Source organism: Geotrypetes seraphini, chromosome 16 (genome assembly GCF_902459505.1).
Source record: "Geotrypetes seraphini chromosome 16, aGeoSer1.1, whole genome shotgun sequence".
In the NCBI taxonomy this organism is placed as follows: Eukaryota; Metazoa; Chordata; class Amphibia; order Gymnophiona; family Dermophiidae; genus Geotrypetes; species Geotrypetes seraphini.
In genome coordinates, this window is record NC_047099.1 from 1,660,799 (window position 1) to 1,804,977 (window position 144,179).

General features: G+C 44.0%; 3 protein-coding genes across 13 annotated transcripts; 1 reads left to right on the forward strand and 2 right to left on the reverse strand.

Annotated features, from left to right (window-relative positions):
* Positions 1-1,842: 1,842 nt before the first annotated feature.
* Positions 1,843-31,126, reverse strand: LOC117350458 (alpha-2-macroglobulin-like protein 1). The gene is made up of 33 exons (XM_033924751.1): positions 31,016-31,126; positions 29,998-30,050; positions 29,624-29,644; positions 28,928-29,087; positions 28,565-28,652; positions 25,810-25,933; positions 24,660-24,774; positions 23,970-24,079; positions 23,416-23,586; positions 23,017-23,244; positions 22,657-22,714; positions 21,415-21,560; positions 21,074-21,223; positions 20,192-20,383; positions 19,275-19,389; positions 18,999-19,107; positions 18,517-18,742; positions 18,166-18,292; positions 13,472-13,596; positions 11,644-11,695; positions 11,422-11,505; positions 11,106-11,282; positions 10,947-11,028; positions 10,666-10,822; positions 6,763-6,837; positions 6,454-6,616; positions 5,863-6,077; positions 5,531-5,746; positions 4,962-5,083; positions 4,782-4,872; positions 4,511-4,576; positions 4,283-4,385; positions 1,843-2,641 (listed from the first exon to the last, which is right to left on the reverse strand). Exons 1-33 carry the CDS (start codon positions 31,089-31,091, stop codon positions 2,604-2,606), a joined length of 4,035 nt encoding a protein of 1,344 aa, XP_033780642.1. The 5' UTR covers positions 31,092-31,126; the 3' UTR covers positions 1,843-2,603.
* Positions 31,127-57,143: 26,017 nt separating this feature from the next.
* RIMKLB (ribosomal modification protein rimK like family member B) lies at positions 57,144-111,716 on the reverse strand. 10 transcript variants are annotated; one of them, XR_004537243.1, is made up of 9 exons: positions 101,603-101,876; positions 93,498-93,703; positions 87,090-87,320; positions 86,088-86,174; positions 72,973-73,176; positions 72,366-72,511; positions 67,612-67,791; positions 65,211-66,504; positions 57,144-57,331 (listed from the first exon to the last, which is right to left on the reverse strand). XR_004537243.1 is itself a non-coding variant. In XM_033924067.1 (6 exons), exons 2-6 carry the CDS (start codon positions 93,667-93,669, stop codon positions 72,024-72,026), a joined length of 1,182 nt encoding a protein of 393 aa, XP_033779958.1. In that variant the 5' UTR covers positions 93,670-93,703; positions 111,001-111,716; the 3' UTR covers positions 71,980-72,023. The 10 variants fall into 10 exon arrangements, 6 of the variants coding, with proteins under 6 accessions (XP_033779958.1, XP_033779955.1, XP_033779954.1 ...); XR_004537244.1 differs by having other exon boundaries at positions 65,211-65,308; positions 66,370-67,791; XR_004537242.1 differs by having other exon boundaries at positions 65,211-65,308; positions 101,603-101,875.
* Positions 111,717-134,174: 22,458 nt separating this feature from the next.
* On the forward strand, positions 134,175-141,302 carry MFAP5 (microfibril associated protein 5). 2 transcript variants are annotated; one of them, XM_033924070.1, is made up of 9 exons: positions 134,175-134,328; positions 134,871-134,934; positions 135,347-135,439; positions 137,028-137,054; positions 138,113-138,139; positions 139,169-139,201; positions 139,408-139,495; positions 139,671-139,744; positions 140,293-141,302. In XM_033924070.1, the coding sequence occupies exons 2-9, from the start codon at positions 134,874-134,876 to the stop codon at positions 140,400-140,402; spliced, it is 513 nt and encodes a 170-aa protein (XP_033779961.1). In that variant the 5' UTR covers positions 134,175-134,328; positions 134,871-134,873; the 3' UTR covers positions 140,403-141,302. The 2 variants fall into 2 exon arrangements, with proteins under 2 accessions (XP_033779961.1, XP_033779960.1); XM_033924069.1 differs by having other exon boundaries at positions 134,177-134,328; positions 138,110-138,139.
* Positions 141,303-144,179: the final 2,877 nt, after the last annotated feature.

The window sequence follows — 144,179 nt, forward strand, 5'->3', positions numbered from 1 at the left end:
GAGAGCTTCCTTTTAATGGCAAAGATGGAAGTACAGTATCTTGATTGACCCTTAACTGCAATTTGCTGATCTGAGTTTTTTGGGCCAGTTCAAGGATATAAAGTGCTCCAAGGAGGGATGAGGGACCGAGCCACATGTCTGGATAGGCTGGATAAGACATGCTGCCCTTTAACTCAGTCATTTAGAGGGTAATTCTATAATTACACCCCCCCCTATAGCTGCTGGTTATGGAGCCTTTTCTATGTTGGAAATTGTGAATATATTAAGTTTATTCAAGTTTCAAGTTTATTAGGTTTTAATATACCGACCATCAAATAAATATCTGGCCGGTGTACATTACAATAAAAATATAAATAAATAGGGAAGGGGAGTTAATATGTTCTACATTTAGAGGTACAAATAGTGTATATTAAAACATAGACTAGACAAACTTGATTGTGAGGGAAGAGGTTTATGGAGGGGTAAAGTTACAATGTTGAGAGAAAGGGAGAAAGAGGGGATGGGAAAACAACATTTGGGTAGGAAAAAGTCGTTAAAATAAATTTGTGATGTTGAACGATTGAAGATGACTGAGAGATAGATACTAAACAGAAATAAATGCATCACGGAATAGGAAAGTCTTTAAGCCTGTTTTAAATTTATCTAGTTGTTGTTCATCACGAAGAGGTTGTGGTAAAGAGTTCCATAGCATTGGGGCAGTAACAGAGAAATTTATTTTCCGTGTGTAATAAAAGCTTTTAATGGAGGGGATCAGAAGAAGATTTTGATTAAGGTGCAAGTGCTTACATGCCTACACCTGACTAGTAACATTCCAAAACATTTACATTTACATTATAGATTTCTTTTCCGCCTATACCTTGCAGTTCAAGGCGGATTACAAAAGATTTGACTGAACATGTTCCAGTGAAGATACAATTTTTTTTATTTTTTTATTATAACAGCGGAGAGATAGCTGGGTAGATTCCGAGGGGAACTTACGAGTTGGATAGTAAATTGACATTGCAGGACTGTGTGATATAGACAGATAGATTATAGTTAGAGTAGGTAAGGTTACAAAACATTTCAGGGATCGGATTATTTAGTAGGTGTTTTGGGGAGGAATTTATTAGGGGAGAATTATCTGGAGGTAAGGTGAAGGGGGGTTAAGATGTTTGGATGAATTTTTTGAAGAGCAGGGTTTTGATTTCTTTTCAAAATGTTTTGAAGTTGTCCATTCCATTGTCGTCAGTAGTGGAATAGCAAGAACCAGTAAATCCCAAAGAGTGCCAGGCCCAATTTAGGGTCCTTAACCTCAGAAGAATAGGCAGCACTGTAGAAGAGATAAGTCTTTATGGCCTTACGTGGAGGGAACATCTTGGCTCCCTGAGGTCCTCAGCAGAGAGAAAAGGAGTAGGAAGGGCCACATGATGTCTCCAAGGCTCACAAGTGCTGACTGAACCATCCGTCTCTCAAGCCCTCTCTCCTCCCACCCCTGGTTTTATGGCACGCATGCTGGGATTTCATTCCCCACTCCACCAATCACTTCTGCAGTACATCCCACACCCCTTCCTTGCCCCCTCCTTTCCCAGTGGCCCCAGATGCCAGCCTGGGGGACCATGGTGGAGGGCGTCTCGCTCAGCTGCCTTTCAATTTGGCAGAGGTTAGTGAAATATCACCAGTACCATGTGGAACAATTGTGAGCTGGGAATCCAGGCAGCAGGCTGACATTTACACTTCATTAAGTCTGTCATACGAATGCTAAGAGCTTTAGATATGAAATAAGAATATTCCTCCCTCCCGTCCTGATATCAGTTCAGAAAGAAGTGCAGCCCTCTTGCCAATGACTCACACCCAAATCTCACACAAAGTATATGCTTAATTTTATTAAACTCAGAAAATACAAGATACTGTAGGAAGCAGCGGGGAAATTTGTGCACAGTAAAACCCAGAATGTAAAACTCATTATAGTTACTAAAATGAATTTTACCTCATGCAAAGTTGTCATTTCTTTAATATGACATTAACTAAAGGATGAGGGGATTGAGGGTTACAGATAGATGTAGAGGTAGGTTAGAGAAATGGTCACAGACCTGATGGGCCACCGCGGGAGCGGACCGCTGGGCGTGATGGACCTCTGGTCTGACCCAGTGGTGGCAACTTCTTATGTTCTTATTTTTTCTGCGGCCCTCCAAGTACCTACAAATCCAAAATGTGACCCTGCAAAGGGTTTGAGTTTCAGACCACTGGTCTAGCTGCTTATTTTCAAGTGAAAGGTAGCTCTGGAATGAGGGGGCATAAGACGAAGGTACTTTTGCACAGAAAGGATGGAGACAGCTTGGAACAGCAACAGCCTCCTGGTGGAGGTGGAGTAGACAAAATCTGCCTGAATTCAAGAAAGCTTAGGACAAGTCCATTGGATCTCCAACAGAGAGAAAGTGGCATGGATGGGCAGAATGGAAGAGCCATATGGTCTTCATCTGCCTTCAATATTTCCACTTTTTCTTCCCCCACCCCACCATCAGCTGCTCCTGTATCTCTGGTTACTGGCCCTGCCTTTCCCTTCCATCCTTATCTTGGATTCAGACTTGATTGGGGCATTAATTTCCACCTCTGATTGTAGATGCTCAGCATCTGGCAATATATTCCACCTCTGCAAATTCATCTGTAAGAGAGAAAAGAGACATTTCTGTTCAGCAATGGAGTCTGAGATTCTACCACTACTATTAATTATTTCTAGAGTGCTACCAGAAATATGCAGCGCTGTACAGAATCACAAAGGAGATAGTCCCTGCTCCAATGAGCTTACAATCTAAACAATCAAGACAAACAGGATGCAGGGGTAGGGATTACAGTTAGAGAGGATAGTTAAACTGCAAGCTAGGGTGGTGAGCAAAGCTACCAGATGCTAGGGTCCACCTTGGGGTCAAGGTAGACAATATACTGAAGCCTTCCTCCTAATATGCAGCAGTAGCCAAAAAAAGTAAAAATGATGCTAAGAATTATTAGAAAAGGGATGGTAAATAAGACCAAGAATATTAAAATGCCTCTATATCACTCCATGGTTAGACCTCACCTTGAGTATTGCTTTCAATCCTGGTCGCTGTTTCTCAAAAAAGATAGAGTGGACTTAGAAAAGGCTCAAAGAGCGACCAAGATGATAAAGGGGATGGAAACTCCTCTTGTATGAGGAAAGACTAAAATGGTTAGGACTCTTCAGCTTGGAAAAGAGACGGCTGAGAGGAGATATGATTGAAGTCTACAAAATCCTGAGTGGAGTAGAACAGGTACAAGTGGATCGATTTTTCACTCCGTCAAAAATTACAAAGACTAGGGGACACTCGATGAAATACTTTTAAAACCAATAGGAGGAAATATTTTTCACTCGGAGAATAGTTAAGCTCTGGAACCTGTTGCCAGAGGTTGTGGTTAGAGCAGATAGCATATCTGGTTTTAAGAAAGGTTTGGACAAATTCCTGGAAGAAAAGTCCATAGTATTATGTTGAGACAGACATGGAACAGTAGCATGGAATGCTGCTACTATTTGGGTTTTTACCAGGTACTTGTGACTTGGATTGGCCTCCACAAAGATGGGATACTGAGCTAGATGGACCATTCCAGGCAGCTAGGCTGAGCACATGGCTTGGAAAGCCCATACTTGAGGCCACTCCATACGCAGACTTTAGAAAATCCCTGAAAACTCGACTGTTTAACAAATTCTAAATTCCCATACCCAACTCTTCCTCGCCATGACCCTTCCACCTCGCCCCCTAATTCCAAGGCCCGAAACTAATTATACTTTCCACCTTGAATCTCGTGTACTGAAATAATGTATCTTTATTGTAACCCACCTGTATCCCATGCACTGATAAAATGCACCTTGATAGTAAACCACTTGTATTGTAACCCACTTGCATCCCATGTACTGACAAAATATATCTTTACTGTAACCCACTTGCATCCCATGTACTGACAAAATATATCTTTACTGTAACCCATGTATTGACTAAACGTATCTTTATTGTAAACTGCTTCGAATTTCACGGTATAGTGGTATATAAGAAATCAATTATTATTTAATTATTATTATTTTAAAATAAAATAGAAAAAAAATAACAAACATATCAATGTTGATTTTAAGAAAAGGCTTTGCTGAAAAAAGGATTTTCACTGTCTACCTAAAGTAAGTAGAGCCTGAATCTGCCTTCCTAAGGTCACATGTTCTACAGTTTTGGGTCTTCAGCCACAAGAATCTAAGGCAGACGATTCTTCGGAAGGGCCTGCGGTGGCTGCTGGCACCACATACCTGGTTTATAGTAATCATACAAGCGAGCTGTGGCAGGCTTCAAGTTCCTGACATCATAGTCCCGGCTCAGGGTCAGAGTGTATTGCTGAGACGTCTTTGTCACCTGCACAAGAGACAGACAGAGGGGCTCAGGAATGACAAGAACACTGCATTAGGGTGTGCGAGATCCAAGGCCCAGAAAAACAAGAGCTTAAAGTACAAGGTGATGAGGCAGCATCGGGGTCTCACCTCCTCCAAATAGATGTGAATCAGCTCCTTTGTGGCGTCTACACGTTTCACAGACGGCTGCTTCAGCTGTGGAGAGAACGAGACAGAAGCCTCAGTATCCTCTGAGAGGATGAACCGCGACCACACCCTCCCCCATGATGGCATTTCAAACAGCTGTGCAAACTTTCCCCCTGACATTCTGTGAACGACGCAAATTTAGTGAAGGGACAGCACCAAGTGGAGATTTCATCTGAAAGGAGCTGCAAGTCTTAACCAAGAGGCATTTCCTCACCATCTCCTCAGTGTTGATCAGAGCGCTGTACCCAGACAAGACCTTGATCTCCAGGATAGCCATATTGGATTTATTTCGATTCCCGTTGTACCTGGGGGGGGGGAGTAAGAAGTAGAAATAAGCACCCCGGTGTCCCCTGCCTCACTTATCCTCTCTCCTGAGTGTCTTAGACTCTCATACCTTACGGTTACCACCAAGTTGACGGAGCCAGTGTCTCCCTGGCCACACTTCCTCTGTGCCACCACGCTAAGAGAAAAGGTCGCTTGACTCTTCACAGGAGGGATGTTATAGCGTAGGGCTGTCTAAAAGTGAAGGAACAAGATCGCGTCATTTATGTGGCAAACTTTTTCTCTGCTTAGGAAAACCCCAGCGCCCACCTAACCTTTTGTTTTTCCTTCATTGTCCCTTCCTTTCAAAAATTGTAGTTCTTCCCCTTCCTTGTGTGCCAGCCTATACGTCTGTCCTAAAATTTTAGTTTCTTTATATTATTTTCTTATGTTAACTGGTTATATGTCTGTCTTAAAGCTTTGTTTCCCCCACACACACACACACACTTAAGTGCATTTTTATTGTAAGCCACTTTGATATTTGAAAAGGCAGGATAACAAAATTTAAATAAACTTGAAACTCTTACTCACTGCTTGCTCAGCATGATAAAACAAATGCAAAAATCAAGTTCTTCATAACCAGGGCTTGTTAGCATCATCTCCAGTGGATGATGCCTTATACCTGCAGTGTGGGATTCTCACCTGCACAAACACGCAGCCCTCCCCACTGACAGAGACTTGGTACGACCCTGGGATTTCAGTCAGCGCTCCTTGTTGTAGCACCAGACGATTCTGCTGGGTCACATGGAACGACAGCTGGAAACTGTTCGAGGATGTGATGGACACAGTGGCATCACCACTGGCATTAAAAATGATTTCAGCAAACTTGGAGAGGGACTGGAGGGCGACCACGGTGTCCTGGAATGGAGAGGGGATTGCATCGTAACATACAGTGGTGTCAGAATGGGATTGGAGGCATCTTTCCACATTGTGTCGAGACTGAAGAAGCATTTTCAAATGGAAGAGGGTCTTACTTGGGTGGAAGCGAAACCCCCATAGGCATTCTGCTCTTTGGATAGCCATTTTGCAATCGGTAAGACATCATTGAGGTCAGCAGGGAAGACAGCTGAATTAGCAAGAAAAGCAAGAAGCACGTAGGCGGTTGTTTCGATATCTGCTGCATAAGGAGTAGCCCAGTAAGGGTCAGTGTTCGAAGGCTGGGTTGTGTAACTCCAATGTTTTTCTCCACCTGCAAGGAACAAGCAGATCTCAGTTACAGGGACCTTTCCTCTGGTATCTGGAATAAAGAGGGTAGGAAGGGACCTTTGGAGGTCATTCAAAAAAAGAGTTCCACAAAATATTCCATGTGATCTGTTCATCTTGGTAACCTTGTGGCTTTTTAGAAATGAAGTTGAAAATCCCTAATCTAAAGACATTGATGGGGCTGAAACAGACCACAGGAGATTGTCAGTCCCTTCCAGAAGGTATCTAACCTAACACCAGTTCTCCACATAACCTCCCAGCACTCAACCACTCTCACAGTTCAAAAGTTCTTCTTAATATCTAACCTTTGCTTTTTCCCTGGCCTCAGAGGAGGCAGAAGGTGACTGGGGAGTCTTTGGTACCTGTTTGAATGGCCTTGAGGTTTAGCTTCTGGAAGACCTGAGTTCTACGCATGGTGTCATTGGCCAGGGTGTAGGTGTAGAACAGCAGAGCCTGTGTGTAGGTACTGGTCACATTAGGGAGAGCGCTGTTCAGGAACCGTAAACCATTTGCCACCATTGGGTCCTATTTCCGGGATTGGGGGGGGGGGGGAAATAATCCTTTTAGTGTATTTATAGAGAGCACCAGCCTATATCCTTTTACCGCACCCACACAAGGAAAAGAAGAAAGCATCCACCACAGGTTGAAGAGACAACTGGAATGGCACTTACACTGACGGTCTTCCTCATCTCCAGCAATCCTGAAGTGATATATGCAGTGAGTGAGGTTTCATCATCCACACCACCCTAGGACAATGAGAAGGTACAATTATAATGGAGCTCAATTATAATGGATAACCTTCTGGCGACGCAAGCAGCAAAACTTAACCACTCCATCTCCAACCTGTTGACGGCAACGGGCGACTTCAAAACTTTTTGAAAAGAAATCAAAACCCTACTTTTCAAAAAATGTATCCAGATATCTTAACCCAACCCTTCCCCCTCCTCCTAGATAAATTCTCCCCAAATCCTCCACTTAAATAATCTCTTCCTCCCCAAAACACCAACCAAGTATTCAGATCCCTGAAATGTAACGTAATTTTATTTATACTCTAACTGTAATCTATTTGTTATATCACACAGTAACGTACAGTCAATTTAATATCCAATTTGCAAGTTCTTCCAGAATTAATCCAGGTACCTCTCCTCCCTTGTAACAAACTTCTCTGGAAATGTCCAGTTAGCTCTTTTGTAATCCGCCTTGAACTGCAAGGTATAGGCGGAATAGAAGTCCCTAATGTAATGTAATGGAGCTCAAAATACGGGCAAAACCCAGAGCTGCCAGCTCATTGGCTGTGATGTAACCATAAGAGTTTCAAGTTTATCAAGTTTATTATTAAGTTTGTTATACATGCAATATCACATAATTTCAATGCGTATGACTAAAAATTTTTGGGAGACAAAATAAAACAATTTGTACAAGTAAACATACAATGTATATACACAAATAATTAGCGATACATAAGGGAAGAGGGGTGAATTACAGTATTTAAGGAAAGTAGAGATACATTTAAGGAAAAAACAACATCAGGAGGGTAATGAAAAAATGTTTTACAAATATGGCTAAGCCTAAAAAAGAGAATGGGGGATGTTGTGACCTATACGTAAGGTCTGGTTAAATTTAGGTATTTGAGCCCGGGATTGATGATAGATAAATTATCCTATCTATGACTCAAATGCGTCTTTGTACAGGTAGAATTTTAATGTGCTTTTAAATTTTTCTAATGATGTTTCTCCACGCAAATAGATTGGTAAATTGTTCCAAAGCTGGGGTGCTATGACTGAAAAAATTGTAGCTCTTCTGGTACCTATTATTTTTAAAGAAGGGATAGTCAGCAAATGCTGTTCCGTTGATCTTTGAGTCCTGGCTGGAGAGTATGGTATCAAAAAACGATGCAGAAATATTGATTGGTGTGTTGGTTTGTTGGATTTTGAAGACTATCAGTGCAATTTTATAGATTATTCTGTGCGAAATTGGTAGCCAGTGTGCTTTTCGTAGAAGAGGTGTGACATGATCATGTTTTTTGGAGTTGGTAATAATTTTTATTGCTGTATTTTGTATAATTTGTAGCCTTCTTATTTCTTTCTGAGTTATGCCATGATACAATTTATTGCAGTAATCCAGCCTGGAAATAACCAAAGAATGAATTAGAATATTAAGAGCTTTTGGTTTTAAAACTTTGGATAAAGATCTAATGAGACGTAGCTTATAGAAACAGTTTTTAACTACGGAACTAATCTGATCATGAAAAGAAAGTTCTTGGTCTAATAATACTCCTAATATTTTCGTCGGCGTTACTTTTTGTAATGGGAAATTGTCTAAGAGGATTTGTGAAGAATGTAAGATTCTTTTTCCATGGAAAAAACATTATTGAAGATTGGGTTGCGTTCAGGACCAACATTTTGTCTTTAAGCCATTGACTTATTTGTTTTAACTTATTGTTTATATTTATTATCTCATTGGAATCAGCTATATTTAATGGATACAAAAGCTGGATGTCATCTGCATAGGCAAAAGCGGAGAATCCAATGGATTGACTTAAAGTGAGGAGTGGCGACAAGAAAATATTAAATAAAAGATTGAGCCTTGAGGGATGCCATAAGAGTTTGTATAGTTGTTTGCCTTACTGGGACAGACTGAAGGTCCATCCTGTTTCCAACAGTAGCCAACCCAGGTCCCAAGTACCCGGCAGAAACCCAAAGAGTAGCAACATTCCAGAGCTGAGATTGTGATGTCATAATGTCTAAGAGCCAACCTCATCAGTGACGTCACAATGGCTCGATTGTCCTAGACTTGGCTCACATAAGAACATGAGAGTTGCCGTACTGGGACAGACTGAAGGTCCATCAAGCCCGGTATCCTGTTTCCAACACTGGCCAACCCAGGTCCCAGGTACCTAGCTAGATCCCAAGTTGTAAACAGATCTTATACTGCTTATCTTAGGAACAAGCAGTGGATTTCCCCAAGCCATCTCAATAATGGCCTATGGACTTCTTTTTTAGGAAATTATCCAAGCCTTTTTTAAACCAGTCTCTTTAGCAAAGTCATACTCTCATTATTATTAAAATACTAAAAAATCCCACCTAACACCTGCGATCTGAGCCCCATGTGGTGCACCTGGACTTACAGTCAGCAATTTTTTTATTAGCCGTGAAATATCACAGCATGCCCCATGACACTCTGCCTCTTAGGTCTGACATATTAATAACCTGATAACTTTTCAACCAATAACAGACCATTACAGCTGATTCAGGTTCTCAAGAAAGCCCATTCAATTTGTTGATTTTGATTGGCCTGTCACAGGTTAAATGTCTAAAACATCTGGCATTCAGTGATCACCGCATGGTGTGGTTTAATATTAATTTATAAACTAAAAGGCTCTGGATAAATAATTTCATTCATACATATTTCAAGGAAGCCTCAGCCCCACCACTCCACCGCTGTACAATCTTTCAACCGCGGGAAGAATTACGTGGTGCTTCATCACTGGCCATCCCCGTTGATTTATTCAAACTAATTGTTGATTTATATTTTTTTTATAATTTATAATTTTCAATAAATATGTGTTATCAAAATGACTAAAATTACTAGTAATACCCAAATGTAGTGGGAGGGAGATGAAGTATGTACAGATGATCTTTATCTTCTTCGCTAAAACCAGTTTGTTTTATTTAGGGTGACCCTTGATACAGCTCTTTGAGCGAAACATGTCGGGTCCTATTCCCAGTTTGGCTGACCATGAAATAGAATTGAAACAAGCTTCAAGCTAAGTACCACAAATTTTAGTCATTTTGATAACACATATTTATTGAAAATTATAAATTATAAAAAAAATATAAATCAACAATTAGTTTGAATAAATCAACGGGAATGGCCAGTGATGAAGCACCACGTAATTCTTCCCGTGGTTGAAAGATTGTACAGTGGTGGAGTGGTGGGGCTGAGGCTTCCTTGAAATATGTATGAATGAAATTATTTATCCAGAGCCTTTTAGTTTATAAATTGAGATACAATAAGGCTGGATATAAGAAGCTACTTACCTGTTGCCAATATTTCAGAAGCTAGTGGTTTAATATTAAGACAGGTTCTAGACTTTAAAAAAGTTACCTGGATTATGTCAAGAAATTGTCTGGATGGGAACATCTGGAAGAAGTAGGAAATCAGTGGGCAAAACTGAAAGGAGCAATTGTAAGGGCAACAAACCTCTTTGTGAGGCAAGTAAGTAAAAGTAAGAGGAAAAGCAGGCCACTTTGGTTCTGAAAAGTAGTAGCTGAGAAGGTAAGGAATAAGAGGTTAGCTTTCATAAACTACAAAAGATCGCAGAAAGAGGAATACAAGCTAAAGTATATGGAAAAGTTAAGAGAAGCTGGTTGAGTAGTCAGGAAAGCAAAGATGCATTTGGAAGAAAAAATAGCAAACACAGTAAAGCAGGGAGGCAAGGCATTTTTTAGATATATTAGTGATAGGAAGAAGAGCAAAAGTTCTTTTTAACATTTTTTGTAAGCGATATTCCGGTTGCGTCAGAGCAGAAGATTGAACAACTGCGTTTCCCCCCCCATTTCCTTGTAACCCACCTTCATAGCAGTGTGGAAGAGTTTGCCAGCATTGGCAAAAGAGCCATTAGGTTGTTGGTGGCTCTCCAGCCATGTCAGAGCCTGGGTAATAAGCAGCTCATCAATATAGATAAAGTATTTGGCCTGGAATAGGCATTTAATCACGAAGACAGTCAGCCTGGAAGGAGGGAGAGACACAACTGGGTGAAGTAAGCATTCAGTGAAAGGAGAGCATCTGCAACTCCTCTTCCAAAGTTGCAAAATTGCAGAGAATCTTGGAACCCCCTGTGGCCACCACTCACCATGTGTTTCCCTCAGCGTCGCTGCTCCCAAAAGCACTGTATGAGCCGTCTTCATGTTTATAATTCAGCTCCTGCTGGTATCCTGCAAAGAAAGAAAAGATTGAGAGATGTCCCAGAATTAAAGAGCTGCTTATAGACCACATGAAATCGCTGACTAACCTTTCTCCAGGTATTCATACGCCCGTGTCCTGATCTCATCGGTCAGCTGTCCAGTCTTCTCCAAGTAAAATGCAATATATAAACAAGGAGCAAAGATCACCATGTTCTGCTCTCCACAGCCGTAGGGCATCTGGATGAGCTGAGCCACATTTTGCAGAGCTGGCCCCATGATATCACCTGAGGAAAGAGAAAGACAGGGATGAAGGTCACCTGAGACAGCAAAGCTGCTCTCCCAGGACAGTAGACTGTGCTCAGACACCAGAAGAGGAGATGTTTCTTTCATCACAAGCTGAAAAATCACAACCTTCTTTCTTACCCTGGACAGAGATCTCAGCTCGGGCAGACCCTGCCACTGTGTTGGATGGAAGCTGAAGGTTAATAGACTCTGAGACCGCAGAGCCTGGAGAAAAGGAAAAATCAGAATTAAAAATCCAGATAAAATGATTTCCAAAGCAGAGTTAGTGCTTCACAATACATGGGACACTGTCCTCCAATGCAGGTTTCTCACTCCATTCCTTTCCATCAGCTTCATCTTTACCTTTTGGACAGAGCATTGAGCTACGAGTCTTCTCCTGCAGGATTCCCTCTGGCTGTTGGAGAAAAGAGAGATAGAGGAGTTATTAGGCCTATCTGAACAGGAATGGCAGACTAGTCTTACCCTCATGGTTAGAAATCAGGGGCTGGTTTGTTTCATCTGTTTGCCACATAAAACCTTCGGCATCTCTCTTTGTGCCCCGCTGAGTGTAAGCTCTCTAGAGCAGGGGGTCACCGTCTAAAGTACCTACACAGTTTGCAGTGAGGCCCCTCTGCAGCTCCTGTTTTGGTGCAGTTTGCTCTGCTTACAATGCCAAAGCTACAGAAAGATGACAAAAAGGTGTGAAGAGTCTTTCTTATCCCAGGTCCCTGTTGGAAGGTCCCTCTTTCCATATAGGGAGTCCATAGTTAGGGCTTGCTGGTCCCAAATAATGGAACTCATAGAAACATGATGGCAGATAAAGGCCAAATGGCCCATCTAGTCAGCCCATCCGCAGTAACCATGATCGCTTTCTCTCTACGAGATATCCCAAGAGCCTATCCCAGGCCCTCTTGAATTCAGAGACAGTCTCTGTTTCTACCACCTCTTAAGGGAGACTGTTCCATGCATCTACCACCCTTTCTGTAAAAAAGTATTTCCTTAGATTACTCCGGAGCCTATCACCTCTTAACTTCATCCTATGCCCTCTCATTGCAGAGTTTCCTTTCAAATGAAAGAGACTCAACTCATGCACATTTATATTATATAGGTATTTAGGTGTAAACATTGAGAATAAGAAAAACCAAACTAGAAAATGCAGTCAGCTATACAATGGCAAAAGGTGCATAGACAAAGCTTCAACTGACAAACAAATACAGACATATCATCAAACATCAAACAAAGTGACAAGAGGTCACTCACAACCATTCCCATTCCTAACTACAAAAGAAAAAGGCAATCCCAGCCATCTCAGAGCCCTGGACTCTTACAGGCCCCGAGGATCAAGGTCAAATCCACCCCACCCCCGTCCCCTAACTTAGAAATCAAAGCATTGGTATAAAGGAAAAGGCAAGGAATCAAACAAAATAGACAAAGGAAAAAATGCAGCACCAAAGATAGAAACAATCTCTCCCACCTTCCCCCCCATCCCACAAATTCCAACAGCACTGACATTGCATGTGCCCTCAAACAAAGGAGTACCCAAGTAAAGAGGTGCCAGAAGACCACATAAAAGCAAGTGTCCAACACCCCCCCCAATCCCCATCCTGAGTCTGGAAGCAGGAGTCCAAGAGAAGATCATATAGTCCAAGTGGGGCCCCCACCGTATCAGCAAGCACTAGTGCAGGGGAATAGCAAGGCAGGGACAAGTCCAGTAGAAAGCATGAGATCCCAAGAAAAGAAGGAGTCGCATCTCCTAAGGTATTAAAAGTAGGCTAAGTGCTCTGGGAGGCAGGGAGCATAGAGGCAGATCTCAAACATACACGCTGCGTGCATCTTGCACTTCCCAAGCAATCTGTGCTCTCCAAGACCAATAAAAGGGGGGCTGTGGGGGGACCCAAGTGAGAGCTCCCCAGCCAATGAGAGGAAAAGCCCCTGGAAAGTTTACGAAAAAGAGAGCAGGCTCACAAAGGATTTATGTAAATATTTAAACGAACTAAGAACATGACTTAAAAAATACATAACTCTTTGGATAGAGTTATAGAGCGGATTAGACAAACTGCCAAGCTTGGATCATGAGACGGAACATTTTATTTTGTTTTCCGTTTTCTTTAGTACGATGCTGTTTTAATCTGTAATCCACTTAGAGCACAGAATATAAATATTCCAGCATTTATCTTAACCAGGGCCTCACCTTGACTCGCAAGGACTTTATGAGGATGTCCACACTCCCTTTTTTAGGCAGAAAGACCCTTTCAGTTCCACAGCGCTCCTGCGGGGCATCCAGAGCCTCTGCGCTGACTGTAAAGTTAAGGAGACCTGGAGAAGGAGAGACATAATTAGAGACTATCCCAGATAGATTACTGTAATGGTATCTACCTAGGTTTACCTCAAGTACTTATTAAAGCTTACAAATGATACAAAACTCAGCTGCCTGGCTACTGGCTGGAGTATCTTGATTCAAACACATTACACCTATTTTAAAAAGATTGCATTGGTTGCCGATTCTGTTTTGTATCCAATTCAAAGTTTGGAAACTTGTCCAACAAGGTGTTTATCCCATCCTACCAAATGCATAACACTATACACTCCGCCAAAGACGCTGAGGTCACAGAATTGTTGGTTATTAGACACATCAAAGGGAAATATTTTACGATATGTACGGACTGAAAATTCATGTTTATTTATTTATTCAATTTTCCCAGGAGAGCTCAGAACGGTTTACATGAATTTATTCAGGTACTCATGCATTTTTCCCCTGTCTGTCCCGGCGGGCAATGGGGGGTTAAGTGACTTGCCCAGGGTCACTAGGAGCAGTGTGGGTTTGAACCCACAACCTCAGGGTGCTGAGGCTGTAGCTTTAACCACTGCACCACCAGGAAAATGGAACACTTCTAAACAAGAACTAGAAGAATTTATCTTCCAGAATTCCTTATCTTCCCCACACAACCAGATCCTAGGAGACATCAACCTCCACTTAGAAAACCACACCTCCAATCAAGTAGCAGACATTCTTTCATTCCTCAACACCCTATCTTACCAATTACTCAATCCTGAACCCACACATGAAAAGGGTCATCAACTTGACATTGCCGCTTACACATCTCCCAACCTCAACACACAAAACATCCACATCACCAACGGCTCTTGGAATCCAACCTTATGGTCCGACCACTACAAGTACACCTTCACCATCAATTGGATGTATAATAAAATCAAACCTATTCCAATCACAACCAGCTTCAAATCCAGACAGAAAATCGAACCCATTACTTTCTGGGACACAGTAGACCCATTACTAGACTTAAACAACCACAAGGAGTTCATAAACACATGGCGTTACATTAGTGAAACCACTTTGAACAAACTAGCACCACTAAAAACAAAAAACAAAATAAGCAGACCATCAGACAAATGGTATGAGACTGAACTCATACAACTAAAGAGGCAATGCAGACAACTAGAAAGATCATGGAAAAAACAGAAACAAGACCACATTAAAACAGAATGGAGATCCCAAATCAAACAATATAAAATCAAACTGAAGGAAAAACGTAAAGACTATTACTCCAAACTCATTGGCACTGAAAAACTAGACACCAAAAAACTTTTCAGCATTGTAAAAAACCTCACAGATACCAAACCCTTCCTCGCCACCCAAGGAACCCAGACTCCAACAGCTTCACAATTATCGGACTACTTCAAAAATAAAATCACCACAATCAGATCTACATTCAACAATTCCCAAAATATCATTGAAGAGATACCAATAAAACCCACAAATGACGAAGCCATCTCAGCAGATAGGACCTGGACCAACTTCCCAATGACACAATGGTCAGACCTGGACCTGCTATACCAAAAATACAGCAAATCCTCCTGTGATTTGAACAACTGTCCTCCTTACCTATTAGCAACAGCATCTACCAAATTCATTACTTGTCTCACGTTATGGTTGCAAACCACTCTCAAGGAAGGTCAATTCCCTCCAGAACTTGGAGAAATAATAATCACCCCCATATTAAAAGATCCCAAAGGCCCAATAGACAACCCAACAAATTATAGACCAATTGCTTCTATCCCACTATACATCAAAATCATCGAGGGTCTAGTTGCACAATATCTATCCAATTACCTTGAAGACCACAACATTCTACATCCAACTCAATCTGGTTTCAGAGCCAATCACAGCACAGAAACATTACTGGTATCTTTACTTGATATAGCCCGACAGCACCTCAGCAAAGGAAACAAGTTACTAATCATCCAACTCGACCTTTCAGCAGCATTTGACTTAGTAGATCATCTAATACTTCTTCAGACACTAGATGCCATAGGAATAACTGGTAAAGTTCACAACTGGTTCCAAGGCTTCCTTCAAACAAGATCATATAGAGTTAAGTCAAAAGATATTTTATCTGAACCATGGACAAACCCCTGCGGAGTACCACAAGGATCCCCACTATCGCCCATACTATTCAACCTCTTCATAGCTTCCTTAGGCACTGCCCTAGACGCCCTAAATATAACATCTTTCAGTTACGCAGATGACATAACCATCATTCTCCCATTTGACATACAAGACCCCAGCTCCAATGAACACCTGATAACAACACTGGAAACTGTAGAAAAATGGATGAAGAACCATAAATTGAAACTGAATGCAGAGAAAACCAAATTCCTACTACTAGAGAAGGAACAAAAGCAATCTATAACAGAACTGGAAGTAAATACAATCAAATATCCCATACAGAGCACTCTAAAAATTCTAGGAATACAATTAGATAGACGCTGCACTATGCAGACACAGATACACAAAGTCATACAGAAGGCATTCTTCACCATGCGAAACCTAAGAAAAATAAGAAATTTCTTTACCAAAGAACACTACAAGATCATTGTACAATCCCTCACACTCAGTAACTTGGATTACTGCAACAGCCTCTACCTAACATGTCCTAACAATATGATAAAACAACTACAGACAGTTCAGAACACTGCCATCAGACTCATCTACTGTCTCAGCAAATTTGACCACATCACTCCCGCCTATATAGACTCTCACTGGCTTCCGATAAAAGCAAGAACTCAATTCAAGTTCTATTGTCTGCTGTTTAAGATAACCCATGGAACTGCCCCCTGTTACCTAAACAACCGCCTAAACCGCTACCGCTCATCCAGATCAAGAAGAACTCAAAACCTATTCACCTTCCCACCTAATAATGGAACCCGTCTTAAGAAACTATACGACAGCCTTCTAGCGACACAGGCAGCAAAAATTGACCCCCACAATCACCAAACTAATGATCAATACAACAGACATCAAAGTGTTTCGAAGAGAAATCAAAACATTTCTATTCAGAAAACACGTCATTACCAACTAATATCCTCCCTTTATGCACAAGCTCTCCCTCGATAGAATAACACATTAATTCAATTCTTAGATCCTTTCCTATCATACATACTCTGATTCCTATATAAACATTTTCCACACTATCCAATAAACTTCTTATGTCATTATTAGGTAACTTCCAATCTGTAAACCGTATATACTGATAATATCCACTATATTCTGTTATCACTTGATTCCCTTGATATGTAATTCTCATAATTGAATCCTCTACCACACCATGTAATGTACACGAATCACTGTTATGTAATTTATCTAGATAATCTTTATTACGCAATTCTTTTGGTAATTCCTATAATTTGTATTCCGCCTTGAACAATATATAATGTATAATGTACTCGAAATTAATTTTCCTATGAACTGTTTTCCTACCTTCTTCTACTCTATGTTTATAACCTAACTAATTTATTTTTCTCAAGTACTTTAGCAAGAATGTGAGCCTTTGGGACAGTCAGGGAACTCTAAGTACTTTCTCTTCATCTTAATTAATCTTACTTATTGCATTTCTTCTGTTTCTACTGTAAACCGCTTAGAACCTCACGGTACAGCGGTATATAAGAAATAAAATTATTATTATTATTATTATTTCTGTGGAAGGCATTGTCTGGTCCCTTACGGTTTTGTAGAAATCGATTGCAATTTAGAAAGTTGCTCAAGATCCATTTGTTTGTTCAAGCTTTTTTAAGGTAATATTCTGCTCTTTGCGTTAATATTTTACTTTCTGAAAATCATCTTTTCTGCAGGTTATTAGATTTGTGCTGCTTGATTGAAGTAATGTAGTAAATGAGCGGTTGAGATGGTATAAACTTATGACTTTTGCTGATGTGTGAGATTTTTATATTGTATAAATCTTGAAGTATGGATGTATTACTGTGACAACCAGAGTGGAATTGTCCAAAAAAGAATGATGTGTACTAAAAAAGTGTCCTTCAAATCCGTCTGGTGAAATGACAATCTTTATTGTTCAAACATCAAATTGACTTGCCATGCGCATGTTTCGGCCAACAGGCCTGCCTCAGGAGTCTTAAAAGTCACTAATGATGATATACGAGGTATACTAACACTCGAATGAATCTGATCACAAATCAATCAAAGAAGAGTGTCATGCCTCAAGGAAAACGAATGCTGTCTGCTGACATCATTTTAAGACTCCTGAGGCAGGCCTGTTGGCCGAAACATGCGCATGGCAAGTCAATTTGTCAATTTGATGTTTGAACAATAAAGATCGTCATTTCACCAGACGGATTGAAGGACACTTTTTTAGTGCACATCATTCTTTTTTGGACAATTCCACTCTGGTTGTTGCATATTTGTGTCTGTGGTGTTGTTTTTTCCCCATTTCTTTCTTGTAATACTGTGAGCCACCTTGGATAAGCCCTCATGAATAATCCGATTTCCATCATTAGCTTTTCAGCCAACACCACAGCCTAGGCTGGGTTTGCACTCACACCTTCTCCCTTTACAGGTTGCCATCGCACCTAGCTTAGTAGCTGTGATGTTCCAGGAAAATGTCTTCGCTTCACCTGCACACAAGCAGCTGATATACTGACAACCCTGGCACTGAACCAGCTGGAAATCGGGAGAGTCCTTCAGAGTCAGTTTCATCTGCAAGAGGAGGGGAGCATTAGAGGCAACGTGAAGAAGGTTTCAAGGAGAGGAGGAAGGAGAAAAGGAACAACAACAGAAACAATATGTTAAATGGCACTGAAAACCCAGTATTGGCAGCTGACCTCTTCCACCCCAAGCCAAATAAAATATCTTCTACTCCGGAGATCTGCTACAAAAACATGGAACTGTCTAACAACTCCTCCCCTGATCCCTTCCTTCACCTTGACACATCTCTTGAGGTAGCTGAAGACGGTGGCCTTTAGGGGAAAGCTCTCCCCTCGGACCAAGGAGTAAGGCATTGTAACGTCCACAAAGAAGGGTTTGAAGGCTGTCAGGTTGACTGTCTGTGAGATCCCAAAGCCAACAGAGGATGTGCAGAACATGGAGGCCTTCCATTTTGTGATGGTATCTGGCATTGTGACCTTCAACTCCTTTGTCCCAGAATTGCTACAGAAAAAACCCCAGAGAATTCAGGCAATATGTTGACTTAGCAGAAACTTTAAGAAGGAATTTAATTCTACGCAAGGACCTAGAGGCAGAACTGTAGATATCATCTGAAGAAGAGATGTGTGTGTGTTAAATAATTCTCACAACGGTGCCATGCAAGATGCGGGTTTCCCCAGGACTAACTGGCCTCCATTATCATAACCAGTAAGCAGCAGAAATATTCTGCCCCTTTAAAGGTGGCAGGAGCTTTACCTACCCAACTGAATCCAGTTCCCACAGCCAAGTCTCTGGGAAGTCCTTACGGACTTGCTTTTTGCCAGCAGCTGATGTGCCAGTATCTGGCACTGGCGCTGGAACTGCAGCCTCTGAAGGATTCAAACATGAGATAAATGAGTAGGGAAGGGACAAGAACTGCAGAGGGCATTTGAAGAGATTCTAACAGAACTCATTTCCATACTAAGAAGGACAATGAGAGCAAATCCGGAGAAATTAAAAGCAAAAACAAAACATTTTTTTTTTAAATAACTCTCACCTTCAAGGGCAACCAATGGCCTGTTGATCCCCTCCTTAAGTCCATACAGCCAAGGGAAGCGACAGACCACAGGGGCTTTTATATCATAGTTGGTTAGGCACTTTACTCCAGCTTCCTGTTTCACAAAGAAGAGCCTCATGAGTCAATGCAGAATTCTGTCCTACCAGGGCCCTACACCAGTGTGACAGATACACCCAAAGAAGACTGTCTTTTGCAGCATTCTGGCTGTGCATGGAAAAATCCCTTCATCCCCTTCCTGCACAGTTCCTGTTATTAGAGAGACACTCAGTCCTTTTGCACAGTCATTACATGTACTGCTACTGAAGCTCTGTCCGCTGTGCTGATACCTAACCAGTATTGGATTTACTGGGTCCAATGTCTTAAACACCCATGCCAAGTGAGACAATCGTAACACCACATCGTAGCTGGTTTTAAACTCAGCCAGAATCTCCTGCCCGTAATGCTGGCTAATTACTCTTGAAATGGTCTGCATTAGATGTCTACAAACACTTACAGTAGACCATTCTCAGAGAGAAACTTACACACCTGATTTTCCTTTGAAATCTATCATGGACTTTGCCCTGCTCTTTCTGCATGGAAAGTGCTGCATCTAGGTTTCGAAAATGCAAAACACCTCTGCTCGGTGCAGTTATAAAGCCCCTTGGTGTGCATTTCTAGCCTCAGGGATGGTGGGCAATTCCCCAAAAGACCATTTACCTGGGAAAAATTAACCTACTCATGCTTATCCACTGTTTACATCCCTTTGAAAGCCAGTGTTAGAGAGAGCAGTGGGATAGGACAGTTTGCCATGCAGAATGAAGTTGTCTGGGGTCTGACAAGATACAGCCCTGCTTCTGACTGAAGTACGGTATATCAATATTGCGAAGTCCATGAACATAAGTCATCCTGACACCCACCCTGAAGACACTTAAGACATCCATAGTATATTGTGGAAACCAGATAGATCGCTTCTGGCGGCTAGCATCCAGTGGGACAGGCATAGGAAAGGGCCCGGGTCTCGGCCAAGGGTTCCAACATGAGTTATAATCCCACTCTTCCACCTGATAGGGGTATCCGCCTGAGTACGAGAAGCCAAAGAGATCGTAGACCTGTGAGAAAAGAGAAGGAATGAGTGTGAATTCTTCCTCCAGCCTCCTTGTCGCTCTGCTTTGTCCTATGTCCAGAGAAACACACCCAAGGTCATTTTAAAATGGGTCACCTAGATTGAAAGGGTAAGACAGCAGCAGAAATCATGCCCAAAACAAAGGCATATGGATGTGTATATAATGTGTGTATGTGCAAAACGTATCCCCTTAAAGTCGTACACCGAGAGGACCTTTTATCCAAAGTACATTTGCACCATAATTACTCTCACAACCGGTTCTGTATGCCCAGTGGGCAGATTTGGGGTGTCGGTCATGAACTCTCTCCATCATCCACTTTCACTATCTGCCTCTACATCTGGGATGTCACACTCCAAGGGCAGATCTACAACTGGGGCACCAATCACACAAAGCCACAGCCTTTTCTATAAGTGCCTGGCTGCCCAGAGTCCATTATAGAGTAATGGCATCTACACTCATAGCCATAGACCTGACGTAAATTACAGCGTAAGCAACTGCCCTGACTATGTCCTACCCATTCATCATCCAAGTAAGAAATGTGCACATTGAGTGGCACTTGGGTGTCCCACCGGTGCCTTCGCATGTTAATTGCTAGTATATGCGTGTGCCTAGTTCATAGACTTGCCCTTTCAGTATGGCTGCCTGGCTCCCTCTAGTGGAAGGGCACATACTCACAGTCTGGTTGGAGAGTTCCCTCTCAGGTTTCAGAAGCAGCACGCTCTGATCCACAGCTTTGATGGCACACAACGACCTCGGGGCTGCACTCAGCTGCAGGCCAATTCTCGATCCTGGCAAGCCCTCTTCTTCTGAGAATTCCAGGGCCACCTGCAAGGCACGGGAGGTAAGGAGATGGACAGGGAGCCAGAGATCCGCAGCAAACACACCACAAAAGTTTCTGAAAAGGTTTGGCTTTTCTACCTGTTTTAACATGGAAACTAGACTCCTCTCCCTTCCCCTTGTACAAGATGCACTAAGGCTGCCAAATTGGCAACTGACCAGTGGCCCTGAGCTCTCACCTGGTTTCTGAAGCACATTGATACCTGGAACTCAGCCTGGTCAGCGGTGACCCCCCCACTGGGGACTATTGTATATACCACGAGCCTAATGAGTGGTGCCATGCCAGGGGTGATGGTCAAGGAGATGATGAACGAGCTCGTAAGTGCTGAAAGAACGGAGAGAACAGGAGGAGAATGATAACGTGTAGCCGGCCCTAAACCCGCATTTTCTGGCTCTCTGTCCCAGGTCTCTGGGTCTCTTTCGTGCATCTTTTGGACTATTTCTCCACCTCTTTCATCTGTCATTGACAATCTTTACTGTGTGGTTGTTTATTCTGTAAGTATCTTCTATACATCCAATACAACACATTGGCCCCAAACTTCACCCTCCTTCCTCTTCCACCCCCTATGAGAGGGATCCCGACCACAACGAGGTTTTTATCACCCCCAGCACCCTTTATAATTTTTAAATAAATGTTCATCAGGGTGGGACAAACACATTGTATTATAAAATGGTAAATGCAGAGTCTGATAACAGAATTTTGTTTTTCCTGTTGTTTGATCTGCTTCCTGTCATTTATGGATGTAATGACTAGACATGGACCATATACGCTAAAGCTCTCCTCCATTCAACACAATTTTCTGAATTATCCATCGCCTCACTCTGTAGAGCAGCCGTTTTACTAAGTTGACAAGGCTGGATTCATCCCCACCCTGATGATCTTGCATCTCCTTGCCCTAACACAACATACAAGAGGGTCTGTGTGGCTCTCTCAATCGATTGCAAACTCTAAGTGGATCTCATACGTGGAGCAAAACATTGCTTCTAGAATATTTGTACAGAACATTTATTTATTTATTCAATTTTCTATACCATTCTCCCAAGGGAGCTCAGAATGGTTTTACCCAAATTTATTCAGCTACTCAAGCATTTTCCCTGTCTGTCATGGCAGGCTCACAATCTTATCTAATGTACCTGGAGCAGTGGGGGGGGGGAAGGGATTAAGTGACTTGCCCAGGGTCACAAGGAGCAGTGTGGGTTTGAACCCACCACCATCATGCTGCCTTGTCCTCACCCTCTCCAGCAGCACTTTGGAACCGATACATTTTATGCAACCAAACTGGAGTCGTACATTGCTGAAAACGCACTCCCTACTCCCCAGTCCTCGATTTCCCTCCCTCTTGGCTGCTCTCTCAGTCCTCTGGAGTTACAGAAGTGACTCAAGTCCTTTGTTTCTCATTTACTGGAGGTTTTTGACTTACAGCCAGCAGTAGAGAGAGTCTTCTGCCCACGAGCAACCATGCCACCTTTCCCCATGACCTAAGGAAAGAAGGAAAGACATGTGTGAACAGAACCCACAATAATTTTATTAGTTCAGATCATTTAGAAATACCAAAAAACGATGAGACTTGTTGGGAAAACTTACACTTCATCCCAAAATATCACAATTGCTCTTCTAACCCTGGTGTGTTCTCTTATGCTTTACCACAATCCCTTGCAACCAGACCCAGCAAAGAACTAGTCCTGAAATGCCCACATCCCCCATGACATGACTTAGCACAAAGACTTCTAGACCATCCACAATTCTTTCCAATGTCCCCCTCTCCCAACCTGATACTCACAGAATAATAAATACTCAGCTGCCTGGTGTCTCCTAGGTCTCTCCTATCAAGGGTGTAATTCACTTTGATATCCTGCTTCTGTCCACAGGCTAAGGTCCCTGAAATGGGACGAATGTGGAGGAAGCTCTTGGCACTGGAGTATAAAGGCTGCACCGTGTAATAGGCATTCTCATAGTAGACAGAAATCTTCTCCTCTTGATAAACAGGGTCTTTAAGAACAAGCTTGCCCTAAAAATATTGAACAGAAGGTATGAGAACCATACACATGATTAACATGTTGAAAACATACTCACTCTCCAGTGAAAATCAAGGAAGACAGCTAGCAAGAGCATTAGTACAAGTTACGACTGGCCAAGGGTAGTCTGTACATGGCTACAAGGAACACACTCGAATCCTCACCTCAAGGTTTACAGAGTTATTCCAAGCTGAGGTGTCCAGAATGAAGGCCACCATTCCTTGGCTGTCCGTTACAAAGCTTTTCTCAGTTTGGCTGACTTGCCCATCAATCTGGACAATAAGATAAACTTTCTGGTTCTTCAACACGCCACCATCCGGGCCCTGAACTTTCATCTAAGGGGAGAAAGATACATTAATGCCAAGATGATCCCAGAATGGTTTATGGTTTGTTTATTTATAATCCACCTTTGATAAGGCGAAGACAACAACACACATATAATAATTCTTCACAAACAATTCAGACATCTTACAAAAAAAAAAAAGAAATATACAACAAATTTGGCATAAAATCAAAATAAAATACCAGCCTGACAAAAATAACAGCACCAATCATTTCTCCAATACCAAAAATCAATGTCAAGCAACCTAATACAACTCATCACACCCTCCCCCCCCATCCCCCCTGACTAGCTGTATGCTTCTGACTAGTACAACCATGTTCATCCAGAAGTAATTTAATAGCCTTACTGGAAGTGGTGCCTCTTCCACTACCTCACCTGTCCTGTGTAGAGAACTCCTGCACGATACGCCTTGTCCATATTCACAAACGTCACGGTGCCAGCAGTGAAGGAGAATTGAAAAGTGCTGCTGGCTTTTGAGACCACACCTTTACAAAAAGATGAAATGCTATGAATGAATGTGGACCCTGGGCTCTCTCATCCAACTGTATACTAATCTCCCTATCCAAGGCTCCGATACTCCCCATTACCTCTAAGCTTCTCATTTCCCCTCACTTCTATAACCTTTAGGCAATGTCTGAGTGATTAGCAAGTCCCAGTCTCCTGTTCAGAAAGTGGTCTTTAAGTGACGTTATACATTTTCTATATTGTTGCTGTTTTGTATTGTATTTCTTTGCATTTACTTAGGTAATATTTTTGTCTTATTTGATATTATGTTATATGGTGTTATGATTTGGTTCTAGAACCTGGATATAAGGGTGAAAAAATAAAGTCAAACATTTCCCACACAGAAAATCCAAAATAGAAGAACAGGTGCATGTTTCTTTCTGTGGCAGGAGCAAAGATTAAGCAACATGGGCTCTGTGTGTGATCTGAGAACTCTAGCTCTGAGCCAGTCCAGGTTTTCCACGGTGCATCCTGGGACTTGTTCCCGTTTCCATGAACAGCTTGGGTGCTTTCTAATGTCCCAAGCTATGTCAGAGCCACAGGTAAGGTCACTCTGCTCACCTGTTCCATCTTCCACAAAGGTAGCCGCTGCGTCCAAGGACCGGGCATATTGATAACTTATAAAGTTGTATGTTCCTGTGCTGACTGTCGTAGAGAGACAGCCACTCCGGTCAGTCTGCAGAAAACAGGACAGAAAGAATCTAGTGAATTCCAGAGCCCCTGAGCCTTCCAACCACCTTCTCTCACTATGTCCCAGAGCCAGTATTTTAAGCGCTCAGGACTCCTCCTAATGGATCCAAGAAGCCAGCAAAGCCCATAAGACTTCCAGAGCCATGAGGGCCATTTTCGATAGAACGTCTAAGTCTGACTTTGGACGTTTCCTGCAAAACATCCAAGCATGGAGGCGAACAAACTGCCATTTTTTAAGCCGGCAATGCTAGATGTCCAAAAATATATTTGGGGGGAAAATCGTTTACTTGGACATCTGGGCCACCAGGACGCCCAACCTTGGTATATCCAATTTTGTTCACCATTTTCTACCACAGAAAATGTCCAAGTGCAAAACGTAATCCAGACCTTTTGAACATGGGAGGGGCCAGCATTTTAAAGGAGTGGTCACACAGACATGCCAACAGAGCAGTGGGGCACAATTTATGCTGAGCCCTCCAAAACCTACTAGACCCATCTGTCTACTAGCCCTGTAGCCCTTATGGCTGCAGATGGCACCTACATGGCAGTAGAGTAGGGTTTTGATGGATTTGGGCTAGAGTGGCTTATGGGCCTGGGTCCTCCTCTCTATGGCTCACTAGCCCACCCACCAGGCTATTTAAGAAACTTGTGTGCTGCTCTATTAGACTTTCCCATACCAGGTGCTGCTGTTCTTATGTTCTACAGACAGGTATTTTGGGGGGGGTGGGAGGGGGTGAGTGACCACTGGGGAGTGTGAGGGGGTCATTACTTAAATCCTCCAGTGGTCATCTGGTCAGTTTGGGTACTTAGATGCTTTTAAAACAGGTCTAGCGTACAACATTCCAGAACATGCCCCCATTTGGTCTTGGATGCACAGCGGGTAGAATGACTTACAAGAGGTCCAGAAAATGGTGATTAGGACATCCAAGTGTCGATTTATGCTGGTGTTTGGGCCTTTTTGGTTTTTTGAAAATGCCCCTGCGTGTGATGTTGGTACTTCAGTGCTCCCTGTGCAACTCACCTGACCGGTGAAGTTCTGGCAGATATCATGGAGGTTCTCATTTGCGTTGAGGTAATAGTATGGGTAAGGTCTCTGGCACAGGGACACCTGCACACTTCCCATCACAGGCTGTCCATATGTGTACCTGAATCCCAGGAGAAAAAGTACAAAAAGGCACTGGAGAGGAATGTGAACTAGCACCCCACCCCTGGTTTAATCACAGCCATGCATTTTGTAAACATTTCTAACCCATCCTGAAAAATGTGGTTCTTGTAGCTTGAATGCAATGTCAGATAAAAGACCAGTGTATCCAGTTTACCCATCCACAGCAACCCCTTCCTTTAGAAAATGACCCAACTAAAGATCATATGGCTTGCCAGCCTGTCCTTCCACACCCACCAGTAATCTCTACCATCCTAGAAGCTTGTCCCAAGCCTTCCTGAATTCAGATACAGTCTTCATCTCCACAGATCTATTTCTTCAAAGAAAGAGTGATATTTCCTTAGGTTACTCCCGAGTCTGTCCCGTTTCACCTTCATCCCCCCCCATTCCAGAGCTTCCTTTCAAATGAAAGGCTCATCTCCTATGCACTCATAAAACAGAGATATTTAAATGTCTCCCCATTCCCACCTTTCTTCCTACGTTTACATATTCTGTCCCCATACGCTATATGATGAAGGCCACCAACCAATTTTGTAGCCACATTCTGAACCAACTCAGTCCTTATATCTTTTTGAAGATACAGAATTGTAACACAGTGACATATACACAGGCATACAAAACCAAAACAAAGGCAATTCAACAGTCGCCACACTGAGTCTAATCAATGCCACCTGCCAGAGAACCCTGCACAGTATCACAGAGGAAGGCACTCACTGCACGCCTTATCATAGGCAATTGAACTACCGGTACCTATCTAGGATAAGCAGCATAAAATCTGTTTTACTACTTGGGACCTGGAAACAGAATACTTGGCTTGATGGACCTTCAGTCTGTCCCATTAAGACAACTCTTATGTGAGCCACATCTAGGACAATCGAACCATCGTGACATCACTGATGAGGTTGGCTCTTATGCATTGGTGGAATGAAGCATTACGACATCACAATCTCAGCTCTGGAATGTTGCTACTCTTTGGGTTTCTGTCTGGTACTTGGGACCTGGGTTGGCCACTCTTGGAAAGAGGATGCTGGGCTTGATGGACCTTCTATCTGTCCCAGTATAGCAACTCTCATGTTCTTATGTGAGCCACATCTAGGACAATCGAACCATTGTGACATCACTGCTGAGGTTGGCTCTTAGGCATTGGTGGAATGAGGCATTACGACATCACAATCTCAGCTCTGGAATGTTGCTACTCTTTGGGGTTCCAGAATCTTCTAATCTAATCTTTGATTTTTATACCAATTCATCCCAACAAAAGGGCTCAACTCGGTTAACAAAATATTAATAAAATATACAAGAAATTAGAGCACCAGGAAGTGGCATCAGTGGAGGAGAAGATGCAGTTGTGAGGAGCACGTTGATGTTGTTGCGATGAACAACTAGAGGTATGGGGGAAGGGAAGTAGGGGCGCACAAGTGGTGGGGGAAGGAGTGGGAAGAGGCCCAATAGTTTTAACATAAGAATTGCCGCTGCTTGGTCAGACCAGTGGTCCATCGTGGCCAGCGGTTCTTTGGTCACAGACCAGTGCCCTAACTGAGTCTAGCCTTATCTACGTACGTTCTGGTTCAGCAGGAACTTGTCCAGCTTAGTCTTGAATCCCTGGAGGGTGTTTTCCCCTACAACAGACTCCAGAAGAGCATTCCAGTTTTCTACCACTCTCTGGTTGAAGAAGAACTTCCTTACGTTTGTACGGAATCTATCCCCTCTCGTTCTCCCTACTTTGGAGAAGGTGAACAGTCTGTCTTTATCTACTAAGTCTATTCCCTTCATTACCCCTTAGAATCCATTTCGTAAGATCGGAAGAGAATAAGCTTACAATACCATCCTTGAGAGCAATTAACACCAGGCGTAACACCCTTTTCAGCCCCTCAAATTTGGAATTTATTACCATCCCAGGTAAGGGAAGAAAAAACCCTTGATAAGTTCAAAGGGAAATTAAAAATTCACCTATTTAGGGATGCCTTTGACCCTCCCAGGTTTAGCTTGATTTTGACAATGCCCTATCAATGTCATTCCCTTATGTTTTATTCCTTTTTCGTTCTCTTTCTTATATTGATTGTAGTTCCTCCCACTACTTTCGTCTCGCCTGAAATATGTCAGTGTTTCCCTGATAAATTGTTTGTTTCCCCTATTTTATTGTACTTCGCTTTGAAATTCTGAAAAAGCGATTTTATCAAATTTTTAAATAAACTTGGAGGGGGGGCGGAGAGGAGGTAGGGTGCAAGTGCCCCAATTAACATGGCGCCTGGGGCGGACAGCGCCCCCCCCCCCCCACCTCCCCCTTACGATGCCACTGGTTTGCACATAGACTTACGTATATTTTACTCACACAGAATGGACAATTTTCAAACAGATCCAGAAGATAAAATGTGTTTTCTACTAGAAAGGATTTAGAATATAACACTAAGTGGACATCTGAGGGAATGGTCCAAGGTCACAAAATATGTGCACTTTCAAGGCCTATGGCATTCTTGTTCTTGGTGCAAACTAGGTTCCTTTCACAGAGGGAGCAACGTATTAACCAGCCAGTAACTCCCACAGGATTTAGGCTTCACACATGTCCACAATGCAATGATTCTTCACAGCAAACACCTCCCTTTGTCCTACTCACATGCCACAGACTTTCAGCTGAAAGGAAGAAGCCAGAGCATAGATCATCTGTGCAGGTTCCTCAAATGTTGTCTCATATTTGGGCAACACTGATGAAAGAAGAACAAAATATTAGAGCCACGACAAGCTCTTCCCTTCTCATAACAGTGAGTTGCTTAGAGAAATAGATGACTCCATATCTGTTTTTCATCCATTGTATGCATGGACTTTCTTTAAGAAATGGGGGTAACACCAGCAGATGGATCAGCTCTTCCTATCAGACCAGAAATCATCACTGGACCGCGAGGAAGAGATCTCCTCAAACATTGCATCCAATAACAATGTGCATTTATTACACCGAAGGCAAACGTTTCTTTTTTCTTACCATACTCATCCACTGTGAAGAATGCCTGAGCCTTGTTTGTGTTCACAGTAATCTCATAGTCTCCATGTGGTGGGTCAGGGGGAAGCACAAAAGAAAGATCCACAATTCCCTGCTGCGGAGAAACATTCAGCCACTGCCGAATTATGTTCCCGTTTGGGTCCTAGGTCAACGGAAGAGGTGAGCAATAGTAGATCAAGGTCAGTAGGCACAGGCCAGTACCAACCCCCATTCACTTATCCCCTAATTCTAGATAGCTGTATGCCCAAATTTCCAACTAGCATGCAAATTTGTTCCTGCATTTTATAGGTCAGTTGCACACAACATAATGAATTAATTAGTTGTTAACTGGCCTTAAGGCCAGTTATTGGCTAGAATTGGGAATTACATGCGTAACTGCCCTGAGACAGTATTCCATAAGTTGCATGCTCAAATTCCAGGAGTGCACAACTTCAAAGGGGAGGGCGGGGGGGGCAAGGTTAGGTTAAAGAATATAATAATTTAAGTGCGAGTATTTACACCAGTTTTTGAGTTGGTCTAGCCTAAGCTATGCACACAACTGCCCTTATAGAATTTGCACCTCACAGTGGGCTCAGATATTTCAGGTCAGGGAATCTAGCCAGGATTTTAAATCCCACTGCATGAAGGAGAGATTCACTTAAGAAAACCATTCAGTGCAGAAAGATACATGACACTTACCTGAAGCTTCACCACCGGATACTGCCAAGACAATGAGAGACACAATCAGAGGGACAGCTACTACTTATCATTCTATAACGCTGTACATTAAATAAGTATGAGACTAGGCCTGAGTTGTTTATCGTCCTTGTATAGCCACTGGGAATGGTTAGAGACTTCATGAGGATCTTTCAGAGAGTTATTCTTATACAAGATCAGCTCTTTCCACAGGGCCGGACTCAGACATGGGAGTCCCGCACCCATACTGCACAGTTGTAACCTGTTTGCTCACACATCGGCCAGAAGCTCACCGAAGGGGAGTTTCTATTAGAATTGGCAAGAGGCAGAGAAAGATGACACCTCAGCCCTTCATTAAAAGGTAAGAGACACGTTACCTGTGTATTAATCTGCATGAACGTGCTGCTCAGAGTCACAATGCGAACTTTCACTAGAATGCAGAAAGAAAGAAGTGGTGATGCCTACAAAAACTACAGAAACGTCCGTCAAAGCCAGTCCTAGAGGTGACAGGCTCTGTACCCCTATATCCATCCCCCCCTCCGAGCCCTCCAGTCCTAGAGGTGACAGGCTCTGTACCCCTGTGTCCATCCCCCCTCTGAGCCCTCCAGTCCTAGAGGTGACAGGCTCTGTACCCCTGTATCCATCTCCTCCTCTCTGAGCCCTCCAGTCCTAGAGGTGACAGGCTCTGTACCCCTGTGTCCATCCCCCCTCTGAGTCCTCCAGTCTTAGAGGTGACAGGCTCTGTACCCCTGTATCCATCCCCCCTCTGAGCCCTCCAGTCCTAGAGGTGACAGGCTCTGTACCCCTGTATCCATCCCCCCTCTGAGCCCTCCAGTCCTAGAGGTGACAGGCTCTGTACCCCTGTGTCCATCCCCCCCCTCTCCGAGCCCTCCAGTCCTAGAGATGACAGGCTCTGTACCCCTATATCCATCCCCCCCTCTGAGCCCTCCAGTCCTAGAGGTGACAGGCTCTGTACCCCTGTATCCATCCTCCCCTCTCCGAGCCCTCCAGTCCTAGAGGTGACAGTCTCTGTACCCCTGTGTCCATCCCCCCTCTGAGCCCTCCAGTCCTAGAGGTGACAGGCTCTGTACCCCTATATCCATTCCCCCCTCCGAGCCCTCCAGTCCTAGAGGTGACAGGCTCTGTACTCCTGTATCCATTCCCCCTCCGAGCCCTCCAGTCCTAGAGGTGACAGGCTCTGTACCCCTGTATCCATCCCCCCCTCTCCGAGCCCTCCAGTCCTAGAGGTGACAGGCTCTGTACCCCTATATCCATCCCCCCCTCCGAGCCCTCCAGTCATAGAGGTGACAGGCTCTGTACCCCTCTGTTCATCCCCTGAGCCTTCCAGCGCTAGAGGCGACAGGCATTGTGTAAAACTTTGTCCCTTCCTCTTACCTGTCTCTCCAGGTTTGTAGATCGGTTTGTCTGTCTGAACAAAGGTCCCATTACTGGATCTCTGGATAAGGACCATCTTCTTCTCTTCCAACTTTCCAATGGTAACACGAAGAGCTGCAACCTGCTCTGAGCCTTCCAGAGGAGCTGGGACCTTTGAGGAGGAGAGATTTGGAAGGAGCTATTACAGGTGAAAAGGGATAAAAATCACCAGATCCCCCAGCCCCTCCCACAGACATGCAAGGACTTTAGTACCCCAAGTATCAGCCCCCATCTACATAAGCCAATAACCTGTTTTCTTTCTTACAGTAGAGCTTGCATCTTGCTTTCAGTATGTCAACCATCAGGTACCAGCCTGCGTGAGTTTGATCACTAGTGCAAAGCCAGGGGGTAAAAGTAGCCACAGTGGGTGCACCGGGGTTGTCTATTTTGATCACCTATTTCTTAAAGGCTCCATTATACACGCAAAGTCTACTACAATTACAAGTAATCATTTCTAAATCAGAGAACATCTTAAGAGATTGTTAAAAACCTATTTTTTGTCCTGACATTGGGGGAGGGTCCTTAAAGGGTATTTATACCGTGGTCTCTACTTTACAATATTATTCTTTGCAGGCATATATCTATTTTGGTCTGGCATTCTTTTCCTGTTTGTAACAGATTTTGATAAAAGACTACCAGGCACAGAAGAAACGCACTGACAAGATCATCTGTGCCATGGAGCTTACAGTCTAGCTGAAGACAAAGGTTTTGGGTTTTTTTTGGGGGGTGGAGTTGTTTTATTTTATTTATAACCCATCTTTCCCAAGGCGGCTCACAATATAAACATCCTCTATAATAAAACCCTTACCCACGCATGCGCTGCTGAAACGGTGTGATCCCTGTTGCCGTGATTTCTGCTTCTGTGGCCGTGTTCTATGTGCGGTACTTGCGCGCGGCGGTGGAGTCTATGGCGGTTTGATTTGTAGCACGTAAGAGGAGCCTGCAGCACCGATTTTACCCATTGCTGACGTCGCTTCCTGCCTATGGCTGTGTGAGACCCGGGAGGAGAGGGGAGGGAGGGATGAGAAACGCTACTGATGGCTGGCCTATTACAGGATGGGGAGCAGGGAAGGGGTGCTGCTGGATGGGGGGAGGGAAAAGGGCTACTGCAGGACAGGGAGAACGGAATGGATGCTGCTGGACAGGGGGAAGGTAAAAGGAAGGGAGAAGGGCTACTGTAGGACAGGGGGAGCAGGCAAGGGGTGGGTGCATAGGGAAGGGGGGGGAATGCTACCAGGGAGCAATCTTGGTTTGCTTTGGGGAGGAGGCAGAAGGGGGCCATGAAGAGAGACAGAAAGACAGGCAGGCAGTGCACGAGAATAAAAGAAAGACACACAGACAGCGGGCAGGGAGATACAGAAAGAAAGACAGACAGACAGACAGGGGGCCAGAGAAAGAGAGACAGACAGAAAGAAAGACAGAAAAGGGGGCCAGGGAGAGAGACAGACAGAAAGATAGACAGCGGGAGGGAGAGAGATAGAAAGAAAGAAAGATAGACAGCGGGAGGGAGAGAGACAGAAAGAAAGATAGACAGCAGGAGGGAGAGAGACAGAAAGAAAGACAGACAGACATATATTCTAGCACCCGTTAATGTAACGGGCTTAAACACTAGTAGATAATAAAATACATATAGAAGAAACAAGATAAGTGACCAGCACTTTCATCAAAACAAGTTTCTTACTGCCCGTATTTCATCTTGCAAAATAAATGCCTCTTCAGTAATTTCTTAAACGCCTCATGATCTACTGACAGCTGTCAAATTTGTTCAGTATTCAGAAAGAGACACGTCACTGACCCCCATAAACACATCCACTCAGCTTCTAGCTCACTCTCACTCACATCCCCTCAAATGTAAGTTGCATCATATCATTCTATATGAAGGATGGAAACGCCATTCTCCTCACTGTCCCTTATATAAGAATATTCTAAGGATAAGGTGAAGGCTTCTCTTGCCATCCCCTATGTACCAAGTCTTCTAGGTTCACACCTGGAAATCCCCACATCCAGTGAGATCATTTCGGAAAACCTTGTCCACCAAAGACAGCTTCTGGTCTCCAATCTCTAGAGTGATGAGGAGCTGCAGTCTCTCGCTCACTTCTTTCACATGAAAGCAGAGCTTCTGCGTGGAGGGATAGGACAGCAGCGCTGGAGCAGTTACCAGGTACTTCCTGAAAAAGAAGGAACGAGCAGAGACAGAGGAGAACAGGTGAGAGAGATTACACTGGTGGAAGCGTGACCACAGCCGATGGAGAGTTTCATGAACTGCCCTTCAGAAGTCTGTTATCTGTTCACTTGGAATGTGTTAGAATGATGTCTGCATGCATGGCAGCTGGCTTTTCAGAGTGATTGTGGGGATACAGTGAAGTATTGGGGACTCCTGCAGCTGCAAGGGACCCCGGTAAAGAGCCAGAAAAGTAGCCTACCCTCTCAACCAACCCCCTCCCACTAAGGTGGCCAGGTTAATTCCCAAACATTAGAAATAGGTCTAAATCCAAAAGCTGGATCCTTCTATTACCTCCTTGGACTCAATCTATCCAAGCACATCCATTCATGTCACACTTTCAAGACAATTACAATGAATATACAAAAGATATATTTGGATGCAATATTCATGGTTCTCTCTCATGTACAGTCATTATAGATATCTTAAAAATCCCATCCCAACTGGAGATACCCAAGAACTAGAGTCCTTACCCCACCCCAGAAAAAACACCACAAACTGTGAAATACCCGCAAGTTCTTTTCCAGTCCCTGCCCCATTCCTGCAAGCTCCGTCCTCTTCTGTACAGGCCTCAAACACTTTAAAATCAAGTGTTCGAGGCTTGTGTGGTTAAAGCAGGAATGGGACAGGGATAAAACTCATGGGGACGGGGTGGGAAAATTGAGTTCCTGCAGGGACAGGGACAAATTTGTTCCTTTGTCACTCTCTAGACTGGATTACTCGGACCCTTATGTGACGCCACATCCAGAAACACTGGGGAGAAAACCAGGACTGGCTGAACCTGTCCTTGTTGTCCTGGAGTCAACTAGTAATGATGAGATGCCAATAAGACAATACAGGAGCAAAGGCTGGTTTTAGAAAGGTGTCTTACAAGCTGGAAACTGGAGAGATTTTTATGGCTGTAAGAATGACGAGCGCACAGCTCAGGACAGATCGGGTTTTCATGTCTGCTTCCTGTGGGAGAGAGGAGGACACGGAGGAGCCTTTTCTTCCAAACTTCACCAGGATCTTGGAGCTTTCTAGGTTTCTCTCTCTCTTCCTCTGTCCTGCTCAACCTTCTCCTGCAGCAACTCTAATATACTCCAGAAGAGATGAAGAGGGCAGGTCTGGGATCTTCCGTAAAAGAATGGGCCATCTTCCTTCTTACCCAATCCCCTCGGGCCTCATTATGCAAATCATAGCACATTCCTTTAGTAGGTGGAATTCAGCCAGATTTCAACCTGGCAAAGAAATTCTGCCTGAAGCCAAGGGCTGTACCTGAAAGACTGTCCAAACCCTACCCTAATTAGTTAAGGCCCACTGGGGACATAGGTAGGGTTACCATTTGGCTCCAGAAAACAAAGGACAGATTGACACATGGGGTTTTATTTTCATTAAAAACAATGGAAATAAGGAGGACAGATTAAGACATCTGGGTTTTGCTTTAATTGAAAACGATGGAAGTAAAACCTGGATGTCTTAATCCGTCCTCCTTTTCCTGGTAACCCTAGACATAGGTAGTCTCCCCAGCCCCCCTTTGTGTCCCATGCAGTCTGTCCTCAAAGCTGGATTTATGCGTATCATGTTCCCTATGCTGTAGGAAGGAAGAGTGATGAGAAAAAATATTGTGGAAAGACAGGAAAGTGACACAGGATCCTTCAGAAGCGGGGGAGATAAAGCCTGAAAATTAGAGCTCAATAGAACAAATAGGGAGCCTGGACATTCGACTCCCTTTTGGTTTGTGAAATGCAGCACTTTGAAGTGTTATGCAACAGGTGGAATATCACGTAAGCAAGTAGAGAAACAGATGTGTATTTGTGGTGAATGGCCCAGTGGCATCAGCAGAAGGAAGTCAGGGAGGGTATGAGTCCCATTCGAAATGTCATCTAGCAATCCTACATCATACCTTGCTTCTTCCTTCTGGAAGGGAGGGGATGGTGCAAGATATTGCTCCACACTGTAGCCAGTTATGCAAAATCCCCTGTAATTACAGATTTCAGTTCGTTTTCTGGATAATGCCACGTGAATAGGGATGGAGGAGTAATAGACCCTGATCGATTTTCAGAGGGTTGCGTTTGAGGAGTTAGCTAAAATAAAGGTAGACAAAGCAATGGGGCTGGATGGTGTACATCCGAGGGTGCTGAAGGAACTTAGGGAAGTTCTGGTAGCTCCACTGACTGACCTTTTCAACGAGTCTCTAGAGTTGGGAGTGGTACCGGAGGATTGGAGAAGGACAGATGTGGTCCCTCTCCACAAAAGTGGAAGTAAGGAAGAAATAGGGAATTACAGGCTGGTAAGTCTGACTTCTGTGGTAAGCAAATTAATGGAAACGCTTTTAAAACAGAATGGTGAAGTTTCTGGAATCCTGTGGATTACAGGACCGGAGGCAACATGGATTCACTAGAGGTAGGTCTTGTCAGACAAATCTAATCAATTTCTTTCTCTGGGTGACCAGAGAATTGGATAGAGGATGTAGTGCATTTAGATTTTAGCAAAGTCTTTGACAGTGTTACACACAGATGTCTAATAAATAAACTGATTGAACTCGGGATGGGTCCCAAAGTGACAGGCTGGGTCAAGAACTGGTTGAGTGGAAGGCGACAGAGGGTAGTGATCAATGGAGATCGCTCTGAGGAAAGGGATGTTGCCAGTGGTGTGCCTCAAGGGGGTCTGTTCTTGGGCCTGTTCTTTTTAACATTTTTACAAACGATATTGCTGAAGGGTTGTCGGGTAAGATTTGCCTCTTTGCGGATGATACCAAAATCTGCAATAGAGTAGCTGGATGGTGTAAATAACATGAAGAAAGACCTGGCGAAGCTTGGGAAGAATGGTCTGAAATTTGGCAGCTAAAATTTAATGCTAAGAAATGCAAGGTCATGCATTTGGGCTGCCAAAACCCGAGGGAATGGTACAGCTTAGGGGGTGAAGAGCTTATGTGCAGAAGAGTGGGACTTGGGTGTGATTGTATGTGATGATCTTAAGGTGGCCAAACAGGTTGAAAAGGCGACGGCGAAAGTTAGAAGGATGCTAGGTTGCATTGGGAGAGATATGGCTAGTAGGAAATAGGAGGTATTGATGCCCCTGTATAAGACTTTGGTAAGACCTCATTTAGAATATTATGTACAATTCTGGAGGCCGCACCTTCAAAAAGATCTAAAAAGGATGGAATCGGTCCAGAGGAAGGCTACTAAAATGGTATGTGGTCTTCATCATAAGGCATATGGGGACAGACTGAAATATCTCAATTTGTATTCTTTGGAGGAAAGGAGGGAGAGGGGAGATATGATAGAGATGTTTAAATACCTACGTAATGTAAATGCGCATGAGTCAAGTCTCTTTAATAATTTTTAATTTGAAAGAAAACTCTGCAATGAGAGGGCATAGGATGAAATTAAGAAGTGATAGGCTCGGGATCAATCTAAGGAAATACTTTTTTACGGAAGGGATGGTAGATGCGTGGAACAGTCTCCCAGAAGAAGTGGTGAAGACAGAGACTGTGTCTGAATTCAAAAGGGCCTGGGAAAGGCAAGTGGAGAGAGAGAAAGAGATAATGGTTACTGCGGATGGGCAGACTAGATGGGCCATTTGGCCTTTATCTGCCATGATGTTTCTATGTTTCCAATTAGCCTCAAAGTGGTAAAGAAACATATAATAATAGCTTTATTTATATCCCGTCATACCTTTTTAGTTCAAGACGGTATACAACAAGAGGTGCTGTAAGGACAGCGAGGTTACATCAGATTTGGGGAGGGGTAGAAGACAGTTGAGTAAATGGGTTGGTATGGGGTAGAAAGATATACTGTATAAGGGCCAAAACTCCAGAAAAAAATAGGTGAAAATGAAAATATGGAGTGCCTGTCACAGATAGAAAGAAACTCCATAAAAATGGCAAATTTTGGCTTTCCCTCACCTCCCTCTGTTTTGATTGAAGTAAATTCCCATGGAAAGCGCTGCCCTCCGATTTCTGCATCCAGAGAGAGAAGAGCCTCTTTCTAACAAGCAAACTCACCGGGACAGTTCTCAAATTCCCCTTCCTACGCTGGTTGATATTTGCATCTCAGCTCAACAACGGACTTATTGACTGAGTAATCCTTTCGTTAAAGTTCGCTAAGCCCTAGCGTGAATACACAGGTGAGAAAAGGCTTGCCACAAAATGCGCTAAAGCGTTAGGCAGTCATTTGCCCATCAGCCTGTGCTAATTGTGTGCTACTTATTTTTCATATTGGGGTGGGAATGTCGTGGGAGGATGATGACATGCAAACATTGGGGAAAATTCTCAACGCTTTGCGGTAAAAACCGATGGGCCGCTGTCGTAGCCATTATTGTAGAGATTTCAAAAAGGTGAGTCATTCTCATGCAAATGAGGTTGGCGGAGAGTAGTGAAGGTTCACTAAATTTACTTGAAATGAGTTACTGGTGTTAGTGATTGGTGAATCCACCACGAAAGAGGCGCATCGTAAGCACACATATTGGAGCATAATAGGCTTGCCAGCGCTATTGGTTGAAGGGAGATACAAATATCAGCTTTCAACTACTATAATTCAGGTAAATCTTGTAATTTGTTTATAATGTCAGATTTTATCATGAAAAAACCCCCAAATATAGTACAACTGAATGCTTAAATCTCATAAAAGCAAAATGTTATGCATTCAGATAAATACTATCTTACTATTCTTTTAGAAAAGTACTGAAAACCTATTTGATAAATTCTTATCCCGATTATCTGCGTTCTATTATGATTGTTTTAAGTAATGTGCATGGCAGGATACAAAAATAAAGTTATTAAGCACATAAGCAATGCCTCTGCCGGGTCAGACCTGAGGTCCATCGTGCCCAGCAGAGACTCTGAAGAATCAAAAAACAGTGGATCAAAAGACCTCAGTGTCACATTGAATAAGACAGAAATGCAAATCCTCTGGACAGTCTACCTTCAAATACAAGTTTGAAGAAGATGACACATCCCTGGTCATAAAAAACTCCACTATCTGTGATTTTTGCTAGATTCAAACTATCATATCTAATCTAATCTAATCTAATCCTTAGGTTTGTATACCGCATCATCTCCACGTTCGTAGAGCTCGACGCGGTTTACAGTAGGAGAAATAGGAAGGAACTACAACAGAGGGTTAGAGGTAGAAGTGGGAAGAAAATTTACAGGACTTGGGATGCCAAGATAGAAGAGTTTCCTTGATTCATATCATATCAGTAATCTTTTAAACAGTCTCAGAATATGATTGAAAAAGCATAAATAGCCAGCATTTATCTTCAACAGATGTCTCAACACAGAGCTTCATACGGGAGCTTCATTTCTTATAGGCGAAATGTTCACTTCTGGAAAACCTCAAGTATTTATGTGAATGCATAACATTTTGCTTTTTTTAGAAACACATAAAGCATGCCTTTAATACACACAATCAGGAAGTGTGCTTTTGCTCCCCATCCCCCCTAAAAAAAACCCCAACTACTATAATTTATGTGTATCTTGTAATTTTTAGTTTTTTTGTGTTTTTTCACAGTGCTTGCACAAAAACCGGCACCCCCAGTCACTGAGTTTTGCTCGCCAAAAGCCGACGCCACACTTGGACAATCACTCAGCCGATGATGAAGAATCTACCGGAGTGCTCGTTTAAATATTGATGAGCCCATTTGTATGGTAGAATCGGAGACTGCTCGGAAAAGGTCATGGTAAGCTGTTCTGAGAATCTGCCACTAAAATACAAACCGGCTGGAACCAGTTTAGTAACGCCGTTAAAGGCGAATCTTCCCTATTCTCCAGCTAGAGTGTTTGCATTAGCACTAAGGGCTGGATTCTGTAACTGGCACCCAAGAACGCCAGTTATAGAATCGCGGCTTTGGGGAATTCCTAATGCTCAGCTGATTGGGGAGGGGGGAATTCCTCTGCCGTGATTGGCTGGTGCAGTCTAGGCAAAGATAAGCAGATGAAATGTAGGCCAGGGTTTTCCAGGCCTACATTTCAGCCGCCTATTGTGGTGTGAATCGCAGCTGGGTAGCTACTTTAGCTCGTCTGCCATTTCCGGCATTAGCCATGCCTACTTTGGCGTTCCATGGCCTAAAGCAGCTACCTAGCTGCGATTCCAGCAGCCTTTTATTTAGGCATCGGTAGATGCTGATTGAATTTTTCAATTGCCTAAATTTAGGCACTGGTTATAGCATTCCCTCCCCCCCCCCCCACACCTTTTTATAGTTTTGCCACTACACTCAAAACAGTTTTCTCTCTGTCTCAGGGGGCTCAGTCTATCTTTTCTTTTATCTTTGTAAACAAATTCACGTTATTTAATATACCACAACTATAAAACCAAGGTTAAAATCTTAGCGGTTTACAATTAAAGTATATATAGATAAAATAAATAAAGGGAGTGAGGACAAACATAAACCATTTCCGACTGAGCAACAAATTTTTGAAACATAAGGAAAAGAAAGAAACGGGTGGGGAAAGGGAAAGGATAAAAACTTATAAGGTTAGGGTAAAATTTAAGCCTGTTGAATTATAAGCAAAATACCAGAACACGATAAATGCCTGCAATTGTATCTAAGTGTCCAAGACAGAGTAAAATGAAATATCAGAGAGTTATCAGCTGCCAAGAAATGCAGAGTAATGCATTTGGGGATTAATAATAGGAAGGAACCGTATATGCTGGGAGGAGAGAAGCTGATATGCACGGACGGGGAGAGGGACCTTGGGGTGATAGTGTCCAAAGATCTAAAGGCGAAAAAACAGTGTGACAAGACAGTGGCTGCTGCCAGAAGGATGCTGGGCTGTATAAAGAGAGGCATAGCCAGTAGAAGGAAGAAGGTGTTGAAGCCCCTGTACAGGTCATTGGTGAGGCCCCACTTGGAGTATTGTGTTCAGTTTTGGAGACCGTATCTGGCGAAAGACGTAAGAAGACTTGAGGCGGTCCAGAGGAGGGCGACGAAAATGATAGGAGGCTTGCGCCAGAAGACGTATGAGGAGAGACTGGAAGCCCTGAATATGTATACCCTAGAGGAAAGGAGAGACAGGGGAGATATGATTCAGACGTTCAAATACTTAAAGGGTATTAATGTAGAACAAAATCTTTTCCAGAGAAAGGAAAATGGTAAAACCAGAGGACATAATTTGAGGTTGAGGGGTGGTAGATTCAGGGGCAATGTTAGGAAATTCTACTTTACGGAGAGGGTGGTGGATGCCTGGAATGCGCTCCCGAGAGAGGTGGTGGAGAGTAAAACTGTGACTGAGTTCAAAGAAGCGTGGGATGAACACAGAAGATTTAGAATCAGAAAATAATATTAAAGATTGAACTAGGCCAGTTACTGGGCAGACTTGCACGGTCTGTGTCTGTATATGGCCGTTTGGAGGAGGATGGGCAGGGGAGGGCTTCAATGGCTGGGAGGGTTTAGATGGGATGAAGTAGGTTTTAACGGAGATTTCAGCAGTTGGAACCCAAGCACAGTACTGGGTAAAGCTTTGGATTCTTGCCCAGAAACAGCTAAGAAGAAAAAATTTAAATTGAATCAGGTTGGGCAGACTGGATGGACCATTCGGGTCTTTATCTGCCGTCATCTACTATGTTTATGTTATGCTACTATGTGATATTCAAGTGTATTGTACTGTTATGTTATCTAATGTACTTGGGGCAGTGGAGGATTAAGTGACTTGCTCAGGGTCACCAAGAGCAGATTGGGGTTTGAACCCACAACCTCAGGCTGTAGTTCTAACCACTATGCCACACTCTCCTCCATTTTGCTATTGCCTAACCAATCTGTAACTTGTGCTAATGTATTACTGATATTTTGTATTTGAGAAGGGTCTGTTGGATCTAACTCGCATAGAACCTGAATGTCACCTGTGTAAACATATGAGGTGAAGTCCATGGACTAGAGGAGAGTTGGAAAGGGTCCTAAAAAGATATTGAAGAGCATGTCGTTTCTGAGATCTTTTGCCATCTTTCTGTCATTCACTCTTTCATAATACATGCACGTAAAGGAGAAGCTCTGTGTTGCAAGCTTCTTCATTCCCTGTTTCTGAAAGTTTCCTAGTGATACTGTGAGTGACCTTTAATTGCTGTTTAAGAATCTCATGCACAGAAATACCTGCAAGATGGGTGTGTAAAGCATGCTATGAGTTTTATAAACCTGTCTTGCTAGCAGAATGAAATGAATGAAAAGTCTCCATATCCACAAAAGAGCTAAAATGTATTGGGTGATACAGGGCAAACCTAAGGGGAGGAAAAGGCTAACTTTCTATGTCAAGCAATTGGTTATTAAGCTGCAGTAATATCATGCTCCACTGCAGTCAGATGCCTCAATCCGTCCCTCCTTACTTCCATTGCTTTCAGTGGAAGTAAAACCCGGATGCCTCAATCCGTCCCTCCTTACTTCCATTGCTTTCCGTGGAAGTAAAACCCAGATGCCTCAATCCGTCCCTCCTTACTTCCATTGCTTTCCGTGGAAGTAAAACCCAGATGCCTCAATCCGTCCCTCCTTACTTCCATTGCTTTCCGTGGAAGTAAAACCCAAATGCCTCAATCCGTCCCTCCTTACTTCCATTGCTTTCCGTGGAAGTACAACCCAGATGCCTCAATCCGTCCCTCCTTACTTCCATTGCTTTCAGTGGAAGTACAACCCAGATGCCTCAATCCGTCCCTCCTTACTTCCATTGCTTTCCGTGGAAGTAAAACCCAGATGCCTCAATCCGTTCTTCCTTACTTCCATTGCTTTCAGTGGAAGTACAACCCAGATGCCTCAATCCGTCCCTCCTTACTTCCATTGCTTTCCGTGGAAGTAAAACCCAGATGCCTCAATCCGTCCCTTCTTACTTCCATTGCTTTCCGTGGAAGTAAAACCCAGATGCCTCAATCCGTCCCTTCTTACTTCCATTGCTTTCAGTGGAAGTAAAACCCAGATGCCTCAATCCGTACCTCCTTACTTCCATTGCTTTCAGTGGAAGTAAAACTCAGCTATCTTAATACATCCCTTTTTTTGGAGCTATATGGTAACCCTAGGTAGAGCCCTCTCTGATGACTTGGAGAACTCTTGGAGCTAGTCCGCTTCCAAAAACAAGGTCTTAGTGATAGCAAGGACAGAAGTGATGGCTTGCCTGATCCTCCTCTTGCCCACTCCTTCAAACAGCACTGGGTTTCATCTCATAGACCAGTGATTCTTAAACCTGTCCTGGGGGGACCCCCAGCCAGTCGGGTTTTCAAGCTATCCCTATTGAATATGCATGAGGCAGATTTGCATGCCCGGTACCTCTATTATATGCAAATCTGCCTCATGCATATTCATTAGGGATATCGTGAAATCCCAACTGGCTGGGGGGGAACCACTGTCATAGACTTTTTGGTATAGAAAGTACTCTATCATTTTGGAAGCACGTCTTTGGATCACCCCCACCCCATGTCCTTCCGGAGATACTGCCTTCACTGCAGTCTGAGCTCTATTAAAGACTAATGTTAACCCAAAATATGTTGAGACCAGCGCAATGACCTTTTGTTGTGCAGGGGTTAAAACTGTGAAACTCACTTGTGAGTCAAATACAGAAATGTAGTGAAAAAGGCACATTTAGGAAATTATCAACCAACAAGATCATTACGTTCTGAAAATTCTGCTTTGTTGAAAGCAAATGTTAACCCAATATATGCTGACCTTTTCATATGCAGGAGTCAAATTGTGGAATACCCTTGTAGGGCAAATTTGAAAATGCCGTGATAGTTCATTCAGAAAATTGCTAAAAACACAATTATTTGTGGATGCATTTCTCTGAATACTGATCTTTCTGTTGTAAGAACTGAATTTTTCTGTTTCTACTTGTCTCAGTTTGTTTGAAAATTTTATGTATGTAACCATTGTGATATAAAACGGTTTAGAAATGTTTTAAATAAATAATAAATACTTAAAACCCAATTGTTTGTAAATGCCTTTTTCTAGATATTGATTCCTCACGACTGTTGACTTTTGAGAACCTCTTCATAGGTCTTTTATGGCTTTGATCTTTCTATTGCTGATTCTCTGAGGATTTGCTTCTTTATGTTTACATGTTTTTATTTTGTTTTACAAATTTATGTATGTAACCCGTTTAGGCCTTAGACAGTATAGAAATTCTTAAAATAACTAACTAGATACAACAGCATTAATCACTTCCTCTTCTATTCATTTTGCCTCTCTAGGTTTCAGTCCTCACGGCTGTGATAGCAAGGACATCCGAGTTAAGACTGGTCACTCATTGCACAGAGCGGAAGACATTGATTGGAACCCAAGGAACTGGTCCTGCTTGCCCACTCCTAATGACATGCCTGGAAATATTCATTATGGTGGGAGGAGTGGCATCAGCATTTCACAAAATCTCATCTTCTCCTGTGAAAGAAACTCTCTCCTGATCATTTCCAAGTTTGTTTCTGTCTCATCAGCCCCTCTACTTCTTGTTCCCGTCATTTTCTGTATGTCTTCTCTTACATACGGATTTTTAAAAATGAAGCAAGGCATACAGAAAGTGCCGGAAGCTTAATGATAGTTGCATAATTTGAGCCAGCTGTGCCTTGGAAGGGTTGGGGGTATGACATTACCACATATTGCAATCTTATCTTTAGAACATGGTGCTGGGGGTGGGCAACAGTCCCAAAGAGCTTTTCTATACAGAAGCCCTTTGTGGATTTTATCATCCTTTGACATGTTGCAAGAAATTGAAACCTGATTGCACAAGGTGCTATTCAGGATTTTACCTGTTTTTTGTTCTCTAAATGTCTCTCCTTTCCATCTGTCCCGATTGCCAACTCACAGGAATGTGTTCCAATAACTTTCTGCTTAATTTTCGGAATACATTGAGCCATCACCATTTTGTAAAAAGCTGTCATGCTATGCCAAGAAATTCCCACCCCATCCCCCCTTTTTTATGTAGCCCCTGACTCTGAAGGCTCAACCTATCACATTTCTACTGACATGAAAAGCAAACAACTTGAATAAGTGTTCTCCACAGACGGTTAAATAACACTGACCATCTTAATCAGAGTGCCACTGCGCATCAGCTCTGACTAGCACAGGGAAAAGAAAGGGAGAGAAGCCAAGGAATGGTGTGGAGGGAGGGGGGATAGAAATACTGGATGGGGGAGTGGTTATTAGAGAAATGCTGGACCGATGGATGGTGAGCACGGAGAAAGAAGAAAACATCAAATGGGCAGGAGACCCTAGCAAGCGAGTTAACAGAAGACAAACAGAAACCAGAGCTTGGGACTAATATGATTTGAATAATGACCAGACAACAAAAGGTAAAAAAATAATTTTATTTTCTGATTACAATATGTCAGATTTGAAATGTGTATCCTGCCAGAGCTTGTGTTAGACAGCAAATGTGAGCTAGGACCTAACATAGAGAGGAAAAGTCTTTTTTGTTTGTTTATTTTGTTTATACCACAGCGCTAGTGTGGCTAGGAGAGGGCAAAGGGGGTGGGGTGGGTGAAGAGGCTACAAAATAAACCCACCAGGATGTTTTGGAAAAACAAACCAACCCCAAAAAACACCCAATTGGGCAGGAAAATCGAATTGAATTAAATTAAATTAAAAAAAAAAAAAAATCATTGATTCAATAGACTGAATCAAATCGAAAATTTTTCCCCTGAATCAGGCAGCACTACTTGGCAGTAGAAGGAATGGATCCATAGCATCATAACTCCACAGAAGTGTAAAGTGATGCATGTCGGTAACAAAAATCTCATGCACGAATACAGGATGTCCGGGGCGGTACTTGGAGAGACCCTCAGGAAAGGGACTTGGGAGTTCTGATCGACAAGTCGATGAAGCCATCCATACAATGTGCGGCGGCAGCAAAAAGGGCAAACAGAATGCTAGGAATGATAAAGAAGGGGATCATGAACAGATGAAGGTTATCATGCCGCTGTACCAGGCCATGGTACGCCCTCACCTGGAGTACTGCGTCCAGCACTGGTCGCCGTACCTGAAGAAGGACAGGGTACTACTCGAAAGGGTCCAGAGAAGAGCGACTAAGATGGTTAAGGGGCTAGAGGAGCTGCCATACAGCGTAAGATTAGAGAAACTGGGCCTCTTCTCTCTCGAACAGAGGAGATTGAGAGGGGACATGATCGAAACATTCAAGGTACTGAAGTAGATAAGGACAGGTTGTTCACCCTCTCCAAGGTAGGGAGAACAAAAGGGCACTCTCTAAAGTTGAAAGGGGATAGATTCCGTACAAACGTAAGGAAGTTCTTCTTCACCCAGAGAGTGGTAGAAAGCTGGAACACTCTTCCAGAGGCTGTTATAGGGGAAAACACCCTCCAAGGATTCAAGACAAAGTTAGACAAGTTTCTGCTGAACAAGAACGTGCGCTGGTAGGGCTAGTCTCAGTTAAGGTGCTGGTTTTAGACCAGAGGGCCGCCGCGTGAGCGGACTGCTGGGCATGATGGACCACTGGTCTGACTCAGCAGTGGCAATTCTTATGTTCTTATGATAAAGAAAAGCAGATAAAGTTTATCTTCTCCAAGGGTGGACGACTACCGATTATAGAATTTAAGGATTCAATGAACAAAGTGCTGGCCACAAAGTTCAACAGAATCTCCTACCAGTTTGAATTGGGTGTCACAGATGCTTATGGGAGGGAACAGACAGAAAGATAACTCTTGTACATTGCTGCAAAAACTTTCTGGCTTGCAGGCAATATATAAGAAATTAGTGTTTAAAAATAATATCTTCCTTTCAATAGCCACAAGAGGGCAACATAACACCAAGTCTAGCCATGAGACTTCAGTCCAATCATTAATCACTCTAACCACAATAGACTATGCTTATATTTATAAATCCATTGTTACTTGCACTGTGCATTGGCTAAAGGAGACTTACGGTCTCCTGATCCAGCTGTGATTTTGTGTATTATGTAAAGAAAAATTGCATTCAGAAAATAAAAAAAATAGTATCAGATACAGTAGGTAGAAGTAGTTGAGGAGGTCATCATAGCTACACAAGAACTGCACTGTGGAATCTAAAACACTCAGATTTGCATGTTAGATTTAAATTATTTGTCTTTCCAAGATGGCATCCATCTGGTGAGCTGCTGTTGATTAGCTCTGTATCATATCTCTCCTGTCCATTCTCTCTTCTGAACACGTATACTCTAGTCTAGAGCAGTGTTCTTCAACCTTTTGACACCTATGGACCAGTGGAAATAAGATAATTATTTTGTGGACCGGCAGTTGAAGAACACTGGGCTAAGTCATGCCCATCTCCGCCCCAGACCCCGCCCCCATAATAGTACTAATTTTAACACCATTTTTTCCATTCATTTTTCATATATATACACACAATATAATCGTATTAACACATAACTGTTAACCACAAAATTAAACTAAGCTTCTCAATATTCATTCCTACCAGAACACAGATAACTCCATGCAAATACGGGACCAAAAACTAAAAGTACTAATATATACAAACAAACCCTAAGATGCAAGACTGCATGCAGTACAACCCCAAAAGGAAAAGAAACAAATGCATTTCTTCCTAAACAGTGCAAAACACAGACAGCAGATGTAAATCAATCACTAAATTCAAAAATAAAATCATTCCCCCTACCATTGTTGTCTCCCTCCCTCCATGCTGTGCCTTGCCTTCTGGCCTGCTCCCACCTGGCCATTTTATGCCGCTCCCGGTATTATCTTTGGGCTGGCTTCCTCTTCCTCAGTGCTGCAGTGCACAAAGCCATGGGCAGCGGCTCCTTGCGCGCCCCATGCCTCATCTGAAAGCCTTCCCTCTGACGTTGCGACATCAGAAAGAAGGCTTCTGGTTCAGACGCAGGACTTTTGTAGACTGAGCCCATGGTTTTAACCCGTGGGTTAAAACCACGGGCTTGCAGTGCAGGGAAGAGCAGGGCAACATTCAGGGAGAGCAGGCAGGAGACAGATCGGGGCAAAGCAGGATAACATTCGGGGAGAGCAGGCAGGAGACAGATCGGGGCAAAGCAAGGCTTCTATGGAGCAGTCAGTTCTTGGGATGATCGGCCAGCCCAGTTGGTTTGGAAAATTTGTGTTGGTAATCGCATCTTTGCCTACTTTGCATGCTTTTCTCCTCATTTGCATGCAGATTCGAATTGGATCGCAGGAGAGGTTAGTGAATGGGACCCGAGGGAAATCTGGTTGCAAAGAGGTCACAGACCGATTGGTACACAATCAGTTTGCTTTGTGAATCTAGCCCTATGTTACTATGACAGTCTTTAAGCCCCCCCCCCCCTTTTTTTTTCCAGTCACAATGTGAATTCAAGATTAAAGCCCTAGTTCTTGGTCCTGACTTGTTTTGTGACCATTTCTGTGTCAGTGTAGTTGCTAGAAGCATGGAAGATTTGTCACATCTCCCAAGCGCAGAGGCTCAACCTTCAAACCCCACCAGTCCTTGTCCTAGATTTCATCCATTTTGAGAGACCAAGCAGTTAACATTGCAGCACAAGCAAAGTGAAGCATGCCTAAGAATTGATCAGCAAATGATACCTGCCAGTGCTGTATACTACGCCTTGTAGGTCAATAGGGTTATTTACCTACAATAGCATTAACATAAGTGGTAACCACCACCTTGAGTGAGGCTCTTCATAAGAACATAAGAAGTTGCCACCACTGGGTCAGACCATTGGTCCATCGCGCCCAGCGGTCCGCTCTCGCGGCGGCCCGTCAGGTCCATGACCTGTAATGTGGTTCCTGTCCGTTTCTGTAACCTACCTCTTCTTTTTTATCTGTAACCCTCAATCCCCTTTTCTTTTAGGAACTTGTCTAAACCTTCCTTGAAACCCTGCAATGTGCTCTGGGCTATCACAACCTCCGGAAGCGCGTTCCATGTGTCCACCACCCTCTGGGTAAAAAAGAACCTCCTAGCATTTGTTCTAAACCTGTCCCCTCTCAATTTTTCCGAGTGACCCCTTGTGTTAGTGGTTCCCCACAGTCTGAAAAATCTGTCCCTGTCCAATTTCTCTATGCCACTCAGGATTTTGAAGGTTTCTATCATGTCTCCGCTTTTCCAGGGAGAAGAGCCCCAGCATCTTCAACCTGTCAGCATACGAATAGTTTTCCATATATTTATCAGTTTAGTTGCTCTCCTCTGGACCCCCACGAGTACTGCCATGTCCTTCTTGAGGTACGGCGACCAGTATTGGACACAGTACTCCAGATGTGGGCGCACCATTGCATGATACAGCGGCATGATGACTTCCTTCGTCCTGGTCGAGATACCCTTTTTAATGATACCCAACATTCTGTTCAATTTCTTTGAGGCCGTTGCGCACTGAGTTGATGCTTTCAATGTTGTGTCCACCATCACCCCCAGGTCTCTTTCAAGGTTGCTTACCCCTAGCAGTGATCCCCCCATTTTGTAGCTGAACATCGGGTTCTTCTTCCCTACATGCATGACCTTACATTTCTCTATATTAAAACTCATTTGCCATTTTTTTGCCCACTCTTCCAGTCTTGTTAGGTCTCTTTGCAGGACCTCACAGTCTTCCGCGTTTCTAACCCTGCTGCAAAGCTTGGTGTCATCAGCAAATTTGATAACCTCACATGTCGTCCCCGTCTCCAGGTCGTTGATGAATATATTGAACAGGATTGGTCCCAGCACCGACCCCTGTGGAACTCCACTCGTGACCCATTGCCAGTCTGAGTAATGGCCCTTTACTCCAACCCTCTGCTTCCTGCCTGCCAGCCAGTGTTTGATCCATCGGTGGATATCCCCCTGCACCCCGTGGCTCCACAGCTTCTTAAGTAGTCTTTCGTGAGGTACCTTATCGAAGGCTTTTTGGAAGTCAAGGTAAATGATGTCTATGGATTCCCCTTTATCCACCTGGTTGTTTATTCCCTCAAAGAAATACAGTAAGTTCGTGAGGCACGATCTTCCCTTGCAGAAGCCGTGCTGGCTCGCCTTCAGTTGTCCATTGCCTTCTATGTATTCACAGATTGCGTCCTTGATTAGTGCTTCCATCATCTTTCCCGGAACCGAGGTCAAGCTCACCGGCCTGTAGTTTCCCGGGTCACCCCTTGATCCCTTCTTAAAGATGGGTGTGACATTGGCTATTTTCCAGTCTTCTGGGATCTCCCCAGTTTTTAAGGATAGGTTACATATTTGGCTTAGTGTATCTGCTATTTCGTTTCTCAGTTCTTTTAATACCCTTGGGTGGATGCCGTCCGGACCTGGTGATTTATCGCTCTTTAGTCTGTCTATCTTTCTGAGAACATCCTCTTTGTTTACCTCTAGTTGGACTAGCTTCTCATCAGGGTTTCCGTTTATGTGCTCCTCAGGTTCTGGGATGTTGGATGTGTCCTCTCTCGTGAAGACTGACGAGAAGAACTTGTCAGCTATCTCTTTTTCTTCCTTTACTACTCCCTTCCTGTCTCCATCGTCTAACGGTCCCACTTCCTCCCTGGCTGGTTGTTTCCCCTTCACATACCTGAAGAATGGTTTGAAGTTTCTTGCTTCCCCCGCCAGCCTCTCCTCATATTCTCTTTTTGCTTTCCTAACCGCTCGGTGATAGTCCTTTTGGTGCCTTTTGTGTTCCTTCTGGTTGTCCTTTGTTTGGTCCTTTTTCCATTTTCTAAATGATGTTTTCTTGTCTCTTATCGCCTTTTTCACCGCATTTGTTATCCACGCCGTTCATAAAGGCAATTAATACACACAACATCTGATCTCCAACCAACAATGCTAAGTGATTTCTGACATTTTTCTTTTTTAATATTTCACTGTTTAGCTGTGGTTTTAGTCTGGGGTCCTGGCAGTAGAGTCTTTTTTTTTATGTATGGGTGAGGAGGGGAGAGCGGCATCTGCCTAGGAATGCTGAAGAAAAAACGGAAGGCAAGGGGAGGAGCACCCCAGATCAGGGAACGCCAGCATTCCCCCTGCTTGTCTGCTTAAGCATTTTGACTGTTGCTGGACCATTACAAGAGGCAAAATCTCTTTCTCCCTTAGCCAACAGTAGCAGTTTACTATCAGAAAGCAGAGTAATGTTTTGCCATTGGCATTCACAGCTAAGATTTGCTTTCAGTCTAGACAAGATCCAGGCCATGGCCATTTACACCCAGCCCTGCGATGCCTGTATTTTTATGTACTCTCCCTAACACATAGCCAATTGTCTTTAATTAGGTGACACTCTAAATGTTACTGACCTATATCAAACTCAATAATTGAAATGACTTATTAAATGCAATCGCTGTGGTGCTTAATCCTGTAGTAATCTATTTGGAATTTTGAGCTTGCCCCAAACATCTCCAACTTTTTTTTTCTCTTCAAAGTAGAGTTGACATAGGGCTAGATTCACTAAGGACACCGATCAGGTCCCGACCACTTTGCGACCCGATTCACTAACCTCATGGCCGATCATCCTCCGATCTGATCCACGCTTGAGCAAAAACCCTGCTCTCTGCCCCGATTCTGCTATTCAAAGCCTTAACCCTGCCAGTGAACTTCAGGTGACTAGCTGCGGCTTTGACATACGGGTCCCCGAAACAACCCTCAATCGATCCGGCGGCCCTGCCTCTCCTTTCCTTCCCCGCAGTGCAAGCCCGTGGTTTTAACCCACGGGTTTAAAGCTGGTTAAAACCAGGGGCTCGCAAAGTAAAATAGTAAAGTAAAAAAGTAATGTTTCCAGTTCTACCATGCACAGAGGACTAGTGCATGTACAGACCATCTGCAGGCAAAGAAGGTCTGTGCATGTGTCTGGATCACTGGAGAGTCAATCGTTAAACATCTTTCTTGTGTGAGGGTTAATGGACAATACTAGGACTGGAGGAGCGTCAAGTGTGGTGCCGCAGGGCTCGATGCTTGGACCCATGCTCTTCAACATCTTTATAAATGATCTAGACATTGGTACGACGAGTGAGGTGATTAAATTTGTGGAGGATATGAAGTTATTCAGAGTAGTGAAGACACAGGGGAATTGCAAAGATCTGCAACATGACATAATCAGGCTCGAAGAATGGGCATCGACATGGCAGGTGAGGTTCAACATGGATATGTGTAAAGTTTAAATTTGTGGAGGATATGAAGTTATTCAGAGTAGTGAAGACACAGGGGAATTGCAAAGATCTGCAACGTGACATAATCAGGCTCGAAGAATGGGCATCGACATGGCAGGTGAGGTTCAACATGGATATGTGTAAAGTGACGCTTGTCGGTAACAAAAATCTCATGCACGAATACAAGATGTCCTGGGCAGTACTTGGAGAGACCTTCCAGGAACAAGACTTGGGAGTTCTGATCAACAAGTCGATGAAGCCGTTCACGCAATGTGCGGCTGCGGCGAAAAGAATGCTAGGAATGATAAAGAAGGGGATCACGAGCAGATCGGAGAAGGAAGTTCTTTTTCACCTAGAGTGGTAGAAAACTGGAACGCTCTTCCGGAGTCTGTCGTAGGGGAGAACACCCTCCAGGGATTCAACACAAAGTTGGACAGGTTCGTGCTAAATCAGAACGTACGCAGGTAGGGCTGGTCTCAGTTGGGGCGCTGGTCTTTGACCAGGGGACCGCCGCGTGAGTGGACTGCTGGGCACGATGGACCACCAGTCTGATCCAGCAGCGGCAGTTCTTATGTTCTATGTGCTGAATACACGTACCATGCATGCTCATGATATCCACAAACCCAGCTGGTTTAAGTCTCTAGAATAAATTTAGGTGCCTTGCTATAAGGGGCTCAAGGCAGAGCTAAAGTTAGCATGACGAAAGAGAGCACATTTCTTGCTCCTGCTTGTCCTGACACCCCAGTAAGTCAATACCAAGTTCTGGTGGTCTATCCTCTATAATAAAACCCTAAGCATGCATGCGCACTTACGTTGTGATCCCTGACAGCGTGATTTGTGACTCCATGGCCGTGTTTGATTTGCGGCGTGCGGCGGCTTGCAACAGCAGGAGGGTGTCCTTTGAAGTGCTATGAGGCGTCCGGCTGCTACTGCTACACAGGGAAATGGAGGGGGAGAGGGAAAAGGGGCTGCTTTGGGGGAAAGGGTGTGCTGGGGGGCAGGCTGCAATCTTGGTTTGCTCAGGGGGCCAGAGAGATAGGCAGGGGGCCAGGAAAAGAGACAGACAGAAAGAAGTGGAGAGGATAAAGGGGCTGCTGGGGGGCAGGCAGCAATCTTGCTTTGCTTGGGGGACCAGAGAGAGATAGGCAGGAGGCCAGGGAGAGAGACAGACAGAAAGACAGATGGGGCCAGAAAGACAAGACAGAAAGAATAACAGACAGGGGGTCAGAGAGACAGACAGAAAGAATGACAAAGACATGGGACCAGAGAGACAAACGGATAGACAGCCAGCGGCCAAGGAGCAAGAAAGACAGACAGGGGGCCAGGGAGAGACACAGACAGAAAGAATGACAGACAGGGGGCCAAAGAGACAAACAGATAGATAGCCAGCAGCCAAGGAGCGAGAAAGAAAGAAAGCAAGACAGACAGGGGCCCAGGGAGAGACACAGACAGAATTACAGATAGGGGACCAGAGAGACAGACAGACAGCGGCCAAGGAGAGACAGAAAGACACACATCTATTCTAGCACCCGTTAATGTAACAGGCTTAAAGTCTAGTATTATCATAAAAGGCATGTGTTACATTCCAAGCTAGAACACAACCTCACACAGTAGTAGCTCATGGCAACCTAACCAGAGAAACCTGAAGCAGAGACAGTAGTCAAGGCCTTCAGGGTGAGGAGACAGGAAGGACATGAAACTTTATCACCTTGGGGAGAGGGGGGGGGGCAGTAGGAGGGAAGAGAGCAAAAACCACACAAAGCTTTTCTGTTCCCTGAGCCTGTATGCCGAGACTGGGGAAATAGGACAAAATGATGCTACCAATAGCAACAATGTTACAAAAAGAATGTAACGGAACCACTGGTAAAAACTAAAATGACACTGAAGGTATTTTATCTACAAAGGAACAAGCCTCAGATTTTGGAGCTTCACCTACTTTGGGTTTTCTTGAGAAGAAATTCCTATTCTCCTGCTCCTCTTTACATCACTGGCTTGAACCCAACCTACCTACCTTTCACTAAAGTTATATTTTTCTATCTTTATTAAATCTGTTGATGTAATAAAATTATTCTTTAAAAAAAACAACCTCTTTAATTCATTATTTACGAACCTACAATGGACTATGAACAGAACCGATAGATTCGACAAAGAGCAATATAGGCTCATAGTCCAATCCCTAGTCCTAGGTCTATCAGACTTTTGCAACATCCTCTATCTTCCATGCCCTGCAAACATGATAAAACAACTACAGACTGTACAAAACACAGCTCTCAGATTGATCTACTCGCTAAGTAAATTTGACCACATCACCACTGCCTACCTAGACTCACTGGTTACCAATACAAGCACAAATTCAATTCAAACTATACTGTCTATTATTCAAAGCAATAAATGGCACTGCCACTTACCTAAACAACCGCCTAAATCAGAACCTTAGTACTAGACAAAGGAGAACTCAGACCCCATTTACCTACCCCCCATTAAAAGGAACTCAACGCAAGATGTTTGACAATCTACTAGCGACGCAAGCAGCGAAACTTGACCATCTCCATCTTGCTGACAATGAACGACTTCAAATCATTTCGAAAAGAAATCAAAACCCTGCTATTCAAAAAATTTATCCAAATATCTTAACTCTTCCCCTTGTCCTCCCCTGCAAACTCCCCCTGAAAATCTCCCTCTCTTGCAACCTTTCTCTTCAAAGTCTCAACCATGTAAGCAGCTCCCTAAACTGCAAATCTCCTGGAAATGTCCTTTTATCTTCGTTACCCTATAATTTCCAACATTGTAATTTTCCTGGAAATGTCCAGTTAGCTTTTTTTGTAATCCGCCTAGAACTACAAGGTACGGGCGGAATAGAAGTCACTAATGTAATGTAATTAATATAAAAATTGTACTTATCTTGAAAAGTGCACTGATGCTCTAAAGTGCTACGTTGACAAGTGCAATGGTGCTTTAAGGTACTTCAGTTCATGCTAATCATCTGTGCCAAAGTGCTTTAATTCCTGCTCTATGACCAAGCAGTTGCTTATTATACTTCCTTTTTTTCATCCATCCGACATGGCATGCGTTTCGTGGGGCAGACAACACCCCCGCTGCGTCAAGGAAAATTTTTTGAGCAACACTTCTGTAGGCACTGCAGATGCTCCTGCTGGTTCTGAGCACTTTTCAAAGTAGCACTTTACAGCATCAGTGCACTTTTCAAGATAAGTACAATTTTTATATTAACCTGTCGGTTCTGTTCTGAAATGTTAGGTCAATTATTTTCAGTAAAGAGTTCATGAAGTTTATAAAGTCCATAGTAGGTTTGTAAATAATGAATTAAAGAGGCTTTTTTAAAAGAATAATTTTATTACATCAACAAGAGATTTAATAAAAATAGAAAAATATAACTTTAGTGAAAAGTAGGTAGGTTGGGTTCAAGCCAGTGATGTAAAGAGGAGCAGGAGAATAGGAATTTCTTCTCAAGAAAACCCAGTGGGTGAAGCTCCATAATCTGAGGCTTGTTCCTTTGTAGATGAAATACCTTCAGTGGTTCGGAGTGTTTGATTTAACAATTGGGTAAACACAAAGAATGTAAATATATCTTTACAGCAAAATTAAAATTCAATACATATAAGCCACCAGATCGTTAAGATCAGAAAATGGTATGTTATTGGACATACATAAACGGAAGGTACGTTAGTACTTTGAAATCATGTTTCTCTGTTGCAGGCCTACAACTTTGTAAGTTTCAAAAATTGTTAAACACACATTTTTTTGTTCAAACTTTTTCCTGGCATTGTAAATTCTTTTTATTGTGAGATGTGGAATTATTGTTTCATAAGAGATCAAGATGAAATTTGAAGTGACAATTTTTTGGTGATAATTTTTTCTGTTTTATTTAAAAGTGGTTTTGTTCATTGACATTGTGTATGTTTAGGCATTAATTAGATTATAAAGATTTTATAAATACTAGCTTATTACTGTGTATCACATTAGATCTGATGCCAAATAAAAAAATTTAAGCAACTGGCCCTTGTGTGAACACTTGACCTGGACAGCTTTCACATTTAGTGCTTTCTATAACTTTGATGTCCTTTCAAGGAAGGAATAGAAAGAAAATAACACATTAGTTATGCTTCTGTCCTATTTGTTTCTAGAATCCGAGTAGGAAACTGAGTTTTGGTTCAGTGCAGCTTCCAAGGCTCTCCCCTCCTCTACGATTACCACTGTACTCATCCATCACATCATAAAGAATAGAGAACAAGGGCCCAGATGTTCTAAATTTACCATGCATTAACAATTATCACCAAACCAGTTGAACCAGTTTAGCGACAGATGTAATTTACTGACCGATGTCCACAATGGCTCACTGCGGGCTTTTCCATGCGGTCACTGCACCCTCTGACTCTGCTATCAGTATTAAAATGAGGTCATTAATATTAAAAACAAGCACCCCAATCTATGCCCTAACATCATTTAGGCATACATTAAATCTAGCAACCACTACAAACAACCCAAAATTACCAACAGGTCTGCCAGTCAGCTACAACACTCCCCACCCAAAATAAAGATGCCCACTTCCTCCTGCCTCATAAATCCAGACCACCCCACCCCCAATTGCCCAAAACCCGGACCCTCCCACACATACCCCACCGCCAAGGCACCCCCTCCAAAGTCCCTAAGAGAAGGCCCTGGTGGGAGTCAGGTCAGAACCCCTACAGCTTAAGCACAGCCCCCAACCCCCCCTCATGCCTTGTAGTAGAAATCCAGCAAGAGGGATGCCCACTCCCTCCTGCCAACAGGCCTCCCCCTTCTTGGTGCATCCTGGGATGCACTTGGAGGGACATAAGACTCCAATTGGAACTAGAATCTTAGGTTCCCTTACTAGGATGCATCGGAAAGGGGACCTAGGGCCCTGATTGGCCCAGGGAGGCCTGAAGGGGTTTTAGGAACTGAGCCAATCAGGCCTCTCCCAGGATGCATCAGGATGGGAAAAGTCCTCCATTTTGAAGAGGCAGGCCTGCTAGGAGGGAGTGGGCATACCTTTTGCTGGATTTCTACAAGGTACCGGGGGGGGGGGGGGATTCTGACCCAACTTCCACCAGCCCACTAGTGCCTTATCCTGAAGACTTAAAGGTGGTGAGGGTCCAGACTTTGGGCAGTTAGGGGTATGGGGGTGGCCCAGATGGCCAAGGCAGGACGGAGTGGACATCCCTCCTGATTTTTGTTTAAGTTATTGGGGAGGGGGTAAGGGTGACCAAAGGCAGGAAGTGGGCAACCCTCTTGCTGATTTTTTTTTTTTTTTTAAGTTAGGGGGAGTGGGGGGAGGCCTTTGTCTTGGGAGGCGCTGGAGAACTTTCTTTTTAATGAACACAGATGATATGTGTGTATGTATGTAACACAGGCACAACCTCAGTGCCCATTAAAAAAACACCAAAACCCTACTCTTCCTTTCTGCTCTGAGCAGCAGGAGGCTGCTTTGGAGCTTCCCCTGCTCAGCTGTTCAGGGTTTGTCCTGCTGGCTCTGTGCATGTGTGAAAGTCACTTTTCCGATGACTGATGGGTGCGATTACGGCCAACCTCCATGCAAAGTCAGTTGAACATCAATCAGTTTTAAAATCGGATAATCTTCCGGCCCCACAGTGACCCACCGGATTTTAGCAACAATTTTAGTGCATTCGGGCCAAGGTCAGATTAAGCCAGGATCAGAAGCTCTAAAAATGATCTATCCTGTAACAGAAGTACTCTCTTAATCCTCATTTTAACTCAATACACACAAGTTTAGCTCTTGTACAGGAGACAGAAGAATTGAAAGGGAGGGGAGGATCCACAAGGTGCAGCCACTTCTAAAACAGATCAAACCCAATTCTTCTCCACATACATGGATTTAAGGCCAGAAAGGACTTTGAGAAGCAAAAAGCATTAGAAAGTAAATGTTTTATTTTTTTCATGGACAGAAGGTCCTCTGCTCCAAACAGTGAGACACTCATCTGGGTCTTGTTTCCCTTGCGATTATGGATATGCCTCAAACCACCTTTGTAGAGCTTTTCCTTCCTATAAAGGAGGCACAGGAACAGATCTTCTCAAGACTGCTGCAGCTTCCAAAACCTAAAACAGGACCAAGTCACATACATAGAAAAAAATGAAAGCATCAGCATGTAGTGAGGGAAAGAGCATTAATGCAACAAAAGAAATATTCCTAACAATATACAAACAGCAGAGGCTTGAGAGGGGGAATGGACTTTCTGGCAGAGTAACTCATTTGCCATTACTTCAGGAAGCCAAGAGACCACTCTGCATTTTGCAAAACATGTTTGTGGGGTGGAAATAATCCAATACACTTTCCTACCAGGGGAAATGGCCCTGGTGTATGTAGTTCTCTTCCCAACCTCTTCAGTATAGACTGAAGCAAGAACTCATTTAATTTTTTTGCAATGACTTTTGCCTTACCCTAGTGCCACTTTCACCCTCTGGTCATTTAATATCCAATGGATTTTCCTGCTTTTAAATATATTGACAAGGTTTTTTACTCATGTTTTCTCTGGACTTTATTAATTCACATCTTAAATTTATCGGTGCTTAATGCTTATTCCTATTCTTTCAGGTGTAAGCACAGACACAACAGGCCTTGAAACAGAAAGAAGAGTGGAAAACAGGAGCACCCAGAGTCAATTGGGGTTTCAGGATATCCACAATAAATATGGATGAGAGACAGGCATAAATGGGGAATGCAAGTGTCTCTCATGCATATTCATAAAAATAAACTGTGGCTGGATAGTCTGAAACTCCAACTGACTGTGGGGTGTCCTGAGGATTGGGTTTGAAAAATACAGCTCTAAAATGAGATCTTGGGATGTGGGTAAAAAGAGGCAGACTCAGCAATAATAGAAACATGATGGCAAATAAAGGCCAAATGGCCCACTTGCAGCATCCATTATCTCCTTCTCTCCCTAAGAGATCCCACGTGCCCTGTCCCATGCTTTCTTGAATTCAGACATAGACCATCTCCACCACCTTTACTGGGAGACTATTCCATACATCTACCACCCTTTCTGTAAAAATATATTTCCTTAGATTACTCTTGAGTCTATCACTTCTTAACTTTATCCCATGCCTTCATTCTGAAGCTTTCTTTCCAAAGAGACTCACCTCATGTACATTTATGCCATATAGATATTTAAATGCCTCTTATCATATCTAAAAGAAATACTGACATTGATACAGTCTAATCAAAAAGGGTGACTGATGTGTGTGCAGCCTCTCAGTTGGAGTGGCAGAGACAAGTACAGTACTTGAATTCAAGAACTAACATGTCATTAAGGGACATGTGCAAGTGGGTGGTGTGGGTCAGTGAACTTGGCAATCATTTTGCTTCCTTGGACCGATGTTTTTGAAATAGATTTAACATTTCATCTGGGCTTTCAAAATTGAATTTTTAAATAAATCTCCATACCTCATTCAGATCTTAGTTTATTTCTAGTTTCCTCAGTCTCTTTTTGAAGTTTGCTACTGCAGTAGTTTTATTTTCTGCCCCCTAGTGCTTATATTAAATTTGATTGTGTCCTGATCCTTATTGCTACCCACCAGGTACTAGGTTCCATCTTACAAGTTCTTGGTAGTCTAGTGGTGTAGTCTTATAGGAACGATCCCTGGTTGTTCCTACCCATTCTGGCTTCACTTTTGAAATGGCTACAATAAGCTCTAGACTCCTGTGCACTGAGCAACCTGCCAATCCACTGCTGATTTCAATGGCCTAGAGCAGGCTCCAAGGCAGATCACTCCACCCATCTCTTCTTCAGGCTTATGATCACCCCAGATGTTGCACCTGCAAAAACTACCTTATGATACTTTTGTTTTCTGTTATGGCACTAATCTTTTCCATGGGGAAGTCTCTCTCAAGAACCTCCCTCCAAAGGCAGGGGTGAGGAATGACCAAGGCTCACTTAAGACAGAAATCTCCAAGAGTTTCAATAGAGGAGGAAGGACCTGCCCCAACTAAGGGGCAAAAGTCAACTGCTCCAAAACCAAACTACCTAGACCATGCCAATCACACCAAATTCAGACTGCTTATGTTGCCTCATCCACCACTGGCTGGAGACTCAAATACTCACTGAGGAACGACTACACTGGATACTTGAATAGTGATGTCATTAGTTCAGCAGTTTTCATTCTATCTGCTGGCAGGAGTAGGTGTGTCCACGCATCTGGACTTGTCTTAGGAATGCCACGGAAGCAACACTAAAGCTGTGCTTATGCCAGCTAGAGTGGAAGTCAGTGCTGCTTTTGTTAGAGGCTTCTGCTGGTGTCATGTAAGAGACATTCTTATGCATTGCAAGCAGGAGCTGACTGTCAGGGGCCTGGAACCTTCCTCACATTGATCATGTGAAGTCTGTGAAGTTCATTGTCTTTCCACATTTTGTGCATTTCTGAAAAATCTAGCTTAGGATCAGCCATGCTGCAGTGTGTTCTTTTGATTTTAAGCTTAACTGAGAAATGTACTTTTTGTCAGTGAGAATCTTCTTTAAGGGCAGTTTCTAAAGAGCATAGGCATCCATCTTAGAAGCTAGGTGGACAGATGGACAAGAGAATGGCTCAAGGGCGGGAATTTTGGTGCATGCTCAGAAAAGACCGACAGAGCAAATTTGGATTCTACAGCATCAGATGATATTACCGCTGTTTGTCTACAGAGAAGTACAATGCACAAAAAAATCCCAACAAACCCTAAGGGGCGGGGGGGGGGGGGGAGGCCCATCTCACAATAACCAGTAGTCGTCTTGAATCTACCCTCCTAGAATACTGTAATTCAGGCTCTTGCCAAAGGACTGCGACAAACAGAAAATCAAGAAGCAACCTACCATAGAGCAGAAATAAAGTCAAACCTCGGTTTATGAGCAACACGGTTTGCGAGTGTTTTGCAAGACGAGAAAACATTATCGCAAATTGTGACTCGCAAACCGAGCGTTGACTTGATTTGCGAGCATCGCTATCTCCCCCCGAGAATGCCCCCCAAGAACCAGCGTTGCTCTCCCCCCCCCCCCGCGAACCGGCATCCTCTGCCCGCCCAAACAGAAGCCTTACCCCATCTGGCACAGGCACGCAGCCCACAGGATGTGCTGGTGAATGAAGATCCTTCCTGTTGCTTGGGCCTTGAGCATCTGCACATGCTCAAGGCCTTCTGGCTCTCGCTCTCTCCGAGATTCTCAGAGAGAGCGAGAGCCAGAAGGCCTGGAGCATGCGCAGATGCTCAAGGCCCAAGCAACAGGAAGGATCTTCGTTCATGGCATCGGCAAGTCCTGGAGCTGCGTGCCAGATGGGGTAAGGCTTCTGTTTGGGCTGGCGGGGGATGCCGGTGCGAGCAGGGGGGGGGGAGCGATGCCGGTTCTCAGTGAGGGGGGGGGGACGACGACGAATCAAGCGAGTTTTCCTTACTTCCTATGGGGAAACTCGCTTTGATATATGAGCAATTTGGTTTACGAGCATACTTCTGGAATGAATTTTGCTCATAAACCAAGGTTCCACTGTAGTTATGAAAAATGATAACTATGGTTTTATTCTTAATCACAACCTATTTACTCACCAGTTTGATATAATTTGGCATCATATTTGGTTTTCAAATTACATCTACAGTACTTGAATTACCTTGGTTTTTACCACATCTTATCAGGATATGTTAAAGTTTCCTGTTTGGAGCATATCTTTTTTAGACCTACAACTAATCTAATCTAAACCTTAAGTTTATATACCGCATCATCTCCATGAGAATGGAGCTCGACACGGTTTACAAGAACTTAAAATAGTGGGTAGAGAAGAAGAAAAAGGATTACATGAACTTATGTGTAGAAGGGGGGAGAGAAAGAGGGGAAGGATAGAGCTACAATTTGCTGAAAAGCCAGGTTTTCAGTTGTTTGCGGAATAACTGAAGGGAGCTCAGGTTCCGCAGCGGGGTGGTGAGGTCGTTCCAAAGACCTGTGATTTTGAAGAGAAGGGATTTTCCCAGTTTGCCTGAAACTACTCTAGGTAAGCTTTTTTTTTTAAAATTTATATTAATAGTTAGAACATTGATATCCTCTTCTATGATAGGGACTCACATCTAAACACAACAGAAGGCTCCTCTGTACCAGGATCAAATGTGTATTGAGTTAAAGAAAGTCAGGTCATTTGAGTGTAGCAACACTGCCCCTGAAAGATCCACATTACTACTGTAAAAATTACAGTACTTATTTGCTACATGGAGTGCCACAATATAAAAAGTCATCCTAAAGAAATGAGGAGGAAAATGCCTTCCATGATTCTGACAGGGCACAAACTCTCCTCTGGTACCGAGAGAGGAACTACAGGGCACTTATTAAGCCTTTGCACTATTTGAGCTGTTTCACATCTACCAAATGACAGCCTGGAAAAGAACAAATTATACTATAAAGAATAGATGTGGTATATAACAAATGAAATCCAACCTCTTCTACACAGGAAACAGGGGTGACTGCCACTCTCCAGCCATTGGCCTCACAAGGGTTTTAAACTATATAGCCATGACACTGGGAAAGGAAAGAGCATCATCTTCAGTAAAAGGTTTACATAAAGAATGACAGTTCAATAAAAGGAACCTGAAATAGAGATGAAAATTATCCAGATTAAGCCTTCCTAAGACTGGCTTCTACATACTTGTAGATGGTGAAATGTGGTCTTGAACATTTTCTTTGCTCAAGTCCCACCAGTTCATTCTAGAACAGGCATATGTCCAGGGAACCACATCCAGCTTGGAAAGCCTGGAACCCAAACTCTATAGGATGTCCCACACCAAAGGGGCTGCCATCTGCAATATCTAAGAAATCTGTGCCCAGAGCTTCTGTTTTCAAGCCTTGGTCAAGTAAACATGGCCTGATGCCGTATCGACTATTCCAGCAACTGCGGGACATCAGATGGCTTTTTTTTTAAAGTTGACAATTCAGCCCAGTCCTCCAGTACGCAGAGCACTGTCGCTATGGTAGTGTGCCCAGGCGGCCAGATAAGGGGAGCCCGCAACTCCATCTTCCTCAGAGGAACCGCTACTACCACCATCACCGTGGTGAAGGTCCGGAGTACAGTCGCCAGTCCAAAGGGCAGAGCCGAAACTGTCAAAAGCTGATCCAGCACATGAAACGCAGAAACCTGCGGTGATCTAGAAAAATAGGAATATGCAAATTCACCTCCATAACATCCAGGGAGGCCAGAAAGTCCCCCAGAAACATTGCTGGAAGGACCAACCAAATGGTCACCATCCTGAACCGAGGAAGCTTGAGAGCCGGATGGAAGTGCTGCAAAATCAGACTCGGTCTTCAATCTGTTGATCCTCTCTAAGGAACAATAAACTAAACAGAGTATCTGTCTGAACTGAATGTTAGTTTGGCACCGACTCTACTGCTTGAATATCCATCAAGCACTGAACAGCAGCCTGGAGTGAGCCCATTAAATCTGGGCTCGCGACAGGAGAAGACACAAACTAGTCTGACAGAGACTGGGCAAATCCAGCTTGTAGCCCAACTGAATAAATTCTACAACCCACTGGACTTTAATAATGTGCAGCCAGGCAGGCCGAAACTCCGAGAACCGAACCCCCTATCCAGAGGGGCCCTCGGGTCCCTGGCGTCATTGGGTCATACAGGCAGGAAAAGCGGCGGCAGATAGAACGCACCTGTAGCCTGGAACCATGAGAAATCTCTGCGAAAAAGATGGAGAATCTTGCCTGTAGTCATGAAAATTTCGGCAGGAGCCATGCAAGTGCCGTGCTCTACTATCTGGCAAGTCTTTGGGTTATGGGCCATTACCAAATTTATGAGGTCAACCAGACAACAACGACCCCTGAACAGATAGCTGTGCTAGAGTTGCCTTGGAGATGGAATCACCAGCCCACTGCCGAACCCAGAACATTTGGCGGGCCTACATAGAATACGCTGACACCTTTGCCAGCCCCTTCCAAAGGTCAGAGGCCATCCACCATGTATTCCATCCCAGCCCACAAAAGTTGAGCTAGACAGGCGCGTGCCACAAAGGACATAGGCACCACAGCTCTAAGGGCTAAATTAGCTGGTTTAAAACTTTCCGGAGAACCACATCCACCTGGCTGGTTGGCATATGTGGCTGTGGCACTCCTGCGTCTGAGGACGGAAGCTGGACATAGCCCGAGCTTCCCATAAAGAACCCTCCTGAGAGTCAAACTGCTCCAGAACCAAGAACTCGTATCCAGATGCCTGGAAGAAGAGGTTAAAGAAATGAAAGGAGTGGGCTGGGTATCCATCCTCAACTCCTGTAAGGATGCAGCAATTAGATCCAGTAGCACCTCAAACTTAAACGCTGATTGTTCACCGATTGTTCCAGCCCTTCTTAACTCTGTATCCTGCTTACACGTATTCTATGACTTTACATTGTGCCTATCTTCGCTGATTGTCCAGCTCCTCTTATTGTAAACCGCCTCGATCTACTATGGCTTTGGTGGTATATAAGAATAAAATTATTATTATTAAACAAGCGCCTGACAATCGTATCATCTTTACCCAGAGCCCCAAAGGGACCCACGGTTCCAGCACTCAAGTCCAGATTCCCAAATCCGGGAAGTGCAGCACTGACCAAAAAGGATCAGAGTGGTTTGGACTAGCCGCTGGAACCCCTGAACAGCCCTGGAAGGAGGAACAGATGGCGCAGAGACCAAGGCAATTCAGCTGCAGAGATACGTAGCAGGGGGAACAAAAAAGCACCAAGCTGCTGGAGTAAAATGTGGACCAGCAAAATCTCATAATTCTGAGAAGGTTTCTGGACCCTGGGTCAGAAAGTCACCCTTAGATGACTTATACTTGAACTTTTTAGACTGGGGAGAATCCGTCTCACAGCAGACTGACAAAGCTGCAGAACCAGGCCCTGAAAATAAATGTAGCTGCCCCAACGGGCTAGCTGAGCTTGTAATCACCTACTTCTGTTAAGATGAAGCTGAAGCAGTAGTTACCGCTCCCCCCCCCCCCACAACTGCACCACAAAGTACTCCAAATGTGGCAATCTTTGCCCAAATGTGGTATGAATCCACACAAAGAAACCCCAAGGACTCCATTCCAGCAGTTTTCCTGGCAAAATTTTGACTTTTAAAGAAGCAGAGAAAGGTTGAAAAAAAAAAAAAAGTGTTAAAAATTCAAAATGGCCAACAGACCCAAATTTACTCCAAAAACGCTCTAAAAACGACATTTCTCAAACTTTAAAAATTACAAAAAACACTTTTATTTCAGGTGAGGGAACATAGAGGAACACTAGGAAACTTTTAAAACCCCTCAAAATTAAATTTTAAGAGATCAATTTTGAGCCTGTCAGCTCCACAGACAACCTGCAACTGCTCCCAGCCCTGTCAATGGCTGGTTTAGAATTCATTGCCATACTGCTGGAAATTCATCCTTCAAGCTGATCTTCGGGCTGCTAGTCAAACTCCTCCACAAAGAAATACTTAACTTTATATCTTTCCTAAAGATCAGTAGGAACGACAATCTATGTGCAGTTAGGCAACATTAAGGCATAATCTGCATTTCTCTCAAAAGTAGTATTAGATCAAACTGGTCAGCATTTATGTCAATGGATCTTGTCTCCTTGTTCCCTCAATTGCTCTGGCATCACTATCTGTCAGACTATGCAAGCTTAGACAGACACTTGGCCAGACAGAAAAACAGCTCTCAGCTTGGCATGATGCAAGTGTGCAGATGTCTGTGTGGATGGCACTATATCATGTGAGCGTAGGTTTTATTGTTCTTAATAAAAATAATCTGGGAAGAGTTCTCTCCCCCTTCAGCATGAAGAGAATTAAGACAGTATTTTCTACATAAAGAAAACATAACAACCTTGGTTAGCTCATGAGAGACCACTCTTCAAATCCCAGTGCTGCACCCAACTCTGAATGAAATCCCTTAATGCACCCTTTTCTTTCTAGAAGAGGTAGAATTTTAAATATATTTAATATGGTGCTGAAACAACTCACCGATCAAAATTATTTGTCTGGGGCCCACTTGTGTCAGCTGGGTTCTCCTTTGCTATGCAGAATTGTCAATCCTTCTCTCACCCAGGATCTTGGTTGGTCTGCAGGCAGCAGGATGTATACACAGAAGAAAACAAATTCACTACATCATTAGCCACTAAATCGAGAGACTGCCCCCACAATCCTTACCCTAAGCCCCCAAACTCAGTTATTAAAGTTAAGTAGATTTAAAAACAGTAGAAGCCAAAATGCAGCAATAGCAACAAGCAGTAACAGTACTGGGATACAGGCAGCAGAAATCCAAGCTCAAGACTTTTCTATTTGGTTTAAAAAAAAAAACAACAAAACCTGAGTGGAGTAACTAGAAAAGAGGCAGTTGCATGTAAACACAAGAAATAAAAGACTGCATGCCTACTGAAATACTCCAAATGAATTTATTTTTTTAAATCCTAACTTTCCTTTAAAACAGTTACAACAAATCTCATGTCTATATCTTGCTCTCCGCCATCAAAAGATTCACTTTAAAAATCAAGAGAAAAACAGTCATATCACTTAGATAATTGGCATGTTTGACAAAAGTATTTACACAGAAAACTGAATCACTGTCAGCAAATTTATAGCACATGTCTAGCAACTGCCTTGATCCTGAAGAAGTCTGGATTGTTGTAGGCTATGAATTGTCTTAATGGATGTATTTGTTCTGGAAGGTTCACATATCATTGAAGCATTCCAATGCTGGTCCAATACAAGGTATCACAGCCTGCAAAAATCTTACCAAGAGATAGAAGAACGTGCAAAATAGTAGATGGGAGTAAAACTAAATGTAAATGTTACCTAGCATTGAGGATGAGTTAACGACAAATGAACGGATACAATCTGTACAGACCCTTGCCAGCAGACTTCCTTCCAGACACATGAAAAGGTCAGTACCAGGATTCCCAAGTGTGCATAAACATGTAAACTCCATTCTCCCACCCCCTGGCTTTGGAAGGGAAGAAAGGTAAAAAGCTGTGGAGCACTGTGAATAACAGTTCTATTATCAAGAAGTCCTGATGTGCCATGCCACCCTCTACAAATAGCAGAAACAGACTTTAAACAGATTTGCTAGAAGAACATTCAGGCAAACATCCCTCTACCCCACCATTCTTTCACTATACCTTACCATTGACTATGAAAACCAGCCACCCTGAGAAAATGTACATTGAGGCAGTCTCCTCCCAAGCTCATTCTGCACTGACTGGGACTCGATACCTTGATTTCTATTACTTGCAGGAATATGGGAAAGCAGTGGATGCTTCTGGAGGACACAATAATGAAATGAGAACATAAGAACTGCCATACTGGGTCAGGCCATTATCTTGTTTCCAAGAGTGGTCAAGTCAGGTCAAAAGTACCCGACTAAACCCCACAAAGTAGAAATACTCCAGGCTACTTACCCCCAGATATAAGCAGTGGCTTTCCCCAGGTCTATCTTAAGTCTTTTCTTCCAAGAATTTGTCTAAACTTTTTTTAAACCCAGCCATGCCAACTGCTTTGACTTGACTTGCCTACCTATCTTCTGATCAGACTACTGCCTCAAATGAAGATGCCACCTGACAGGCATTTCAAGGAGTGCTTGTGCATAACAGTGTGTGCAGTGTCAGCACAAAAGTACTCCTTCGGAGGCTGAAGTTGTCACATCTAGTAGCCAGGTGTCTGTGTGTCTTAAAGACCCAACTCCACTGATGACATGCAACAAAAGCTGGACTGACCTTTCCTCAAACAGAAGGTAGCTAGCTGTTGACCCTGTGCACTGCCAAGGAAGCATATTCCTACAGATACAACACAAAAACCCATTTCTAAATCAGTCAGAACATGTTGATACCGTGTACACGTTTCAAAGTTCATCTGTATACATTATTTTGAAAAAAGGTTCTGAGCTTGTAGTCTTTTTAATCTGAAAACCAAGTCTGCCCCCCTACTCCCCACCCACCAGAAAACTACAAAGCTTATTTAAAAATGCAGATGAACTTTAGCATTGTAATTTATTATTATTATTTTTTTTTGGGGGGGGGAGGAGGGGAGAATAAAGGAAGACCAAAGTATCGTGTTTGATCACTTGTTTTCCCTGAATGAGATCTGGCCCCTTCCTGTTGAGTAAAAAGCATCTGGAACAAATTAACCTTTTTTCCAAGAGCCACAGGAACATTTTTTAAGCCTACCTATGCCTAGAGCCCTCTCCCTCCCCAATCCATGCAAATGATGGTAGGAGGAAGCAAGTGCAAATCACAATTATTGACTCAGGAGAAACTAACCTGGAGATTTGGCAGATCAACAGGAAGAACAAGACGGACGCTGTTAGAGAAGTAGGGTAATCTGTTTAACAAAGCTGAGGAAACAAAGCAAGTAATTAAAAGGAATTTACCTGTGAGAGTAGGGGTTCAAGCTCCATCTCCATCCGTCATGCTGCAATTTTTGTTTTTAATTTAATTTAAATTTTCGTAACACATTTTTAGCACCTGGATATTGGGGGGAGGGGTCAGGTCTAGAACACACTCTCTCATAACCCATGTGTGCAGACTCTCAGCCGGGGTGAGGATCCCTCCTGAAAGGTTTGCAAGAAGAGCAGTGGGTGAGGGGAAGAGAGTTAGAATCAATCTGGGATGGAATCAAAGAACTTTGTTTTATGTTTTCTATAGGAAAGAAAAAAAATAAGACAAATCGCATGAGTTATGAACACAAAATGCAAATTCAAACGTTACACCTTAAAAAAAAAATTTAAAAAAAATTAAAAAGGACTTCAACATTTGAATAAGACAAGGAGAGATGAAGTGTTACTGCCCAGCCATTATAAAACTATTCTGAACATTTTACCAAATTGTTATTTTAAAAAAATGAACATAAAAAGCAGTTTGCAGTACAAGTGTAAACACATTAACATTTAACTTCCAACCCCTACCCCCTTAAAAAAAAATCAAAAAAAAAAAATCAATGCTTAATACATTTAATTTAAACCTAAACTGAAAGCTAAAACCTCTCTTTGGTAAGTGGGCAGGTTTCCTTCTCATGAAATAAACATGCACAAAGAGGCAAAGCCTCCCACCCAAACCCTGCTTCAGAAGGGTGCATTTTCACCTTTACTTCACCAGATTAACAGGATCTGCTGTGGGTTTTGATGGCTTGGGTTTATATTGGATTTTTTGTTGTTCTATGTATAACAGTCACTTTGCTGCAATAGTCCGAGGTACTTTTTCTTATATGTATTTTGGCTGCAAGGAGCAATAGTCTTTAAACCCTCAGGAAGTAGATATTAAAAGGCAGCTGGCAATTGTATGAAAAGAGGGAGATACATGGGACTCGCACAGTCCTACAAATCTATGTGTGAGGGAGGGGGAAGCAGCGTATAAGAGTCCATATGCACAAGTCCAGTTTCCACATGTGTTTCACACACATGAACACAAGGTCCACAGAAAGAAGGTTGGGAGTGCTTACTCAAAGGTGGCAGGGAGGAAAAAAACAGCAGAGTAAAATAAAACCTCTACAAAAGTTATGAAGTACAATACAAGATACAGCACTGGTAAGTCAAAATTATATACATTACTTTTTAGTCCTTTGCAATCTCAGCAAATATACATTTTGCAGATGACACATTTACAGTGTTATGACAGATTCCATTTCATGGAGAACGTAGAAATTAGATTACAAAAGCAGGAAAGAAATGCAGCCCACCCCCACCCACCACTGATAAACCATTTCAAAGGTCCTCAACTCATAACTGTATTTCTTCCTATCCCGACCAAAATTTGATCAGAAATGTGAACCATCTTATGATCCAAGCCAGAAATTTCCCCTTCCACTCTTGATATAAAGATTTGGGGAACCCAAACCAGCTTTGTACACAACACAGTGTAGGTAGGCATGCTTAAAGTATAGGCTCTGTATGTACTAATGTTATTTGTCCTATAGGGGGTTCCGGAGGTTTCCCTTTCCCCTTCAAACAATCTGAAGACAACAAAGGACCCCAGTGGTTTCCCATTTGTGTGCAATTTTTTGTGAGAATGTGGATTCCAGCACATTCCATTAGCAAGGACTCTTCAAGCTGTGCCACTATTGCAGCAGCAGTCTTGTGACTAGCAATCTTTATGTAAAGATCAGGGAAGAGAGATGGGTAGACTATTCCCAGCACATCCCTCCCCACTTTTTTTTTTTTAAAGGGCTGTCTTCTGAAATTCTTACCCCAAACCCAAAAGAAACCAGGAGCTGTGTAATTAGGTGTGTTTGTTTGTTTGTTTAAGCTATTTATATATGAAGATTTAAAAACCAGCCAGAAAAAAATGGATAACATTTTCAAGAACCAGAATAGATATATACAGATTTTTAAAAGGCATTTAGCTAGAACCATGCAACATTAGGGAAATGACACCCTATAGCATAGGAGTTTGGCAACCAGCATTCAATCTTCCACTCACCCTTAATAATTCCATTTAATTCTACAAAAAATGAATTTCTTTCATTTTATTACATTCTTCTTTTAAATAAAAAAAAAAATAAAAATAAACAACCCACCCCCTCCCTCCCCAAAAATACTGTACAGCATTGTTACGAATTCCATAAGCAGGATGCTGATGAGCTTCTGCAGGTTAACAAGGTCAAGTCTGTCTCTTCTTAGTGTCCATAAAATTTGTTGCTCTGGTGTCAGAGGGAAGGTTTGGAGACTTTGTTCTCTTGAACAGCACAGCCCCTGGAAGGGATTTCATTTCAAACCATCCACAGCAGAGCTTTAACATGCTGGTAGACCTCTTTTCACATCCACGCAATCCCAAGAAGCTGTATATGGAGGTAGAGCAGCACCCCCAACCCTCTTTCACAGAACCATTTAGAAAAGTTTGTTTCCCCCTCACCCCATATAATACTTAGCACTGCCCCGTACTCTCACTGCTTTACAGAAACCAACAGGATAAGCGAGAAGCAGGTAAGATAGATGTACTAATAGGAGGAGGAGGAGAGGTTGGCAAGAAAAATAAACCTACTATTTCGTACAGACTTTAGATTTCCAATTCTCCGCAAAAAGGAAACAGACATGCCTGGTAATATTGCGATAAGACATCCACCGAGAGCCTGTTAAAAAGCTTGGGAAACTGCCCGAGACCTAGGAGCTACAATTGACAGCAGAGAGCTTTCACATCATGCTGGAAAGGGAGACAGCAGCAGCTGTCCTGAAGGTTAAAAAATGGGCCCTCTTGTCTTGCTAGAGCTCAAGTGGGGGCCCTAGCACTGCCCAACAAAAGGAATAAGCAGCTGGGAGGCCTAGAAAAACAACCAACCTCCACCCTCCTTAAGAACATTTACTTGTACAAGACATATGCATGTGTGTGTTTAGTGGAAACTAAGACAGAAAGGGAAAGAGTGTGACAGTATGTACATGCTTCTCCAGTTTAACAGGATAACCATATTTCTGTTAAACTGCAACGCATCAGAAACAGCAGCCAAACATGCTAAACAAGAGTGAGTTTCTTAAAGACTGCATGTCTCATAAGACATATAAAACAACAACTCCCCCCCCCAAACCCCACTTAGTCTCTTGCCCCTCTCCTCCTCCAGCAGAGAACAGAGCAGGTTAAGATTTTAAAATGTGAATAAACCCCCCTCAACCTCTGCATATTTGGAGGGTCTGTTTTCTCTCTGAGGATAGTGTCTTCACAGCAGCTACCATTTAAGACACAAGCAAGATACACACAGACAGAGCAAGAGCAAAGAGCTGCCAACAGCACATGTTAAAACTTAAAAAGTCACATTTTCACATAGCATATCTATAATACAGCTTCAAAGAGATAGCTCCCTTACCAACTTAAAAAAAAAAAAGCTAACAAGGCAAATGCACAGTAAACTAGTATATTAGGGGTAGAGTGCGGGGGGGGGGGGGGGTTTCCTCCACACTGGAATTGCTATTCTGTACAACCACACATGCAACGCCGTTATGTTCGAGGTGGGAGAAAGCATGCAGCCACTGCCTGGCAGGACAGAACATCTGGAGGAGACTCAGGGGTCTTTCAGTCCCTTGTCTATATGATAGGGGGAAGAGGGGGGAGGTTGGGTGCAAAAACGAAAGAAAAAAAGAAGACCTCACAAACATGGGAGGCTTTTCTTGGAAACAAGTCTGGGCAGATGTCACACTGACTACTGCCTTACTAGGTTTATTGCATAGTATATATACACATGCGTGTTTGTACACACATACACAGGCAAGACTATTCCGGAGACAGAGGCTGCAGGCTATTCTCAGATATTTAAGATTAATACCACCCCAGGATGTACCTCCTAATACTGCAAAATTTGCATCTATGCCTGCACCTAGCCCTATAGGGAAGACTAGGCCTTCTCCTTCCCCCACCCCATACAGTGAGGTAAAAATGTTGTAAGGATAGGGAGTATGAGCATCAATGCTTCCCCTCCCCCACCTATAAATGAGGAGTAAAATAAAAGCCACCAACCTACTAAAAACCCTTAATAGTCAGTGACTGCATTCTCAGGCAGCCTTCTCAAGCATTCAGTAAGGGAGGAGAAGAGAGGAGAGAAAGCCAGATCTCCATGTTCTTATTTCCTCCTCACACTTTTGAACACTTCAGTCAACTTTATTGGGGGAGGGGGGGGGGGAGCGGTGATATGCTTAAGTCTCATTGTGATACATTTTCACTGTTTTATACCCTCTCCCTCAAGCTCCAACAAACGGCGTTGCACCACGATCTAATTTAAAGGTGGTTTAGTTTTGAATGTTTGTTGTGTTGTTTTTTTAACAGATTTTGTTTAAGGGAAAGGGAAGGGAGAGCAGCATGGCCATCACTCCACTAGGAGCTTCATGTCACTAGCCAGCAGCTGATTCATATTGAATAGGCTCCCGCCACCGGGCAGCTTGGCAAGAAGCTCCCGCTCAGCCATAGCTGTCTCCGGATCGCTGTCAACTGAGCTGGCGCTCATGCTGTCAGCAGCATCGGGTGCAGCACAGGCACTGGCAGCTCCGACAAGTATTTCAGGCTCGCTGGCCTCGCTAGCGCTGGACACCACAGAGAGCAGCGACATGCGACGTGTTAAGCGCTGACTGGGCAGCAGGGAGATGGCATAGTCAGCCACAACAGCAGCCACGTCCAGGTTACAAGCCTTGTCGAAGGCAATGAAACCTACGTTTGCATTGGCCTCGCAGACACAGAAAGAACCATCATCCTTCATGAGCAGGTCTATGCCACACACGTCCATTCCCAGAATGTTGGACACCTGCACGGCCAGCTGCTTGCCCTGCTCACTCAGAGAGCACATCATTCCCACACCACCTAGAGGACACAAGAAAAAAAAAAAAGAGGGGGAGGGACACAGGATCAGACAAAAGGCCACAAACATCTTATTCGTTCAGAAGATACCATCACAAGGCACTTTTTACCTACTACCTCACTCAAAATCAAAAGCACAACTGGGGTGGTGAATCTACATTCTTTGAGAGAGAGTCTGTCCCCTGCGTCTCCCAGATCTATTTACTTCATCATATTCATGGTACATATAGTTTTGAAATTAGTTACAAAACAGTATTTCCATTCCTTTGATCTTTCTGATTCCCTCGATACCATAAATGTCTCCAACAATTTACCTCCAGGTCTGAAGCTTAATCACAGAGACTAGCTAAAGCAAAAAAAAAAAAAAGTAACCATGCTTTCTATTTTTGCAGCTAGGGCAATGGTATCGCTCAAACTCAGTAATAACAGCAATGGAAAGGGTAGAAGAGATTTCCAATACATACCAAGTGAACAGTTGCTTTGCATTCTTCCATCAGTCGAACAGCGCAGCATAGTTCCGATGACACGGCCTCCGATGACAATCACACGTACATCACGCCCATGCGACTCCTTCACATATTTCTGGAACAGGTATGGCGCCTCATGCCGGATCAGGTGGCTCAGGTCTGCCAGGTGGTGTTTATCTCTTGCCAGGAAAACTGCTTTCCCTAAAAATATTCCCAGGGGAGAAAATGTAGGGACCAAATGGTAAGAGGGGGACAATTACTACTTCCCTTTCCTTCTGTTGCTCATCTTGCAGGGGTGACGTGTTAAAATGAAAGCAGGAGATTGCAATGATCAAGCCAAATAAAGCACAGTTACTTACCGTAACAGGTGCTATCCAGGGACAGCAGGCAGATATTCTTGACTGATGGGTGATGGCACCGACGGAGCCCCGGTACGGACAATTTTAGAGTGATTGCACTCTAAGAACTTGGAAAGTTCTAGCAGGCCGCACCGCGCATGCGCGAGTGCCTTCCCGCCCAACGGAGGCGCGCGGTCCCCAGTTAGGATAAGCAAGCTAAGAAGCCAACCTGGGGAGGTGGGTGGGACGCAAGAATATCTGCCTGCTGTCCCTGGATAACACCTGTTACGGTAAGTAACTGTGCTTTATCCCAGGACAAGCAGGCAGCAAATTCTTGACTCATGGGTGACCTCCAAGCTAACAAAAAGAGGGATGGAGGGAAGGTTGGCCATTAAGAAAACAAATTTTGCAAAACAGATTGGCCGAAGTGTCCATCCCGTCTGGAGAAAGCATCCAGACAATAATGAGATGTAAAAGTATGAACTGAGGACCAAGTAGCAGCCTTGCAATTTCCTCAATAGGAGTGGAACGGAGGAAAGCTACAGATGCTGCCATAGCTCGAACTTTATGGGCCGTGACAGAACCTTCCAGTGATAGTCCGGTCTGAGCATAACAGAATGAAATGCACGCTGCCAGCCAATTAGACAACGTATGTTTAGAAACAGGACGCCCCAATTTATTCGGATCAAAGGATAGAAAGAGTTGGGGAGATGATCTGTGGGGCTTAGTATGCTCTAAATAGTAAGCTAGAGCCCGCTTACAGTCCAAAGTATGCAGAGCCTGTTCTCCAGAATGAGAGTGAGGTTTTGGAAAGAAGACAGGCAGAACAATGGATTGGTTGAGATGGAATTCAGAGACAACCTTAGGGAGAAACTTTGGATGTGTAAGCAGAACCACCTTGTCATGATGAAAGACTGTAAAAGGTGGATCAGAAACTAGTGCGTGGAGCTCACTGACCCTCCTGGCAGAGGTGAGAGCAATAAGGAAGAGAACCTTCCAAGTGAGAAACTTGAAAGAAGCCGTGGCCAAAGGTTCAAACGGAGGCTTCATTAAGGCGGAGAGAACCACATTAAGATCCCAGATTACAGGGGGAGGTTTAAGAGGTGGATTCACATTAAAAAGACCTCGCATGAATCTGGAGACCAAGGGATGAGCTGAAAGGAGTTTTCCATGGACTGGTTCATGAAAAGCAGCAATAGCACTGAGGTGGACTCTGATGGAGGTAGACTTGAGACCAGAGTCAGACAAAGAAAGAAGATAATCCAACAAAGTCTCCACTGCCAGGGAAGTGGGATTATGATGATGGATAAGACACCAGGAAGAAAATTGGGTCCACTTCTGATGGTAGCACTGCAAAGTGGCCGGTTTTCTAGAAGCATCCAGAATGGAACGAACTGGCTGAGACAGAAGAGAATCATGTGAAGTCAGCCCGAGAGATACCAAGCTGTCAGGTGCAGAGACTGGAGGTTGGGATGCAGAAGGGTCTCCTGATGCTGCCTAAGCAGAGAAGGAAACAGTGGAAGAAGAATAGGTTCCCTGGAACTGAGCTGAAGTAGAAGGGAGAACCAATGTTGCCTGGGCCACCGTGGAGCAATCAGAATCATGGTGGCTCGTTCCCTCTTGATTTTGAACAAGGTTCGTAACATGAGAGGCAGAGGAGGGAAAGCATAGAGGAACAGATTGGACCAATCCAGAAGAAATGCATCTGCTGCCAGACGTTGAGGAGTGTAAAGTCTGGAGCAGAAGAGGGGCAGCTGGTGATTGTGAGGAGCTGCAAAAAGGTCTATCTGAGGAGTGCCCCACTGAGTGAAGATGGACTGTAGAGTCAAAGGATCGAGTGTCCACTCGTGAGGTTGGAGAATTCTGCTGAGTTTGTCCGCTAAAGAATTCTGCTCTCCCTGAATGTAGACAGCCTTCAGGAACAATTGGTGATCTGTGGCCCAAGCCCAAATCTTCTGGGATTCCTGGCACAAGAGGCGAGAGCCTGTCCCACCCTGTTTGTTGATGTAGTACATTGCAACTTGATTGTCTGTGCATAGCAGAAGGACCTGAGGAAAGAGAAGATGTTGGAAGGCCTTGAGGGCATAAAACATCACTCTGAGTTCCAGGAAATTGATGTGATGCTTCATTTCCTGGGCTGTCCAAAGGCCTTGTGCTTGGAACTCGTTCAAATGAGCTCCCCAGGCATAAGGGGAGGCATCGGTGGTGATGACAAGTTGATGAGGAGGTAGATGGAACAGAAGGCCTCTGGAGAGATTTGAGGATATCAACCACCATTGTAGAGACTGACGCAGAGGTGATGTCACAGATATGCGTCGTGAGCAAGGATCCGTCGCTTGGGACCACTGGGTAGCTAGGGTCCATTGAAGAGTGCGCAGGTGAAGACGTGCGAAGGGTGTGACATGGACTGTAGAGGCCATGTGACCCAAGAGTATCATCATTTGCTTGGCAGAGATGGAACGTTGTGGAAGTACCTGCTAACATAGAGATTGAAGAGTTTGAAGACGGTTGGACGGCAGGAACGCTCTCATCAGGACTGTGTCCAGCACCGCTCCAATGAATTGAAGTCTCTGAGTGGGGATGAGATGAGATTTGGGTAGATTGATCTCGAACCCCAGAAGTCGAAGAATCAGGATGGTTTGGTCGGTGGCCTGGAGTACTGTCTGAGAAGAATTGGCCTTTATCAACCAATCGTCCAGGTAAGGAAAAACCTGAAGGTGGTGAGAGCGTAGAAAAGCAGCTACCACAATCAGACATTTGGTGAACACTCTTGGAGAGGAAGCAAGACCGAAGGGTAGCACCTTGTATTGGTAATGACGATGGTTGATCATGAAGCGGAGATACTGTCTGGAGGCCAGATTGACCGGAATGTGAGTATATGCTTCTTTGAGATCTAGGGAGCATAGCCAGTCGCCGTGATTGAGAAGAGGATAAAGAGTGGCTAGAGAAAACATCCTAAATTTCTCTGTGACCAAACATTTGTTGAGATCGCGAAGATCTAGGATGGGTCTGAGATCTCCTGTTTTTTTGGGGACCAGAAAATAACGGGAGTAGAATCCCTGCCCCTTTTGATCTAGAGGAACTTCTTCTATGGCGTTCAGAAGAAGGAGGGATTGAACCTCTTGAAGAAGGAGGGAAGACTGAGGAGTGTTCAAAGCAGACTCTCTTGGCAGACTTTGGGCAGGAAGAGTCTGGAAATTGAGAGAGTTGCCGTGGCGGATGATGTTGAGGACCCACTGATCCGAGGTGATGATTTCCCAACGGCTTATGAAATGAGTAAGGCGTCCTCCTATGGGCTGTGGGAGGTGGACAGAAGGAGGAAGACTGGCTACGTCCTGGAGAACCAAGTCAAAAGGGTTGAGTGGATTTTTGTGAAGGAGGAGGTTTCACTTGTTGTTGCTGCTGTGCAGGTCTAGCAGCCTGCCTTTGCTGTTGCCTCTGACGCCTGGGTTGTTGCTGGGCCTGTGGTAAAGGACGAGCCACAAATCTACGTTGATAGGCCGACTGCTGGCGAAAAGGCCTGGTAGGTGGGGTCTTTTTCTTTGTCTTAAGGAGAGTGTCCCATCGAGTCTCATGAGCTGAGAGTTTTTGAGTAGTGGAGTCCATGGATTCTCCAAACAGCTCATCCCCTAAACAAGGTGCATTGGCCAGTCGATCTTGGTGATTGACGTCGAGTTCTGAAACTTTAACCATGCCAGCCTCTGCATGGCCACCGACATAGCCGTGGCCCTAGAGGTCAGCTCAAATGTGTCACAGATTGATCTGACCATGAACTTAAGCAGTTGTAAGAGCGATGCAGAAGTCTGGCGAAAGGCGGATCTCTTACGATCAGGGAGGTATTTCTCAAAAGATGACAAAGTCTGAATGAGATGCTTGAGGTAGAATGAAAAATGGAAAGCATAGTTCCCTGATCTGTTTGCCAGCATCGCATTTTGATACAACCTCTTGCCAAACTTATCCATGGCCTTACCTTCTCTGCCAGGAGGGACAGAAGCGTACACACTAGCCCCCGTGGATTTCTTTAGAGTGGATTCCACCAACAATGATTCATGAGGGAGTTGTGGTTTGTCAAAGCCCGGAATAGGTATGACCTTATATAAGGAGTCCAATATAAGGAGTCCAGTTTGCGGGGAGCTCCTGGGATGGTCAAGGGTGTCTCCAGATTTTTGTAAAAAGTCTCTCGCAAAATATCATGGAGAGGCAGTTTGAGAAATTCCCTTGGAGGCTGGTCAAAGTCCAGTGCATCGAGAAATGCCTTGGACTTTTTGGATTCAGCCTCCAAGGGAATAGAGAGAGTCACACATCTCTTTGAGAAAAGAGGTAAAAGAAGTTGCGTCAGGTTTAGAGGACGGATCTAAAACAGAAGGATCCTCTTCCCCTGATGAACACTCTCCCTCTGAGAGAAGAGGGTCCTCCGAATCGCCCCACAGATCAGGGTCCCTTACTTGAAAACTGTGGTCCCGGGATTCCGGTGTGGAGGGTTCTGGGTGTCGAGTTTTATGCATCGACTTCCCAGACCTCTGTGAAACGGTACCGGGAGATGTTATAGGCTGTGTCGGCGCCGAAGTTTGAACAGCCTGGTGTAAGGATCTCGGTTCCGGCGCTAAGACCGGCATAGATACCGAGGAAGTAGTATGCATCGGTACCGACAAGGTGGATGCCGACAAAGGAGGCTGCTCCACTGCCGGTACCGGAGGCTCAGACCGGACTGGGAATGGAAGGCTCGGTGTCAGAAGAGCAGGTAGCAGCTGCTGTAGTTGTTCTTTGAGCTGTACCTGCAGGACGGCGGCAATGTGCTCGTCCAGTGAAGGCACCGGTACCGCTTTTTTCTTCTGCGGTACCTTGGGTGCCGCTCTACACTCTGAAGAGGAACCCAATGTCGAGGGGCTTACCTCAATCGGAGCGGAGCGCTTCCGCGGGCGCCTCGAGGTCGGCAGGATTGGGCTCGCTGCCACTGAGACCGGAGGGCGCTCCAGTGGGGAAGGCTTCTTAGCCGGCTTACCTGATGGGTGTGACGCCGGCGCGGTGTCGACGAGGCAGGTGCCGACTGCGTCAGGGTCGAAGTGGGGACCGGTGCCGCCGAATCCGACATCTCGGTACCAAACAATAATCGCTGTTGGATTTGGCGATTTTTTAAAGTTCTCTTTTTAAGAGTGGCACAGCAGGTGCAGGTGGACGCTCGATGGTCAGGACCAAGACACTGCAGACACCAGTTGTGCGGGTCTGTGAGTGAAATTGGTCGAGCACACCGCTGGCACTTCTTAAACCCGGGTTGAGGGGGCATGAAGGTAAAAATGGCTTCTGCCAAATCGAAGGCCAAGGCCTCGATGGTGGCAACAGGCCCCGCCGGGGCGAAACCGAAAAAATGAGAAAAAAAAACCAAAGTTTTTTTTTTTTTTTTAAAGAAAAGAAAATAAAGGACAAAAAAATTTCCTTCAGGGTTTACGCGAGCGGGAAGCACAAAAAAATTCTTACAACAGCCGTTGAAAGAAACGCATCTTCTTAGCTCCGCGGAAACTAAGAAACTGGGGACCGCACGCCTCCGTCGGGCGGGAAGGCACTCGCGCGTGCACGGTGCGGCCTGCTAGAACTTTCCAAGTTCTTAGAGTGCAATCACTCTAAAATTGTCCGGACCGGGGCTCCGTCGGTGCCGTCACCCATCAGTCAAGAATATGCTGCCTGCTTGTCCTGGGATAATATCAAATACCATCCAAATCTGACATCCCATTTTATTCTGTACCTCCCCATGATGCTTGCCTCCTTTCTCTATTCCCAACAAGCAGCTACTGCAGAGTAGAGAGTTGCACGGGGACAGAAATCCCACCCGTCCCCGTCAGGATGCTCTCCATCCCCACCCGTCCCCGCCAGGATCCTCTCCGTCCCCACCCATCCCCGCAAGGAATTACCTCCATCCCCGCCCGTCCCCATAAAAAGCAGCAATTACTTCTGACAGGATCAATTCCAGTTTCTTTTGTGTTTGTGCTGCTGTTTTCCTTGTGGAATCTCTTTGGTGGAACCCTTTTTTTGTTTTCTGTTCAGGCAATTAACTTATAAAGCCCCTCTTTTACTAAGGCTGACGTGTCCATTATATTATATGGACGAACCCTGCTTCCAAAGCCTTCCATCCCCCTGGGAGTCCCGTTGGTTAGAAGGGGGTCCCCATGGGAGTCCCGTGGGCCAGAGGGGGGTCCCCGTGGAATCCCGTGGGACCCATGAGATTCCCGCGATCCCCGTTCCCGTGCAGACCTCTACTACAGAGCAGACTCGCAGGTCACTGGGTTTTCTCCCCTCCCGTTAGAGGCTCACTAAATTTTAGGTTCAGTACTGGACAGCAGATGGGCAGTGTTGGAGGCGGAGGATTTCATTGATGCAGCAATATCAAATTTATACTGGCCCAGCGATCTGCCACGAAAACTCGATGTACATCAAGTCGCTAGGATTTGAACATGAGTTGACGGCACCTAACTGAAACAGTCATGATTTGGTTTCAACAGTTTCAGCTGAAACCAAACCTCCTCTCCCCTCAGACCATAAGAACATAATAGCCTTACTGGGTCAGACCAATGGTCCATCAAGCCCAGTAGCCCGTTTTCACAGTGGCCAATCCAGGTCACTAGTACTTGGCCAAAACACAAGGTGTAGCAATATGCCATGCTACTGATCCAGGGCAAGCAGTGGCTTCCCCCGTGTCTTTGTCAATAACAAGACTATGAACTTTTCCTCCAGGAACTTGTCCAAACCTTTCTTAAAAACAGCTACGCTATCTGCTCTTACCACAATCTCTGGCAATGCGCTCCAGAGCTTAACTATTCTGAGTGAAAAAAATATTTCCTCCTATTGGTTTTCAAACTATTTCCTTGTAACTTGAGTGTCCCCTAGTCTTTGTAATTTTTGATGGAGTGAAAAATTGATCCATTTGTACCCATTCCACTCCACTCAGGATGTTGTAGACTTCAATCATATCTCCCCTCAGCCGTCTCTTTTCCAAGCTGAAGAGCTCTAACTGTTTTAGTCTTTCCTCATACGAGAGGCGTTCCATCCCCTTTATCATCTTGGTTGCTCTTTGAACCTTTTCTAGCGCCACTATATCTTTCTTGAGATAAGGAGACTAGATGAGGTCGCACCATGGAGCGATACAGGAGCATTATACCATTCTTAGTCTTGTTAACCATCCCTTTTTTAATAATTCCCAGCATCCTGTTTGCTTTTATGACCGCCACCGCACATTGGGCGGAAGGTTTCATCGTATTGTCTACGATGATACCCAGATCCTTTTCTTGGGCGCTAACCCCCCAAAGTGGACTCTAGCATCCGGTAACTGTGATTAAGGTTATTCTTCCCAATGTGCATCACTTTGCATTTGTCCACATTAAATTTCATCTGCCATTTAAACGCCCAATCTTCCAATTTCCTAAGGTCCGCCTGCAATTTTTCACAATCCACATGTATTTTAACAACTTTGAACAGTTTAGTGTCATCTGCAAATTTAATCACCTCATTCATCATTCCAATTTCCAGATCATTTATAAATAAATAGCATACAGACAGTACAGACCCCACTGTGGCACGCCACTGAATGGCCATTTAACCCTAACTAATTCCTAATCCACGACTGAATTTTTCCACCTATCCCATGACACTTTAATTTTCTCAGGAGCCTCTTATGAGGAACTTTATCAAAAGCTTTCTGAAAATCTAGAAACACTATATCAAGAGACGATGGTGCGAAGACGAAGGCTTCGACTTCGTGCGCAACTGGACGGCGTTCTGGGGAAAAAGCAAGTACTACAGAAGGGATGGACTACACCTCAACAAGGAAGGAGCAAGAGTTTTGGCAGGCAACATGAAGAAAGCAATAGAGAAGGCTTTAAACTGAAGGACAGGGGAAAGCCGACAGTCGACAACCGGTCGATGGCACGGACAACAGGATGCCCCGACGTAGGAACAAAGGACCACTACTCATACACAAGAGAGGTCGACCTCACAGCCAACAAAGGAGAACAAGCAGGAAAGGACAACTCAGACACAGGAGGGGATGACCACACAGCAAACATGGGAGATAACACAGGAGCAGTAAAGGATACCGTAAATGAAACTGTAAGGACAGCCAAGAGTAGAAGGTCCAAAAAGGTAACACGAAGGGAACTTAGATGTATGTATACAAATGCTAGAAGTCTAGGAAACAAAATGGGAGAACTAGAGACGATAGCAAGACATGAGAACATGGATATCATTGGCATAACAGAAACATGGTGGAATGAAGAAAACAAATGGGACACAGTACTACAGGGATACAAACTATATAGAAGAGATCGAGAAGGGCAGAAAGGTGGAGGTATTGCCCTATATGTTAAGGAAGAAATAGATTCTGTTGGAATGAGTACAACAGACAGGAAAGAGAAGCTGGAGTCCCTCTGGATCAAAATTCCTGGTCGCAATGGCGCAGATATAAAAATTGGCCTTTACTATCGTCCCCCAGGACAGGCGGAAGTCACTGACTCAGAAATGATGGAGGAAATCAAACAAGTATGCAAGACAGGCAATGTAGTTATATTGGGAGACTTCAATTTCCCAGGAATAGACTGGAAACTAGGAGCCTCCAACTGCGGCAAGGAGGCCAAGTTCCTGGAGGTGCTAGGGGATTGCTTCCTGGAGCAAATGGTAAAAGAGCCGACAAGAGGCGACGCCACCTTGGACTTGGTCCTAAATGGTCTCACTGGACCGATAACAGAAGTAGAAGTCATGGTTCCACTGGGAACGAGTGATCACAATGTAATCAACTTTAAACTTGACATCGGGAAAGGGAAACATGTCAAAACCTTAACCACCACCTTAAACTTTAAAAAGGGTAAATACGATTGCATGAGAGCCATGGTAACAAAACGACTCGAGAAGATGGTGGACAAACTTGAAACAGTAGATCAGGCATGGTGCCTATTGAAAAATACTATTGCAGAAGCACAAGATCTCTACATTCCGAGGATTTCCAAAGATCGGAGAACTAAAGGCAAAAGAGAACCGGCATGGCTTACCATACAGGTGAAGGAAGCCATAAAGGTAAAGAAGGACTCTTTCAAAAAATGGAAATGCACGAAGACAACCGAAGCCTGGAACAAACATAAAGATGAACAGAAGAAATGTCACAAGGCGGTGAGGGAAGCAAAACAGGACTATGAGGAAAAAATAGCCCGGGAGGCCAAAAACTTCAAGCCCTTCTTTAGATACGTGAAAGGGAAAAAACCTGCAAAAGAGGCAGTGGGACCCCTGGACGACAAGGGAAGAAAAGGGTACATCAAGGAAGATAAACAAATCGCAGACAAACTAAATTCCTTCTTTGCGTCCGTTTTTACGAAGGAGGACACCTCAACAATACCTGAAGCGGAGAAAGTGTTTGCAGGAGAAATAGAAGACAGCCTCACCACAGTTGAAGTGGACTTAGCCCAGATATACTATCAGATCGACAAACTTAAAAGTGACAAATCACCTGGACCGGATGAAATTCACCCGAGAGTCTTGAAGGAATTGAAGATTGAAATTGGAGAGTTATTGCAAAAACTTGCAAACCTGTCAATCAGAACTGGTCAGATACCAGACGACTGGAGGAAAGCGAACGTCACGCCAATTTTCAAAAAAGGATCGAGAGGAGAACCGGGCAACTATAGACCTGTGAGTCTTACGTCTGTCCCCGGCAAGATGATTGAATCACTGATCAAGGATAGCATAGTTCAGCACTTGGACACACACGACTTGATGAAACCCAGTCAACATGGATTCAGGAAAGGGAAATCGTGTCTGACGAATTTACTCCAATTCTTTGAGACCGTGAACGAGCAAATTGATAGTGGAAAGCCGGTGGACATAATATACTTGGACTTCCAGAAAGCATTTGACAAAGTTCCACACGAAAGACTTCTCAGGAAGCTACAAAGCCATGGCATAGAGGGAGATATACAAAGATGGATAGGCAAATGGCTGGAAAACCGAAAGCAGAGAGTGGGCATAAATGGGAAGTTCTCCGACTGGGAGAGAGTGACTAGTGGTGTGCCCCAGGGCTCGGTACTTGGGCCGATCCTTTTTAATATTTATATCAATGACCTGGAAAACGGAACATCCAGTGAGATCATCAAGTTTGCAGACGACACAAAACTCTGCCGGGCAATCAGATCGCAGGAGGACAGTGAGGAACTCCAGAGCGATTTGTGTCGGTTAGAAAAATGGGCGGAGAAATGGCAGATGAAGTTCAACGTGGAGAAATGCAAGGTAATGCATTTAGGCAGTAAAAATAAGGAATACGAGTACAGAATGTCAGGTGCAACTCTGGGGAAAAGTGAACAAGAAAGAGATCTGGGTGTACTGATAGATAGGACCCTGAAGCCGTCGGCACAATGCGTGGCAGCGGCAAATAAGGCAAATAGAATGTTGGGCATGATAAAGAAAGGAATCTCGAGTAGATCGGAGAAAGTTATAATGCCGCTTTATAGGGCAATGGTCAGACCCCACTTGGAATACTGCGTCCAACATTGGTCTCCCTACCTAAAGAAGGATATAAAACTGCTGGAGAGGGTGCAGAGACGAGCAACTAAACTAGTGAAGGGTATGGAGAAACTGGAATATGAGGATCGACTTAAAACACTGGGATTGTTCTCCCTTGAGAAAAGGAGACTGCGTGGGGATATGATCGAGACCTTCAAAATACTGAAAGGAATTGACAAAATAGAGCAGAGAAGATTATTTACAATGTCCAATTTGACACAGACAAGAGGACATGAAATGAAGCTAAGGGGGGGCAAGTTCAGGACTAATGTCAGGAAGTTCTGCTTCACACAGAGAGTGGTTGACATCTGGAATACTCTCCCAGGGGAGATTATTGCGGAATCGACAGTCCTAGGTTTCAAAAGCAAACTAGATGCATATCTCCTTGAGATAGGCATATAAAGATATGGTTGGCTATAAAATAAGCCAGGTGAATACCTAGCAGGGCCTCCGCGTGTGCGGATCGCCGGACTTGATGGACCGAAGGTCTGATCCGGAGATGGCGCTTCTTATGTTCTTATGTTCATTATCCACATGTTTTTTCCCCACTGAACCTTGTAACTACTTGAACCCTGTCAAGTTATTCTATCGATAAATCCAGATATCTTATACTTGTATTTCTATACCACAACATGTAATTTACTTAAATCGTTGTAATGTAATTCTCTCGGTAATGTCCTGATCTCTTTTAACTGTAATCCGCTTAGAACCGCAAGGCACAGGCGGAATAGAAATCACAAATGTAATGTAATGTAATGTTTATTCACACCTTCAAAGAAGTCAAGTGGAGGAACATAAGAATTGCTGCTGCTGGGTCAGACCAGTGGTCCATTGTGCCCAGCAGACCGCTCACGTGGCGTTCCCTAGGTTAAAGACCAGTGCTCTAAATGAGCCCAGCCTCACTTGCGTAGTTTCCAGTTGAATAGGAACTTGTCTAACTTTATCTTGAATCCCTAGAGGGTGTTTTCCCCTATAACAGCCTCCGGAAGAGCGTTCCAGTTTTCTACCACTCTCTGGGTGAAGAAGAACTTCCTTACGTTTGTACGGAATCTATCCCCTTTCAACTTTAGAGAGTGCCCTCTCATTCTCCCTACCTTGAAGAGGGTGAACAACCTGTCCTTATCTACTAAGTCTATTCCCTTCAGTACCTTGAATGTTTCGATCATGTCCCCTCTCAGTCTCCTCTTTTCAAGGGAGAAGAGGCCCAGTTTCTCTAATCTCTCACTGTACGGCAACTCCTCCAGCCCCTTAACCATTTTAGTCGCTCTTCTCTGGACCCTTTCGAGTAGTACCGTGTCCTTCTTCATGTACGGCGACCAGTGCTGGACACAGTATTTCAGGTGAGGGTGAACCATGGCCCGGTACAGCGGCATGATAACCTTCTCCGATCTGTTCGTGATCCCCTTCTTTATCATTCCTAGCAGTAGCCTAATGGTTAGTATAGTGGGCTGAGAACCTGGGGAACTGGGTTGAATTCCCATTGTAGCTCCTTGTGACCTTGGGCAAGTAAATGCCCCAGGCACAAAAACTTTAGATTGTGAGTTTACCAGAGACAGAGAAAAGTACCTGCATATAATATATGTAAACCATTTTGGCTGTACTACAGAAAGGCAGTATATCAAATCCCTAACCCTTGAATCCATGACCTAAGAATCCCTAATTCTGTATTTCTTTATTTATACTCCGTCTTTACCAAGGCGGGTCACAGTAAAACACATACACAAACAGAATCACATACAATACAACAAATCAAACATCAATATAATATGATAATAATGTAAAGCCTCCTAAAATTACAAAGAGGCTACCATGGCCTCACATCACATCAATTGATCTAGTAGCCTAGTTAAGGTAGGAGCGATCCCTACTCACTCTTGTCTATGCCAAATGGCTGCTACTGGAGATCCTGGCAGCCATTTTGAGATTGGAGCCAGCACTGGCAGACATGACTGGGGACTGCTCCTGCCCCAGCTAGGTCATTAGACCACCAGGACTTCTAAGGTAAGTTGGTGGATGATGGTGGGTGGCTTTCTGTTGGGAGAGTGAAGGCACATGCCTGCCATGGTACCGCAAAACTGTACCGCAAATTTTGGCAGATTTGGTTTCAGCTGAAATTTAAAAAATTCAAGATCTGGTCACCCCACCATCTCCCACCCAACATGTCTAGTGAATGGCATTAGAAGAGTCTGCACTGCACATCATATGGAAAAAAAAAAAAAGGATAATTGTTCACATATTCACCTCTGTGACCTCGTGTGTTCTTTACCACCATTGGAAATTCCAGCACTTCAGCCTCATCAATCATTTTTGCAAAGTTCTCATGGCCACCTGGAGAAAGAAGCCCAAAGAATTAAACAGCTACACTCAGAATCTCAGGCCCTGTCTCTCCAAAAAAAATGTTCTCTGCATTTCCCAATCCTCTGGTCATATATAATGCTTTTTAAAAAAAAAAAAATATTGCCTATTTCCCTTAGGTTATCCCTTACTTTTTACTATTCCTCTGCATGTGGCTAGCTGATGCCGTCAAGGAATAATTATAATAGCAACATAAAAAGAGTGGCTGATGGAAGATGAAAGAAAAAGTGATGTATAATAATAATAATAACTTTATTTTTCTATACCGCCATAGTCAGGTGACTTCTAGGCGGTTCACAATGTAAGAAGGCTGGACATTCAGCGAATAACAAGGTCACAATACAATACAATAAGTCAACATACAATACAAGACAAAACAATACAATACAGTACGATACAGATCCCTCGATGAAGATCATATACTGTAGATCGAAACATCTGTTTGTGAATTTCACCTACGCCAGGAGTTTTATAAGTATGGGACTAGGAAGAGCACTAGATGGCTCCCAAAAAGGTAAGAAAATATCTAGGGTAAAGGTATACAAGTTTTTCAACAGTGACTAGAAATTCATGTGTATGAGCCTTGCATTCCTTTTTAAGATTTGTCATGAGTCATGTGAAAACATGTTTCTATCTTCTGAAACTGAATTTATATCCAAACACCTCTGCAATTCTTCAAAACAGCATGCAAAAAATTTTTCTCATCTGGAAAGCTCAACCAGGCCACATCCAAAGGTCAGATGGGCAAGAATGTTAGATGACTCTGAACTAGGGAGTAGGATTAATGACTGTCATGTGACTTGGTTTTGAAAGACCTGTGCCAACACAAAATCAGGGAGAGGCCCCCTGCATTAATAGTCAAGGACTAGAAGTTTCTTACGTACTCACCATAAGAAAAGGTGTCTGGCAGGGGTACCCCATGCCCGGCCAGTTCCTGGAATGTCCAAAATTTGTTCACACAATTGAGGATGGCCTGGGGGCGATTCATCAGCCGGCAGCCCATCTTCTCCAAGTGTCGCAAGACAGTGATATCGCTGTCACTCTGCACCCATGGTGTAGGCACCCGTACAACCACCACCTGAGGATAAGTGGTAACCAACTCTCCCTTAATTCGAAGACCTACCAAGAAAAAGAAAGCAGGGACAGTGAGGGCAGACTCAGGAGACTGATTATTATTACTTTTTCCAACAGCACTTTCTCTTCAAATAAAGATTTTTCCTGCAACTGAACACACTGACTAATATATTTCTCGTCCAAGAACTAGGACACTTATCTCAATAATCCCATAAGGTTCCAGCATTGGTGTGGCTTATAAAACTCCCGTGTTGTGAGCATTAGATGGATCCCCCACAATTTGATTGCTGTGTAGCAATACACTCGGATGGGCACAACTGGTGAAGGCTCCCTCGATGAAGATCATATACTGTAGATCGAAACATCTGTTTGTGAATTTCACCTACGCCAGGAGTTTTATAAGTCACACCAGCGCTGGAACCTTATGGGATTATTGAGATAAGTGCCCTTGTTCCTGGACAAGAAATATATTTATACATTTTTTTAGAGTTTTGAATCACTATTGAACTATTGTAATTTTTCAGAACAGATTTATATTCATATTTTGGGTTTTTGTTGATTTGAAGAGGTGGCACAGTTTTTTGCACATTCACCTGAGCTTCATATGCACCTGTAGGTGGTTGGAGGTTAAGATCAGATGATTAGACCTTGTCAAACAGGACAAGGATCTGGAATAGCATTGGGCTATAAGAGATCTCATGATCTGATCCATAAATTTCTATGATGCCCTTTCTCCTCCTTTAATCATTTTTCTTATTAGTTTGGTTTTGGTATAATGGGTGTTGATGATTGAAATATTAAACATAAATAACAGACAAATAATATAAAAAAGGAATTGATTTGTAAATTTACTCCTTTTTTCTTTTGATTTCTATGTGTGGGTAATAACTTTATTAAGACCATTTTCTATGTGGTCCTTTGGAGAGTCAGCATCTAGGCCAGACATGTCAAACTCTGGCCCGTGGTGTAATAAAATTTGGCCTGCTAGACAATTACAAATTTGCACTTAAGCTGGCCCGCCGGCAGACTTTTTTTTACCCAATCAGGTAGAAGCGCCGTATCAGCCATAGGTTCCCTCTGCTGCTGTCCTGTATGTCAGAGGAGGGGTGGGACTGTGGCAGAGGGAACGTGCTGCAGAGCCTGACAGCAGCCTGCTAGGATCGCTACAGCTGACCGGCAATCCTCTGCAGGCTGCTTTAATATGAGACTGGGATGGAGGGAGGGAAGCAACAGAGGGCCAAATCTCAGGAAGATGCCAGACCTCCGGGGGAGGTAAGGGAAAGGAGACCCTGGTAAGCGAGTTATCAGAAGACAACCAGAGCCTGGGACCACAACAAAAGGTAGAAAAAATAATTTTATTTTCTGTTTTGTGATTACAATATGTCAGATTTGAAATGTGTATCCTGCCAGAGCTGGTGTTAGATAGCAGGTGTGAACTAACTTTTCCTCTCTCCCAAAAGAGAGAGGAAAAGTCTTTTTTATTTATTTTGTTTATATCACAGAGCCGGCGTGGGGTTGGAGAAGTTGTAACCCTATACTTCTACTAAGACTAAGGGGTCCTTTTATTAAGGTGCGCATTTAGAGTGCGCTAAATCAATTAGCGTATCTTAATAAAAAGACCCCTAAGTATTTTATTAAAAAATTTGGTCTACAACTTAGCCTATGTTTTACATTTCGGCCCCTTATGTGATTGAGTTTGACACCCCTGATCTAAGCAGTTATGAGATAAAAGTAGACAGAAAACTAAATGGCTGCTCTGAAAACATCTTCCAAACAAATTGACGTCAAACAAACCATCCAAGCAGCCAGAATGAACAGTTATGTTATGGGACTTTAATAAATCTTTATAAAAAGAAAACAAACATGCCAAAACAGGCGATCCATGTCTGCTGAGGTTGCAACACCAAACTGTGCAGACTTCCTTACAACCGAGATTCTGTTTAGGGTTACCTTATGGCTCCAGAAAAAGGATGGACTGAAAGTAATGGAAGTAAAACCCAGTTATTTACCAAAGACTGCTTAAAATAGAAATTCTGAACACTTTTGGGAGAATTTTTCAACAAGCACTACCGTGTAGTTCAATTCTACATACAACAGGCAAGTTAATAAATACTTGGAGGCTACTTTTGATCCATAATTTTAAGGTAATAAACAGTACTTATCAATAAAAATTATTTAAACAAACTTCAGAGCTTCCTCCTCCAATTCTACTGTGAAGCCCAGGAAGCTTTTGTCTTTAATTAAATTTTTTTTAGTCTCTCTCTCAGGTGTGTTAGTTGGGCCCTTTGGGAGTGAAACAGCTAAAGTATCTTGCTATGATATACCTGCAGGCATCTTTAATGGGTCCTTTGGGGTCTTAGGGCTTGCTGCTTCTATTGGAGGCAATTCTATTTTGCAGCTTGTTAACCCCATCCCCATTGGTGAAGTGTTTAATTGTTCTGCAGTGCTGAGAGGATAATTAAGCCTTCCACAACGCACAACTGCTGAGGTAAGAACATAAGAATTGCCGCTGCTGGGTCAGACCAGCGGTCCATCGTGCCCAGCAGTCCGCTCACGCGGCAGCCCTCTAGTCAAAGACCAGCGCCATAAGACTAGCCCTATCTGCGTACATTCCGGTTCAGCAGGAACTTGTTGAGCTTGGTCTTGAATCCCTGGAGGGTGTTTTCCCCTATGACAGACTCCGGAAGAGCGTTCCAGTTTTCTACCACTCTCTGGGTGAAGAAGAACTTCCTCACGTTCGTACGGAATCTATACCCTTTCAATTTTAGAGAGTGCCCTCTCGTTCTCCCTACCTTGGAGAGAGTGAACAACCTGTCCTTTCCCACCAAGTCTATTCCCTTTAGTACCTTGAATGCTTCAATCATGTCTCCTCTCAATCTCCTCTGTTCAAGGGAGAAAAGGCAGAGTTTCTCTAATCTTTACGGCAACTCCTCCAGCCCCGTAACCATCTTAGTCACTCTTCTCTGGACCCTTTCGAGTAGTATCATGTACGGCGACCAGTGCTGGGTGCAGTACTCCAGGTGAGGGCAACCGTGGCCCGGTACAGCGGCATAATAACCTTCTCCGATCTGTTCGTGATCCCCTTCTTTATAATGCCTAGCATTCTGTTCGCCCTTTCCGCCGCCACCGCACATTGCGCAGTGCATAGGACAGGCTTTTCGTTGAGGCTCCTGTTTAGGAGGCCCCAAAAGTATGCAGGGAGGAGGGTTGGTCACCGAATTGGCAAGTCTGATTTTTAAAGAAAATGAATCAGTTCAAATCGATTCACTGAAGTGAATTGGTGAATAGATTTGAATCGGGCAGCACTACTATCTGCTAGAAAAGATATTAGCAAGGTAAGAACCTAATCTCTTTTTCTAGTGCAATAGATGCGTCATTCTCAAAGATCAGGATACACAAAAGCTGTCCCTGAAATCTAGGGTGGGAGCATTGTGCTGGCTTGTAACACTGAGGACCCAAAGGCAGAGTCCTCCCTTGCCATTATATCCACTCTGTAAAATTTGGAAAATGTACGCAGAGTGGACCAAGTCGCTGCTCTACAAATCTCCTCAGGGGAGACAGTGCGAACTTCTGCCCATGACAAAGCCATGCCTCTAGTTGAATACTCCCTTACGGAAACAGGGAACTGTATCCCACAAACAAAATATGCTGACAAAACGGCTCTATGGAGCCATCTGGAAATCATGGTCTTGGAAGCAAGCACACCATGTCTACCTGGATTTGTAGGCTCCAATATATATATATAGTATATAAACCATATATCTTCACACCCCGTTCATATCTTAATTTTAAGAACAATTTCAACTTGATCCTCAGCAAGGCCACCTCCCCACTCAGTGTTCACTCATAGTGGGCGGCTTTATGCCTCAACTCGTCATTGGATCCTTTGCTCTTTATTTTGGTTTTATTTTTAAAATTTTTCTTTCCATTTTCATTTTATTCTTATCTTTAATAATTATAACTTATAAACAGCAACCTAAAATGGTTTTACTTAGCTTAGCTTCTGGTCTCAGTTCACAAAAGGAGAGATAACCGACATGTTTCACCCTTGTGTTTTCAGCAGTTTTATCAAGGCTATCACTCCCTCATAACTCACACTCCATTCTGAACAGACCAATTTGCATATAATGGAATATAATGGAATGCATATAATGGAAGTGACAGGCATGTAAATCTGCTCCATGCATATTCATTAGGGCTAGCCTGAAAACCCGATTGACCTGGTGGTCCTACAGGACAGGGTTGGCCACCACTGTTCTGGACTACTCTCAATATTTTTAAAATTTTCATATGAGCCCCAACATATACAATAGTCAAGGATACTTAAAATGGAAGACGAAAAGAGGTTTTGTCAAAATACTTCTTAATGGTACAAAGCTTCCAAAGCACCGAAAAACATTTCTTAGTCAATAAATGAGTATGTTTTTCCAATGTAAGGTGTTTATCCAACGTTACCACCAATATTTTTATGGATTGTTCTATGTTATAATCCAACCCATTCACATGTATCATTGTTTCTTTGAGCTTATCGTTAAGTGTTGCCAGAAAAAATTTAGTTTTTTCCTTATTTAATTTCAGTTTAAAAGCCGTCATCCAAAGCTCAATCTGATTTGGTTGCAAGGAGATTTATAAATTCAGGTGACAGACTAGTAAGTGGGATGACTATAGTAATATCATCTGCGTAGATGTAGAACTTGAGCTTTAAGCTTTGCAACAAATTTCCCAGCGAAGCTACATAAATGTTGAACAAAGCAGGAGAAAGAGGGGAACCCTGGGGGTACCCCACAAGAGTTTTTCCAACAAAATGAGAAGATGTCATCCTTAAACACCTGATACGATCTTTTACCCAGGAAATCACGAAACCAATTCAAGACGTTTCCCAAGATTCCAATGGATTCTAAACAATCCAAAAGAATATTGTGATCCACCAGATCAAATGTACTGCTCAAATCGAGCTGCAGGTTCAGAGCACTTACACCCTGACTAAAAAGTGAGTGTAAGTAATCTAACAATGAGGCCATGACAGTTTCGGTACTAAAATCTGACCGAAAACCAGATTGATTATCATGCAATATATTGAACTTGTTCAAATATTTAACCAGTTCAATATTAACCGTACCCTCCAATAACTTAATAGCCAAGGGAATGCTAGCTATGGGTCTGAAATTAGATGCAACACTAGAAGATTCTTTAATGTTTTTTCTAATCGGTGTGATCACAATTTGGCCAAGGTCTTCAGGGAACATCCCATTGGATAGTAAAAAAAGCAGCAATTTGGCCTTAAAATTAACCAGAGCAACTTTCATAATATTAGGTGGGCAGCTGTCCAATCTATAATATGCTTTTACATACCTATTGTAGGATTTACTAAAAGTTTGCCAATCTATATCTATAAATTTATTCCAACATAAATCTACTCTAGAAACATCAGAATCTTGGAGTATAGGAAAACACCAGTGGTGAAGGACAGGGGTAGCTAAGGTGGCCCTTAATTTATTGGTGTAATAACTTCTCATAGAGTATGAAAGGAAAACCTTCACCATATCTTTTTGAAACACACAGCATTCTGCAAGATCCTCTACCTTCTGATATAGAAAAAGAAGTTACATGATGGGCACCCAGTGATGAGCAGTCCTTGCTGCAATGGTTAAGAACATAAGAATTGCCGCTGCTGGTGCAGACCCTTGGTCCATCGTGCCCAGCAGTCCACTCACACGGCGGCCCTCTGGTCAAAGACAAGCACCCTGAGACTAGCTCTACCTGCATAAATTCTGGTTCAGCAGGAACTTGTCTAACTTTGTCTTGAATCCCCCATATGTCTTCATAGCAAACCATGGGCTTTTCCTCCAGGAACTTCTTTTTTAAACCCAGCTATGTTAAGTTTTCATAGTGTGCAGCAAGGATAAGACTGCCTGATTCGGAATTCAGATCTTGGGAACAGCTACATGCAGCATGAACCCCAAAGGGTTCAGCTTCAGAAGGACATCTTCATGCCTTCAGCTAGCGAGGAACAAAAACCTCTCACGTAGGAGGGATGTGGATGACAGACTTCTGAAATGGAAGACAATGATCCATTAAAAACAACAGCATTAGGAACAGAAGTAGGCATGAAAACTGAGGCACAGTAGAACAAAAAGTGATTCATAAGAAGCAGATCTGGCAATTATATCACCTGTTCCTTCCTCAAATTTGGGAGTGATGATCTGCATTTCAGCTTCTTACCCAGATTACCCTGTTCAATGGTCAGCACAATATCATCCATTAACAGGGCTCGAAACTCCAACTCCTCTTCACAACACTTGGCTTTCAGTGCCCGCAGGATCTCTTGCTGTGGGTAGTCATCTTTTATGCGACGGTCAGTCAGGAACCAGAGTCTACCAGTGGAGCTACACATCTTATGCTTCAAGCAGCTTCCCTTCAAAGGACTTCTGGAAAAACAGAAAAAGGAACAATCATGAGGACATAAGAAGGGCTGCCACTGTATCTCTCCAGGATGACTTGAGACTTCCCATACATATTTCTTCACTTTCTCCACAGTCCAAAGGGGCAAAAGAGAAAGAGCTGTGAATAAGTTAACAACATTTAAAATTTTAAGCATGATCTCTCTTTGTTTGAACAAGACTGCCCTGTGAACTTCTAAAAGCTAAGTTACTCAGAATTTCATATTCTGCTCTTTTCACTGTTTTTCAGCATTACATCTGCTTAATTGCTCTTCTCCTCCTCCCTGTTTCTTTACTTTAAAAAAACAAACAAACAAAAAAACCACAAAAAATAAACCCTTCTCTGTCCTCTTAAATCATATTTCCTCTTCCTCTTCATAGGAATAAGGGTTATATTAACTCCAATTAAATCCTGGTGCTTGTGTCACAGGGTGACTAAAGTAGGGAAAATCTTGTTATAAATCCTGTGTTTTAGGGTAGCCACTGATCTTCTGGTATACAGCATTTCTGTTTAAAATCCTGTTTTAGGGTAGCCACTGAACTGGTATAGAGCCTACATTTCTGACCTACCAGTTTTCAGCCATTGTGTCTGCTGATTGGGTGTAGAAGGGCTGATTTACTAATAAGGTTAACTGCATTATCTTTGAGACAATGCTGTGAACAAGACTGCCTGCCCTGTGCACTTCTAAAAGCTAAGTTACTCAGAATTTCATATCCTGCTCTTTTCGCTATTTTCCAGCATTACATCTGCTTAATTGCTCTTCTCCTCCTCCCTGTTTCTTACTTTGTTAAATCTTATTTCCTCTTTCTCTTCATAGGAATAAGGGTTATATAGTCCCACCCACCCCAGGGATCCCCACTCATATAGAGACCCAAATAAATCAGGACTACTCAAATCAAGTCATTTCACAATCAATCAAGATGACCTTTATTCTATGCAATCACTATGGTGCTTTAATTCCAAGACACACTATTTGGAAGCTTGCCCCATCTGTCTTCAACTTGCTAATATTAAGGAGGAGCTCTGCAAACTTAAACAGTTAAATCAGCTTCCATCACTCCTCAAAATCATACCAACTTACCACCTCTACCTCAAAGAATAAAACAGCCCAGGAATAAATGGGTCACAGTAGGCTCAGGAAGACTGCGACATGTAACATAGAAACATCCACTTTCACAAATATTACCACTACAGAATCCCTTTGCTCCACTAGTGCATTGCGATACTCAAGAAAACAGAAGGGAGGTGGGACTGGAACCAGTAAAGGTAACTCGAGAGAGAAAGAGCACCCTAAGCACAAATAAAAAAGCCCAAAACTATTCCTGCTGGGGGATTCCATCATTAACCTTGGAACAAGAGGAGACCAAAATAGTGAAATGTCTTCCAGGTTCCTCAGCTACCAAGAGTTCCAGACAAATACTGACTATAATTAAGGAAGAAACTAAGGATTTTAACACTGATGATGTTATCCATCTGGGAACAAATGACCTGGCCAACAACTCCACACTTGCAGCACTGAAAACTTTTCGGGATCTTGGTGAGGGCTTGAAACCTTTTGTAAAGATTTTAGCTTTTTCTGAAATACTGCCTGCATATGGAAAGAGAGAGCAAAGAGTAAAAAGCACAGAGGAGTTTAATAGATGGCTTTAGGTACATAGGAGGATGGGGAAATACATGGAAGGACAAGAAGCTATATTGCACTGATGGGCTTATTATTACTACAGCAGGAAAAAGAAACCTTGTGGAGAAATTTAGACAATATGGCCCTGATTCTGCAAAGTGCGGAAGATTGTAGGCAGCTGTAGGCGTCCTACAGCTGTCTAATCAGCCAATCGGGAGGCTTATTTTAAAAAAAAATGCTCCCCAGGCAGGCCGCCTATATTGAAGGCACCTCCAGGAGCCTAGGGAACCCCACAAGCCCGTCTAAGCTCGCCTAAGGCTAGGCGGTAGCCTTAGGCGAACCTTGGCGGCCAAGCACATCTCCCTAGCAGAGAGGGAGACGCTTACTATATAGGCTAGCAAAATGCTGGCCTACATGGTAAGTAGACGCTGCCGCTATACTTTATCGTGGCAAGGGATCTCCCTGCCGCGATTAGGATAGCGGCCACAGCTACAGCCGCAAGTCTCCCCAACTCCTCCCCCCCGAAGTTCACGGCAGGAGGGTGCCCAACCCCTCCTGCCGAAAGAACACGCCCCCCCCAAAGATCGCCGGCAGGAGGGTACCCAACCCCTCCTGCTGGACCCCCCCCCCCAAAACAAAATGCCCTAACCGCCCTGCCCGGACACCCCCAACAAGTACCTGGCAACATAGGCACCAGCTCTGTGGTTGCATGAGCACCCCCAATAATTTGGGGACCTCACATGACCAGGGCTAATGTGCAGTCCATCCAGGCATCTCTTCCCCTTCTATCCCTCTATCTCCCTTCCCAGACTTGTTTGGAGAAAGCTGCCGGTGCTGCTCGAAGCTTTACCTCTACTGTGATCTACCCAGGCAGAAATAGGGAAGTTGAGTCAAGGAGAGGGTGGATCACAGCAGAGGGAAAGCTTCAGGGCTGCGCTGACAGCTTGTGAGAATGACTAACATGCTGGGGCCCCTCTGAACAAGAAGAGTGAAAGGAGACCAAGAAGGGACAGAAGGGAAGAGATGCCCAGACCGTGGGGCCCCCTGGAGATGTTTTAAGTTAGCCCGGGGAGTAGTTGGGAAGAGAAAGGGAGAGCTGGTTGACCCTGGGGTGGTGGGGAAGGAGGGAGAGATGCTGAATGAAATGGTAGTTGAGAGAAGAAGAGATGGTGGATCTGGGGATGGTGGGGGGTCCATTGCTGCAACTGCGTGGATGGAGATGAAAAAAGGGAAGATGCCAGACCTCCGTGGGAGGGAAGGGAAACGGAAGGGGAGGTCAGAGATGGAAGATGGATGGTTAGCATGGAGAAAGAAGGAGACCTTAGCAAGCGAGTTATCAGAAGACAATCAGAACTTGGGACCAACATGAATGACCAGACAGCAAAAGGTAGAAAAAATCATTTTATTTTCTGTTTTGTGATTACAACATATCAGATTTGAAATGTGTATCCTGCCAGAGTTGGTATTCAGACCACGAACGTAGCTAGGATTTAACAGAGAGAAGAAAAGTCTTTTTTGTTTATTTTGTTTACACCCCAGCACCAGTGTAGGTAGGAGAGGGCAAAGGGGGGTGAAAAGTCTATAAAAGGGGTGAAGAGGCTATAAAATAAACCTACCAGGATGTTTGAAAAAAACACCCAATTGGGCAGGAAAAGCGAATCGTATCGAAAATTCAATTCAACTAAAAAATGCTGGGAACCGATATGTGGAAAGTGATGAGGAAAAAGCAAATGTGCTAAACAAATACTTCTGTTCTGTGTTCACAAAAGAAAATCCTGGAGAAGGACCGAGATTGTCTCGTAAAGTTACAAGAGAAAATGGAGTAGATTCTGCGCCGTTCACGGAGGGGAGTGTTTATGAGCAACTTGAAAAACTGAAGGTGGACAAAGCGATGGGACCAGACGGGATCCATCCCAGGATACTAAGGGAGCTCAGAGAGGTTCTGGCGAGTCCTATTAAAGACTTGTTAAACAAATCTCTGGAGACAGGAGCGGTTCCCGGGGATTGGAGGAGAGCGGATGTGGTCTCTATTCACAATGGTCACAGAGATGAAGCGGGAAACTACAGGCTGGTGAGCCTCACTTCGGTTGTTGGAAAAACAATCGAAGTGTTGCTGAAAGAAAGGATAGTGTATTTCCTTGAATCTAATGGTTTACAGGATCCGAGGCAACATGGTTTTACAAAAGGTAAATCGTGCCAAACGAACCTTATTGAATTTTTTGATTGGGTGACCAGAGAGCTGGATCGAGGACATATGCTAGATGCAATTTACTTAGATTTCAGCAAAGCCTTCGATACGGTTCCTCATAGGAGGCTCTTGAACAAACTTGAAGGGCTTAAGTTAGGACCCAAAGTGGTGAACTGGGTTAGAAACTGGCTGTCGGATAGACGCCAGAGGGTGGTGGTTAATGGAAGTCGATTGGAGGAAGGAAAGGTGAATAGTGGGGTCCCTCAGGGTTCGATGCTGGGGCCGGTCCTGTTCAATGTGTTTGTGAGTGACATTGCTGAAGGGTTAGAAGGAAAAGTGTGCCTTTTTGCAGATGATACCAAGATTTGTAACAGAGTAGACACCGAAGAGGGAGTGGAAAATATGAAAAAGGATCTGCAAAAGTTAGAAGAATGGCCTAATGCCTGGCAACTAAAATTCAATGCAAAGAAATGCAGAGTACTGCATTTGGGGATTAATAATCGGAAGGAACCGTATATGCTGGAAGGAGAGAAGCTGATATGCACGGACGGGGAGAGGGACCTTGGGGTGATAGTGTCCGAAGATTTAAAGGCAAAAAAAGTGTGACAAGACAGTGGCTGCTGCCAGAAGGATGCTGGGCTGTATAAAGAGAGGCATAGCCAGTAGAAGGAAGAAGGTGTTGATGCCCCTGTACAGGTCATTGGTGAGGCCTCACTTAGAGTATTGTGTTCAGTTTTGGAGACCGTATCTGGTGATGGACATAAGAAGACTTGAAGCGGTCCAGAGAATGGCAATGAAAATGACAGGCTTGCGCTATAAGACGTATGAGGAGAGACTGGAAGCCCTGAATATGTATGCCCTAGAGGAAAGGAGGGACAGGGGAGATATGATTCAGACGTTCAAATACTTGGAAGGGTATTAACGTAAAACAAAATCTTTTCCAGAGAAAGGAAAATGGTAAAACCAGAGGACATAATTTGAGGTAGAGGGGTGGCAGATTCAAGAGCAGTATTAGGAATTTTACTTTACAGAGAGGGTGGTGGATGCCTGGAATGCGCTCCTGAGAGAGGTGGTGGAGAGGAAAACGGTGACTGAGTTCAAAGATGTGTGGGATGAACACAGAGGATCTAGAATCAGAAAATAATATTAAATATTGAACTAAGGCCAGTACTGGGCAGACTTGCACAGTCTGTGTCTATATATGGCCGTTTGGAGGAGGATGGGCTGGAGAGGGCTTCAATGGCTGGGAGGGTGTAGATGGGCTGCAGTAGGTTTTGACAGAGATTTCGGCAGTTGGAACCCAAGCACAGTACCAGGTAGAGCTTTGGATTCTTGCCCAGAAATAGCTAAGAAGAAAAAATTTAAATTGAATCAGGTTGGGCAGACTGGATGGACCACTCGGGTCTTTATCTGCCGTCATTTACTATTTACTATGTAAACATAAAAATTTTCCTAACAATAATACTGCAATATTGCCGCTAGAGGCCTCAACAGTCATTTGGAGACCTTGTAACTACAAAGTAAATGAGTGGGAATGCTGACCCATTAGACAGTGCGAACCCCCAAATAAGGCCAGGGACTGAGTTGGGCGGGGGGTGAATCTGCCACATGTTGGCCATGTGAATACACATGGAAGCCTCTCAGATGAAGACTTTTCTTTCACGGGAAAGGTTAAGTGATGTGTGGGAGGCAGGTAGGAGAGTTCTAAATGCTGGCATCAGGGTAGGGATGTGGCAGCCTCACAGGGACCAACAGGGAATTACATCTGCCCATAGAGCAAGTATTTAGTAGTGTCTTGGAGCAGGCATACATTCCAACAGCCAGATTTCCCCATGTAGATGAGCTTTTCCTATGTGAATTAGGGAATGCATATCTGTACTGCTGTCCTGAGAGAGGGAGAGAATACCACCATTTCCAAAATTTATCATTTATTCCCTTTTCCATCTCCCTGAGAACTGTGCCAAACTCACACCTCCAGCTTCAGCCCTGGACACTTCCCTTCTAAATCAAAGCAAAAAAGAGTCATTTCAGACTTACTGCTGTCTAATTTCCAAGCCCTACTGATGTTTGTGGAAGTATAAAGTATTTAGGTCAAATGATATTATAACATACTTAGCCTTGCAGACACAAACTGCAAGAGAAGTGTTACAGTAGGGTGGACACAGCTAGACCTCTGCTCTCTCTCACATCCCAATCCTTAGTCGGCTCACACCTTCCCCCAAACTACCCTTTGCAAAGCAGTGTAGCCCTTTGCATTTGACTGCCATTGTTGAGGGGAAAAAAATTCCCAACTTGACAGGTCATCATGAGCTGCTTTCCCTGCACAAGGCAATTGTAGTTGACAGAAGGAAACTTACTTAACTCATTACTGCTGAAAAAACATGATCCCATGAAAAAATGCCAAATATGCTCCAGGTTTCCTAAATTTCAGCATTAGTATAAACTGGCATACAATTTTATAGGCCTACTATATACAGAGTCCCTTAACAAGTAATCAATATTACTTTGACTACATGGATCAACTATCCTGCCACAACTCAAAAACCTGGCAATGCCCTGAAAAAGAGCAGCAGGCATAATAAAGATGCAATCTTGTTAAGATTTTCTCAACTGTTTTACCTAAGATACACAGAAAAGTCTTTTTTTTAAGCTAGCGATAACATGTCCAGCTTCAACATTAATTTAGGAAACAAGCGACATGCCTAGCATTCTTACTGTGTCTGCTGCATGTCTTCCAAAGTAGTACAACGCTGCCATTTCCTGCAGTTTATACTCAAGACAGGCAAAATATCCCTTGCAATTAAAATGGCTCCCTCTATATCAGCTGGTTTATATTAAAGTGTTATACATCATGAGATTCTTTTTTGGCTGCAAACACACCACATCATACAATTGCCTCCCATATAATACACAATCAAGCCATAGCTGACAGAGTTCCTGAGCAGACAATGTCAGCAATTCTTCAAAAAGGAATCTACACCTTCCTCAGCAGGTTATCTCACTAAGATGTACCGTAGTTGTAATGCACTCTATGATAATACTGAGCCTTGAATTCTGAGCTGAATATTATCCACCTCTTTTGTCACAGTGCTCTCCTCCATAGTAATGGTAAAAAATGCATGAATTATTCCGAGCATGGTCAGAGATGGGGGTTCTCTTAAAGAGGAGTATTTAGAGGAAATAAACATACAAAAATGTAGTCAGAGGATCCAATGTTCGAAAAACACCCTAGCAGTAAATAGGGAAAAGCAGAACAGCTTTTTTTTGGCGGGAGGGGGGGGGAGAGGAGGAAGCAGGGACAACAAATATTACAGTAGATATAAAAGATCAAAGCACAATCACTTTCATAAGTAGAACTATGGACAGAAAAGGACAAGGATTAACGGTAGGAAAACAATTTTCCCCATCACCTTCAATACATTTTGATGTGCCACAGTAGTCCTGCCATGCGACTTCCGCTTTCTTTAATATCTGCAAAAGCCTGGCTTGTGTCCGATGATAAATACCCCAATGCAGCATTTTTTCCTTCTCCCCTGCTGATGCTCGATGTGTTCTCCATACAAATGGGATTATTAGAAAAAAAACAAAAAAAGAAAATAAGGGGGAGAAAGGAAGGTAGGTAACTACCGTGTATGAGTGTCTCCAGAAAACATCACTGTGCAATCTCTTCTACTGCGGCTGTGCAAAAATTAGACAGAATCAGGGGGAAGAGTCGGACCCTTCATCTGCTGGTAGTATCACAGCAATGGTCCCTCCTCCTGGTTACCGGTAGACCTGAAAAAATGCTCTTCAGACACCACCTCTCACCCTCCCCAAAAAAGGGATTTCTAAGTGCTCAGAAGAAACAGAGGACCTGCAACTTCAGGCTGAAAGCCTGCCCCTTATACTGTGACAAACATCCCTCTCCTCCACTCCCCCACCCTACAACACGCAGGGGCACTGCGGCAGATTTCTGACATGCTGCCCCCCCTAATTATAAAGGGTCAATATCAACTTGCAGCATAACTCCTAAATCCTTTCCTACCTTGTGCTCAAATACCAGCAAATCAAAATACTATTCTCTGGCTGTTAAATTACCTTCGGTTTCTGGCCAACTTACACATCCATTCCACCAGCTCGGCCAGTCCACACAGCCACCACAGGAGCAAAGCTCTCCAAAACATCCCAGACTCAAGGATTCTGTATACATTCCCCTCCACCCCTCAGAAACAAGTCTAACTACCCGCGTCCAGAACCTCACCCAATTTTAAAGCAATGTAAAAATGAGTAAAGGCTTTTAGGTTAAATCCAACAGCTCCTGTGAAAAATCAGTTATCTGAGTGCAAAGGCTGCAATGTCCTCTATGCCTAAGCTACAGACAGTATAAAGGTACAGGGATGCGGCTGGCTATCCTGAAAGCTAAGCACATGACAGAAGCTCTTAGCTTCTGTTTGCCTTGTCACTCCCTCCTCCTCAACCAATCTCTGAGAACCAACTCCAGCAGACCAGCGCCCTTAGAATGTGCAAGATTAAGGCAACCCAAGCAAGAGGGCATATAGAGAGAAGCGAATCAGGGTCTTTACCATCCTGCTTCAATTCTCCATGTTTTTTTTAATTTTGTAGAAAAAAAACATCTTCCAAAGCTACACCTGATGTGAAGGGAACATTTTGCTCAGAGGAATATGCGTGTTCCAGAAAGGTCAAAATAAACGAATCCCACATTTTATAGAGGGATAAAACCCCATAAATCTTTTAACCAGTGATTTTTTTTTTTTTGACAATTTACATTTTCCTAAGAAGGCTGCCTGGAATCACTATCAGATGTGTCATCAATAGGTGCTAAATATTGACACTTATCCAGTTGGGTGCCAACTCTGCCCCCAGAACACTCTAAAATAGCTGGTTTTCAGTTTGGTATTTAATGGTTATTTTCAGCATCACTATCCAGCTGTTGATACTATAATGAAACAATGCAATATAAAACTCTCAGTGCTGTTCATATATTTAAAACTAAAGTGCTTATCATTAAGCAGTTCTTATATGCTTGGGCAAAAAGGCTGTTTCTTCCACAAAATCTAATATTTGGGGGGTCATGAGTCCAACTTCTCAAGTTTTGATGAACAACTGATTCAGGGTGCATACTAGTGCTGCCTACTGAATTGATTTTTCGATTCGATTTTTCTGCCCAATTGGGTGTTTTTTTGCCAAACATCCTGGTGGGTTTATTTTATAGCTTCTTCACTCCCTTTGCCCTCTCCTACCCACATTGGCACTGTAGTGTAAACAAAATAAACAAACAAAAAAGAGTTTTCCTCTCTCTGTTAAATCCTAGCTCACGTTCGCGGTCTAATACCAGCTACATAAGAACATAAGAAGCGCCATCTCCGGATCAGACCTTCGGTCCATCAAGTCCGGCGATCCGCACACGCTGAGGCCCTGCCAGGTGTACTCCTGGCATAATTTATAGTCACCCATATCATTCTATGCCTCTCGTAAGGAGATGTGCATCTAGTTTGCTTTTGAATCCTAGGATGGTCGATTCCGCAATAACCTCCTCTGGGAGAGCATTCCAGGTGTCAACCACTCTCTGCATGAAGCAGAACTTTCTGATATTTGTCCTGAACTTGTCCCCCCTTAGCTTCATTCCGGGTCCTCTTGTCCGTGTCAAATTGGACAATGTAAATAATTTATTCTGCTCTATTTTGTCGATTCCTTTTAGTATTTTGAAAGTCTCGATCATATCCCCTCGCAGTCTCCTTTTCTCAAGGGAGAACAATCCCAGTCTCTTAAGTCGATCCTCGTATTCCAGTTTCTCCATACCATTTACTAGTTTTGTTGCTCGTCTCTGCACCCTCTCCAGCAGTTTTATATATTTCTTTAGGTTGGGAGACCAATGTTGGACGCAGTATTCCAAGTGGGGTCTGACCATTGCCCTATAAAGCGGCATTATGACCCTCTACGATCTACTCGCGATTCCATTCTTTATCATGTCCAACATCCTATTTGCTTTCTTTGCCGCCGCCACACATTGTGCTGACGGTTTCAGGGTCCTATCTATCAGTACACCCAGGTCCTTTTCTTGTTTGCTCTTACCCAGAGTTGCACCTGACATTCTGTACTCGTATTCCTTATTTTTTCTGCCTAAATGCATTACTTTGCATTTCTCCACATTAAACTTCATCTGCCATTTCTCTAAATGACACAAGTCGCTCTAGAGTTCCTCGCTATCCTTCTGAGATCTGATCGCCTGGCATAGCTTGGTGTCGTCTGCAAACTTGATGATCTCACTGGATGTTCCTTCTTCTAGGTCATTGATATAAATATTAAATAAGATCGGCCCAAGTACCGAGCCCTGGGATACACCACTAGTCACTTTCTGACAATCTGAGAACTTCCCATTTATGCCCACTCTCTGTTTTCTGTTCTCCAGCCATTTGCCTATCCATCTTTGTATATCCCCCTCTATTCCATGGCTTTGTAGTTTCCTGAGAAGTCTTACGTGTAGAACTTTGTCGAAAGCTTTCTGGAAGTCTACGTATATTATGTCCACCGGTTCTCCACTATCAATTTGTTCGTTCACGGTCTCAAAAATTGAAGTAAATTCGTTAAACATGATTTCCCTTTCCTGAAGCCATGTTGACTTCATCAGGTCGTGTGTATCCAAGTGCCGTACTATGCTATCTTTAATCAGTGCTTCAACCATCTTTCCAGGAACAGACGTAAGGCTCTGGCAGGATACACATTTCAAATCTGACATATTGTAATCACAACACAGAAAATAAAATTATTTTTTCTACCTTTTGTTGTCTGGTCATTTTTCAAATCATGTTGGTCCCAGGCTCTGCAACAAACATCTTCTGATAACGTGCTTGCCAGGGTCTCTTGCCCATTTGTCGTTTTCTTTTTCCGTGGTAACCATCCATCTTCCATCTCTGTCCTCCCCTTCCATTTCACTCCCCTCCCTCGGAGGTCTTGCATCTTTCCTTTTTTCGTCTCTAGTCCCATAGCTGTAGCAATGGACCCTGCTATCCCCAGATCCACCATCTCTCCTTTTCTCAACTACTCTTTCATCCAGCAGCTCTCCCTTTCTCTTTCTAACTACCCTCCTATCCAGTATCTCTATCCCCCCTTTACACCATCCCTTGTGTCTAACTTCTTTCCCTAAATCCCATTGGTCACCATGTCTCCCTCTCCTGTTTTTAGATCCATGTATTTCTTCTAACCCTCCCCCACAACTCCCCTCTCCATGATCTTCCCCCTCCATCTTCTCCCCATCTCTCCTCCAGTCAACCAACTCACCCCCATCTACCTTTATTTTGACGTTACAACATGTTGCCGGTGGCAGTATTTATTTAGAGATCTATTCTTGCCACCACTCCTTGCGTCTTCTCTCCACTGCGGCCTGCCCTCAGTGAAAACTTCCTGTTTCCGCTTGGGCAGCCGAATGGAGAGAAGACACCTGGAGTAGCGGCAGGGTAGTGAATCGTATTCGCTACCGCTGCTTTTGCCTGGCCAGAGAGGAGAAAATACTTCCAGCTGGGAAGGAGAGAGGCTTGCTGCACGCAGAGACCCGTTCGCGCTTTCCCTCTGCCACCGGAGTCCTTGCTTTTGATGTAACTTCCGGTTTTGCAAAACCGGAAGTTACATTAGATGGAAGGACTCCGGTGGAAGAGGGGAAGCCCGAACGGGTCTCTAGCAAGGGGGCCGACGAATCAGTAAGTTCAATTTTCCCCCAAAACAAACCGATTTGAATCGATTCACCCTAAGTGAATCGATTCAAATCACAAATTGGTCAACACTAGTGCAGAGGTAAGGGCGATGAGAAAGACGATTTTCCAGGTGCTCTGATCTTGGCTGAGTAGAGTTTTCCTGATGAGAGGTATCGAAGGAAATGTGTAGAAGAAAATGAGACATCCGACACCAGGCAATTGGGGGTATAAGGACTGGAGCAGAATTTATTTATTTGTTCATTTTTATAGCCCGTCCTCCCCAGGAGCCCAGCACTGGTTACAATAAAATAAAATTAGGTACTTGGAACTTCCCTAACTGTCCCGAAGGCTCACAATCTAGCTAAACTACCTGACAAAACAATTATTAAATAGTGAAGAAATAACAATTCAAATAATAAAAAAAGAACATTAAAGTAAATAAAAAACCTCAAAGACCCAAAGCAGTCCAAGCAAGACAGAATAGAAGTCCAATTGGGCTCTAATCAATGTAAGGCAACAGCTGGATACAATGGCCGAGAAGAACCCTCGATGATAAGTATCACTGGCCGAAGATGATCTCTAGATCCCAATCTTGGATAAGGGCTAACGGCCGAAGATTGCAGGTAGAAAGGAGGAGGCAGGCACAGCTGATCCACCAACCACAAGGGCACAGCACACAACATTTGCGGGCTCTCCCTCCACAGCCTCTCCAACATCTGACCAGCCAACTCGTTCCCGATCCTCCGGCTCAGGGACAGACCAAAGGGCCATTGAAGCAGTTCCCGCCCAGCATGCAGGAAGGAGAAGCATCATCACCCATTGCGGTCATCCAGGGAGAGCAGTCTGTCCCCGCACCGATCGCCCGCCAACTCCTCCCACCACACAGGGACGTAACTTATCAAGCGACGGCCCAAAGGGAAGGGAATTGAAGGCCCGAAGCAGGCCCCGCCCCAACAAGAATAGTTTGTTGTACAGAGAAGCAAAGAGATCTATATCTGGTGTTCCCCAGATGGAAGGAAATCCAACGTAAGAGAAACTATTTGTAGGGTTGAAGAAGTTTGTCTGCTAATATATTCTGGTTTCCTGCTAAATTGAGCAGTCGCCCAAGTTCAAATCAGGATTGCTTCCATGCAAAGGGTTGCAAACTCGTACCTCCTTGTTTAGTCAGATAAAGTATTTGTATTTGTTTATTTATACACCACCTTTCCCCAAGGTGGGTCACAATGAAATAAAGACATAAGTAAAATCACATCAGTGTTCTCCCCAGCGACTTTTAGCCGGGCGCTCCGCTCGGCTAATTTAAGTGAGTGCTTGGCTGTGAATTTCAGACAGACAGTCTGGAACGACACTTGTTAAATACTGAAACCACAACTACCCTTCAAAATCTAGTTGACGGGACAGTACTGGCTACAGCGGTTCTCATTACAGGAGCTCACAAATTTCTCCGCTTTATTGGGCTACTTTTTGGCTGGTTCCGGACCGCCTATTGCTGAGGGTTTTTTTTCATTGGTTCAGCTGCAGCACAACAGACCAATCACAAACAACCTTAGAACTCTGAGGTCATTTGTGATTGGTCCACTGTGCCCTAGCTGAGCCAATGAAAATTCCGAAGCCGCAGTAGGAGCTTCAACTTTGAAAAAGAGCCGTGCCGCCGTCGCTACGAGAAGAGCACCAACACTAGCGAGCCCGACATGGCCAAAGAGGAGAGCAAAAAACTTTGGACAGACCCACACCGACTGGTAGCACTTAATTTACAACTCGTGGAGTGGAGAGGTCTTGGGGCGGACGGCCAACAACTGGGGTAGGAGCCTGAAGAGTGAGGGAGGAGGTTTGGAGGTAAACTGGTGGGTTATTTATTTATTTTTTACCAGTAGCTTTCATCAGTGTGAGGTGTGTGTAGGTGTCTGTGTGTGTGCATGTGCTGCCACCAACTGTACCGTCTGTGTTTCCTTCCCTGAGCGGTGACACCCTTCGTGTAATGAGAAAATGCGCTGGCGATTCAGATCCCACTGTTACTAATTGCCACGCCAGGAGAGATTTTTCTTGTAGTCTTTTTTTCCCATATCCCACCAGTTTTGTTAAAAAAAAAAAAAATTAAAAAAATAGTCAAAATTCGCAGCAGAGGGAAGCCTAAAAGAAAGTTGAAAGGGAGATGAGCTGAAGACGGAATGCAGGCCTCCTAAGGCAGACTGATGGGCCGCTGACTTCTAAGTCTGATCCTGCATTTATTTTAATTCTGTTCACCTCCCCCCCCCCTCCTTTTTATTATTTTGTATGTAGAGGGGTCGAATGGAAGATAATTGAGGAGGAGCTATGGCGTGAAACTGTCAGCCACCCCCTTTATTTAATCCTGCAGGACAGCCTCAGCGGTTCGGTGGGTTTTGTAAAGTTCTCTAGAGTTGAACCTGCTGATCCATGTAAGTTATCCTCTCACTGTGCAGATAAACAAACAATTTGTATTTGGCAACTGTGACTCAAGTCGAAAAGTTGGACACTACAGCGCAGGAGTTAATAGCTCAGAAGAGCATCTGTTGCTCAGTATAGGGTGATTTTGTGGTACAATTGGTTGTTTCCGTGCTCGGGGAGTTTCAGAAAGAAGAATGTGAGCGAGTTTGGGGGCGGGTTATGGTTGATATTACTGGGGAAAGGGCGTATGAATTTGTCGGTAACTTTTAAAAACTTTTCAGAGACACTGGATCTGGACATTGGGGGGGGGGGGGGAGGAGGCGGAGAGAGAGATAGAAAAGGACCTTGAGGAGGGATGGGAAAGTAGACTTAAACTAAAAGTGAAGGGGTAGGCCTCCATAATCTGGCATCTTTCTCCCCCCTCTCTCCACTGGCTAATAATTTATTCTTCCCTTCCTATCCCCTTTTGTCTTGGTCAAAATCTTTCTCTGTCTAACTTCACGGTACTGCTGTATATAAACTGCTACTATTAATATTACCATACAACCCACCCCCACTTGCAGGTCCAGCATTCATGTTCCCTCACCCCACCTACCACCTTTCTCACTTGCATTCTGAATCCCTTCCCTATTTCCCATGGTCTGGCATTTCTCTCCCCCCCTTTCCCCTCTACTTATGGGTTCAGCAGCCATGTCTCTCCCACCTCTACCCCCATTTGCAGTCCAGCAGCCATGTCCCCTCATCTACCCCCTACCATGGGCCTAGCATCTATGTTCACCCCAAATTGCGGTCCAGCATCCATGTCGCTGTCTCCTCCTCCTTTATTGTGCGGGTCTTGCTTCTTCTTCCAATTGAATCCCTCTCCTCGAGCAGCAGCAGTGGTGGCAGTTGGCCAGCAGAGGCAGCACTGTGAATGGGCTGCTTGCGGCTGATCCTTCCAGGGCTTTCCCTCTGCCACATCATTCATCTACAGGAAGTGATGTGTCAGAGGAAGGCCCTGGTAGGGCCAACCACAAGCAGCCCATTCAGAATGCTGCCGCTACTGCTTCTCTGAGAGGCCTGCAGTTATGTCTGACCTGGGGGGGGGGGGTCAGAGAGAAGCCAGACCTACACGGGGGAAAAGGAGAGGACAGGGGCAGAATTCTGCCAGAAGTAATCTTCATAAGATGAAAACCCAACCCCTTCAGTTTTACAAATAAGAACACTAAGACTGCCTTATTGGGACAGACTGAAGGTCCATCAAAATCAGTATCCTGGTGCCAAGAGGGCCAACGCAGGTAAAACAGATTTTATGTTGCTTATCCTAGGGGACACTCAAAGTTACAGGGAAATACTTTTAAAACCAATAGAAGGAAATATTTTTTTATTCCGAGAATAGTTAACCTCTGGAACCAGAGGATATCGTAACTGGTAAATGTAGATGAGTTTAAAAAAGATTGGACAAGTTCCTGGAGGAAAAGCCCATAGTCTGCTATTAAGACAGAAATGGAGAAAACCAGTGCTTGCCCTGGGATGGGTAGCATGCAACATTGCTTCTATTTGGGTTTTTGTCAAGTACTTCTGACCCGATTGGCCACTGTGGAAACAGAATACTGGGCTAGATGGACCACCGGTACATGAAGAAGGACATGGTACTACTCAAAAGGGTCCAGAGAAGAGCAACTAAAATGGTTAAAGGGCTGGAGGAGTTGCCGTACAGCGAGAGATTAGAGAAACAGGGCCTATTATCTCTCCAAAAAGGAGATTGAGGGGGGGGGGGGGTCATGATCGAAACATTCAAGACACTGAAGAGAATAGACTTAGTGGATAAAGACAGGTTGTTCACCCTCTCCAAAGAATGGAGAACGAGAGGGCACTCTCTAAAGTTGAAAGGGAATAGATTCTGTACGAACGTAAGGAAGTTCTTCTTCACCTAGAGTGGTAGAAAACTGAAACGCTCTATCGTAGTCCGTCGTAGGGGGAAACTTCCTCCAGGGATTCAAGACAAAGTTGGACAAGTTCCTGCTCAACTGGAAGTACGCAGATGAGGCTGGGCTCATTTAGAGCACTGGGCCGCCGAGTGAGCGGATTGCTGGGCACGATGGACCACTCGTCTGACCCAGCAGCGGCAATTCTTATGTTCGGCTATTCTTAAGTTCTTATAAGCAAGCTGTGGATTTCTCCAATTCCATCTTAATAATAGCTTATGGATTTTTCTTTTAGTTAACCAAGCCTTTTTCAAATCCTGGAAACAAATTCAAGACTTTAATTACACATTGAGTGAAGAAATAATTTTTGAATTTTAAATCTGTTTAGTAGCTTCATTGGATGCCCTAGTCTTAATATTTTTTGGAAAGAGCAAACAAGCAATTCACATCTACCTGTTCCACTCCACTAAGTATTTTATAGACTATCATATCTCCCCAAACTGTTTCTTCTCCAGGCTGAAGAGCTCTAATCGCTTAGTCATCCCATTCCTTTTATTATTTTTGTCACCCTTCTCTGTACCTTTTCTAATTCTGCTATACTTTTTTGAGATGTGGTGACAAGAACTGCACACAGTATTTTGCGATAAAGGTATAACATTCTCCTCTTTGGTTTACAAACCTTTCCCCAATAATTCCTATCATTCTATTTGCTCTCTTAGCCACCCCTGCATGCTAAGCTAATGGTTTGAACCTATCCTCAATGACGACACCTAAACTCTTTTCCTAGATGACGACTCCTAACATGAAACCCTGAATCACATTCTTCTTTGCCACCCACATGCAGCACTTGCTCAAAGTAAATGGTCATCTGTAGTTTTGATGGTCCTCTTGCGATTTAAGAACTTTGTGCCATCAACAAACGCAATTATGTTTCTAAACCCTAATGAAACCTATTTCCTTTTCATTCTTTATTCTGCAGAATGCAGCATCTTTTGGACTTGTGTACAAGTTTAGTTTAATTCCCCATATATCAGCATACTGTACATATTTTAACGTTGTTTTTTAAATCTAAACCTGATCTTAGCCAACCCTTTGATTTTCCTCTAATCCATCAATGTCCCTTTGAAGATCTAGGTAAAGGCAGGAAAGCGATACATATATTAAAACAAGGTGTGTTTCACCTCGGTTAAAGCAAAATTAAACGTACCTGGAGCAGGAGGAGGAAAGTAAGAAGCCTGGACTCATTCTAAAGTGAGAAAGCACACACCTCGAGAGATGACAGTCCAGCCCTTCCTCTCCACCTCTAAGCCCACGTGCCAGAAAGATCGGGCGGCCCCCATCGCCCCCCCCCCCCGGGCCCTCCTCCAAAAGACAAAGCGCGGAGGACCCGAGAGAGCGGCCAATGGCACGAAGCGCTCCGTCCACACCCACCGAGCCGGGCAAAGGGGAAGGAGGCAGCCGGGACGGCGCTTACCAGAGGCTCCGATGGGCTGCTCACTCGCTCGCTCTCACGGGCGCCACGTGGTGGTGGTCGAGCGCGCCTCCCCGCCCCCTCAGCCCCATACAGCGACCGGCCGCTTCTCCTCGCCTCGCCTTTCCGGAGCCCGCGCGCTTCCCGCCCTTCTCGGCCCTCACGCGCGCCTTCGTTCGTCGTCTGGCGGCGCGAGCTCACACCCCCAGCTCCTCGTGGCGCCTGAGCCGGGTCCCCGCGCGCGCGCTCGCTCCCTGCCTCTCTTCCGCCAGCGAGCCTGTGGGTGCGCACTTTGGCACCCTTCCACGCACGGGCTCACGCTGCGGGCCGTGGCCCCACCCTCAGCCGCCTCATTGGTCCGCGGCCCGAGGAGCCGCCGCCCTCTGCCCCGCCGATTGGTGACAAGGCACGCGCCCCCCTCGCCGAGCGCCACGCCTCCCCTTCAGTAGTAAACGCCGTGGGCGGAGGGGAAAGGGGCGGGGCGCTCGGACAATGACCCGATTGTTGATTTGCTTAGAACCCGCGGTCGAGCTTCGGCGCTGCGCTTACCGGGGGAGGGGGGGGGTTAAGCAGCGCGTGATCCGCAGATGACGGTTACCCCCAGGGCGCGAGCGCGTGCCCGCGGGCGCCCGGACTCTGTAGCGCGTGACGAGGGCGGGAAGAGGGGCGGCGCGAGCGTGGACAGGCCCCCAAGAGCGCCTGAGCGGAAAGAGCGACCTCTGACCCTCCCGCCTCGCCACCGACTCACTGACTCAGCCCTCAGCTGCTGCACTTGGGTTGGTCCTGCTCCCTTTTCTTACATAATATTTAATTGTAGTCACAAGATTTGTCTTGCACAGGCTGGTTCGTGTCAAGAGAAAAGAGGAGGCGAGCCATCCTTGGCACCACTTGCTCGGTTGCTTTCCTCCTCCTGAGTCTCATCAAAGCTCTTTAGTCAGACTGGGAGAGAAACTTCAGCCATCCACCCCACCGTCCCTGCCCCATTCATAAGAACAGAACCAATGGTCCATCAAGCCCAGTCCCTAGTACCTGGCCAAAGCCCAAGGAGTGGCTTCCCCCCTGTCTTTGTCAATAACAGACTATGGACTTTTCCTCCAGGAACTTGTCCAAGCCTTTCTTAAAACCAGTTACCAATGTCCTCCCTCCTCATCTGCACAAGTCTCAAACACTTTAAAATCATAAGTGTTGGAGGCTTGTGTGGTTGAGGCAGAGCTTACAGGAGTGGGACAGGGACAAAACTCATGGGGACGGGATGGGGAAATTGAGTTCCTACGGGGACCAATTTGTCCCTGTGTCATTCTCTAACCCGTATAGCCTCTTTTTTTTTTTTAATGGTATCCGCTATTCAACCAAGGAGTGTTCCGAATCCAAGCCTCAGTCTGGAGTCACCAGAGATGTTGACAGGCAATCCAGATTTCCAGGCATAAGAACATAAGAATTTGCCTCCGCTGGGTCAGACCAGAGGTCCATCCCGTCCAGCGGTCCGCTCCCGCAGCGGCCCCTCAGGCCTATCACCTTTGCAGTGGTCCCTGACTATTCCTATAACCTAGCTCAGCTCCTATCTCTACCCCTCAATCCCCTTATCCTCTAGGAATCCTTCTTTGAAGCCCTGTAACGTGCTCTGGCCTATCACGGCCTCCGGAAGCGCGTTCCATGTGTCCACCACCCTCTGGGTAAAAAAAAACTTCCTAGCGTTTGTTCTCAACCTGCCCCCTTTTAATTTCTCCGAGTGCGCCCTTGTACTTGTGATTCCCCACATTGTGAAGCATCTGTCCCTGTCTACCTTTTCAATGCCCTTCAGGATTTTGAAGGTTTCTATTATGTCTCTTCTAAGTCTCCACTTTTCCAGGGAGAATAGCCCCAGCTTTTTCAATCTATCAGCATATGAGAAGTTTTCCATACCCTTTATCAGTTTAGTCGCTCTTCTCTGGACTCCCTCAAATATTGCCATGTCCTTCTTGAGGTACGGCGACCAGTACTGGACACAGTACTCCAGATGCGGGCGCACCTTTGCACGATACAGTGGCATGATGACTTCCTTCGTCCTGGCCTTGATACCCTTCTTAATGATACCCAACATTTGGTTTGCTTTCCTTGAGGCCGTCGCGCATTGTGCTGACGCCTTCAATGTTGTGTCTACCATCACCCCTAGGTCTCTTTCAAGGTTACCCCTAGCAGTGATCCCCCCCATTTTGTAGCTGAATGGGTTCTTTTTCCCTACATGCATGACCTTGCATTTCTCTATGTTAAAGCTCATTTGCCAGTCTTCCACGGTTCTAACTTTGCTGCAGTGTTTGGTGTCATACGCAAATTTTATAACCTCACATTTTGTTCCCGCCTCCAGGTCATTAATAAATATATTGAACAGGAGCGGTCCCAGCACCGACCCCTGCAGAACTCTGCTCGTGACCCATAGCCAGTCTGAGTAGTGGCCCTTTACTCCAGCCCTCTGTTTCCTGCCTGCCAGCCAGTTTTTGATCCATCGGTGGACATCCCCTTGCACCCCATGGTTCCACAGCTTCTTAAGCAGCCGTTTGTGGGGTACCTTGTCGAAGACTTTTTGGAAATCAAGGTAAATGATGTCCATGGATTCCCCTTTATCCATCTGGCTGTTTATTCCCTCAAAGAAGTACAGTAAGTTTGTGAGGCACGACCTTCCCTTGCAGAAGCCGTGCTGGCTCGCCTTCAGCTGTCCATTGTTTTCTATGTGTTCACAGATGCTGTCCTTAACCAGTGCTTCCATCATCTTTCCCGGAACCGAGGTCAAGCTCACCGGCCTGTAGTTTCCTGGGTCACCCCTTGAACCCTTTTTAAAGATGGGCGTGACATTTGCTATTTTCCAGTCCTCCGGTATCTCTCCAGTTTTTAAGGATAGATTACATATTTGGCGAAGTGGTTCGCTATTTCGTTCCTTAGCTCTTTGAGTACCCTTGGGTGGATGCCGTTCGGACCCGGTGATTTGTCTTACCTCTAGTTGGACCAGCTTTTCATCCTGATCCCCATTTATGATCTCCTCAGGTTCTGGAATATTGGATGTGTCCTCCACAATGATTATATGTTTATGTTTATAGACTACTGTTCAATATCTCATTATAGCAGTTTACATAATACTAAACAAAAAAGAAAATAACTCCATCATCAATAGGAAAGTAAAAATACAAAGAAAATAATAAAATAATAAATAACAGAGTAAATTCTAATTAAAATAGAAAAAGAATAGCCTTACTGGGTCAGACCAATGGTCCATCAAGCCCAGTAGCCCATCCTCACGGTGGCCAATCCAAGTCCCTAGTACCTGGCCAAAACCCAAGGAGTATCAACATTCCATGCTACTGATCCAGGGCAAGCAGTGGCTTCCCCCCTGTCTTTCTCAATAACAGACTATGGACTTTTCCTCCAGGAAATTGTCCAAATCCTTCTTAAAATCAAATACGCTATCTCCTCTTTCCACAACCTCTGGCAATGCGTTCCAGAGCTTAACTATTCTCTTAGTGAAAAAATATTTCCTCCTCTTGGTTTTAAAAATATTTCTCTGTAACTTCGAGTGTCCCCTAGGTCTTTGTAATTTTTTGACGGAGTTAAAAATCAGCCCTCTTTTTTCCAAGCTGAAGAGCCCTAACCTTTTTAGTCTTTCCTCATACGAGTGGAGTTCCGTCCCCTTTATCATCTTGGTGGCTCTTCTGTGAACCTTTTTTAGTGTCACTATATCTTACTTGAAATAAGGAGATCAGAATTGAATGCAGTACTCCAGGTGAGGTCGCAGGGGCATTATAACATTCTTGGTCTGGTTAACCATCCCTTTTTTAATAATTCCTAGCTTGTTTGTTTTTTTTTGGCTGTCGCCACAAATTGGGCAGGTTTCATTGTATTGTCTATGATGACACTCAGATCCTTTTCTTGAGTACTAACCCCCAAGATTGACCCTAGCATCCGGTTATGATTCGGGTTATTCTTCCCAATGTGCATCACTTTGTATTTGTCCATATTAAATTTTCATCTGCCATTTTTATGCCCAGTCTTCCAATTTCCTAAGGACCTCCTGCAATTTTTCACAATCTGCATGCGTTTTAACAACTTTTAACAATTTAGTGTCATCTGCAAATTTAATCACCTCACTTGTCATTCCAATTTCCAGATCATTTATAAATAAATAGCACCGGCCCCAGAACAGACCCCCTATGGCACTCCATTGTTTACTCTCCTTCATTGAGTAAAATGACCATGTAACCTATTCTCTGATAACAAATTTCTAATCCACAACTGAACTTTGCCACCTATCCCATGACTCTTTAATTTTCTCTGGAGCTTCTCATAAGGAACTTTATCAAAATCTATATCCACTACATCAACCGGCTCACCTTTATCCACATGTTTATTCACACCTTCAAAGAAATCAAGCATATTGGTGAGGCAAGATCTCCTTCGGCTGAACCCATGCTGACTCTGTCTCATTAAATAATGTTTGTCTACTTGTTCCACAATTTTATTTTTTATAATTTTTTTCCACCATTTTGCCCAGCACTGAAGTCAGGCTTACCGGTGGGTAATTTCCTGGATCTCCCCTGGAATCCTTATTAAAAATTGGTGTAACCTTGGCCACCCTCCAATCTTCAGTTGATTTTAGCGACAGGTTACATACAGATCACTAAAAGCAGGTCAGCAATTACATGTTTGAGTTCTTTTAGTACCCTGGGATATATATCATCCGGTCCAGGTGATTTATGACTTTTTAACTTATTGATTTGGGTTGGTTCATCTTCCAGATTCACTGAGATTTCTTTCAGTTATGCCGCATTATCACCCTTGAAAACCATTTCCGGTTCAGGTAGATCTCTCATATCTTCCATAAAGACTGAAGTAAATAATTAATTAAGTCTCTCCACTTAAAATACAATTATAAAAGCAGCAACTGCAAATCTCTCCCCCAACGTTCCAAAAAGATAAGTTTTTAACAGACTTCTAAATTTAATATATGAGAGTTCACTACATAATTCTAAAGGCAATGAATTCCATAGATAAGGTACAGAAGCAAAAAAGGCAGAATTACATGTAGAGGTTAATCTCACAAGTGGACTGGAGGTAAGAATAATTGATGACCATTAGTGGAAAATAAATTTCTAGCACGTCTATATGGGATCAAAAGATTAGCTAAATATTCTGGTTGCCCTGTCCATAATGCTTTGGAAGTTAGAGTCAAAGCTTTATGCATTAATTGACTTTATTGGAAGTCAATGAAAATCATTCAGGAGTGGAGTGACATGGTCATATTTATAGGCATTTGTTAATACCCAGTATTTTGGATAGTCTGCAATTTTTTAAGAGCTATTTTCGGAAGACCAGTGTAAATAATATTGGAGTAATCTAACTTTGAGATAACCAAAGTGTGAATCAAAGACTCGCAACAAGTTTTGTATATGTAAGGACGTATCAATTGAATTTGATGTAACTATACATTCTACATCCCCTACCTAATGTATACATCTGCTTTCATACAATGGAAGCATTGGATGCAGATAGAACTCATGCATATTTATTGGGGAAATCCTGACAACTCGATTTCATTTCTCAAGGACTGAGGTTAGATACCCCTGGTGAAGATGCCACCAGTGTTGATCATGTTTGATACATCATAGTAACATAGTACCTGCACAATTCATCCATTCTGCCCAATAAAGTGGCCAGAGTTGAATCTGGCACTGTGCACAGGTTCTACTTCTTCATCATTAAACACTAGCACACCTAATCTCTAAATATCCTTGTAAATTTTGGTGCACACCCTGTAGAATTCTGCCAGGCACCTGTCCTACATCGCTACTAGCCAAGCTAACATACCCCCCTTTTTACTAAACCGTGATAGCGGTTATTAGCATGCATCAGGATTAGCACGGAGCATTCTGCGCGGCTCCCTGTGCTAATAACTACTATCATGGTTTAGTTAAAAAAAAAAAAAGGGGGGATAGTTAGTTCTTTTAAAATTTATTGTTCCTGTTTTCTTTCTTTCCTCCTCTACATCTGACCTTCATCCTTCTGTTTTATCTTTCCTCATCTGCCTTTTGTTCTACTTGAATTTAGATTACATTCTTCCTTCTTTTCCATCCTTCATCTTTCTCTGTACACATAAGAATTGCTGCTTTTGGGTCAGACCAGTGGTCCATCATGCCCAGCAATCCGCTCACGCGGCGGCCCCCGGGTCAAAGACCAGTGCTCTAAAATGAGTCCAGTCTCACCTGTGTACGTCCCAGTTTAGTAGGAACTTGTCCAGCTTAGTCTTGAAACCCTGGAGGGTGTACACCTTTCAGATATTTACCAGTTTTCCATATAGTACTCTTCCCTAGTCCTCATTCCTTTTCCAGTCTCCTAATATGCTCTGTATTTAACCCTCACCTTCTATTCCCCGACTTTGCCCTCTCTACTCATCCACATTCTATTCCTCATCCCCTCACTAGTCCCAGATTATTCACTGTCTTCGGTGCTTGTACTAAGGGCTGTATGAGTGATGTGGCCACACAGGGCACAAATATAAGGGATGTAAAAATTGCTCCCAACTCACCATCTCCTCTCCCTGGCAGTAGCAAAGCAAATTGTCCCCTCTCCACCTCTCTGTTATGCTGCTATCACATTCTCCATTTTACCTCCCTCTTTTTTCACTTCCTTCAAAGACCTGTCTCTTTCCAAATTATCCAGATCCTTCTATCTCTCCACCCCACTCTCAGTACTAATCATATCCTTACCCGATCACCTAGTCTCCACCAATTTCCCTATTCCTGTTCAATTTCTTAATCTTTACCCCACCCTCCAAAGCCTGTCCCCGGTATTCCACCTTACCATATCTCTTTGAGTCCTCACTCACAATCCCACCAAAGCCCTGACTAATACATTCCCTAGTCTTTCTTAGCTTCTGCCTTCTGATCTTCTACACATTTGTAGAGTCTCCATCTGAGTTCCTGCTGTGCTGTGTTGTGTTACATCCCAATGTCCATGATATGTGCTCTTTTTTTTCCTTAACTAAGCATCCATTGCTTTTGCCTTTCCTCCCATATTTATATTTTTTTTCTACAGTATTTTCCCCTGCATATGCTCTCACTTCTTCCACTCATACTATCCACCCTTTGCTACCTTCTCCTACCATTTGCATCAACTTCCCCCCCCCTTCCAGCATTAGTTTGAGATCCGGTTTTACTTTCTTAAAATCAGCACCAGCCGTCTGGAATTGGCATCAACCCCATCCTCTTGTCCTAATCCAAGCCCACTAACATGGATTCTCTTGCCCCAACCCCAGGGCCTTCATATTTTTTGCTTCTTGGGATCTTGCCAAGTACCTGTGATATGGGTTGGAACAGGATACTGGGTTTGATGGACCCTCGGTCTGTCCCAGAATGGCAATTCTTATGTTCACTCTGTCTTCCTGCTATGCCAGCAACAGAAGGAGAGTACAGCAGAAGCAAAAGATGAAGGTCCCTTTGAAAGAAGAACCAAACCAAGAGGCATGAACAACTTGCACATGATGTCCAGGAACCAAAAGAAAGAGCATGATAAATCTGTTTTACTACTTGGGATCTAGCTAGGTACTTGGGACCTGGGTTGACCATTTTTGGAAACAGGATACTGGGTTGGAAACAGGATACTGGCAACTCTTATGTTCTTATAGACCAATTATTCTTTGCTTTGTGTTTATTTTGTTAGCTCCCTATTTAATAAGTGGGTTACAAATTAATGAATAAATAAATACAACCGTATCTGGCTAATGATATAAGAAGACTTGAAGCGGTCCAGAGGAAAGCAACAAAAATGGCAAGGGGTTTGTGCCAAAAGACGTACAAGAAGAGACTGGAGGACCTGAATGTGTATACTCTAGAGGAGAAGAGGGAAACAGGAGATATGATACAGACATTGAATGAGAATGTAAATCTTTGCCAGAGAAGGGAACATTGTAAAACTATAGGGCATAAATTGAGGTTGCAGGGTGGTAGACTTAGGAGTAAAGTTAGGAAATTCTTTTCCACAGAGAGGGTAGTTGATACGTGGAATGTGGTAGAGATGAAAACAGTGATGGAATTCAAAAGAAGCATGGGATAAACACAGAGGATCCCTCGTTAAATGAATGGTATAAATTGAAGAACTAAGGCCGGTACTGGGCAGATTTGCAGTTCAGTTTAGGGGAGGGCTTCAATGGGAACTCCAATAGTTTGGAACATGAGGACAGTGATGGGCAGACTTTTACGGTCTGAATCTCACAAATGATGAGATGGTTCGGTTTGGCTGGAATGAGTTTCGATGGCAACTCCAGTAGGTGGAACCTAAGTCAAATCTGAGAAAATCCTGTTAAGCTACTATTGGTACTTGAAAGTTACAAAAAAAGAGCAGCAACAGCTAAAGGCAAAGAGAGAGTGTGGCAATAATGTGATCACAGCATGAATCAATACAACCTCAAAAAATATATATAATAATAAATGTTTTTGATTGGGTGGACTCTCAGTGTGAGGTGATGGGTAGGCTACAAGAGCCAGACCTCTAGAGTAGAGAATGACACGGGGAAAAAATTTGTCCCCATCCCCGTGACCACCGTCCCTGTCCCCATGACTACTATCCCCGCAACTGCGACTACTATCTCCGCAGCATCCATACAAGCCTCAGTACTGCAATATTTAGCTTATTCCTTCCTTATAAATCAAAGTTCTGACTGCTGAACTAGAGAAAGATGTTCAGCTGGCAGGGCTTTGTTTAGAAACTTTTATCAAAACAACTAATATACTACTTTATCCTAAAGCAAATAAATAAATAGAAATTTTTTTTTCTACCTTTGTTGTCTGGTTTCTCCTTTCTTCATCTTCTCATTCAATTCCTTCCATCCACTGTCTGTCTTCTCTCGGCGTCTTCCGTTTGCTCTGTTACTGTGCCCCCCCCCCCCCCCCGATTGGTCTGGCACCCTTCTTTCTCTCTTCATTCATGTGCATTTCCTCCTCTTTCTTCCCTTCTCCATCCCATAAGAAGCATGTCCCTTCTCTTCCATCCATGTCCAGCATTTCTCCACAACCAGCCAGCCTTACCAACTCTCTCCATTTCCCCAAATCCCTCAGTGCAACATCGTTTCCTCTCTTCTTCCCCCGGCAAGTCCAGAGTTTCTCCTCTAACCTTCCTCCTTCTGCTGCCCTACCATTGCCCGACCCGGAATCTGAAGTCCACACAGGGCCCGGCACCAGTACTAACTTCAACGAAGAGCCTTAATGCCCATGCGCTCGGGAAGGCTCTGTCAACTCCACCCACTTTGACACATTTGCATCAGAGGGGCAGTACCAACAGGTCCTCACGAGCAGATAGACTCAAAGGCTCTGCGTCAGTTAATCTAACGCCAGTTCTGGGGCTTGTATAGACTCCAGACTTCCTGACATGCAGCGGGAGGGTGGTAGAAGACAGAGGGCTTTTCATTGTTGGAGTTAGCTTGGTGTTGCCCAGACTGGGGGGGTAGGGGGGGGCGGAGACCTGTGCTACGTACCCCCCACAAGCAGCTCACGTACCCCTAGAGGTATGCGTTCTGCATGTTAAACACTGGTCTATGACTCAGAAATATAAAAGATAAAAAGCCATTTAATTTAACCATGAATTTATAAGGCTTGTAACTATTGGGTAGACTGGATGACCATTCAGGTTTTTATCTGCTGTCATTTACTATGTTATTGACTTGACAAAATGCCCATCATGGCCACATTTTGCCTATAGGCTGCTTCAGGGAAAACAGACATATAATTCTTTGTTTTTCTCAATAGGAACATCAAGCTTTGATTATGGGTAACAGCTTGTTCCTTACACATGGATACAACACAAGAATATTCAATCTGTTACTCTCAATCAGAGACTGCGACGGGAGTTGACGGCAGCCATTTCCTATTGGCAATCTGCACGGGGCAGGAGCGTAGGAAGATCGCTCCTTCCCCAAAAGCCCGCTAGACCACCAGGTAAGGCCAGGATGCCAGGGGGAAGGTGGGAGGGAGGTGGGGAAGGTCCGAAACAAAGCTTTTTGTCCCTCCTCTAAAAAAAAAAATTGCGAATAACCGAATCGGATTCGGAGGGGGAAGTGTATTTCTGTTGAGAAAAGGAGCTGGCTGTCTGTTTCCCCTGAAGCAGCCTACAGGTGAAACATTGTCAAGTCAGGCTTTTTTTCTATTCATTATAGGTTATAAAGACTGCATTAATTGGTACAGCTCACTCTTTCTTTGATTCCTTCCACTGAAAAAACATGTGAGCGAGACAGGCTTTTGGTGCACTTCAGTTTGCCTTCACTGAGTCAGTATCTTATTGGTTCGCCCCAGACACAAGAAAGGAGTTTTCCTTATAATGTGTTGCTGAAACATCAATAGAGCATGTAACATACTCCTTCATTTTGGACACCTTCTGTATTTTTGGTTATTGCCCCTACGTTTTCTCTGATTCCTCTCTCTCTCTATCCTCAACAATTCCTGTGTCTTTAGTTATTGCTCCTGTTCCCCCCTCCTAGAGTGACCAACCGTCGGCCATTAATTTAAGGGAGATTTAGTCGTGAGAAATTTTTAGCAGCACTGCGTCACTCCAGCAAATGTTCATGGCATGGATAATATAAATAAATATGTTGGGTGTTGTTTGATAATTATGTATGTAGTTTTGTAAGCCGCTTAGGTTTAAGTGGGTTAGAAATGTCATAAATAAATTGACATTGTATATAATATACAGGTCACAATATAGAATCAAAATGTACAAATTTGCATGCTTTTTAGACCTAACCTATTTGTCCACTGATGCTGCAGAACTAAGCCAAGAGGATCAAAAAAAAAATTAGCTACCTAATAATAGAGTTCTCGGGAAATATGGGAGATTTGGTCACTTTACTCTCTCCCCTTAGCTGTTCCTGTATCTCTGGTTATTGCCCTACTTTTTCCCATCCCCAGAGTGGAGGAGTAGCTTAATGGTTAGCCTAGAAGTCTGATACCCAGGGGAACTGGGTTTAATTCCCACTGCAGTTCCTTGTGACTTTGGGCAAGTCACTTAACCCTCTGTTATTCCTGAATATAATATGTAAATTGTTTTGATGGTACCCACAGAAAGGCAATGTATCAAATCGTGTCCCCTTCTCCCTCTCCTTGGAAGCTTCTACATCTCTTGTTATTGCCCATCTGTTTGTCTCCTCCCTCTCAGCAGTGTGTTTGCTGCCCTGCTTTCTCACCAGACCTTTCTCTGCAGGCTGTGGAGTCTGAGGCTGCTGTCTGCAAAACCAGCTGAATCCGGTGCATTGGTGGAAGGGGTGGGGGTGGAGGGGGGAGGTGTCTGTCTGTCTCTAGGGCAAAAGAAGCTGTTCTTCTCTCTGCATCATCTGGGGGAGGGAGAAAGAACCGGCTGGAACTGGTGTGTGAGAGACACTGAGAGATGGGCAGAGAGCTCTGCCCCAGGAACAATGGCTGGCTGAGAAAAGTGCTGAGTATCTCCTCCCTGCTCCCTTCCTCCTCTGCTGGGAGAGGAGAAATGCTTGCATCAGATTTGTAGGATTGAAGTGATGCATACAGAGGAGAGAAGGAAACACACATGCACACCACACTTAGTCAAGATGGGAGGCAGAATATACTGGATGCTGTTTTAGTTTACATTCTGTGTTCCTTAATTAGAGACACAGACAAATGGGAGATGTAGACATACATGCAAGACATGCGGAAGCACAAAGACATCCAAATGGAGGTTTCCTGCAGATATGGAGGTCTGTGTTATAAGGTGCAGTAAACGCTGTACTTCTGTTCTTAGGGTAAACTTAGTTACTATTTAATAAGATATTTTGTCTGTTAAGAAAGAGAGCTTATTTCATCACAAGTCCTTCTTTCAGTAATAGCTGAAAGAAAGTTACATCCAGGTACAATTCATGTTCCTCTTAGGCTTACAATCTAAATTAGAATGTTAAGTGACTCTCCCAAGGTCACAAGCAGCATTCATCGTGGCACTCAGCCTGCTGTTCTAACCACCGGGCTACTCCTCCACTCCTAGAAAATGAGCTGAATACAGCATATGGAACTGTTTCTACTGCAGGAGTGTGTGCTAATAATTTATACTTAGCACAGACTCTTTCCTGCAGCCCTAGACCTGGAACAGAGATTTAAATTCCATTTACTTCTATAGGAAAGCACATGGAAATCTAACAGAACTATCCACCCACAGACTGGGCTCCAATGAACATGGGATCCCTAGGTTGAGATACCACAAATCTCTGGCACCTGAACTCCAACTTCGGGTTCTAACACATGGACCCCACATCTGAAAGATCTGATTTTTTTTTTTTTTTTTAAATTGCTGCGGTGGCCCTTTGGTCAAAGACCAGTGCTCTAAATGAGTCCGGCCTCACCTGCATATCTTCCGATTTAGCAGGAACTTGTCCAACTTTGTCTTGAATCCCTGGAGGGTGTTTTCCCCTATAACAGCCTCCGGAAGAGCGTTCCAGTTTTCTACCACTCTCTGGGTGAAGAAGAACTTCCTTACGTTTGTATGGAATCTACCCCCTTTCAACTTTAGAGAGTGCCCTCTTGTTCTCCCTACCTTGGAGAGGGTGAACAACCTGTCTTTATCTACTAAGTCTATTCCCTTCAGTTTTTTTGAATGTTTCGACCATGTCCCCTCTCAGTCTCCTCTTTTCAAGGGAGAAGAGGCCCAGTTTCTCCAGTCTCTCACTGTACAGCAGCTCCTCCAGCCCTTTAACCATTTTAGTTGCTCTTCTCTGGACCCTTTCGAGTAGTACCGTGTCCTTCTTTATGTACGGCGACCAGTGCTGGACGCAGTACTCCAGGTGAGGGCGCACCATGGCCCGGTACAGCGGCATGATAACTTTCTCCGATCTGTTCATGATCCCCTTCTTTATTATTCCTAGCATTCTGTTTGCCCTTTTTGCCGCCGCCGCACATTGCGCGGATGGCTTTATCGACTTATTGATTAGAACTCCCAAGTCTCTTTCCTGGGAGGTCTCTCCAAGTACCGCTCCGGACATCCTGTATTAATGTATGAGATTTTTGTTATCGATATGCATCACTTTACACTTATCCACATTGAACCTCATTTGCCATGTCCTGCCCATTTCTCGAGCTTGATTAAGTCACATTGCAGATCTTCCCAACCCTCCTGTGTCTTCACTATTCTGAATAACTTTGTATCATCCGCAAATTTAATCATATCGCTCGTTGTACCAATGTCCAGATCGTTTATAAAGATGTTGAAGAGCACGGGTCCAAGAACCGAGCCCTGCGGCACCCCACTGGTGATGCTCTTCCAGTCTAAGTATTGTCCATTTACCCCCACTCTCTTTCCTATCCTCCAGCCAGTTTTTAATCCACATGAGTATTTCACCCTCAATTCCATGGCTCGCAGTTTTCCGAAGTAGTCGTTCACGCGGAACCTTGTCAAACGCCTTCTGAAAATCCAGATATACAATGTTGACCGGGTCACCCTTGTCTATCTGCCTGTTTACTCCCTTGAAGAAGTGCAGCAAGTTCGTCAAACAGGATCTGCCTTTGCTGAAGCCTTGCTGGCTGGTCCTCATCAGATTATTTGCAGACGATACTAAACTGTGCGGCAGAGTTAGGTCCAGGGAGGAGTGTGAGGACCTACAAAGGGACCTGGACAAACTGGAAGACTGGGCAAACAAATGGCAAATGTGCTTTAACGTGGAAAAATGCAAGGTCATGCATATAGGGAAAAAGAACCCATTGTTCAACTACAAATTGGGGGGGGCATTGTTGGGAGACAGCAGTCTTGAGAGAGACTTGGGTGTGATGGTGGATAAATCACTGAAGCCATCTGCACAGTGCGCAGCAGCCTCGAAAAAAGCCAACAGGATGCTGGGCATCATAAAGAGGGGCATAACAACCAGGACGCGGGAAGTCATCATGCCATTGTATCGAGCGATGGTGCGTCCGCATCTGGAATACTGCGTTCAATATTGGTCGCCGTACCTCAAGAAGGACATGGCGGTACTTGAGAGAGTCCAAAGGAGAGCAACGAAACTGGTAAGAGGGCTGGAACACTGCCCATACGCTGAGAGGTTGGATAGGCTGGGACTCTTCTCTCTGGAAAAAAGGAGGCTCAGGGGAGATATGATAGAGACCTTCAAGATCATGAGGGGCATAGAGAGGGTGGATAGGGACAGATTCTTCAGGCTGAAGGGGACAACAGGTACGAGGGGGCATTCGGAGAAACTGAAGGGAGATAGGTTCAAAACAAATGCAAGGAAGTTTTTTTTTCACGCAAAGGGTCGTGGACACTTGGAATGCGCTACCGGAGGAAGTGATCAGGCAGAGTACGGTACAGGGATTCAAACAGGGATTGGACGAATTCCTGAGGGATAAAGGGATCGTGGGATACTGAGGGAGGAGCTGGGATGTAACACAAGTATAGAAAGCTAATAAGTATAGAAACCCAACCAGGTCGTGCATGCGCAAGACCGGAGGGTTAGGACTTCGATGGGAAGATGGGACTTCAATGGGAAGCCAAGGAGGCAGGGGAGCCCCTTCTGGTGATTCAGACAGGTCGTGACCTGTTTGGGCCGCCGCGGGAGCGGACTGCCGGGCAGGATGGACCTATGGTCTGACCCGGCGGAGGCACTGCTTATGTTCTTATGTCCGTCAAGGTGATCATTGATGCGGTCCTTTATCGGCGCCTCTACCATCTTTCCTGGTATCGAGGTCAGACTCACCAGTCTGTAGTTTCCTGGATCTCCCCTCAAACCTTTTTTGAAGATCGGCGTAACATTTGCCACCTTCCAGTCATCTGGAATCTTTCCCGATTTGATCGATAGATTGGCTATTAGTTGAAGCATACCTCTTCTAGACTGACCGTCAACCCTGTCAGTTTCCCATCTTCGTGTCCAGCATATAGTCTGATGGGTTCCGGTATGTTGTGTATATCCTCTTCAGTAAATACAGATGAAAAAAATGTGTTCAATTTGTCGGTGATGGCTTTGTCCTCCTTTAGCACTCCCTTTATTCCATGATCATCCAACGGTCCCATGAAGATATTACAGTGACGTTTAAAGCATGAATACAGCATGGATAGCTGCTGCACAAATATTTATCAGAAAGCTCTGTGCAGGCATTACACTGACAAAGCTTGAATACAGGCAGCATGGATATTCATTGGCTGTGTTATTTATTTTGTATAAGAACATAAGAATAGCCTTATTGGGTCAGACCAATGGTCCATCAACCCCAGTAACCAGTTCTCACGGTGGCCAATCCAGGTCACCAGTACCTGGCCAAAATCCAAGGAGTAGCAATGTTCTATGCCACCAATACAGGGCAAGCAGTGGCTTCCCCTATGTCTTTCTCAATAACACACCATGGACTTTTCCTCCAAGAACTTGTCCAAACCTTTCTTAAAACCAGCTACACTATCCTCTCTTACCACATCTTCTGGTAACATTTTCCAGAGCTTAGCTATTCTCTAAGTGAAAAAAAATTTCCTCCTGTAACTTCCAGTGTCCCCTAGTCTCTGTAATTTTTGATGGCGTGAAAAATGGATCCACTTGTATCCGTTCTACTCCACCCAGGATTTTGTAGACTTCAATCATATCTCACCTCAGCCATATAATCATGGACTGTTTTATATGCATTTGAAAGCTTCACAGCTCATTATTAACATGCATTGTGTAAAATAAATTCCTTGACAGCTTGCATTATTGGTAAATGATGTGCATTAGTGCGTGATGCAACTTAGTAAATAAGGATTTTAGATTGTAAGTAGAGAATGACATGGGGACCGTTTACCGCAGTAAATAAGCAGGAATGGAGACATTTGCTACTGGTTTACCGCAGGAATGGGGACAAGACCTTTCATCGCCCCGCTGAAATGGGGACAAGACAGTATTGTTTATCAGGGGGGATGTAGGAGAGAGAGCCTGCTTAATCTTAGAGCTTTTCAGTATTCCTGTTTTACTGAAAACTAAGGTGTGTTTGGAATAGAAAGGCTCCCTATGCAGCAGTAAGATACTCCAAGAATCCTCTTTCCAGGTTGATAGAGAAAACTAGTGGGATTTGACTCTTTGTAACCCCTTCACACCATATTCATGTGGGTGCAAAATAGGTTTGCCAGAAACAAAATGGCAATATATACACACAAACAGATTTAATAAACATGTTTCAAAGTTTAACACCACAAACCACAAATATGTTGCAAAAAAGTCAGCTTTTCAGACAAAGACACAGATATAGCAATACTATCTATGGGCTAGTCCTGTGTAAGAGGGGTTCATAATGGGTGGAGTAGTACTTTCTAATCATTCATTTAACTCATATTTTGTTACCTCGGTTTCCATGTTTATAATGTATTTGTAAAGATAATGCTGGTATCACTGTGTATAAAACAAGTCAATTGCCTAGAGTTTAGAGGAAAAAAGAGACAAGTCCCAATTGTAAGCTCTCTTGGGACAGGAAAATACCTGCTGTATCTGATTATAATTCAATTTAAGCTACAATTTCAATCAATAGAAAAAACCCTTCATAATATCCAGCCGTATGTGTGTTTTGAATTCCCAGGGGGGTTGATATTCAGAGTGATTTAACTATGTAGAACAGGGGTATTCAACCTTGGCCCTCACCAGGTCGGGTTTTCAGGATTTCACCAATGAATATGCATTAGATCTATTTCAATACAGTGGAAGCACTACATGCAAATAAATCTCATGCAAATTCATTGGAGAAATCCTGACAACCTGACTGGATTGCGGCCCTCAAAGACTGACATTAGACAACCCTGGCTGTAGAAGAGGCTCCTAGGCAGTTAAATCACTCTCCTGAGAGTGGCAAGGCAGTCTGAGGGTACATTGCCAGTATTCAGTGCCAGTGCCTAGATAACTGTTTGGACAAGTAGGTTTATAGGTACCAGCACTGAATACTGCCTGTTCCCAGGTACCTGCCACAAAAGCTCCAGGTATTCAGTACCAGCATTAAGAACTATATACCAATACATTTGTGGGGCCCAAGAGAGGTTCTACTCTTTACAACTCAACAAGGCCAAAAGTTACACCCCATCAGGCTGTTCTAAATCATTATTAGGTAAATTACAAAAAGTTCAGAATATCTTTAAGGAGGGTAAATATGAATCGATTACATAGGAGTAACATAGTCAAAGAGTTGGCATTTGTGAAATATAAAAATACTCAAGAATAGCAAAAAAAGGAATACCGGATGAAAATGAAAGAAGCCAAGAGAGAGATAGGTATGGCAGAAGAGCAAATGGCTAGAAATATAAAAAAGGGAGACAAAATTTTTTTCAGGTATATTAGTGAAAGAAGGAAGACGAAAAATGGAATTGCAAGACTGAAAGATGCTATGAACTACTATGTGGACAGTGGTCAAGAAAAAGCAAACATGCTAAGCAAAATTACAAGTGAGAAAAAAGTGTTTATGAACAACTTGAAAAACTGAAGGCGGACAAAGCCATGGGACCGGACAGGATCCATCCCAGGATATTGAGGGAGCTCAGAGAGGTTCAGGCCTCTTCACTTAAAGATTTCTTCAATAAATACCTGGAGATGGGAGTGGTTCCACGGGATTGGAGAAGAGTGGATGTGGTTCCTCTTCATAAAATGCAAGGTCATGCATTTGGGCTACAAAAACCCGAGGGGAATGGTACAGTTTAGGGGGTGAAGAACTTATGTGAATAACAGAAAAGCAGGACTTGGGTGTGATTGTATGTGATGGCCAAACAGGTTTACAGCGAAAGCTAGAAGGATACTAGGGTGCATGGGAAGAGGTATGGCCAGTAGGAAAAAGGAGGTATTGATGCCCCTGTATAAGACTTTGATGAGGCCTCATTTAGAATATTGTGTACAATTCTGGAGGCTGCACCTTCAAAAAGATATAAAAAGGATGGAGTCAGTGCAGAGGAAATCTACTAAAATGGTGTGTGGTCTTCGTCATAAGGCATATGGGGACAGACTGAAAGATTTCAATCTGTATACTTTAGAAGAAAGGTGAGAGAGGGGAGATATGATAGACACATTTAAATACCTATGTGATGTAAATGCACATGAGTCGAGTCTCTTTCATTTGAAAGGAAGCTCTGGAATGAGAGGGCATAGGATGAATTTAAGAGGTGATAGGCTCAGGAGTAATCTAAGGAAATACTTTTTTTAGAAAAAGGGTGGTAGATGTGTGGAACAGTCTCCCGGAAGAGATGGTGGAGACAGTGACTGTGTCTGAATTCAAGAAAGTATGGGATAGGCACGCAGGATCTCTTAGACCAGGGGTGTCAAACTCAATCACATTAAGGGGCCAAATTCCAAAACACAGGCTAAGTTGTGGGCCAGACCCCACCCAATATCCACCCCAGACCCCACCCCCATAATAATACTAATTATAACACCATTTTTTCCATTCATTTTTCATATATACACACACAATATAATCTTAACATATAATGATAATGGTTAACCACAAAATTAAACTACACAAAACACACTGTATGCTTCTCAACATTCATTCCTACCAGAACACAGATAACCCCTATGCCAGTGGTTGGCAAACCGCGGCTCGCGAGCTGCATGTGGCTCTTTAGCCACTTGAGTGTGGCTCGTGGCTCAACTAGCTAGAGCAGGGGTGCCCAGCCTGCTTCCCTTCCCCGTAAAGAGGACGCTGAAGCACCGGGCCAACCAACCTTCACCACCCGACATAAATTCTGACATTGGAGAGGAAATTCTGGGCTAGCCAATCGCTGCCTGGCTGGCCCAGAACTTCCTCTCTGACGTTAGAATTGGCGTTGTGTGGGGAAAGTTGGTCGGCCCGGTGCTTCAGCGTCCTCTTTACGGGGAAGGGAAGCAGGGAGAGCTCAGAATTCGGCGGCATCCTGTTCCCTGAAGGTGGCGGTGGCAGCCTGTTCCCCTGCGGCGGTGGCGGCCTGTTCCCCAATGGCGGTGGCTTGGGGGAGGGCAATAGAAAGTAAAAAGGGAAATGGGAAACAGGGAGACAGAAAGGGGGCATGGAGAGAGAAAGATAGGGAGACAGACAGAAAGGGGGCATGGAGAGAGAAAGAAAGAAAGAGAGGGCACGGAGAGAGAGAGAAAGACAGACATACAGAAAGAAAGGGGGCATGGAGAAAGAAAGAAAAAGTTGGGGGAGGGAATGAGGTCTGGTGGAGAGGAAGCATACAGGAGGCTGATAGAAGGGAAGAAATATCGAATGCACAGTCAGAAAAATAAAGTGCAACCAGAGACTGATGAAATTACCAGACAACAAAAGTAGGAAAAATGATTTTATTTTCAATTTAGTGATCAAAATGTGTCCGTTTTGAGAATTTATATCTGCTGTCTATATTTTGCACTATGGCCTCCTTTTACTAAACCACAATAGCGGTTTTTCATGCAGGGAGCCTATGAACAGCGCCGGGCATTCAGCGCAGCTCCCTGCGGTAAAAACCGCTATCACGGTTTAGTAAAAAGGGAGGGGGTATATTTGTCTATTTTTGTATAATTGTTACTGAGGTGACATTGCATAAAGTCATCTGCCTTGACCTCTTTGAAAAGCTGCAGAATATAAATGATAATTAACATTTTATCTGCTTACAGTGTGCTTTGTGTTTTTTAAAATGTTATTGTTGGTAGATCATTTTGACTTGGCCACAAAGGGAAGGGGGAGGGAGGGAGGGGAGCTGCTGAAAGACATCTAGTAATCCTTGCAGACTTGACTGTGCAGGGAATTATTTTTGTAAAATCATGTTTTGTTATGTGTCTGGCATTATTTAGACTTTAATTTTTATGAATTAATAGAATGAAAATTATATAAAATTGCTTGCTTGTTTTTATGTGCGTGTGCTGAAGGGAAGTGGAGAGAGAGTGAGCTGAGGACGCTGAAGGGAAATGGGGAAGAGAGAGTGGGGAGAAGACGCTGATTTATAAATTGACAATTGTACAGAATGTTATTTCTTTTTATACTTTAATATAATAAGTTCAGTATAAAACTATTTGAGGCTTGTGTGGATGGGATCAGATGGTTTGCGGGGACAGGGATGGAGACAAATTTTTTCCTCGTGTCATTCTCTAGGCTCTGCCACGAATCAATTTCGACTACGTGCAGGCAAGCGGGGTGTCAGTCGGGTTGATGTAGACATCGTAGCGCAAGCGGGCGCGAGGTATGGCTCTCAAAAGAAATCTTAATCATTGTACTGTTGATCTTTGGCTCTTTTGACTAATGGAATTTGCTTGGAGGAAGGAAAGGTGAGTAGTGGAGTGCCTTAAGGACTACTGCTATGGCCAATTCTATTCAATATGTTTGTGAGTGATATTGCCAAAGGGAAGGGTTGCCTTTTTGCAGATGATACCAAGACTGGTAACAGAATGGACTCCCCGGAAGGGAGTGGAAAAGATGAAAAAGTATCTGCAAAAGTTAGAAGAATGGGCTGATGTCTGACAACTAAAATTCAAGGTAAAGAAGTGCAGAGTGATGCATTTGGGGAGCAGAAATCCGAGGGAGATGTAAGTGTTGGATGGGGAGAGGGACCTTGGAGTGATAGTGTCTGTGGATCTGAAGATGACAAAGCGGTGTGATAAGGCGGTGGCTGTAGCCAGGAGGATTCTAGGCTGTATAGAGAGAGGTAACCAGCAGAAGAAAGGAGGTGTTGAGGCCCCACTTGAAGTATTGTGTTCAGTTTTGGAGGCCATATCTGGCCAAGGATATAAAAAGACTTGAAGTGGTCCAGAGGAAAGTGCTGAAAATGGGAGGGGATTTGCACCAAAAGAAGTACAAGAAGAGAATAGAAGACCTCAACATGTATACTCTGGAGGTGGGAAGGGACAAGGTGATATAATACAGACATTTAAGATCCAAATACTGTGATCCTCTTTACCGTCACCTGCAATGTCTATAGCCTTTTCCCAGTTGACCCCAAGATCAACCTGGGATTCCTTCAGTCTTCCTGATCTTAGCTCCCTCTCCCGTATTTTCTGTACAATGAGACCAACATATTGTCATCTGGATCAACTACCTTCAGTATGGTAAAAATCTCCTTCACCTGGCTTGATCCCACTTGCACTTCAGATTATTAATAATGGCTTTTCCACTGGTAAAAGAAAAAAAAAATAAAAATTTGATGCGTCACTGCCAGCTAATTATTATCTGATTTGTAATCTTCCTTTTTTTCTCTAAAATTACAGAAAAATTATTGTGATCAAGTACTTTCTCATTCAGAAGCATCCAGTACTTTTCATCCTCATCAATCAGATTTTGGAAGCGGTCACAGCACTGAGACAATCTTAGCATCTGTTCTTGGTGAAGTCTACTTTCACCTTGACTGTCTTGTTAGATCTTTCCACAGCATTTGGCCAGGTCCACCATTCTCTTTTGTTACACAGACTCTGCCCTTGGTCTCTCTGGTACTGTTCCACATTGTTTTTTTGTCATTCCATAGTCAAAATTTGTTTCTACAGCATTGTCACTGATTTCAGCCCCTCAGTCACTTACATGTGGAGTACTACAAGGTACTAATCTTTCTCCTCAGCTCACTTGCCACACCAATTCAGTTCTTCAATATCAGCTCATACTATTACTATGATGACATTCTTCTGATTCACTATACCAATCCTGATTATATTGATCTGTCCCCACAACAATTATGTTTAAAATTGCAGGGAGAATGTGGTTAAAGCTACAGCCTCAGCACCCTAAGGTTGTAGGTTCAAACCCATGCTGCTCCTTATGACCCTGGGCAAGTCACTTAATCCCCCCATTGCCCCAGGTACATTTCAGGACAGAGAGGGAAAATGCTTGAGCACCTGAATAAATTTATGTAAACTGTTCTGAGCTCCCCTGGGAGAATGGTATAGAAAATTGAATGAATAAAGACAAAAAATAAAAGAGATGGCCTCTTGGTTAAAGAGCCAGCAATTAAAACTAATGCCTGCTGGATCACAGGCCATGCACCAAAACCTCTGCTCACACCAAGACTTTTTGACATTCCAATTCCAGCTGTAGATGCCTTTCACTATCATCATATGAGACATTTTCTTGGCAAATTTCTTCTGTATTCTCTCCTTAGACACCTCCCAGAGAACTCCGTTCCTCAGATAAGTCACTCAGCGTTACCTTTCTCCTCCACTGCCAATTCCAGACTTTGTTCCTTTCATCTAGCTGCCCCCTATGCCTGGAATAAATTACCCGAGTTTGTCCATCAAGCCCCTTCCCTTGTTTAAAAGCAGACTGAAAACCCACCTTTTTCATATAGCTTTCAATCATTAACCCTACTCCTCTGCCAGCTGATTAACCGTTCCCCTTAACTGTATCCTTGACATCTTGTTTGTTTGTTTTGCCTGTTTAGATTGTAAGCTCTTTGGAGCAGGGACTGTTTTCTTACTGCATGCGTTTGGTAGCGCTATAGAAATATCAGAGGTTGTGCAGAGACTGAAAACACCAGAACAACTCTGGCAAATTACAGAGAGACAAGGGTCTGAAAATACCAAGAGAGACGCCAATGAAAGCAGAGAGTGCAGGGGCTGAAAACACCCAGCAAGCTGCCCACTCAGGAAGGCAAAAGGTCTGCAGGTGGCAGGATTCTGTCTTGGTCTGGGTGTGGCTAGACTCCAGGGAAGGCTGGAATGCACTCAGTACCCCCTCTCAAAGCCTCACTGTATACAGCTGCTCCTAATTATGCTGGCAGAGGATCCAGGGGTGAGCTCAGCCTCCTCGCAGCTCCCTCCAGCTGACTGGCCCACAGCCAGTCCAGGCATTCATGGAAAAACTGACAGTCTGAAGTTAGCATCAACTTGGACACCATTAGGCCTGCTCATCTCACTCCCACCTCCTGTTCCCTCTCTGTCTCTCATCCGCAAACCGTCACATGTGCCAGTCTTCTCTGACCTACCAATGTGCTATAGTCCCCTTCCAAAGTAGACACTAAAAGTTTTGTATAACAATTTGAAATAAATGATAAACAATAAGACAAAAAAATGAGTGTGAGCAAAGGAAAGAAGACATTTCAGCACCAACCCAGACAAGAGAGGGCGGAAAAGAGTGTGGGAAAGACATGATAAAGTAATCCTAGCCCTAGGGAAGAAGAGTGTTCAGAGACACCTCCAGAGGTCAACATCAGAAGAGACAGACCCTGCTGCAGTGTAGAGGGCGTACATAGGGTCTAGCCTGCATCCCCCAGTCCCAAAGAAGCTGCCACAAGCCAAATTTCTCTCGTGTTTGGGTTTTTTTTTTTTTTTTTACGTAATTCTATAAAATTTGGGAGCGGCATTTTTTTACAGTCCTTGGACTAAATAAAAGAAAAGAGACAGGAGAAGAGAGGAGCTAAGAAGACAGCGTGCTGAGACAGGCCAAAAGAGCATCCCCCTTGGAAGAAATAGTGAGTAGGGGCTGGGGGAGGACGGCATTTTTTGACTGGATCTTGGAGAAGTGTTCTGGGTACAGAGCAAAAGGCAAGAGAAGAAAATACCAAGCCAGGCTGAACAGGAGGACAGATAGCCATTCTGAAGAATTGACCGAGAAGGACAGAAACAGGGTTGGGTTCAAGATTTGGGCAAATTTAAGCTAGAAAGTGCCTCCTGCCAAGACCACAGTACACCCCAGAAGCTACTTCTCTGGAACATCTAAAAGGGGAAACATTTTCCAACCTTTCCTTAAAAGGCTGGAAAATGGTTCCCCTAAAAGAATGGGGACTTTTACCCCTACTAGGGTTTCAGAACACTAAGTTCTAGGACAGGAGATGTAGTTGGGTCTGGATAGGACACTCATGCTGTCTATACCTTAAGCCTAGAATGAGAGACACCAAGTGAGAAATGGGACAGTGAGCCACTACATGTGATGAGAGGCCCAAGAAGTTCTTCCTCTTGTGGAAGGGGGTTCTCCTCCCCTCACCAGCCTTTGACCTCCCTCTTTCCCCTGCAGGAGATGCTGGCGTTGAGTGCAGGGAGGCTGCTGCTCTGTATCCTCTTCATCTGCTCACTGCCCGGTGAGTTTCTCCCTGCCACTGTCACTGTGGCAACAGCTTCCACTAATCTGCTCAAATTGCCCAGGCAACACGTGGCCTAGGCTTCCATGACGAGCAGCCATTTAACATAAGAATTGCACTCCGCTTTCCTGTTTATTGCTCCTCATTCTGTCCTCAGCAATTCTTGAATCTCTCTGCTTTTTTCAGCAGATCCTGAACTTCTGGTTATTATCCCTATTTTTTCATTCCTGCCCCTCAACAGTTCCTATATCTCTGGTTATTGCCTCTGCTTTACCCCCCTACCCACTCTCTCCACCTCAATAATTTTGGAATCTATGGCTTTAGTCCCTGTATTTTTTTTTGCTCCTGTTTCACTTTCTCCCCTCAGCTGTTCTGGTCTGGTGACCCCCCCTCTCTGCTCTTTATATTCCAGGGTGGCTTCTAGGAGTAATTGTAAAAGAGACTGATGATTCATCTATAATACGAACTGTAAGACAAGGGCAAGGTCAAGCTGAAGCTAATATAGGTGAGTGACCCTTTCCTTCTGCAAAGTCCCTACTCTTAGGAGAATTTCCTATCACCCCCAATCACAGCTGAGAAGCTCCATCACTGGAGTGCCAGGCCATTAGATTCAGGGAACTCACCGGCATGGCAGCTTATGTGTGTATAAGTCAGTGTTTCCAGTCATGTGTCTGCCTGAGGCCTTGGTGGTAGGCAGACTTTACTGATGCTTGGCATCACCTTTTCTCAAGCTTCTTCACTGTTCTGCCACTTCCTAGTCACATTCAGTGTGGCTAATAAAAGCTTGCATGAAGTGGATGGGAGGAGGAGAGCAGGGCTGGGGGGTTCATTCAAATTTTCCCCTGGAAATAGACTTTGCATCTTCCATTGTCCTCACATGGGCTTTCTGCTCTAGAATTGTTTCATGTAGTGCTCTAGGCTGGATTAGTTGATATGACTTCTAGCCCAGGGCTTAGGTTTCTAGAAGATCCACAAATAACTATGCTTGAGGTACATATAGTGGGTTTCCAAGAGATGTTGATTCATCTTACACGTAGCTATTGTTAAGGTCTGGTCAGTTTGTTGGGGACTGATGCTGGGGCATATGCATTTGTGGTTTCCATGTTGTAGAAGTCTAGGCCAGAGATCTGACAGGAGGGTGTTTGAATGGCATTTAGAAAAAAGTATAATCCTGGCTTTTTCCACAATACTTAGATGGAAGTGTAGGATGGATTGCAGATGACATTCTGGGGGATGCTGATGTCCTAGTAAGATTCTTCGGAAGGTCTCTGTGTTTCTGTAATTTGCAAAGTGCAGTCTTTACCTGAGATTGTGGTATGTAAGTTATAAATGTGTTGAGAATCGTGGATATGTTTATTGAAAGCTTGTAAACCGCTAATAATGACTGGTGAGTCAATTCAGAGTGGTTTACATGAGCTTCTGTAAAGGTGTTACAATGCAGAGTTTTTTGAGATGGTTTCCAATATGCTGAGAAACTTACTGGCTGGGGGATCTCAGGTAGGGCAGGTTTGGGAAGTCTTTCTCAAGAGCAAACACAAACAGTAGTAAGTCTGGAGTGAGTGTGAAACTCATAGTACAGGATCTGTGGCCTGTACCATGAAGCTTGGACTCGGAGCACCATACCTTATCCTCTTTGATTACTGTTGAGCTGGCGCTTCTAGAATATGTTCTCTAGATCACCTTCTCTCCTCCCCCCCCCCCCTCCCAGCTTTGTGTTTTTTTGTTTGTCAGGAAAACATGGACCACTGAGTCATAAACCGCAGCTGCTCTTGGACATTTCTGATGGTTTTAGAGAGGAGGATATGGGTATGGGTCATGCATTTGATGTATTGCTTTTTCAGCACCCAGACTCTCTTTTGGTATGAACAGTTCCGTTAAGGGAGGGATTGGGTCTTTAGAGCCAGATGAGGAGTATTCATGAAGTAGTGGGTTGGCAGCAGATTTGCAGAGGGTTTTCTGTCTTGCGCCAGCAGATTTCAGAACCAAAAGTGCACGGTCTGCCAGGATTAAGCCCAGTAATCCCAAACAGCACAGTTAGGGAAATGCATTCAAGAAAGCAATGATCATTGTATGTGTTTTTGTTATTTTCCCAGAGCTGCCTTCCTTCACCGTTGGACCAGGTATGTATTTTCTCTAGAGCACTTCTCTCCTTGCCTCTCTCTCTCTGATTTAGGCAATTTCTTTGCCTGGACAGTCTGTCCATGTATCATCAAAGTGCAGAAGAGAAAACACAGACATAATGCTGGTCCCAGGTTCTGGCTCTGGCCTGAATTGTCTCTGCTTAGATTCTGATTCTGATTTGAGATAGAATCCCAGTTGCTGGTTTTCCTCTTCCCCTGGGATTAGACAGGGGGGTGGCAGCCAGAACATCTTTGTTTTGTGTTGTTTCTGGGAATGTTTCTTTTATTTCTTTTTGGTTGTAAAAAGAGAAATGCTGCAAAGAGGGCACACTCTTGTCCTGAAAGTGAATACATGCCCAGTGGTCAGTGGTTGGAATGGGCGCAAATCAAAAAGCACAAAATACGTGGGTGGGGGGTTCTGCTCATTTGCTTCATTCATTAACAACATGTTCTTGACATTTCCAAGTGACAGCCCATCCCTAGATTTGACACAATCTTTCCTGCTCATTCTTTATGGGAACTCTTTGATTTTTTCTCTCTGCTCTTAGGGAAATGTGCATCGCTTCTCTCTATGGATTTGACACAATATAGGAGGAAATGTATATTTCTCCTTCTAACTGGGGAACAGGGTCCCTCAAATGTTGCCGTTCCAGCTGCTGTTTCTCCTCTTTCACCAGGATTAGACAGGATTTTCCAGCACATTCTTTGACTTTCTCTCTCTGCTCTCTTTGGATTTTGCTGAGCATAGGAAGAAGGGCATGTCTGGTTTCTTGGAGGTCTAATCTATGGCTCCTCTCTGTTTCTACCTCTCTCCTTGCCTTCTTGGCTTCTATTTCTGACTCTCAGATATCAGCATTTCCTTTTTTTCTCTCATATTCTCTTCCCATGAGTGCCTGTTTCTCTAACTTCATCAGCTTTCAGAGTCTCCTCCAAGCTTCGTAGCATTCCTGGCCTGAAGTGCAGAGGCTAGAGCTTGGTTTTGAACTCAGGCCAGCACCTGCACTGTGGTTAGAAAAGTCTGAGTTTTTCTCTTATCTTCTCTGGTATTTTTGCAGCAGGTCCTAAACCGGTAACACCTGACCCAGGTATGTGTGCATGTGTGGTGTTTCCACAGGTAACTGAATACATGTGCATGTCTGTGTTTGCATGTGTAACCACATAGAAACTTTGTGTAAACGTGTTTAACCATATGTGTGAGCATGTGAAATCATATTTATGCATATCATTGCACAGGTCTCTTGCAATGGGTGAGCAAGCAGGGCGACCTTGTTAGGCTGCAAACCTTGAGGGGCAGCACTAGGCCCTTCTGAGTTTCTCAGGATCAAAGGGAGAGCGGTCTATGGCGTGATGACTTTCTTATGTGTATACACTAGATATGTAATTGGACATATATGTATTTGTCTATGACCAAAGCAATAAGCAACAGTGTTTTATCTTGAGATAATCCAGAGATTAAATCTACTTTTTTCTCAGAATACAGCCTGCAATTTTTTTAAACCAGAGTTGATATATTATAAGTATAAATTTTTATAATACATCAACTCTGGTTTAAAAAAAATGATAGATTGTGTCTATGACCAGGCACAGCTCTGTTTGTGGGCAAATATCCTTTTATCCAAAGCTATGAGTTCTGCACTTTTTCTCGTCTCACTGCCTTTGCCGGTTCATGTCTCTGTTTGTCTCTCACTCTTACTGCCTCCCTTGGCCTGAGTCTTTGTGCTCCTCCCTTATTGTCTGGACTGGTTTGTAGCTCTGTGTTTATTTATGGTTACTTCTTTTGATATATTGCTCTTCCTTAGGGGATTTTTCTCACTACCTGTGTTAGGCCAAGTCTCTGTGCCTGTATCTTGGCCTTTATCTTTATGCTCCTCTTCCAGCCCATGTCTCAGTGCCTGTTTCTTACTCTCTGTGTTCATCCATGTCTCTGTCCATCTGAGACAAGTGCAGAGGAGGGTCTCTGAAGGTGGGGGAAGGAGATGTTATGGATGGGCAGACTGGGTAGGCCATAGGATCTTTCTGGGTCTTAATTTTTCTGCGGAATTATGTTTCACAACATGTGCCAGCCCGTCTTTCTCTTCCTGTGTGTATTCACTTGTAGTAACCTTTTCTTCCAGCCCAGCCTGTTAATGAAATCATCGAAGACTCGGGTAAGAAACATGTTAATCTTCTCTTTCTGTACATTTGGGTTAATTCATTGAAGAAGAGCTCCACTGGCATTCTCCAGTCCCCACTGTGGGCTCTCAGTTCCTCCTCTGGGGACAGATAAATGTACATAAGAACTGGGAGATGGCTGTTTTCTGATTATGGGCAGTGCTTATATTTTCCCTATCTCATTTTCTCCTCCCCTCAACAGATTGTCGGGAGGAGAAGTACCCCTGCACCCGCATGTACTCAGTTCACAAACCTATGAAACAGTGTCTCTCCTACCTGTGCATTACCAGGTGAGTGACAGCAGCTGCTGGGACAGGGAAGTTAAACTCGCTCTTTCATCAGCCCTGACACATGCTCTCTAGAACAAACTCTCAGCCCATCTCACTGACTCACTCTCTCAAATTTCTTTCTTTCTCATTCATTGCTTCTTTTTTTCCCATGGGATCCCTCGTTCTCATTCCTTAGTGTGCGTCGTGTTTACGTCATCAACAAAGAAGTGTGTTCCCGCCTCGTGTGCAAGGAGACCGAGGAAGCAGAAGGTGAGGGGATGTGTGACCGAGAATGTACTGAATGTGTGTGTGGTGGGGGGGGGGGGGGGGGGGGGGGTTGGGGAAGAGGTTAAGTAAGTTTTCCAGAGTCATAAGGAGCTGCAGTGGAAGTGAATCCCTGTTCTCTTGCTTCTCAGCTCACTATGGAGAAACAGGCTCTTCCTGCAGCTGCACAGAGCTGGGGGCATATGAGCAGGAAACCTGGGTTGGGGGGGATGGATTGTGTCTGGTCTTTGTGCACTTCAGAGAATGGTTTAGCAAAGTGCTCCCTCTGGTGGCAAAATGAAGAATTTCAGTTGCAACTCTTCCCAGTTCCTAGCTCCCTTCCGGTTTCTCCTCCTCTTGCATCCATCCCCTCTCTTTTTATCTCTTCTTCCACTCCATTCCTTTAACCTGCCTCTAGTTTTAATCCTTGGTTCAGTTTAATTTTTTTAGTTTAAGTACTGCATACTACATAACAGCAGTAAAGTGGTGTGAGAGAGAAAACTTCCACCCTTGGCACAAACTACCCTTCTATCTCCTTTTTTCCCCATTTCCAGATGAGATTTGCCGTAAGCTGTCTGGCCTACCTCCACGCCGTTTCCGCCGGTCCAATGGTCGCCCTTGCAAACGTGCAGCAGGAGAGCTTCAAGGTCGCCGTATCCATTGAGAGCCAAGAGACGGGGGACAGCACCCACCCCACCAACAGTGGCTCCCGCCCCATTACATTTCTCTGTGGTCTTCTGCTCCTCTTCATAGCTGTGATGAGTTCTGACTGGTCTTTGCACTGGAAGAGCTCCTTATTGTACCTCTGGCCATTTTTCTTTTGTGTACTTGGGTCATTCACTTACCCCCACCACTGCTATTCATTCTGCTTGGAAACCCCCAAATCTGTGGTCCTGAGACCAAAATGAAAAATAAGAGACCTGCCAGAGAGTGCTCTGTCCTTTAACACATAGTAAGGAAATGTGTGTAGTGAGCTAGGTAAAAGTCTACTTCCCTCATGCTGTTTGCACATTTGACAGCTGTGGTTCTGTATACATTAGCTTTGACACATGGAGCCAAACTAAAGATAATCTGGAAAGTTGTAGAAGGCTTCATGATCTCCAGTGAGGTTTAATACAGATCTTGCACCTGAGGTGGAACCTGCAAGACCTGAAATTTTTACTTGTTTTGCACAAGTCTTGAAAGTGATTCAAAGCTGGAATTCACCATATGTGCACTCTGCTTGTAAATTTGCAGATCTGTAAGGCCCTTTCTCCCCAGCTGGTCTTTATATCTGATCCCAGGTCTTTCACTCTTTACCCTCTGGATTAATCTTAATGAGGTCAGCAAGCAAACCCATATATTATCCAGAGCCACTGAAAGCCACCCTGCCACTAGTGACGTGTGGTACAATTGTATGCTTTCCTTCAAACTGCCTTTAATATTTGGTTTTATATTATACATGTATTTTCTATGTAAAAATAACCTTGCTATAGAAGTATCAGAACCCTCTGTATTGCTGGGATTTCTGTCGGACTTATTGCTATATTCCCTGCACAATAAAGGTTTTGTAAACTTTTTTTCACCCTGGTACTGTTCTTCTGAAAGTGGTGGGGAAGGACAGTGCAAGATGTTGGGGGTGGGGGAGAGTAGTAGGAAAAATAGGAGTGTGCAAGTTGAACTTTTTTATTGCTTTCAGTCATTGGTTTATTTTGTTTTATTGTTCTTGTCATTTTCTAATAATTCTCACTATTAATTGATAAAACGATATAAAAGTTCACATCTCTAGAAAAGACAAGAAAATGGGCAAGGGAATATGTGGGTGGGAAAGTGATGATAGAGGAGAATAATATGGTCAGAAGTAAGGTATGTGGGGAGGAGGGCAGGAGAGTGAAATGTAAGGGAGATTGGCTTTGGAGATGTGGCTAAGACGTGTGTGAGAAAAAGGAAAGTTGTTGAGGGATCTGGAGGATGGTGTGTGGACTTGGAGAGCAGGGCAATGATGTAGGCTGAAGTATGGCAAGGGAAATGCATGGAGTTGGGTGTAGACAGGAAGAGAAAAGGATTCTCACAATGTCTCTGAACTTGGGTTTTTCTGTACTAAGGCTGAGGTGCAGCTAATGAGGCTGGTGGGAAGAGAGACAGAGGGGTGCAGTTTCTAGAGATGATGAAACCTCAATAAATCATTGCTCACACCTTTAATCCCCTCCCCATCTTCCAACTCTACATTATCTACAGTGAGCTGAGACTCACATCCTGTCATCTGCCAGAGACCAGATTCTGTATGAGTGAAAGTGTTTGAGAGGATGGTGCAGCAGATAAGAGCATAAAGAGCTTAAAACTATGCTCATAAATTTAAGGCATTCATTTGATTGCTTAAATCAGTGATTCTCAGACATTGATGTGTCACCAAGAGCTGGGAAGAGTCTCCCCTAAAATTTGACAGACATATTGGGAGCCCACCAGGACAGACAGAAAAATGCTTGAATATCTGAATTCATGTGAATCGTTCTGAGCTCCCCTGAGAGACTGATATAGAAAACTGAATAAATAAATCAAACCTTAACAATCATGTGTGCAGTAAGAGAGTGTTAAGTTCTCAACCCACCCAAGAAGAATGAGATGGATATGGTTCAGTCAATGATCTGAAACAATGTCAAAACATAGAATTTTGCTTCTGCAAATTGGCATGTAACAAATAACATTCAGAATTTAGGAAGTTGGTTGGTTGGGCTGAGACCCTTTCAGCACCTCCTCATAGGTTGGGGAGAATTGAGAACCAGGAAGTCAGGTATTTGAAAGCTCCATAAATAGTTCCTTCTTCTATCATCAGTAGGGTTACCATATGGCTCCAGAAAAATGAGAACGGATTGAGGCATCCGGGTTGTACTTCCACTGAAAGCAATGGAAGTAAGGAGGGACGGATTGAGGCATCCGGGTTGTACTTCCACTGAAAGCAATGGAAGTAAGGAGGGACGGATTGAGGCATCTGGGTTGTACTTCCACTGAAAGCAATGGAAGTAAGGAGGGACGGATTGAGGCATCCGGGTTGTACTTCCACTGAAAGCAATGGAAGTAAGGAGGGACGGATTGAGGCATCCGGGTTGTACTTCCACTGAAAGCAATGGAAGTAAGGAGGGACGGATTGAGGCATCTGGGTTGTACTTCCACTGAAAGCAATGGAAGTAAGGAGGGACGGATTGAGGCATCTGGATTGTACTTCCACTGAAAGCAATGGAAGTAAGGAGGGACGGATTGAGGCATCTGGGTTGTACTTCCACTGAAAGCAATGGAAGTAAGGAGGGACGGATTGAGGCATCTGGGGTGTACTTCCACTGAAAGCAATGGAAGTAAGGAGGGACGGATTGAGGCATCTGGGTTGAGGCGACTAAGATAGTTAAGGGGCTGGAGGAGTTGCCGTACAGCGAGAGATTAAAGAAATTGGGCCTCTTCTCCCTTGAACAGAGGAGATTGAGAGGGGACATGATTGAAACATTCAAGGTACTGAAGGGAATGGACTTGGTGGAAAAGGACAGGTTGTTCACCCTCTCCAAGGTAGGGAGAATGACAGGGCACTCTCTAAAATTGAAAGGGGATATATTCCATACGAACGTAAGGAAGTTCTTCACCCAGAGAGAGGTAGAAAACTGTAACGCTCTTCCAGAGTCTGTCATAGGGGAAAACACCCTCCAGGGATTCAAGACCAAGTTTGACAAGTTCCTACTGATCCGGAACGTATGCAGGTAGGACTAGTCTCAGGGCGCTGGTCTTTGACCAGGGGGCCACCGCATGAGCAGACTGCCGGGCACGATAGACCACTGGTCTGACCCAGCAGCGGCAATTCTTATGTTCCCTCCCATAAGAATGCTGCCGACCACGAAACCGATATACCTTGCAAATGGCAGCGTCAGCAAAAATCTAATCAGGCTGCTTCATGGCCTTCTCCCTCCCGGGTGTTCCTTGTGCCGCGATGCTGATGACATCATCAATGATGAGGCAGCGTAATGCCTGGGAGGGAAAAGGCCGCAAAGCAGTCCGATTAGATTTTTGCCAACGCTGCCATTTGCAAGTTATATCGGTCTCACGGTCTGCTGTGTACTAATGGGAGGGAGAGATGTAAGTGTCAGCAGGTATTCAGCTGCGCAAGGGGGGAATAGAAAGATGCTGCACGGGGAGATGGGAGGAAGGGAGGGATTGAAGCTGTGCAAGGGTTCTGTTGCACAAGGGAGGGGATGTGATGGGAGGGAGGGAAGGCACAAGGAGATGGGTAAGAGGGGAGGAAAGATGCTGCACATGTGGGGGAGAGGAAGAATTGGGGTGGAGGAGAGGAACGGAGAGATAATTGTACATGAAAAAAAGACCTACCCTCAAAATAAAACACTGTCATATTAATTTTGGGCCCAAAAAAAGCACTAGGTCTTATTTTCAGGGAAACACGGTAATATTGGCATAATTATGGCAT

Excerpts from the sequence above, each read along its gene's own strand:
- RIMKLB (XM_033924063.1), bottom strand. The coding sequence starts at position 101,688 with ATGTTTTGGAGAGCTTTGCTCCTGTGGTGGCTGTGTGGACTGGCCGAG. Across the intron at positions 93,704-101,602 it reads AAGTTGGCCAGAAACCGAAG|AAGTCCTTTGAAGGGAAGCT; the intron begins GTAATTTAACAG and ends CTGTTTTTCCAG. Across the intron at positions 87,321-93,497 it reads CATTGAACAGGGTAATCTGG|GTCTTCGAATTAAGGGAGAG; the intron begins GTAAGAAGCTGA and ends TTTTCTTGGTAG.
- MFAP5 (XM_033924069.1), top strand. The coding sequence starts at position 134,874 with ATGCTGGCGTTGAGTGCAGGGAGGCTGCTGCTCTGTATCCTCTTCATC. Across the intron at positions 138,140-139,168 it reads ACCGGTAACACCTGACCCAG|CCCAGCCTGTTAATGAAATC; the intron begins GTATGTGTGCAT and ends CTTTTCTTCCAG. Across the intron at positions 139,202-139,407 it reads TGAAATCATCGAAGACTCGG|ATTGTCGGGAGGAGAAGTAC; the intron begins GTAAGAAACATG and ends TCCCCTCAACAG.
- LOC117350458 (XM_033924751.1), bottom strand. The coding sequence starts at position 31,091 with ATGGTCCTTATCCAGAGATCCAGTAATGGGACCTTTGTTCAGACAGAC. Across the intron at positions 21,561-22,656 it reads GACTCTCTCTACTGCTGGCT|CACTTACGAGCTCGTTCATC; the intron begins GTAAGTCAAAAA and ends CCGTTCTTTCAG. Across the intron at positions 5,747-5,862 it reads GGGGTTTCGCTTCCACCCAA|GACACCGTGGTCGCCCTCCA; the intron begins GTAAGACCCTCT and ends TCTCCATTCCAG.